The following is a 130,780-nucleotide window of genomic DNA, read 5'->3' on the forward strand; positions in this document are numbered from 1 at the left end:
TAAAGAGTAATCTAACCTTCTGAGAGTAAGTACTTACAGAGCATGGTTTCTGGTCTCTTTCTAAAGCCTCCATAACTGGCTGAATTCCAGGGTCGCCTAGCTGGGATCTCCTGATGTCAGTAGTAGTTAGCTGGAGTAATTCAAATGTGTTTAGAGTGGCCAAATAAGCATAGGCCTTAGGGATGGCAGCATCAGATAATCCCAGACAGTCAGCATACCTATTAGGGCTCTCTCTATAGGTGCTGGGCATAATGTGGACAGCCTTGCAAGTGGCCTTTACAGCCGGAGTTGGTATTTCCATCCACTCAGAATCATCACTCGTCTCCGGATGATACAGTCTGGATAAGGCATCCGCATCCCCATTAGTGCACCCTGGACGATACACTAGACTGAAATCACAGGCAGCCAAGGCAGCAATCCACCTTTGTCCTGTAGCATCCAATCGAGCTGTAGTTTTTACATAAGTTAAGGGGTTGTTATCAGTCGACACAAAATTTGACCCAGTAAAGATAATCATGAAATTTGTCTACAACAGCCCATTTTAAAGCAAGAAATTCCAACTTATGAGCTGGGTAACGTCTCTCTGTTTCAGTCACTCTATGACTGGCATAAGCCACAGGTCGTAGTTTCCCATCATGCTCCTGGTATATTACTGCCCCTAGTCCTTGCAGACTAGCATCTACGTGTAATTCATAGGGCTTTGTAGAGTCAGCAAAAGCCAGAACAGGTGCTGAAGTTAGGCGATCAATTATATTTTTAAAAGCTGAATCGCATTCCACAGTCCATCTGTTTCCAAGAGGTTCACTGGCTTTTAAATACTCTCTGGAAGAGGAGGGCTTTCTGCCTTTGGCGGTTTTAAAATTTGTAGACGATCCTTTCGTTAATTCAGTAAGGGGGCGAGTGATAGCTGCATAATCTTTCACAAATCTTCGATAATAACCAAAAAATCCAAGGAAGGACCTCAAGGCCTTGAGATCTTTTGGTACTGGCCAGTTGCAAAGGGCTTCAACTTTAGCCGGATCAGTAGCCACCCCATGGGCATATACAATATGACCAATATACTTTACTTGGCTCTAACAGAATTGACACTTATCTAATGATAATTTTAATCCATTAGCTTAAAGTCTGTCTAGGACTTTTATAAGTCTTTCTTCGTGCTCTTCAAGTGTTCGACCAAATATTATGAGGTCATCTAGATAGACTAGCACTTCTAATAAATTCATGTCCCCTACTGCCTTTTCCATTAGACGTTGAAAGGTAGCCGGGGCCCCAGATATTCCTTGAGGCATCCTTTCAAATTGATAGAACCCCAGGGGACAGATGAAGGCTGTCTTCTCTTTTTCAGATTCGCTCATGGGGATCTGATAGTACCCGCTTCTAAGGTCCAGGACAGAGAAACACCTACTACCAGTAAGGGAAGCCAGAGCATCCTCTACTCTGGGTACTGTATATTGATCAGGTATTGTCCTCTTATTCAGAGTTCGATAGTCCACACACATGCGGACTTGCCCGTTTTTCTTTCTCACCACCACTATGGGTGATGCATAAGGGCTTTTAGATTCTGAAATAATGCCTGCTTGCAACAGCATCTTCAAGTGCTCTCTAACATCTTCAATGTCAGCTGCAGCTATCCGTCTAGACCTTTCCCTAAAAGGGGTATCATCAGAAAGGCGAATATGATGCTCCACTCCTTTAGCACACCCTACATCCCATTCCTGGGTAGAAAACACATTTGGGCGTGCACACAATAAATTTCTCAGTCTCTTTTTCCAATATTCTGGTATTGGAGAATCACCAAAATTAAATGAATCTGAGTCCACCAGCACTGCCTGGGTTGATTCAGAATTACTGGGGGATACAGCATCCACTTCATACAAACGGGCAAGCACCGTCCCTTTAGTAACAGATACTGGATGTGCTGTAATATTTTTCACTTTCACAGTAAGTCCCTTTTTGTATGTTTCACCAGGTGTCATTACTTTGCTGATCACCAGCAATCCATTGGGGATGTGATCTTCCTCTGATGACTCCATCATCACAGTAGTATAGGGACTAAATTTACAGGCTACTACTTTCCCTTGGATCTCCCTGTTTTCCCCTGCCGGTACAATAATTGGGGTTTTTGAAGTCTTTACGACCAGTCCTAAGGCTTCATCCCCACCTCTCTCAGAATTGGAGCAAGAGGGCAGCAGGAGAGGGGGCTCCTCCCAGACAGGGCAATTTCTTTTTTTTTGTGACTTCTGCCCACAACTGTGGACAACAGAAAACATTCGGCTGTTAGTGCCAATTATCACTGGAGTGTCATTAGATATACATGGCTTTGGACAGATTAACGCTGGCACAGTCTGTACAACAGGTTCACTACCATTTTTATCTACCAGTGAGAGGGTGACTTTCACATAGCCATCATATGGGTAGCTAGAATTACCTAAACCCCAGAGGGTTAAGTCTTCCAATGGATAAAGTTCCAAATGTGACAAACAAGCCTGAAAAAATTCTCTAGTGATGATGGTCACTTGTGATCCACCGTCAATTAATGCCTTACATTGAATGTTCTCAATATTGACAATGGCAGTAATGCTGGGCCCAATCAAATCTGTTGGAAGGTTTGTTCTAGCTCTTAAATTAAGGCATGATTGAGCAGTGGTTAAAGAGGTGAGGCTAGTAATTGCAGTACCTGGTACCTTAGTACGCCTCCCTACTGAGGCCCTTTTGAGTTTAACGACTGCTATTTCTTTCTCTGGGCCACCTTGCTTTCATTCCTTGGGTTGTCACATATAGGGGCAGTATGGCCATCTTCTCCGCACCGGAAGCAAAATCTATTCCCTCTAGGCCTCTTGGTCTGATTAACCAGATGTTGGGGCCTGGGAATCTGTGGAGGTTTCCCTTTAGCCTGGGCAGCCAGCAATTCCTCCACTTTCTTGCTCAAATAGTCAATTTGCTCATAGAGCTTGGTGTCACGCTCACCAACAGTTTTGTGAGCAAGGGAAATATTTGCTTGATTAACACTGACTTTACTCTGCTCCCTTGCACTCCGCTTTGATTACTCCTCCCTAACCTCTCTGAGTAGCTGGGGAAAATCAGGGGGATTCTCTAATCTGTCCTTTACTTTTAGTTGTAAGATAAGGAGTTCCTCATAAACAGCCCCTCGGATCACTTGTTATAATCGGGTGCGGTTCTCACTTTTGCCCTCAAGGCCTTTATGGCGTTTACATTTCTGCAGCAATTTTTCAAGACGGTACAGATAATCTGACAATTTCTCCCCAGACTTCTGCTGGCATAATCAGAGTTGAAAATATAAATCCTCTCCAGTCTCCAGACTACCAAAAGCATTTTCTAGGGCAGTAAAGTAATCACTAGCAGTGGCAGCAGGATTACTCATTCGAAGGGAATATATCAGGTCACTAGCAGGCCCTTTCAAACTTTCAGTAATGCGTTTCCTCATTTCCATATCAGAGCATGACCAGTCTTGTGAGATTTGCTCTGCTTGGGCTTTCCAGGCGTCATAGTCCTCCTCACCTGCTGATACAGGTTTACTGCCAGAGAACTGTTTAAATCTTTTATAGGGACCAGCCTCCCAAGCCTGTTTAAGGGAATCTGCTAGGGCTTTACCAATAGTTAATGCAATATTCTCAGCCTCGGCAGGGGTAGCTACAGAGGGCTCAGTTAACTTTGTCTGCGAGTCACTCTGTGATGTACCCATGCTATGGGAGGGTCCACCTAGGGCATACCCATTAGAAATTACAGACAGTCCCACACTGTCTCCATCAGGGGTGACTGTAGTAGGGATACCTACAGGTGATACGTTTGTTTCGTGTTCCATCATTACAAAACTAAGATTTAACTTGCACTGTTGCAGTCACTGCAGGTGCGAGGAAGAATTCCAAACCCCGCACGAGTAATAATATTGTAATGTAATTATATATATATTTTTTTTTTCACCACAATAATAAATACATCCAGGCACAGGATACTGGATTTAATTTATAATGTACAAATTAGTAATTAGGCCCCACGTTGGGCGCCAGTTGATGTAGCACTATTATGACAGTATAAGGCCACACCAGGGGTTTTCACTCAGGGCTGGGCTCTCTCTCTCTTTGTAGTGAGAGGATTATCAGAAAGGTTGTGGTGTGAATTAAGATGAAGAGTAATGGCGCTAGGAATTCTTTAGAAAGTATATTTATTTATGCAGCAACTGAAAAGTAACATCTCAGTACACTGTTTAAATATTACAGTGGTGACAGTGAATGCAATAATATAAGCAATCAGGCAAAGTTATATAATAGCAATATCATTTTAACAAAGAATATGAGCAATGCTCTATGGTCTCACCCAGCCAGATCTGCTGACGGACACTGCCTGTAGAATGGGAATCCTCTCTATAAGTAACACCCTCCTTACCACTGAGGCCCCTATTCTGGGTTGCCAGGCATCAACCTGTGTACAACCAGGGAACTAACCCATTGACCTCCTGTTGGAGCTTTGGACTGCTCAGCTACCCTGACTTACACTAAGTGGGTGCTGACCCACTCCTATAACACAAGCTGGCTAATTCTTACTAAAACTAAGGGAGGATTCCTTGGGGGTCTTACCCTCTATGCAGGTAAACAATTCTCTCTCTCTCCCAACGGCTGTCTGTAACAGTCCCTGTAGCTACCAAGACAACCAGGAAGTCAAAATCTGGAAGAAACCATTCTTTCCCCAGAGACAGGGGATGTTGGTCTCTCAAACTATTTACAGATAGGATGAACTAAAGATACAGTGACACCTACTGGTAAGGTGTCAAATAGCTTATAGCAAATAGTTGCAACCCTGAGGGTTACATTTCTAAATGCTTTTTGGCATTGGCTGTTATTGTTAGGATCATAATGATCAGGTGGGTAATGTGCTGGCATACCAGAAATCTATGTACTGTATATAATGTGAGCTAAGACCTTTAAATGAGTACAGCAGTGGCTAAACCAGACAGCTGCTCGACTCTATTTTATTATTTTTTTATATTTTATTGTGTAAAGTAAAAAAAAGCTTTTATATGTAGGCAGGTAATGTTCCTGGCTTTGTGAGCAGAATCCTGACATTCCTCCTGATTATTGGTTGGTGAATTCCTTCCTTCCTGAATACTGAAACATTAACTAATTCCTCTGTAAACTGTACCAGAAATGCATGTAAACTGTACCAACCTACAGTACCCAGCAGTCTTACAGGTACAAAACATAAAGGGTGCAACTCTCTTCGTTAGAAACGTAACGCAATTTTAAAAATATACAAATTTAAGTTTGGTTTTACAAAATTAAACAGTATTATTTAAGTAAACCATGTCAACATATTATGTATACTATAACTACTATGAAATGAAGTGGGTGATAGTAGCTCACCCTTTGTGATGTGCTGTTCTTATTTAAGCAACTTGCAGCCCTATTTTGCTGCTGAATGAAATCCTGCCTGATTTCCATTTTCTGGTGCTACAGGAGTCCTGTGTCTCTGCTATATAGTAGAGCAGGTACACTATAATTTGACATGCCTCCACAGGGTCAGAACAGACTGAGCTATTATACCCCACCCTGGAAAACTTCTCTGTTACACAAACAGATAAGGTAAAGAGTTTTATTTGCAGGACAATGTACATGTTAAATAACGTGCATACATAAAGCCTGCCAGGCAGTTGGATCTTCACATAATATTGCAGATTATTTGTTTTTTGATCTACTGGGGGATATCTTTTCAACAATTTCTCTCTGGTTGGTGCTGATTTGTTGGTGCAGAATAAATCAGTAATTGCTTTCCACGCATGGTCATCCAGTTTTACTCACAGGTATGGCGTTTATAACACCCCAGAGGTAGCATTGTCTGCCTTGGTGCACAAACCCCAGCTCTGGACCCCTTTGCTGACTTAGGTGACTTAGGGAATACACTCTTACTTCATCCACCTGCAAGGACTGTCAGTAGGGCTGGCAGCAGTGTTTTACACATCCAGCAGCACCAGAGGGAGCAACTATTATACCTTTAGCAAGGGACACATCTGCATCTTGTGTTGCTTTCACTCCCACAGACGGAATTCAGTTTTCAAATTGAGTGTTTTACATATAGTGGACTCTACCTTTGCCTTTCATTTAGGCTGCTGCATCATTTGCAGCTAGGGTTGCCACCTTTCTGTGAGGGGGGGGGCACAAAAGGGGTGGGGTGATAATGTCAAATGGGTGGAGCAATGAAACAAAATTGGCAGAGTAATGGTGTGGCGACGGCTGGAGGAAGGAGCACACTGAGGAAGAAATAAGTTAAGTTCTTGGCAGATTGGGGCAGATTTGGGGTGGGCCAGGGGCCAATCTTAAGGGTATTACAAATTTACTAGCACCTACATTTTTGGTAAATTTGTAATACTGGCACTGGCATGGCAGGTGTTTTACCGACTAGGCAACTAAAATAGCAGCCAGGTGGCAACCTTATTTGTCTTTCACCTGATTTCTAACAAGCTAGTGTCCCGTTTCGCTTCGGCAAAACAGCAACAAATTTGCGCAAGGCCAAAAATGACATACGTCCAAAAAAAGATTTTGCTCACAAGTTTTTTTGTCTTGGTCTTTGAAGTAACAGTTTTTGTACAGCTACAGATTATTACCATGTATTGATATGGTAAAACGTCAATGAAGTTTTGTTGTAAAATAACAATAATAATAACAGCGACTACTGCAGCTCACATTCATTCAGTAAAAGAAACAGAGAAAACGCTTTATTTAATGTGCAGGAAAATAATTTTATTAAAATTTAAGTAATATAAATTATATTTAATATTCAATCATCATTGTTTAAGCATTAATATATCTCATCCTTAAGCATATATTTCTTTTTTTATGTTATAATACTTGCAGCTTGATAAATTAATACACCTTAGTGGCAGACAAAAATAAAAACATCTCCATAGTCCTTATCATTCAAAGCTGATATAAAAATATATTATTTGTTTTTAAAAAATAAACAAAAGTACATTGTGCAAAAGGAATTTTACATTTTAAACCTGAGGTATGTCAAAATAAATCTTTTTATGACACTGTAAAGCATATTTTCCATTAAAGCAACAAGTGATAAGAAAACAGAAAGGCACATGATATACAGTTATGCTTGTTCAGTAATAGCAAATATAAGGCAGTCGTTCATTCTGAAGCATTATAACTTATATGGCAACCCTGATACTTTCCCTTCATTGCACTGATCATTATGTAAACACTAGCAAAATAAGACAAATACAGCGATAACTTATAAAATAAAATTTGTTCTCAAGAATATCACAAACAAGTACACGGATGCTGCTGGGCATGATTGCTGCTCTTACAGCGCATAATAAATAGTTGTTACCTTTATTATAAAGTAAAAGTGCATTTATTACCTAGAAAGGAAGGCCACTGCCATATATATATATTTGACAATGAATTAAAGCACAGGACAGGGTCATAGGATATCTCAGTCTTAGTAAACCAGCTAAAACTTCATTGAAGTAAACAATTTTCCATAAAGCAGCTCTTTAGGTTTTTATATCCGGCCTTTGTATCTTCACCTGGAAAAGAAACAAAATTATATTTTTGTAAAACCCAGACTGAAATAAACAATAATATGCTGATATCTCAATCTTGAGATAAAGTCGGATTTTTTCTTACTTATATGTGATTTTGGGGTTTTTGTAAAATAACTCCCATAATTTGTGATTTATTGATGTTAAGTTAACTTTTTTTGTAAAAAAAACAAAACCATTTGACAGGTTTGACATACCTCCCAACATTTGAAAAATGAAAAGAGGGACAAAAAGATTTGGCGCGCGCAACACGGCAATTTTTTTTGACCACGCCTCCTTTTGTGGTCACGCCCCAATTACCACACCCCATTTTTAAAAAAATACCCCTTTTATATAGATCAAATGGCGGGAGCAGATGAAAATGTGCTATACCCTCATACTGAACGACCTAAGGAAAACAATACAGCAACTCCTACATTAAAATACAAATATAGAGAGAAGGCAGTCAGTTATAAGTGAGTTATAACTAAGTACCAGTTTTTCCCCCCATACACAGTAGCCCGCCATACACAGTAGCCCCCCATACACAGTAGCCCCCCCATACACAGTAGCCCGCCCCATACACAGTAGCCCCCCCATACACAGTAGCCCCCCCCATACACAGTAGCCCACCCCATACACAGTAACCCCCCATACACAGTAGCCCCCCATACACAGTAGCCCCCCATACACAGTAGCCCGCCCCATACACAGTAGCCCCCCCATACACAGTAGCCCGCCCCATACACAGTAGCCCGCCCCATACACAGTAGCCCCCCATACACAGTAGCCCGCCCCATTCACAGTAGCCCCCCATACACAGTAGCCCCCCATACACAGTAGCCCCCCCATACACAGTAGCCCCCCCCCATACACAGTAGCCCCCCCATACACAATAGCCCCCCCATACACAGTAGCCCCATACACAGTACCATCCAATACACAGTAGCCCCCAATACACAGTAGTCTCCCATACACAGTACCCCCCATACACAGTGCCCCCTATACACAGTAGCCCGCTATACACAGTGTCCCCCTATACACAGTAGCCCCCAATACACAGTGCCTCAATACACAGTGCCCCTATACACAGTAGCCCCCCAATACACAGTGCCCCCCAATACACAGTGTCCCCCTATCACAGTAGCCCCCTATACACAGTGTCCCCCTATCACAGTAGCCCCCTATCACAGTACCTCCCATAGGCGCAGCCTTCGTCTGCGGCTTCGTTATGCCTCTCCTTGTGCAGCGCGACAGGCCCTTTTATAAGTTTGCGCCCGTGCGTAATGACGTCACACCCACAGGCGCAACCTTATAAAAGGGCCTGTCGCGCTGCACAAGGAGAGGCATAACGAAGCCGCAGACGAAGCGTGAACATCCGGCACAGCATAAAAAGCGGGACTGTCCCGCGAAAAGCGGGACAGTTGGGGGGTATGGGTTTGATCTGTCGAGTACCAATGAGTCCTATGGAAGCTTAGAATAGTAGAGGAATAGAATAGTCAGTGACAGCCTGTCCGTGACACATTTTCAAGGACAAATTAATCCCCTCATTGTTTTCAGGTTCACCCAGCTTCAAAATGGGAACTCAATTACCCTCATTATTCTCAGTTTCACCCAGCTTCAAGGGGAACTTAATCCCATCATTGTTTTCTATTTCACACCTTTCAAGGGGAAGTTAATTCCATCATTGTTTTCAGTTTCACCCAGTTTCCATTGAAACTTAAACTCATTATTGTTTTCCAAAAATGAGTGCCAATGCTCCTAAAATGAGTTTTAACAATGCTTTCAACTTGAAAAATTTTAACGTAAACTCAAAATTTTTGTACGGACGACTTAAGCATTATCGTGACATTTTATAAATACAGCAATGACCAAGTTTAATTTGAATTTATACCATGTCAAGTTTATACAACTTTCAAGGCCAGAAAAACAAATTTTAGTAACTGTGCCCCTAAGTGTCAGAACTCAAGTTGTTGCAACTCTAAAGAATATGAGTTTTAAAGACAGATACCACACCATGCCACATGCAAACTGCTTTATACAACATAGTCATTTTTCAAAGGCCTTGTATGATAATCAGTCTGTATGTGTGTGGTCCTCCCTGAAGACCAGTTTAGCCAGTCCAACACCAGCCTTGGTCGGTCAAAATGGAAGCCATGCAAACTGGGAATCCCCTACTGTATTACGAGTTATCTAGTCAATGATTCAACAGAGCAGTGCATGGACTGATGATGGGCAGTTATTGTATATGTGCAGTTTTGGAATATATGAGGCCAATTACCTGGGTGGCGATAAACAAGCCAGCTTTTGTTATTACAATTTTAGTCTTTACTGAGTTGAGAAACTTGCCTCAAGCAGCAGGGGGCCACAAAGTTACCACTGGCTGCAAAAATATACTGTCTTTATATAGTATTTATATTGTGAACATAAGCACCCCCCTTCTATGTACTTTCTCCAATATTTTCATTTTCAATTTTTCTGATACCTTCATTCCTAAAGTTTCAATGGGATCAGCCAAACATGTATTATGGAACACCAAAGTAATTGAAATGTAAGTTTGGGCCACGGCATGCATCTAAATATACAAGCAAATCTGGGCACTCCTTTTGAATGAATTGGCTTCTTGCCCAGACCCAAAATAACACATTTGTATTACTTCAGCTACATGTTAACAGACATCAACCTGCCCCATCTCATAAGGGACATAATGATCCACTCCTGGGCTTTGTAGGACCCTATTCCATAGTATCCTATTAGGGTCGAGTTATCAAAATTCGAGTTTACATTTTATTCACTATTTGAGAAAACAATGCAGCAAAAAAATAAAATCTCAAATATACTCAAGAATATTCTTAAGAACTACAAATATTCAGTATTTATTAAAGAGAAAATCCTTGAAAAAAAACCTCAGCAAGTAAAAGCTGGCATCAGTGCCAGGCGAGGCCGGGCCCCTAGGCAACTGGGCAACTGGGCTGGAGCGGGACCATTGGGGAGTGAGTGGGATTATCAGCGGGACTGGAAGGCCTAGACTAGGGTAGGCAAGAGGTAGGCAAGATGTATGTGCCTAGCCAACATCTCCCCCCCTAGGCACATGCCCTTTTCTTTTTACCCCTAGTTGTGGCCCTGGCTGGCGCCCTTGCCCTGGCTAGCGAGGTTCAATGGAAATAGTCTTTAACAACTTAGAGTTTATTTTCCCAGTTATTAATACATTCAAGATCACACTGCAGAAAATCCTTTTGAATTCCTTGGTTCAATAAATAATAAATCTGTCCCTGAGGACTCTTACACATGGGCACTCATACCTGCATTCTCTTGCAGTGGATCTATCGTGCATTTCATCATTAGCTATTAAGTTGCATTTCACCTTAATCTGGCACTTGCCTGCACAACAGTGAGTACAAACTAAAATATTGGGCTGAATTTCTTCCTGTATTACACTGTTGTCGAACGCACAAAAGATCTACCCCAGGGAACTCAGGTAAGAAGCCTGTTTGTAAGAGCCCTATGTGTCAGTAATGTTACCAAGCAGATTATCATGTTGTACAAAGAGATCTTAAATGTCTGTGTGCTACATTCTAAGGCTACTTTATATTATACATACCTCAGTAAAGCTGTTCACTTTCTCCAGATGAGGTTTCCAGCTAACAAGGTGAGGTTCATTTCTAGTTTTAGTGGATATTGTTGGTATATTGGATTCTTTCAGGGTAGAAAAACCTATAAAACCGTAAATAAAGCAGAGTGCAAATGATTTTAAGACACACAGGAATTGAATGCAACGTCATCATAATGAGATGATAGTTTAGATGGTGAAAAAATTGGAGAACTTACTGGAAAATGGGGTTGTCTTCTTACTAAACGTAGTAGGGAACATTCTACAGCAATAACAGAAGGAATAAAAAAGTCACTTTTTCATTTAAAATACAACTAAATTGTTCACATTTAGACACTAAATAGAAAGGATCTGCTTTATTTAAATCTTTGGCAAGACCCGGTGATGACTACAAAAGGCACTTAGAGGTGAAGTGCACAAGTATGGTAAAGATAGTAACATTTTGCAAGGTAACCTGTTATCCAAAGCAATTTTCTAATATATATTAATGTAACGTTTTCAATGACTGCAATGAATACACTACGGGGCACATTCATTAAAGTACGACAGGTCTGATCACAAAAAACTGGTATTTTTTCTAAAGTTTACAACTTTTGTGTATTTTCTGCGTTGTTTTCGTTAATTTGCTGACTTTTTCATACTTTGGACAATATGCGCAACATTTTGCGCGACAAAATCGTATTTGTTACAACGAGTACGAAAGTTTCATTATTCATTCAAGCTTGTGACTTTCCTTGGGCCAGGTTGGAGCTGCAGAGTGCCATTGAGCCCTATGGGTGACTTTCCTTGGGCCGGGTTGGAGCTGCAGAGTGCCATTGAGCCCTATGGGAGACTTTCCTTGGGCCAGATTGGAGCTGCAGAGTGCCATTGAGCCCTATGGGAGGCTTTCCTTGGGCCAGGTTGGAGCTGCAGAGTGCCATTGAGCCCTATGGGAGGCTTTCCTTGGGCCAGGTTGGAGCTGCAGAGTGCTATTGAGTCCTATGGGAGACTTTCCTTGGGCCAGGTTGGAGCTGCAGAGTGCCATTGAGCCCTATGGGAGACTTTCCTTGGGCCCGGTTGGAGTTGCAGAGTGCATTGAGTCCTATGGGAGGCTTCCAAAATCATGCACAGAAGGTTCAAAGTCAGAAAGGTTTTCCCACCGTTTATGGTACAATACGTTCGGATTGTGACTCTCGGATCGCCATTCGCAAACGATCATTTCAGTACGAAAATTTCGGAACTTTCGGATTGTAAGTACAAAATCTTCGTATTCAAACAAATGGAATTTTCGTGATTTTTGCAGTCATCAGAAATTATTGGATTTCGTGATTCGGATTCGTACTTTAATGAATATGCCCCCCTATGTATCATTGAAACAACATGGCAGTAGACAGCTCTCTTTCAGCCAAGACATTGGTCCCAAACTTCCTTGCATATGTTTCTGATGCTCCTTCTTCACATGTCTGTTAATCACACAACTTGCTAGGCATTGTGGAAACTGTAGTTTTCACACAAATTTGTAAGTGACCCCTTATACATCATGCTTGTAGTAAACCAGGTTTGGGTGACAAGATGTTCATTAGATGTTTTGCTATAGTTACTCACCTTTCTGTGTCATCTTTCTTTTTATTCTTGCGGCAGTAGAAGATAGCTAATCCAATTCCCAACATTAGGAGGAAGAGGAATGCCAAAGCTCCAAACAATATACCAAAGAAAGCATTCAGGTTCATAGAAAGATGTTCACACTGATTCCCAGAGACGGTATATATGGTGAAGGAGGTACAGCTGTAGTAGGAAAGATGCAGGATGCAGTTAATGGCATAACGCAGATATGGTATATAGAGCATTTGGCCTGGGTGTTGTTATGCTAGTAGGTGGCAAAGAATACAGATAAGGGCCATGAAGGCTTATAACCCTGTTTATTTCTATTTAAATACAAACGTATTCTTTTGCATATTTAGGTAACATAAGCCATCATAACTTCCCTAAAAAGTATTTTGTGTGTCATCTTTGGATTTATCTGTTTATCTGTGTGGCTTTACATAGCAATGGTTTGCAGATACCTTCAGCATGCCAACAACACATATAAAACCTGTAAAACCTTGGCTACAGTATACTTATGTGTTGGGTAGTATAAGCTTTAGAAAAAGTATAACTGCAGCTGTAATAACACCCTTAGGTGACCTAAGCCAAAGATTTTAGGTTATATGTTAATCATTTTTAGATTGTAAGCTTTTGGACAGGGCCCTCTTAACTTCTTGTATCAATTACTGGTTGTACTGTTGACACTTTATATATACGTGTTATTAAAAATAACAATACAAAATATTCTTGTTCACTTACTTGCAGAAAGTTTTATTAAATAGCAGTGTGCACTGTCCATCATTCTGGCAATAACCAACACAGTTTGAAACACATGTCAGATTTGTATCCACTGTGTAGGCACCACTATATTCACCAGCATCGCAGAAAAGCATTTGACGCATTTGATCCAGAGTCACTAAGGAAACAAGGCATATAAGGAATTTCCTTTGACACTTCCAGTAACACAAGACCAAATGATGACATAGTAAATACATTTTGTAATCTGGGAGTTCAATGTGTACCATACACATAAAGAATTGTATGACAAGGACCCCACTTTAAGCACACCAGTGTTTTAAATTCTTTATGGAAAGCAGATTTAAATATCAAAACACCCCCCACCCTCACACTTTTAGCCCCCTGAATTTTTTACTACATTCCCACCCCCCCAGTGTTCTTTTTTTACAGCTCTTTTTTATTTTGTTCCCTTTAAACCCTATTGCCAATGTTTATTTTTACATTTATTTAGATATTGAAGAAAAGTTGTTTGAAGTCTGGACTACACTCCCCTCCCAGCAGGGGTTGGTGGTTGGGGGATGCTGCAGTGGGTGGACGGGCAAGGGGCAAGTAGGAGTCAGGAAGAGAAGAGTTACTTGCCTTTTGGCCAGACACTGGCTTGGGAGCTGGGGTTTTCTGAGTAAGGTTTTTTGTAATTTGGATCTCCCTACTTTATAGTATACAACAAAACATTTAAACATGAAACAAGAAACCTAAATAGGACTGAATTACTTGCTTAAAATGAACTCTATGGGAGATGGCTTTCCTGTAAATCAGAGCTTTCAAAGATCAGGCAAAAAAATTTAATTACCTTATGGTATCCTACCTATGACTGTCTATGACTAAATAAATTGTCTGCAGTTCATTCTTGTCATCGTGAAAAATTTATAATATTTTATTGTTTGAAAGCAGACGGTTATACAGAAACAAAATACTTACAGTAGTTACCACTTTCCACATCATTATAAATTGATTGTGTGGCTGCCCGGCTAGTTGAATTTGTAGTATGTAGAGTTTGCTGTATCTTTTTCACTAAGTTGTTATTCAGATAGTCAAATACTGTCCGGTCTGCAACATACATAAACTCAGCTGTGATTTGCGCCAAGCTATTTTTCCCATTGCTAGCGTTGCTAGAAAAAAAAGAGTCAAAAGCACATATTAGAGTGTAGGATATAAATTAACACACCCCACTTAATCTTTGTTCTTGTATATTTATTTGTATTTATTGCAATCGTTTCCTCGTTTCCACTATATTGTATCATTGTATTGTAAAAATACACAGCACTGTGTATACAGCAGCCCTATATAAACATATACATGTATTTTACAGTAAAACTGTTTATCTACTATGATGCAAAAGTTTAAAATAAGGAAAGAAAAACTACATACCTTGGTGCAGTGAAATTACTCAAGCCAATATACTGTGGAAAACTGGAATTGTTTATATACTGAGAAACCTACAGAGAATGAAAAGAATTAAAAAAAAATAAGTGGTCCTAAGCATTTTGTTGTTAATTTGTAATTTCTTAGTACTTAGTTGCAATTCTTTTATGATATACTCTATGCGGGTTATTTACAACCACAAGTGCAGTGAGCAAAGAGCAGCTGCCATGTTTTTTTCCCACAATGCAGATTTTTCCCCAAAATTTCCAGCCTGAGGTTGCAAGGCTGCGTTGTGCCTGACACAATTGCATCAGATTTGCCAAAGTTAACGCAACTGGGCACACATTTCATTATAAATTGTACGCAGAGACTGCCTGGCTTAATTTCTGGTGTTTGGTGTGGGAATTACATCTTTGCCAGATTCTTTGGGCACAAGTGTGCTGCACCTATTGATGCTGGGTGCAAAGGGAACCCTGGAACTACTGACTGGTTAGGAGGTGGCGGTAGCTCCAGGCTTCCCATCTGTCGAAGGTGCAGCAGTGCTCAATTCGGAACTGAAGGCAGGAGGACTGAGCAGCGCAACTATATGAAAGTGCATAGAGCACACTTTGACACAAATACCTTCAGAGAATGGGTTTTCACTGCTGGAGCACAAATGTACTTGTGATGGTAAATGGCCCCTTTTGTTTCTATATTCTAGATTTGCTGTCTTGCACCTAACAGTGCTGTGTCCTGCGCCTTGCACCAGATTTTTAATAACTAAAGGAGCAATATTGCATTCCGTAATACTTTTACAGAGCATTTGCAGCTGGGACACCTTGAACTATGGTTCAAAGAAAGGAGAAAGTACTAACAGTACAAGTGTTTAAAATATCTTTGCAATAGCTGGTGTTTCACATATTATTAGAACCTAAACTCCTGTGCTTCCTAGTCCACTATACAGTTTTGTCTACTTAGCATTTAGGCACCAAATATTTAGCCTTTTTGCCTTAAAGATTCACATATGAAATAGTCGTTGTATCGGCATTTTTGATTTGGTTATAGAAATGCAGGCTTTTGTGTGTTACCAATATTATGTCTGTTCCCTGTATGCTGTAGAGTAAAGATTTCAGCACAGGCTTAAATTACAAAAAGAGCAAAAGCATGGAAGTACATACATTCCCATTAGCCTCGTTCTCATTGATGGGTCCTCCAGGATTAAAGAATATACGAACAGTTCTTTTTGGGGTTACACCTAAAATGAAAACAGTCAGTATGTAGCATTAACAATTCATACAGATTAGAAATATATTAAAAAAAAAAAACAGTTAAACAGCACTAACTAAATTCCCATTATTTCCTGTAGTTTTTTTTTTTCTTATTTTATTTTTAATTTTAAAGTGCAAAGAGTAGGAGTGGCAAAAGAGAATTCCAACTGGCATGCTCCATGTGAGTGCATTTTTCCTCAGCACAGCTGACAGCCCTGGGCTTGGCTAAACAAAGGCAAGATAATGGAGGTTACCAGCAACTTGGGGATTAATTAAAGTGCCAATAAACAGTATGTCAGAAAGGTTCAGAAGTCTCCAAGCTCTCCTAATGCTTCAATCAACAATAATATATAATGTACAATATTTCAACTAAGAAATATTTCCAAAATACAATCATTTATCACCCAAGATACTGCTAAAATTCTTATTCACTCTCTTATAATATCTCGCCTGGACTGCTGTAACGTCCTATTAATTGGCCTTCCCCTCCAAAGACTGTCCCCTCTCCAGTCCATAATGAATACGGCTGCCAGGCTCATACACCTCTCCAACTGCTCCTCCTCTGCCATGCCACTCTGCCAATCCCTGCACTGGCTTCCCCTACCATCCAGGATAAAATTCAAACTAATGACTCTCACATTCAAAGCAGTCCATAACTCTGTCCCACCCTACATCTCTAAATTCATCTCTAGGTACCATCCAACCCGCTTGTTACGCTCCTCTACCAACCTGCTCCTCAACTCCTCTCTCATTCCCTCCTCACACACTCACATTCAAGACTTTGCAAGGGCTGCCCCCCTTCTCTGGAATTCGCTCCCACAAACTGTCAGACTTTCTCCCAATCTCTCTGCCTTCAAGAGATCTCTAAAAACACATTTATTTAGAGAAGCTTACTCTAATTTAGTTTAACATAACCTCAGTGTGCTGCTAAAAGCAATAACCTGTGCCACACCTCTCACAACTCTGTCATGCCCATTCCCACACCTTGTGTCTCAACCTTTTCTCCTTGTAGATTGTAAGCTCTTTTGGGCAGTGCTCTCTTCACCTCTTGTATCAGTTATTGATTGCTTTATATGTTACTCTGTATGTCCAATGTATGAAACCCACTTATTGTACAGCGCTGCGGAATATGTTGGCGCTTTATAAATAAATGTTAATAATAATAATAATATTTGCTTAGAAATCCAGCTATCCCATATGCAGCTTCATGTTTCATTTTCTGATATAATTAGCAATGTTTGCCTGCGGATTGCAGGAATGAAGGAGGGTTCCACCAATCAGAACTGAGAGTCTTAGTACACCACTCTTCAGAGAAGATTCAAAGAATTTTTAAAAAAATGGTACATAATGGATATATTCCATACCAGAACCAGTAGAATAGAATTCGTACTTATTCCCTTTCTGTTACTAGGCAACAATCTGTATTCAAAAATATATCTCATTACAAAAGTAGAAGGATAGAAGGATATTTTATAATTCATAAAATTGTCAGCAAAGGGAAATCAAAGAGCTCAAAATATAGTGCCGATAACTAAACATGTACTTACTAGTTATAAGCTGTGCAGGGAAATTATCTTTTGGTGTTTCACATCGGCCTCCATTAAATGCTGATTTGCAGCTGCATGTTTGGGCCCAGTTTGTTCCTTGTCTTCTGCAGGTTCCACCATTAAAGCAATAACTTGATTCACAAGCATCGTATGTACACACAGTACCATTTCCTGTCAATAGCAACCAATATATTTATTTCACCATTGAAAATCATTTTTGGTTACAGGCAATTCTATAACAAGCTCTCATCGCAAGCAAAATCATATGAGAAATCATAGTAAAAACTGTTATAGGGTCTGATAAGATTTGACAAAAACTGCTTTGTAAAGAATGTATTCTTAAAACATGCATATGTCAGTTTTGAGGGGACCTAAGGGTTAGTTAGTCTGATATTGTGAATTAAGGAAGAATGACCAAGTATAATGAGTAGTTCCCAATGTCATACATTTATGAAATGAATGGTGCCTGTACTGTTCTGTTTATTTATTGTTAAATGAAATACTAAGTACTGAAAATACCTCAGTATTTTGTTTATTGATTATTTCCTCTGATTTTTATTAATTGAAAATGGCAGTTAAATGACAATACTGCAAAAGTTTCCCGCCATTGCTGATCATATTGGTTCTTTGGTTTTAGGCACATTCCTTCTATTGCAATGTCAACATGTGACATATTTGAAACAGAATTAGAGTTGCATTATAAATGAATGTTTAGTTGAACTAGCTTGATCATTGTAATGGGGTAAAAATTAATACATTTTAATGACAAAAGCATGTATGGTCTGTTATAGCCAGATGCTGGTCTCAATGGATCATACAATCTGCTGTTTCTTTTCTCAGATGTATTAATGTATATGAATATTACCTATATATCCATTCTTGCAGACACATTTGTAACTTCCTTCAGTGTTTTCACAGGTTTGATTACTTGTGCAAATATTTGCATTGGCACATTCATTGATATCAACACAAGAGAATCCATTGCCTAATAAAACAAAAGGAGCCAGATAATGAAGGCTTCCCTTTTAATATACCCAGTGCTAGTAATTTAGCTACTGGCGCATGGGTCACTCAGGAGGAAATTCAAAAGAGACTTGAACATGTAAAGGTAAACAAAGGTCCAGGACCGGATGGGATTCATCCCAGGGTAAAACTGGCTGAAGGATAGAGTACAAAGAGTGGTGGTAAATGGAACATTTTCTAATTGGGCCAGTGTGGTTAGTGGAGTACCGCAGGGGTCAGTCCTTGGTCCTTTGCTTTTTAACTTGTTTATTAATGACCTGGAGGTGGGCATAGAGAGTACTGTTTCTATTTTTGCTGATGACACTAAATTGTGCAAAACTATAAGTTCCATGCAGGATGCTGCCGCTTTGCAGAGCGATTTGACAAAATTGGAAAACTGGGCAGCAAACTGGAAAATGAGGTTCAATGTTGACAAGTGCAAAGTTATGCACTTTGGTAGGAATAATATAAACGCAAACTATCTACTGAATGGTAGTTTGTTGGGGGTATCCTTAATGGAGAAGGATCTAGGGGTTTTTGTAGATCACAAGTTGTCTAATTCCAGGCAGTGTCATTCTGTGGCTACTACAGCAAATAAAGTGCTGTCTTGTATAAAAAAGGGCATTGACTCAAGGGATGAGGACATATTTTTGCCGCTTTATAGGTCCCTGGTAAGGCCTCACCTTGAGTATGCAGTGCAGTTTTGGGCTCCAGTCCTTAAGAAGGATATTAATGAGCTGGAGAGAGTGCAGAGACGTGCAACTAAACTGGTAAAGGGGATGGAAGATTTAAGCTATGAGGTTAGACTGTCGAGGTTGGGGTTGTTTTCTCTGGAAAAGAGGCGCTTGCGAGGGGACATGATTACTCTGTACAAGTACATTAGAGGGGATTATAGGCAGTTGGGGGATGTTCTTTTTTCCCATAAAAACAATCAGCGCACCAGAGGTCACCCCTATAGATTAGAGGAACAGAGCTTCCATTTGAAGCAGCGTAGGTGGTTTTTCACGGTGAGGGCAGTGAGGCTGTGGAATGCCCTTCCTAGTGATGTGGTAATGGCAGACTCTGTTAATGCCTTTAAGAGGGGCCTGGATGAGTTTTTGAACAAGCAGAATATCCAAGGCTATTGTGATACTAATATCTACAGTTAGTATTACTGGTTGTATATATATAGTTTATGTATGTGAGTGTATAGATTGGTTAGTATAGGTTGTGTGCTGGGTTTACTCGGATGGGTTGAACTTGATGGACAATGGTCTTTTTTCAACCCTATGTAACTATGTAACTATGTAACTATGTAACAGAGAAATAAATAGGCTACACAGACAAACAGAAGGCAAATAAAAATATCAAGAGATATAAAATTAGTTATAAGGAAAACTGCTACAAAACTGTTACTTATAGGCTAATGGCACAAGGTGCTGCCTAGGGAGCTGGCCCAGCACGCACCAAAAGGATGCTGTGATGGGTATTTATTATGGCATACCAAAATAACTACATTTTAGGGGGTATTTATCTCCCGTTGTTAGGGCCCCCTTATTTTTTGTTTTTTACTGTATGTGATATGCCTGGGAGTTGCACACTACAATAAGATAGCTCTAGTACTGAAGTTCTAGGCTTGCTTTAAAAAACTATTTATTATCAAACGTTTCCCCCTCCTGTTGACTTAATAGAAATCACCAAATGCTACTGGTACAGGCTGTTATCAGTCTAGAAATGTTCGAATGCGTATTTTGTAGCCATGTACTGTTTGTATTACTGCTGCCATGACGTTTGCATTCAACTCATTGGCAGACAGTATGGGAAATTGAGGTTTTTTTTTCCATTGGCTGAAAATATCTTGGTGGTAAACTCTCTCCTATTCATCATCCAGTCTCTCATTCAAATCACTGCCTATTTGCTAGGTTAAACTGGGTCCTAGAACCAGCTAGCTGCTGAAATTCCACCTCTTTTAAGGGGCAGTTCCCCTTTACAAATTGTTTTTTAATCATACACTACAAATTAAGATTTCAGTTGCTATCCATTTTTGTGTTTAACCTGCTTTACATTTTTTTCCCTCATTTCTCATGTCTCATGTCTAATTTTTCCAGCATCCCAAGTGCAGATCAAAAATGTTACTATACTGCACATGTGCAGGTCTAATTCAGCGGAGGCCTGTCTGGGAAAGGAGATGCTGGAGCACTCATTTTTAGTGACTGAATTTATTAGAAAGGGGGGGTTGAAATTTGACAGTGAACTGGCAACCAGAGAATTAAAATACCTTCATTCTCTGTAAACTTACAGAAGCTGAGCTAAGAACAAATGCACATGTAAATACTTACCAGTATAGCCTGTATTGCAGTTGCAGCTATAACTTTGGTTTGTATTTACACAGGTGGCATTAATTGAACAGTTGTTAGGTAGAGCGCATACATCTACAGCTAGAGAAGGAGACAAAAGCCAAGTAAGCATGCTTTCAACATAGACATGGCCACACAGATAGAGATCTACTAAAACAGTATCATATACACTCAATACACTCTTTAAAACTAGATCTAGAAGTCCATTTTGTTGTTTTATTTCAAAACAACCTTTGCATCTCACCCTATCATTATATTTTTAAAATATTCTCAGGAAATGTTGAAAGATTGTTACAATTTGTGGAATTTCAAAGCTTGTAAAACAGTTAGGGGCAGATTTATTAAGACACGAATTCGAATCCCGAATGGGAAAAACTCGGATTGGATACGATAATTTCTGAAGATCGCAAATATCACGAAAATGCTTACGAAAAAATCGTATTAGTCACGATAATATCGTATTGGCGATCCGAAAGTTACTAAATTTTTGAACCAAACGATTGTAAACAGCAGGAAAACCTTTCCGATTTTTTCGCGAAAAAGTCGTGGGGACGTCGGAAAATTCGGCGAAAATACGCTCGGAGCATTTCGAGAGCGTTCGTGGATTAGTAAATATGCCCCATAGTGTAACAGTAATTATGATCTGAGATTGTTTTTAATGGTTTCAATTAGGCCTTGGTTCTAGAAAAAAAAACTGAATACCTGATCACCCAACATCGGTGCCCAACCTAACTAATGCTATTGTGGTTGAAAGGAAGCATATTCCACCAACAATATCCTATCCTAAATTCCATAAAACAGTTAATTAGAATGTTTGTTTTACTATAGTTGAAACATCTAAGAGTTATTAGTTGAAAAATCCATAAGAGTTAATTGAGAGCAAACTTTCGAAGGTCTTTCCTGCTGTTAACTTCAACAGAGGAAACCCGGAAGTTAACTGATGTTGATAAAACAGAACTGCTGGAGGGAGTGCTAATAAAACAATAACACGGATCACTGTTTTTTCAGTGATCCATGTAATTGTGTTTAACTGTGAATAAAACTGCTGAAAAGAAAAAAGGAAAAAACATAGTAGAACTAGTGTCTTAGGATATTTTTGTTTCGTTAGATTACAATCCAAAGTTTGGACATTAGGCATTTAGCCATAATTCCTTACCATTGCAATGTAGCCCATCACCAGTAAGGCCTGCAGGGCATTTCCCACAGCCAGCAGAGGGGTCACATGATACGTTAGTGTAACATCCCTGAGTGCAGAGATTTGGGGCAGTCTGGCAGAATGTCCCGCTGTAATTGTCTGAGCAACTGCAACTTGCTATCTGTTTAACAAAATAATAGGAAATACAATTAACAGAATGGTTTAATTAATTTATCAAGAAAATGGACAGAAGCAGTTTCTGATTAAAAGCTACAAGCCACGAGGACTGGCCTACATTACATTACAATTCTACTGCTATTTGTATGGGTAAAGGAGTGTTGCCTTAATAATAAATATCCATTTATTATTGGTCGGTGTATTTTATAGACCCACTCAGTTTTCAGATCTTTAACATGTCAGTACACCTCTGAATTTAAGCGTGATGCACTCCAATTTGCCATACGTACAGACAAAGAAGTAGCGTTGACTGTAGTTGTTTGATTGTAGTTACACTCATTTGCCAAATGACAATTACAGACAACAAACATGAGCTTCAAGACAGAAGAAAGGTTCTGTGAATCTGTAGCTATAAGCTGCAAGGTGAATCCCTCAGTACTTGTTGGAGTCCAAGTCAGGGAACCATTTGCTGGAGAAAAAGCACATGATAAATAATTTGGTGGATATGAAAAGCACAATTCCTTATTGCAATTTTCATACATGAGAAAGCCCAAGCAATTGCCATAATAAGTAATATTTTATATATATATATTGCCTAAAGTTCTCCCTTTTGTAAAATATAGGGATATTATTATTATTATTAGTCACCTTGGAGTTCCATGACCATATAAAAGCACAAGGCCTACAGCCTTGTGCTTTTATACAGGTCATGGAATATCCTCATATTTTACAAAAGGGGGTACTTTATTTATTATAATATAGACGTTTTAATGAGCCATGTGACAGAAATTACATCACTAAGCTCCTATTATAACTGATGACATCACTTAGCACCGTTTACAAGGATATAATTTACAGTTTGGTCCCATCATTGTTATATAATCACTTACAGCTTATGTTCACATCTTGATATGGGAGATCTGCAGCAAAAGTGATGTTTGTACCATTGGAAGTGTATTGTACAGTGACTGTTTGTTTCATGAAAGCCTGGATGGTATTGTTACCAGAAATATAAGGTGGTATTGCATCTGAAATAAACAGAGACAGGATGTCACAAATAGTAGAGAGAGGTGAAATATTGATATTTTAAATATGATGGATAAAAAATAGCTAAAAATATTAGACTGTAAGGCCTCGATTATAGGGCTCAATTGCTAATGCAAGTGCAAGTATGAAGTACAAAAAGAGATGCAGGTCAGCATGCTATTTACCCATAGTACATTATCATTATTCAGAATTCCAACATAATTTTTGTGTTGACAAGTATAGCAGACTGTGCAGTGTGCCAATATGCTAATGAATTAATTGTTCTTTATTGTAACCTATATGGAAATTAATTCATGTTATATTATTTTACACCAGATTTTGCAGTTTGCACTGTGCCTTGCATTAATAAACAAGCCCTTGTGGTTAAATTTTCTGATAGAAATGCATCAATGCTTTCTTATGAACTAACATAAGGCATCAATTTTTAAGTGCAAGACAAGGTGCAAAATGCACAACACATGTGAATAATGCATTTTTTTTTTGCACTTTGAATACTGTCCTGTTATTTGTACCCAAAAGATGCAACTCTTTGGGGCTGATTTACTAATCCACGAATCCGAATGGGAAAAATTCGGATTGGAAACAAACATTTTGCGACTTTTTCGTACTTTTTTGCGATTTTTTCGTCGCCGTTATGACTTTTTCCGTAAATTGTTGCGACTTTTTCGTAGCCGTTACGACTTGCGCGAATTGTCACAACTTTTTCGTAGCCGTTACGATTTGCTCATATATTGTCGCGACTTTTTCGTATTGAGCGCTCGTAAACGGCAGGCAAACCTTTGCGACTTTGCATGATTTTGGAAGCCTCCCATAGGACTCAATGGCACTCTGCAGCTCCAACCTGGCCCAAGGAAAGTCACGATACTGAAGCTTGAATGAATCCAAAACTTTCGTACTCGGCGCGACAGCTACGAAAAAGTCGCGACAATTTGCGCAAGTTGCAATGCTACGGAAAAGTTGCGTCAATTTGCGAAAAAGTCGTAACGGCTACGAAAAAGTCGCGACAATTTAAGAAAAAATCGCAAAATACCGATCATTACGAAAAAAACGCATTCGGACGCTTTTCAGACGTTCGTGGATTAGTAAATGTGCCCCTTTGTGTTCACAGAATGTAGTGCAAGGAGCTGCTCCTCCTTATAAATACAGCCCTGTATAGGTTTGGCAGGCCTGTGTTCAGGGACAGGCAGGGGGTCCTGTGGCCATTCCCTTGGATGCAACCAAGCTTGTGTGTAACATTCAGATGAGCAGGTTAGAGGGGCATCATCAGTCACAGAGTGTAGGAGAGCAATGTACTTACTCACAGCAGACATTAAATACAGTGCTGCCTTGTACCCGCTGTGCTGTGCTTTAAATCTTGCCCTGAATTGTGTAGTCTACGCTGAACTAGCAAATAAGGATGTCAGAATGTTTATGGGTCTTGTTAAAAGTACACTTACTCAGAATAGCTTTCGTTGCTTGAAATTCTACAACAGCTTGGCGGGTTGCTAAAGCCAAATCAGTATTGTTAGTAACCAAAGCATCATAAATACATTCTAAATTGTTTTGGCAGGTGGCTGACAGCTGTCCATATCCGTTCGAATTTTTCAGTTCTTTCAGGAAGAGAGGTTTGAATGTGCCATTATTTGGTCGCTGTGTCTTTGGCTCAGTAAATAGGTTGCCTTCAGTGACTTTCCCTGTTTAGTGGAAGACAAGATTAAAAAGGCCGTGAATGTAGGAAAGTTTTACATTCTAACACTGTCATGTTAGACAGAAACATAAATGCTTCCTGATGCCTTACTGTGGATATACAATAATGTAAAAAAAAGTCTTAAATGAATGTGATGCATTTACAATTCAATATTTTACATGTGGCTTTGTTTTAAAATCACTCTATGATGTTTATAATTTGTGTCTATTTTTTTAAGCCAAATTATATTTTGAAAAAACTTTTTAACGATTGATAAAAAAATCTTCAATGGTAATATTTCATTAAGTACTATGAAAAAATGCTTTTTTGGAAGCTTGACTACACATCATTTTTATCATTCAGTTATCCGCAATAGCTGACTGACAATAAACTCAGAATATAGGGCTAAAAGACCTACACAACATCCCGTAGTTATAAATGTCTTCATCAGAGCTGTTTGTACTAATGCTGGTTCCATTTGGCATCTGAAAATCATTGCTCATGTTTGAATCCCACACTCCTAAAAGAACAAGGTGGCAACATTTAGACATTGGCTGGGGTCTATAATGCATTACAAAGGCAATTAAACTATTTCTAGCCATGCATAAGGAAACTATAATACATACCCAATAAGCCACGGGTTTGTCCAAAGAATTCTGATGGGAGATTTGTTATGGCATTCAATATTCCATAATAGGCTGACACTGACACTGTAATTGAACCTCCAAGGGTTGCACTGACTGAAGTATTCATCGATAAGAACACATCTGGATTGGAGTCATTTATCATTGTATCCATATCTGAAAGTTCATAATAGACAGATAAAGTAAATATGGTTGTCTTTATGCAATTTCTCATGGTGCATGGAAAACAGTTTCTCTTATATAAACATAAAACAGACATACCTTTGATTTAAAATATACTATAATTATTCTTAACTAGCAAAAAATATTTTGGTAACTAATGGCTTAGTGGGTTTAAAAAATAAATAAGCATATTTTATTTTGAATCAAACACTTAGGTTTGGTAAAGGTGATAAAAGTGCAAAGAAAATAACCCCTGTAATAGATACAACATAAAAATGCACACTTTTTGACTTGCATAGTATCACTGACAAATCAGCAAGTATTTTTGATTGGTCTGTCCTAAAAAGCAGCTAAAAAGTAGTTTTCTTCTGGCAAAACGTCATGCTACATTACAATTAAAATCATTTTTAATTGCTTTTGTTGTTAGCCTCACATCACAAAAAAAACGCATTTGGAAAATATGTACTTTATTTATTTATAAATGCAGATCACGTACCTTCTGAATAGCCAAACGTGACATTCTGACCATTAACATAGGTTGTTATTGAGTCATTTGTTCCAAGATACCACTCAACCTATATAACAACCAAAAGGTTGTATTAGTTATATATTATACAGATCAGTGAACATTCATGTGTCTGAAATTATTCTGTCTTAACAAAGTTATTTTAACTTACTTTAACACTTGAAGTGTCAGAGGTATACTGTAATGCAAATGCTTGAAAGTTAGTGGCCCGAGCAGTCCCAGTCTGCTCTGTCCGTCCCTGCAGAATTACAGAAGTTACAGAAGCTGTTGCATTTAAGAGGATAAAATCATCTAGGCCATTGAAGGTATAAGTGAGCCCATCCAAAGTTGACATATGCGGGTCTCCAACACTCGAACCTATTATAACAAATGAAAGTCAGTTTATTTCTAGTTCATTTACAGTAAGCCTGATGATTATTAGGATGTATAAATATACAGTGAAAGAGCACATGAAAGATGTATTTATTCCAGTCTAGTATGTGGTCAATTAGAATGCCAACACCAACTTCATCCCAACTGCTGGAATGCGAATTAGTAAATAAAAGAACTCACCAGAAGATAACGACCTATAACTTCTGCAATTAATTTCGGGTCTCTTTTGTATGTACAGTGAACAGAACTGTGGGTCATCCAGCTTATTGCAGCAAACGTCATATGCTGTGAGTTCTAGGTCTGTAAAAATATAAATATATTTGTTTAAATCAGTTCTAAGAAACATGCATCTTGGTTAACAATTTTGATCAATAAGGAATTACATTTAAATGATTTGTGGCTAAAAAAGATACATATTAATTAAGTTTCATTCACATTACTTAAATTAATCCTAACTTTAAAGAAACAGTAACACCATAAAATTATAGTGTATAACAGTAATTATAATATAATACATCAGTGCTGTCCAACTGGCGGTCCCCTCTGTGTGGCCCCCCACCTGTCTGGCTGCTTTGATGGCTTACCTTTGTGTAAGCTTTAAATGATATCAGTACTGAGATTAACTGGCCCCCTGCATTGTTCACACCTCAGATTCAGGCTGTAATTCGCCTGCATTGTTTAAACATGTAATCCCCTGTAATGTTCACATCTTTTAATCCCTTCATTGTTCACCCTCTGCATTGTTCACACCTCAGGCTCAGATTGTAATCACCCACATTGTTTACCTGTTCACACTTTAAGAACAGTGCCAGGATTGTGTCACTGTATGTACTGTGTTTGGCACACACAGGCAGCATAGGGCAGACAGAGCATTGCACACACAGGCAGCATAGGGCAGGCAAAGCATGGCACACACAGGCAGCTAAGGGCAGGCACAGTATGACATACGCAGGTGGGGTAGGGTAGGCAGAGTATGGCATATACAGGCAGCATAGGACAGGCAGAGTATGGCACATACAGGCAGCATAGGGGAGGCAGAGTATAGCACACACAGAGGGGTAGGGCAGGTAGATTATGGCACACAGGGGAAGCATAGGACAGGCAGAGTATGGCACACACAGGCAGCATAGGGCAGACAGAGCATGGCACACACACTTTATGCCTCCTCCTCCCCTGTGGATAGCACAACAACCCCCAGCACATAATTACACACCTTAGGGACCATATAATGACTATTTCCAAAGAATGAGTTTTAAAGGACATGTAAACCCCACACACAAAAATGTAATCAGTGAACAGCCTCTTTGACATTTTTCAATACCTGCCACACTGGTTGTCCAGAGGTTAATAGTAAGGCTGCAGCATCCCCTTAATCACTGAGATTTTCTTCTCTTCCTGTAACCTACTCGGCCCTCCTCCCCCTCGGGAATTTGCTTTGATTTCTGGTTTGCCAGACATGCTCAGTTGCTCTAAGCTTAGATTACTAAACACGCCCTCCAGTTTAGCAGCCAGTGAAGAGATGGCATTGCTGGTTCCGATAGAAACTCAGCTCTAGCTGTCTGCTTCAATTTTTTTCTCCTCTCCTGAGCTCAGCTCAAGCAAAGCAGAACTTTTATCACACAGTTGTGCCTGTGAGAGTCTGTATTCTTGATGAAATGCATGCTGAATAAGGGTCTGTGTATGTGTATGCTGTTTGCAGATTTAAATGTATCTGATTATGTATCAGAGGAAAAATGGGCACTGGGTGAAAGCTGCTATTTGCTTTAGGGAACTGTGATGGTGCTGGCAAAAGGAGGGGATATATGCAGTATAATGATGCCATTTGGGTGGGGGGGACTTGCCCAACTGATATACATTGTAGGCAAATGTAGGCTTTACATGTCCTTTAATATCAACAGCCTTGCATTTGCCCACTTGCTAAGAAGGCATCCAACCCTTTACTGAAACTGATATTAATACATTAGATAGTTTTAGTAAAGGGTTGGATGCTTTCTTAGAAAAACTGCTTCAAAGAGCATATTATTGCTGTAAAAATTGTTTTTACATCTGAAAATAAAACACCTCCTAAAATCAGTTAGTGCCCTTCAGATCTAATAATAAATAAGGAACCACAGAGCCTTTTGTATGGTCCCTATATTTACTTACCATGCTGAGAGGATGGAGATGTCCAAGACCTTTCTTGGAAGCCTTCTAAAAACTGTTTTTTATTGAGGTACAGGCACCTAACACCAGCCTTTAACCTACTGGGCATTGTGTTGCGGAGCATAGTGATGCTGCCAGATGTTCCTGTAAAAATATCCACAATATTATCAAACATTAAACAATCTCTAGATTTATAGATTTTATAGTTGTTTGTATGTGTGACATTATTGTTAAGATCTGTTGTAGAAACTGTAAAGTATTTTTTCCTACCTGCTTTGGTTTTTCTGAATCTGGAATCAGAGATTCCCTGCTGGTACAAGCATGGACAGGACACCAAACCTGAATTCCATGTTGAGGGAGCAGGCTGAGAATTAATCCAGGTCATGCATGTCATACGGTTGTTACTCACAGCCTGGCTGTTCAGGTTATATATCCAGAGGCCTCGCACATTGGCTAATAAGGATACAGAAAAAATATTTATTGTACCAATCACTGTATGCGAACATAAAATAATAAAAAATAATGTGCTTTAATTTAAAGAAGATGCGTAACAATGAGATGGCCTTAGTCATCTTTTTTTAGATTGTCTGATTGTGTTAAGTGAGTGAGAAGTAAATCTTTAACTATGCAATCTTGCAAATTACTTTACACTAGTTTAATGAGATTGACTTTATAATCCTTTAAAATAATTAATGCAGCAAGGAAACTATTTAAATATAAGTTATTAAAACTGACCCAACAACATTAAACAACAGTAAACATTTTTTGGCTAAACACAAATAGCACAGTTATAGAAAAAAGTACAGGTACACTACTTGCAATCTACTTGCCATCCCCGTGCTGCTCTATTGCTGTCCGGAAAACATACTCCATATACTCTTTTTCAGTTGTTTTTTTACTTTCTTGTTTTTACTGTTTTTCTAAACATAGTTTTATAAAAATGTAATCCCTATTATAGTTGCTGTGAATCTTACTTAAGATGGCTACACATAGGGGCACATTTACTAATCCACAAACGTCCGAAAAGCGCCCGAATGTGTTTTTTTTTTTAATGATCGGTATTTTGCGATTTTTTCGTAAATTGTCGCAACTTTTTCGTAGCCATCACGACTTTTTCACAAATTGTCATGACTTTTTCGTAGCAGTACGACTTGCGCGAATTGTTGCGACTTTTTCGTAGCCGTCGCGCCGAGTACGAAAGTTCCAGATTCATTCAAGCTTTGTGACTTTCCTTGGGCCAGGTTGGAGCTGCAGAGTGCCATTGAGTCCTATGGGAGGCTTCCAAAATCATGCAAAGTCTGAAAGATTTGCCTGCCGTTTACGATCGCTCAATACGAAAAAGTCGCGACAATATACAAGCAAATCGTAACGGCTACAAAAAAGTCGTGACAATTTACAAAAAAGTCGTAACGGCGACGGAAAAATCACAAAAAATACAAAAAAGTCGCAAAATGTTCGTTTCCAATCCAAATTTTTCCCATTCGGATTCGTGGATTAGTAAATCAGCCCCCTATTTCTATGTTTCTGAACAATCATGCAGACCACTTTGAGTGATTTATGTTTCTTGCAAGTGGATTACAATAGTTACATAGTCTGAATGTCAGTGACAGAACTAGCTATCCTCAGTCCTCAGTGGGGATGGGGAGAAGAACTTAAATCTCCCTTTTACAGGAGCACTCCTTCCTGAACCCACGCTTTAACATCCCTTTAATTAGGTGGGGAGTTGTGCAGCATGGTAGACATAGTATTGTAGGGAACCCAGAATTGTTTTTTTTGCAGGGAGGTCCAGGATATTACTTATGCCACTAATTAATATTCCCCACATAACCCCTGGTACATATATTTACTACCTTGCAGTAACAATTAACCTTTACCTGATGTCAGTCCTTGGTAGTTACAAGGTCGATATCGTTCAGATGGTGGGCGTTTCATCAGGTCATCATTTTTGTAAAAATTATCTCCATTGCCACTAAGTGGTGAAAAAGAATAAAAGTTTAAGGTTATTTTCTTTACTGTTTTAGGTATTTAAACAACTAGGAGTTGTTTCTGTGATTGTTTTACAATATTTCTTCCTTGTTAAATATATAAAGTCCCTGGCCTCCATTAAAGCTTAATGTTCACCTTTGAGTTACTTTCTAATATTTTACCGAATGGCCTGTTATTAACAACGTTTTAATTGGTCTTCATTTTTATGGTTTTTGAATTATTTGCTGCCTCTCAGACCCTGCCAGCCAAAAAAAATAAATGTTTGCCCTGTGAGGCTACAATGTTGTTATTCACATAATTACTTATCTTTCTTTTTCTTTTTTTTTGGAGCTGCTGAAAACCAATTAAAAAAAACCCACAAGGGATAAAACATGAAGACCAACTGCAAATTGTCTTCATTATACTTTAATGTATTGCAAATATGAACTACCCTTGTAACTACAATATGCACCATAAGCCACTATATTTCATTTAACATACCATAGTGATGGGATTGAATACTCATAGAATTGTTTTTCTAATATTTTGAGAAATTTTGATTTCTAGTAATCTGTAGAAGAGGTAAGGATAAAAAACATACTGCCATGTGATACTTTAAAACAACAACACACAGGAAAAAGAAAACAAATGTTACACAGTACCTCGAGTAACCCATTACGACATTGGCTACACGACTGCTCACATTCCAGTTCATTGCACCATCTTTGTACAGCATCAAGACATAGGATATATAGCCATCAGTGGTAAGCACAGCTTGGTATGTATTGGTCTAAATTAAATATGAGTGGTGTGTGAGTTCAGAAATTGTCCTATTATTTGTAAATATTTACAACAAAGGCTTAAAGATTCTGACTAACACACTCGAAATGATAAAACTCACCTGTGTACTAAAAGCTGCAGCTGGGTACGGAGGAGCATTTTCCCATGTAATCTTTAAAATCCACTGAGCAGTGTAGCTTGCATTAACATATCTTCTGACCATATCTTCAACAACTTGAAATGTAGAATTGCTTGCAGCGCTTACGCTATTCTTAGTGTATTCCTATTGTTTTTAAATGATAACAGAAAGCACTAATAAAGATACATGTAATAGCTGGCAAGAGGCCATCAAAGCAAAAACAAGTCAACCTAAATCCAGGATTACTTTTAAAAATACATGGTCATTTTTCTTTAATGCTATAGATAAAAGTAATAAGGATCAGATTTATAAAATGCTGCATATATAGATTTATTTCAATAATTCACGAACATATAAGCAAAATTATCCTTGATTTTGCTCTCTAGGAAACTTTTCTTTCCTTTTCTTTTTATAGTTTATCCACTGGGCAAACTTAGTTAATTTGTTTTTGTTTTGTTTTTCTCTATTTAAATTACTTATTTTGTTTCTCTGTAAGTATTGTATTTTCTTCATTTTTTATCTTTTTGAAGGACAAACTGTCGAATGTGACTATTGTTGTGCAACCTATGTTTAAATAATTTGTCATTATTCATCTTACATGTTTATTGCAAAACTTCAATAAAATGTTTTTAAAAGAAAAAAAAAAGATACATGTAAGACTATATCTAAGATTATCAGGTATCAAATTGTATGATCAACACTGCATCATTCTAATCCTTAGATTCTATCATAATTTATTACCAAAAATCAATGCTTTGCCTAATTTCTTTGAAAATCCACATGCACCATTATTCATAGAATCACCGTGTTAGTTTTGTTTTAGACCCACATTCTGGTGCCTTTCATTTAAAAAAAACAAAAACAAATTCTTAACAGGGTCTAAAAATGTTTATTTTACAATGTAGCTTTAGCCTTTCTATTATACTCTCTGGAAGCAAGGTCCTATTCAGTATATCTCTTGGTTAAGATAGACAGACAGACAGACAGACAGATAGATAGATAGATAGATAGATAGATAGATAGATAGATAGATAGATAGATAGATAGATAGATAGATAGATAGATAAAAAAAAAATCTAAAATAGTAACATACGTGTTAGAAATTGTCTCTAAGGGGGTGATTTATCAATGTACAAGTTTGGTCTTTTTCACGATTCACGTTTTTTTGCACAAAAATGAATTCAAATTCTGGTTCAAAAACTTGAATGTCTGGTATTCATTAAGTGCAAAAAACCTGTAAACTCGAATGTAAAGCTTTGCCATCTAAAAGCTTATGAGGTTATATGGAAGTCAATGGGAGTTGTCCTAAGCAAAGTCAAGCCATATTTTTAATTTGAGTTTTTAGAAATTTTCAAGTTTTTTTCGAGTGTGTAAACTTGAAAATTTAAGGTATTATAGTTTTTTTATTTGCACAAGTTTTCCTTATTAATAAATAAGCAAGCATTCGATATGCGAGTTTTAAAGTTTATTTGATTTAGAAAAACAAACTCAAATTCAGAAACACAAAAATTAATAAATAAGCCCGTAACTGTCTAGAATACCAGTTCTAGGGAAAGACAACAATTCAACGAGTCTTTTAGTTGTTACAGGCACACCAAGGCACACAGTCACAATTTAAACATGTTTTTCTTTTCTACAACTTAATATTTCTTTTATGTTATTTTTAGAATGATTTTTAGCTTTAGCAATGCCAAATAAACCAACCTGAAAATATGTGGTCCCAACATTTTTGGAAAAATCTGCATCATCCCAAAACACAGCAATCATGGCTACTGGATAGTTGGAAGTAAATCCACCAACTGGTGGGTTAGTGTAGCTGAAGATGTCATTTTGAGATGCTGGGAAGATGATCTGGCCATTGTCAGTGTACTACAAGAAAGACAGACAGCAGTTTGAATTTGTATAATATTCAGCATTGAGGTTAATAAACAAATCTGTATAGCTTAAATAATGACATACATAAATATTAGTATGCAGCTTGTTCCCAAAAGGAAAACCTAACTGTGGTTGGAAAAGTGGAGATGTAAAATCGACTGTTCTCTTGACAAATTCTGTATCACCTGCGTCTTTCCCATAACTGAGGAGGTTGACAGCTGAAATACAAATATAGAAGAAAATGTAAAGGTTTGCATTGGTTTTTTTTTTTTTTTACAATTTTACAGTGTTTCTGCAACAGTGATTGTTTGCAGATGCTGAAGGGCATTCAGAAACATTAAAAAAACAAAACAAAGAAACCATAACAGAAATATAAACAAAACTGGTGTCCATGAGATACACTGTGACATTGTATAACGTACTGTCAGGCATTGGAAAAATAAATTTAATTAAATGATTTAAAGATCAATTTGAAGGAAGCCCACGGATCCCGTATTTTTATGAAAGTGTCCTATCCTATAGGTCAGTGCTGTCCAACTTCTGCAGTGCCAAGGGCCGAAATTTCTCTCGCACACATGGTGGAGGGCCGCTAATGGAAGCCAGTTTTGACCACTCCCCCTTTAAACCACACCCACTTCAAACCACACCCATGTTATCACTATGGTGGTAGTGCAGCAAAAACCCAAATGCTTCATCCTCACTCACACCATCATTCATATATGAAATAATTATTTTATGTGATATTAAGACGTACCCTTGAATCCCTATGCCTCCTCCTCCCCTGTGGATAGCACAGCAACCCCCAGCATATAATTACACACCTTAGGGACCATTTCATTGCTATTTATAACTGCTAACAAACTCCCAAAACAAACCCCTGCCAGGTTCACCTCCCACAGGCAGCATAGGGTAGGCAGAGTATGGCACACACAGGCCATGCCTGTGTGTGCCATACTCTGCCTGCCCTATGATGCCTGGGTGTGCCATACTCTGCCCTATGCTGCCTGTGGATGCCATACTCTGCCTGCCCTTAGCTGCCTGTGTGTGCCATACTCTGCCCTATGCTGCTTGTGTGTGCCATACTCAGCCCTACCCTGCCTGTGTGTGCCATGCTCTGCCAGCCTTATGCTGCCTGTGTGTGCCATGCTCTGCCTGCCCTACCCTGCCTGTGTGTGCCATACCCTCCCTGCCCTATGGTGCCTGTGTGTGCCATACTCTGCCTACCCTATGCTGCCTGTATGTGCCATACTCTGCCTGCCCTATCCTGCCTGTGTGCCATACCCTCCCTGCCCTGCCCTATGCTGCCTATGTGCCATACTCTGCCTACCCTATGCTGCCTACACACAGGCAGCATAGACCAGGCAGTACATACAATGTCTGAGGTGTGAACAGGAGAACAATGTGGGTGATTACAGCCTGAGCCTGAGGTGTGAACACTGCAGGGGGTAAACAATGCAGAGATTAGAAGGTGTGAACAGTACAGGGGATTAAATTTTTAAACAATACAGAGGGATTACAGCCTGAATCTGAGGTGAGAACCATGCAGGGGGCCAGTTAATCTCAGTGCTGATACCATTTAAAGCTTACACAAAGGTAAGCCATCAAAGCAGCCAGACAGGTGGGGGGCCACACAGAGGGACAGCACTGCTATAGGTGATACTAGTGATTTGCTCTGTCACTAGATAATTGTCCATTCTGGTTTTAACATGTTAGATCTCTAATGAGGATGTTTTACAAGCTTTTGCAATATTCTGCTTTGCTGCTGAGAATATATGTTTAATAAGAGATCATAAATACTTATTTCCCCCAGCCTAAGCCGGGGTTTTCTTTAGTATCAGGCCAGTAACACTTGTGATGTCTATACATCTGAGGAGCCAGCTACTGAAGGCTTGCCTTTTAATATGCCCAGTTCTAGTAATTTAGCTACTGACACATGCAGCGCTGGATTTGTGACGCGGGCGCCCCGAGGCCGCCCCCTCCGGCCTCCCCCTGTGCGCATGCGTGAATTGCCAACCCCGCCCCCCCGTACAGCGAGCGCATGCGCGAACCCTCCCTCCGCGTCAGCTGCGCATGCACATACATTTCATCTCCCATACGGAGCAGTGGGGAGAGGTCCCCATTGCTCCGTATAGGAGCAAAATTTAAAAATTTAATTGCGGCGGGGCGGCATGCCGCCCCTAAACTTTTGCCGCCCTAGGCCCGGGCCTTTGTGGCCTCTCCACAAATCCGGGCCTGGACACATGGGTCACTCAGGAGGAAGTTCAAAAGAGACTTGAACATGTAAAGGTAAACAAAGGTCCAGGACTGGATGGGCTGTGATTGCCAAGCCTCTTCACATAATTTTTTAGGATTCATTGAGGTCTGGCATGGTGCCGAGAGAGTGGCAAATTGCTAATATGGTGCCGTTATTTAAAAAGGGATCTTGTTCTCAGCCTGAAAACTATAGGCCTGTTAGTCTGACATCAGTAGTAGGAAAGCTTTTGGAAGGGGTAATAAGGGATAGAGTACTTGAATACATTGCAGTTCATAATTCTATTAGTTTGTGCCTGCATGGTTTTATGCGTAACAGATCTTGCCAGACTAATTTAGTCGCCTTTTATGAGGAGGTGAGTAGGAACCTCGATGCTGGAATGGCAGTTGATGTCATCTACTTGGACTTTGCTAAAGCGTTTGATACAGTACCTCACAGAAGGTTAATGATTGAATTGAGGAATATTGACCTAGAACATAATATTTGTAATTGGATAGAGAACTGGCTGATGGATAGATTACAAAGAGTAGTGGGAAATGGAACATTTTCTAATTGGACCAGTGTGGTTAGTGGAGTACCGCAGGGGTCAGTCCTTGGTCCTTTGCTTTTTAACTTATTAATGACCTGGAGGTGGGCATAGAGAGTACTGTTTCTATTTTTGCTGATGACACCAAATTGTGCAAAACTATAAGTTCCATGCAGGATGCTCGCAGAGCGATTTGACAAAATTGGAAAACTGGGCAGCAAACTGGAAAATGAGGTTCAATGTTGACAAGTGCAAAGTTATGCACTTTGGTAGAAATAATATAAATGGTAGTTTGTTGGGGGTATCCTTAATGGAGAAGAATCTAGGGGTTTTTGTAGATAACAAGTTGTCTAATTCAAGGCAGTGTCATTCTGTGGCTACTAAAGCAAATAAAGTGCTGTCTTGTATAAAAAAGGGCATTGACTCAAGGGATGAGAACATAATTTTGCCCCTTTATAGGTCCCTGGTAAGGCCTCACCTTGAGTATGCAGTGCAGTTTTGGGCTCCAGTCCTTAAGAAGGATATTAATGAGCTGGAGAGAGTGCAGAGACTGCAACTAAACTGGTAAAGGGGATGGAAGATTTAAGCTATGAGGTTAGACTGTCGAAGTTGGGGTTGTTTTCTCTGGAAAAGAGGCGCTTGCGAGGGGACATGATTACTCTGTACAAGTACATTAGAGGGGATTATAGGCTAGACCAAAATCTGATCATTTTTGGGCATTGCCATCAAATATGTATCAATGAGTCAGCCTGTCCAATGCTTCTAAAGCATAAATGGGAAGACAAAGGATACAATTTTCAGGAATTAAATATCAACTAAAACGTTTACATTTTTATACTCCTTTAACTTGACCTTACCATAGCAATAAGGTTAATCCAGCATTTAACACTTTCTCATGTGTTTATTGAAAATGTTTTTAACTGGTCTCTGTTATTACCCATTTGACACATATTTTACATCACAATGCAAACATTGTACTGGATCTGTAAAAAGGGTAATTTTACCATAAATACTGGCAATATAAAAAATAATAACATATGCTTTATAACAAATTATAGCAATAAGTGCTTTTTCCCCAAATATTTTTAACTTTAGCTAATTCTCAGTTTTACCTGGAAATGTTGAGGATGAATTTGCAGTTGATATTGTTGTAGAAGATGGGATGATGGTTGTTGTTGTGGTGGTGATAGTACCTGTGGTTGTTGATTTAGCAGTGGTAGTTGTTGTTGCAGGTGTGGTTGTTATGGTTGTGGTGTTTGTTGTTTCTTCAGTAGTTGCAATACCAGTATTTGTTGTTGTTATAGCAGAGGTTGTTGTTGCACTAGTGGTTGCAGTTGTTGCAGTAGTTGTTGGGCTAATGGTATTTATGGTAACAGTGTTTGTTGTTGTTGTTGGACTAGTGGCTGTTGTTGCTATACCATTGTTTGTTATTGATGCTGTGCCTGTAGGTGTTGAGATAGCATTATTTGGTATTGATGTTGAACCAGTAGATGTTATTGCACCAGTGGTTGTTGTATAAGTGTTTGTTGTTGCACCAGTGTTGGTTGTTTTTGCACCAGTGGTGGTTGCTGTTGCACCTGTGCTTATGGTCACAGTGTTTGTTGTTGTTGGAACATTGGTTGTTGTTGTTGCCCCAGTGGTTGTTATTTCAGTGTTTGCTGTTGAATCAGTGGTTGTTGTTGTACTGGTGCTTGTAATTGCAGTAGCTTCTGTGTTTATGGTAACAGTGTTTGCTGTTGTTGGAACATTGGTTGTTGTTTTCTCAGCTGCAATTGTTATTGTTGGGCCAGTGGTTGTTGTTATTAATGTTATGCCACTAGTTGTTGTTGCTGCATCAGTGTTTGTTGTTGTTTCAGTGTTTGCTGTTGAACCAGTGGTCGTTGTTGTACCAGTGATTGTTATTGCAGCAGCAGTAGTTGCTGTGCCAATGTTTGTTGTTGCTTCTGTGCTTATGGTAACAGTGTTTGTTGTTGTTGGAACATTGGTTGTTGTTTTTTCAGCAGCAGCAGTTGTTGTTGTTGGACCAGTTGTTGAACTGTTTTCAGAACTTAAAGAACGGGGTCCAGATGAAGTGATAGCACTGTTGCTGGTATCAGGTTCAGTACTAGTTTCAGTGCTTATAGTTCCAGATGGGAGAGCTGTTGCAGTCTCTGATGTTGTAGTGACAAGAACAGTTGTTGAACTGGTTTCAGAACTTAAAGAATGGGGTCCAGATGAAGTGATAGCACTGTTGCTGGTAACAGGTTCGGTACTAGTTTCAGTGCTTATAGTTCTAGATGGGGGAGCTGTTGCAGTCTCTGATGTTGTTGTGACAAGAACAGTCGTTGAACTGATTTCAGAACTTAAAGAATGGGGTTCAGATGAAGTATCAGCACTGTTGCTGGTAACAGGTTCAGTACTAGTTTCAGTGCTTGTAGTACCTGATGGGAGAGCTGTTGCAGTCTCTGATGTTGTAGTTAAAAGTACAGTGGTTGAACTGGTTTCAGAACTTAAAGAATGTGGTTCAGATGAAGTAACAGCACTGTTGCTGGTAACAGATTCAGTTCTAGTTTCAGTGCTTGTAGTTCCAGATGGGAGGGCTGTTGCAGTCTCTGATGTTGTGGTGACAAGAACAGTGGTTGAACTGGTTTCAAAACTTAAAGAATGGGGTTCAGATGAAGTAACAGCACTGTTGCTGGTAACAGGTTCAGTACTAGTTTCAGTGCTTGTAGTTCCAGATGGGAGGGCTGTTGCAGTCTCTGATGTTGTAGTTACAAGTACAGTGGTTGAACTGGTTTCAGAACTTAAAGAATGTGGTTCAGATGAAGTGACAGCACTGTTGCTGTTTACAGGTTCAGTACTAGTTTCAGTGCTTGTAGTTCCAGATGGGAGGGCTGTTGAAGTCTCTGATGTTGTAGTGACAAGTACAGTGGTTGAACTGGTTTCAGAACTTAAAGACTGGGGTTCAGATGAAGTTACAGCACTGTTGCTGGTATCAGGTTCAGTACTAGTTTCAGTGCTTGTAGTTCCAGATGGGAGGGCTGTTGCAGTCTCTGATGTTGTGGTGACAAGAGCAATGGTTGAACTGCTTTCAGAACTTAAAAATTGGGGTTCAGATGAAGTTACAGCACTGTTGCTGGTATCAGGTTCAGTACTAGTGTCAGTGCTTGTAGTTCCAGATGGGAGGGCTGTTGCAGTCTCTGATGTTGTGGTGACAAGAGCAATGGTTGAACTGCTTTCAGAACTTAAAAATTGGGGTTCAGATGAAGTGACAGCACTGTTGCTGGTAACAGGTTCAGTACTAGTTTCAGTGCTTGTAGTTCCAGATGGGAGGGCTGTTGCAGTCTCTGATGTTGTGGTGACAAGAACAATGGTTGAACTGCTTTCAGAACTTAAAGAATGGGGTTCAGATGAAGTAACAGCACTGTTGCTGGTATCAGGTTCGGTACTAGATTCACTGCTTGTAGTTCCAGATGGGAGAGTTGTTGCAGTCTCTGATGTTGTAGTTACAAGTACAGTGGTTGAACTTGTTTCAGAACTTAAAGAATGGGGTTCAGATGAAGTATCAGCACTGTTGCTGGTAACAGATTCAGTTCTAGGTTCAGTGCTTGTAGTTCCAGATGGGAGGGCTGTTGCAGTCTCTGATGTTGTAGTGACAAGTACAGTGGTTGAACTGGTTTCAGAACTTAAAGACTGGGGTTCAGATGAAGTATCAGCACTGTTGCTGGTATCAGGTTCAGTACTAGTTTCAGTGCATGTAGTTCCAGATGGGAGGGCTGTTGAAGTCTCTGATGTTGTGGTTACAAGTACAGTGGTTGAACTGGTTTCAGAACTTAAAGAATGTGGTTCAGATGAAGTGACAGCACTGTTGCTGTTTACAGGTTCAGTACTACTTTCAGTGCTTATAGTTCCAGATGGGAGGGCTGTTGAAGTCTCTGATGTTGTAGTGACAAGTACAGTGGTTGAACTGGTTTCAGAACTTAAAGACTGGGGTTCAGATGAAGTTACAGCACTGTTGCTGGTATCAGGTTCAGTACTAGTTTCAGTGCTTGTAGTTCCAGATGGGAGGGCTGTTGCAGTCTCTGATGTTGTGGTGACAAGAGCAATGGTTGAACTGCTTTCAGAACTTAAAAATTGGGGTTCAGATGAAGTTACAGCACTGTTGCTGGTATCAGGTTCAGTACTAGTGTCAGTGCTTGTAGTTCCAGATGGGAGGGCTGTTGCAGTCTCTGATGTTGTAGTGACAAGTACAGTGGTTGAACTGGTTTCAGAACTTAATGAATGGGGTTCAGATGAAGTGACAGCACTGTTGCTGGTATCAGGTTCAGTACTAGTTTCAGTGCTTGTAGTTCCAGATGGGAGGGCTGTTGCAGTCTCTGATGTTGTGGTGACAAGAACAATGGTTGAACTGCTTTCAGAACTTAAAGAATGGGGTTCAGATGAAGTAACAGCACTGTTGCTGGTATCAGATTCGGTACTAGATTCACTGCTTGTAGTTCCAGATGGGAGAGCTGTTGCAGTCTCTGATGTTGTAGTTACAAGTACAGTGGTTGAACTTGTTTCAGAACTTAAAGAATGGGGTTCAGATGAAGTATCAGCACTGTTGCTGGTAACAGATTCAGTTCTAGTTTCAGTGCTTGTAGTTCCAGATGGGAGGGCTGTTGCAGTCTCTGATGTTGTGGTGACAAGAACAGTGGTTGAACTGGTTTCAAAACTTAAAGACTGGGGTTCAGATGAAGTAACAGCACTGTTGCTGGTAACAGGTTCAGTAGTAGTTTCAGTGCTTGTAGTTCCAGATGGGAGGGCTGTTGCAGTCTCTGATGTTGTGGTGACAAGAACAGTGGTTGAACTGGTTTCAAAACTTAAAGAATGGGGTTCAGATGAAGTAACAGCACTGTTGCTGGTAACAGGTTCAGTACTAGTTTCAGTACTTGTAGTTCCAGATGGGAGGGCTGTTGCAGTCTCTGATGTTGTAGTTACAAGTACAGTGGTTGAACTGGTTTCAGAACTTAAAGAATGGGGTTCAGATGAAGTATCAGCACTGTTGCTGGTAACAGATTCAGTTCTAGTTTCAGTGCTTGTAGTTCCAGATGGGAGGGCTGTTGCAGTCTCTGATGTTGTGGTGACAAGAACAGTGGTTGAACTGGTTTCAAAACTTAAAGACTGGGGTTCAGATGAAGTAACAGCACTGTTGCTGGTAACAGGTTCAGTAGTAGTTTCAGTGCTTGTAGTTCCAGATGGGAGGGCTGTTGCAGTCTCTGATGTTGTGGTGACTAGAACAGTGGTTGAACTGGTTTCAAAACTTAAAGAATGGGGTTCAGATGAAGTTACAGCACTGTTGCTGGTAACAGGTTCAGTACTAGTTTCAGTGCTTGTAGTTCCAGATGGGAGAGCTGTTGCAGTCTCTGATGTTGTAGTTACAAGTACAGTGGTTGAACTGGTTTCAGAACTTAAAGAATGTGGTTCAGATGAAGTGACAGCACTGTTGCTGGTTACAGGTTCAGTACTAGTTTCAGTGCTTGTAGTTCCAGATGGGAGGGCTGTTGCAGTCTCTGATGTTGTGGTGACTAGAACAGTGGTTGAACTGGTTTCAGAACTTAAAGAATTGGGTTCAGATGAAGTGACAGCACTGTTGCTGGTAACAGGTTCAGTACTGGTTTCAGTGCTTGTAGTTCCAGATGGGAGGGCTGTTGCAGTCTCTGATGTTGTAGTTACAAGTACAGTGGTTGAACTGGTTTCAGAACTTAAAGAATGGGGTTCAGATGAAGTATCAGCACTGTTGCTGGTAACAGATTCAGTTCTAGTTTCAGTGCTTGTAGTTCCAGATGGGAGGGCTGTTGCAGTCTCTGATGTTGTGGTGACAAGAACAGTGGTTGAACTGGTTTCAAAACTTAAAGAATGGGGTTCAGATGAAGTATCAGCACTGTTGCTGGTAACAGGTTCAGTACTAGTTTCAGTGCTTGTAGTTCCAGATGGGAGAGCTGTTGCAGTATTTGATGTTGTGATTATAAGAACAGTGGTTGAACTGGTTTCAGAACTTAAAGAATGGGGTTCAGATGAAGTAACAGCACTGTTGCTGGTAACAGGTTCAGTAGTAGTTTCAGTGCTTGTAGTTCCAGATGGGAAAGCTGTTGCAGTCTCTGATGTAGTGACAAGTACAGTGGTTGAACTGATTTCAGAACTTAAAGAATGTGGTTCAGATGAAGTGACAGCACTGTTGCTGGTAACAGGTTCAGTACTAGTTTCAGTGCTTGTAGTTCCAGATGGGAGAGCTGTTGCAGTCTCTGATGTTGTAGTTACAAGTACAGTGGTTGAACTGGTTTCAGAACTTAAAGAATGGGGTTCAGATGAAGTGACAGCACTGTTGCTGGTTACAGGTTCAGTACTAGTTTCAGTGCTTGTAGTTCCAGATGGGAGAGCTGTTGCAGTCTCTGATGTTGTAGTGACAAGTACAGTGGTTGAACTGGTTTCAAAACTTAAAGAATGGGGTTCAGATGAAGTAACAGCACTGTTGCTGGTAACAGGTTCAGTAGTAGTTTCAGTGCTTGTAGTTCCAGATGGGAGAGCTGTTGCAGTCTCTGATGTAGTGACAAGTACAGTGGTTGAACTGGTTTCAGAACTTAAAGAATGGGGTTCAGATGAAGTGACAGCACTGTTGCTGGTAACAGGTTCGGTACTAGTTTCAGTGCTTGTAGTTCCAGATGGGAGAGCTGTTGCAGTCTCTGATGTTGTGGTGACAAGTACAGTGGTTGAACTGATTTCAGAACTTAAAGAATGTGGTTCAGATGAAGTGACAGCACTGTTGCTGGTAACAGGTTCAGTACTAGTTTCAGTGCTTGTAGTTCCAGATGGGAGAGCTGTTGCAGTCTCTGATGTTGTAGTTACAAGTACAGTGGTTGAACTGGTTTCAAAACTTAAAGAATGGGGTTCAGATGAAGTAACAGCACTGTTGCTGGTAACAGGTTCAGTAGTAGTTTCAGTGCTTGTAGTTCCAGATGGGAGAGCTGTTGCAGTCTCTGATGTAGTGACAAGTACAGTGGTTGAACTGGTTTCAGAACTTAAAGAATGGGGTTCAGATGAAGTGACAGCACTGTTGCTGGTAACAGGTTCGGTACTAGTTTCAGTGCTTGTAGTTCCAGATGGGAGAGCTGTTGCAGTCTCTGATGTTGTGGTGACAAGAACAGTGGTTGAACTGGTTTCAGAACTTAAAGAATGTGGTTCAGATGAAGTGACAGCACTGTTGCTGGTTACAGGTTCAGTATTAGTTTCAGTGCTTGTAGTTCCAGATGGGAGGGCTGTTGCAGTCTCTGATGTTGTAGTGAGAAGAACAGTGGTTGAACTGGTTTCAGAACTTAAAGAATGGGGTTCAGATGAAGTGACAGCACTGTTGCTGGTACCAGGTTCAGTACTAGTTCCAGATGGCAGAGCTGTTGTGTACACCAATGTAGTTTGAGCTTCAGTATTCAGTTCAGATGATATTAGAATATTGTTGCTTGTCACAGACACAAAACCTGTCTCACTTATGGTTCCAGTTGTCACTGCTGTTGTGTTGTTCGTTGTTGTCTCAGTCAGAGTAGTCAAAGACACTGGTGTTGGAGAAGTAGTTGGTATTGATGTCGGAACATATTCTGGTAAGAAAACAAAATGAATATTTAGAAAAGTAATTTTTTTTATTCGCTGTACTTAAAAATCCCCTAAACTGATTGTGTTTAAAGAGAAACAAAGGCAGATATACAGGAAATATCTATCTGTGGTAAAGTTAACATTGGTCTTTTACTCATTAATCAAGTTAATGATAGTGTTTCGGCATTGGCGGATTATTTTTGTTAAACGGGCGGCAAAATTCGTCGCGCAACAAATAATTGTCGTCTGCGTAAAAAATGTGTCACCCGCGTAAAAAATGTCTCCCACATAAAAAAATTGTTGTGTGCGTAAAAAAAGTGACACGCATCAAATGAAAAGCTGCGCACAGCAATTTCACTGTATCGTGTTTCGCGAATCTTTACAAAGATTTGCAAATTTTTCAGTCATCACTACAAATTTCTTAAACTATTTACTGAAGAAGCAGACACAACTACTTAGCTACAAAAGTGTATGACATCTTAATCCACCCCCTAATGCTTTCCTTAATGTTTGGGGTAACTCCTACTTGCCATAATAATTCCTGCAGTATTTTACCCATTTTAATATAATGTCTCCCATGACTGGATCATTGTTTTCCAGTAACAGATATAGTAGCATTGGTGTAACTACCCTTACACTGCCCCCCCTCCCTCAAACCTGCGCATAGGACCAGAAACCCACCTCTAATACTTCACCTCCCATCCCACTAATGTCCCCTGCTCTCCACTAGTTTGTGCTGCCCACTCCCTTACAGGTAGGAGGGCAGCTGGGGACAAGGGATCTGAGTGGGGTGGGTTGCCAAGTACTATGGTTTCTACAACCAGACAGGAAAAAACTGCCCATGGGTAATTTTTCTCATGCCCTTGTGCTTGAATCCAAACCTTTGGGGCAAAGATACACGCAGTGATTAGTAGCCGCAACTTTGTAAAAAGTCGCAGCAACTAATTCATACAGCGTAAACGAAGCAATATTAGTCACACCGACTTTTATAATAACCTAAGACAGGAGAGTTTTCACAATTAGTCACCTCAAACAACTTTTTAAAAAGTTGCAGCAATTAATCGTGCCATTCAGTGTCTTCGCCCTTGTTCTTCTTGGATTATTGTTTGCATGTATTTACAGATGCATGTCTTTCCATTAGTTTATTCTAATTCTATTTACAAACAATCTGTAACTACTACAATACACATTTTATTATATTTGCAGCATTTCTTAATGAATCTTTTGCTTTTCTAAAATCTGAGTGTACAAATGCATGCGTTATTACCTGTGCAACTGAAACCATCACCCGTATAGTTGCTGTAGCAAAGACAGACATAGGAGCCAGCAATGTTACTGCAGAATGCATTACTCGAGCAGTTGTTTGTAGTATTCAGTGCACATTCATTAATATCTGCAAGAATATAAAACATGCATTTAGCTATAAATTTACATGCATGCATAGAGACATTTACTAGCTTTTAATGCAAATTCTTCTTCATGTCTGTTTTAATAATCCAGTCAGTTGTGATGTCACATTTATATGATAGCATGTGGGCAGTATAAGTGCCAAGTGTTCAAAAAAAAAGCTCTTGTAATGAAAAGATGGAGTGTGCTACATGTGGGAAGCCAACTGGGGTAGGTATGGATAACAGCAAACTATCTGAGCATCTCATAATTAGACCAGCTTCTGGTCTCTCCTTACCCTTCCCCCTTTTAGTTGACCGTTGTCTGCCACTTATTTATCCATACAAGGGGTGTTGAGGGACTATAGTAAGGGGTAAGTTGTCACCCTTGCCTTGGGTGCCAGAGCTCCACATGACAGCTCTGGCTGCACAGAATGTTTGCATTCCTAAACATTAAGCTGACTGATGCAAACAACTGGCATCTTGAAGGCAATTTAGCTTTTTTTCCTAAGGATCACAAGAATGATGGTATGATTTGAAGATAATGATACACAATTTTGAAAGCAAGTCTTACGATGTTTAGATTTTACTAAAGTTCCAAATCTCCACTCAAAACTATTGTATCAACTGGGTAGTTATTGACTGGTAACTTAATATAGACAGGATATTGAAAACTTCAAAGCATCTATAAATACATTATGCAAAGAAATAAAGATTTCCACATACCTATACATGTGTTATTGTCCATAATGTAGCCAGTTTTACAATTACATTCAAAGCTGCCCACTGTATTTTTGCATATTTGTCCTTCAGCTGTGCAGTAAGATGTAGAATTGCATTCATTAACGTCTGGGAAAAAAAACAGCCAGTTAGTGGATTTTAACTACAGCAATTATTTGCAGTTCAAATAACAGTTAAATCAAAGGGACATTCACATACAAAGAAGAAAAAGGCTACTATATACATAACTGGTCAATTTTTATATTGAACACTATATACAAAAAGGTGTAAGTGGTGTAAATATGGTGTAAGATAATTGGTTTATACGTATAATAAAACAGTACCCATAGTAAATACATATGAGAAAACAGCATCCATAGTAATTACATATAATAAAACAGTATCCATAGTAATTAATGTAACAGTTTATTTTTTTTAAATATTGAACGCAGTTATGACTCTATATTAGAACTGCTCTGCCTCCACTTGCATTCATCTAGTACAATATGTTCATCAGGCTCAATATACTCTAGTTATGGCATGACACTTTATAGCATGGGAAATGTCTATCAATGTTTAATAATATGAGTTAGTAGAATATAGGAGCCATATAGAAGTATGTTTCCAGTATGCTTCTCTTTTTTTCACGGTGATCAGTTACATACCATGCAAATAATGGCATCAACTGCTGAAAAGTCAATATGGTGGGTTTCTGTTTGTTGAAGTGATTATTTGGGTGAGTACAGAGATCATAGCTGCACATTTTGTGAGAGAAAAAGACTGACATTATACATACCTACGCATAATCCATTATTGTTTGTAAATCCGACATCACATTCACAAATATAGCTGCCATTTGTATTCTTACAGGTGCTATTTCCATCACAGACAGAATTATTACTCATGCACTCATTAATATCTGAAAGCAATTAGAATTAAATGTCATCTCTTGAGTGAATATAGATTCTTAAGACAATGTAACTAGTGAAAAATTATTAATATAAAACAATGAAACTCGACTTGCCTTCACATTGTACACCATTGCCTGTGAATCCAGTTACGCACGCACACCTATAGGACCCAACTGTGTTAGAACAATTTGAATTAGGGCCACAGTTATACGTTCCAATGGAACATTCATCGATATCTGTGCAATTTTGTCCCGAATAGCCGGTGTTGCAGTTACATGTGTAGGATCCAATTGTGTTATTACACATGGAATTCTGGGGGCATGTGTTGTTTGTCTCACATTCATTTATATCTGAAATACATAAAAAGGCAGTACTGGTAAAATACAAGTGTTGAGGACTTCACATTCTGTACAAAGATAATTTCTTGCACTTTTTATAGTTATAGTAGGCTTAATGAAAGAATCTCACAAACCATTTAATTCATGCTCAAATATTACATTCTAAATATTTTTTGAAAGGTGTGTGCACATACTTAAGATCATTATATATTTCATGAAGTCTTCACTTCTGGTTGCAACTTCTTGCTTAGTCATCTCTTATGTGTAAACACTGCCACCTTTCCGCATTTATACTTAAAGGAGAAGGAAAGTCATTTTGGTATTTTACTGCCAATAGATTTGCAACATTAGTGCCACCTAGAACACTATTCTGCAGAAACCATTACTATACCCGAGTAAACAGCTCTAGAAGCTTTCTCTGTTTGCTTAAGATAGCATCTGCCATTTTAAGTAGCTTCCTGCTGCAGCTCTAGCCTTTATAGCTCAGATCACACATTCCTAAGGGAAGGGGGAGGGAGTTCTTAGCATTCTCGTGGGAGGGGGGAGCAGGAGAGGGGAGAGAGCTGCCCAGACTCTGGCCCAGAGAATTAAGGATTTTTTCTGAGAGAGCAAGTCAGACACCCGAACATCATATTTACAAAAAAGGAGTTTTTCTTTTGAAAGAGGTCTCAGTGCAGCATTACTGTAAGTGCTTATGGCTGTATTTACATAGACCTCTCTGATAAAGCTTACTTAGTTTTTACCTTTCCTTCTCCTTTAAGTTCTTACTCATATATCAGCCTTTGGCAGTGACACACAGTGATTTGCCAGCTTAATATTTAGTAACTCTGGTGTACAGTATACAACAAAATACCCACAATCAACTCTCAATTAGTGCATTCTTGGTTCAGGTCCTATTTAATAATTGTAATGAATAATACCCGTGCAAATAATAATTGTCCAAATCCTTTCTCCTTCTCATCGAAGTGTATTAATGTTTCAAGATAGCACAGAATAGCTGAGCACATTCTACCAAAGGTATCAGCTTTGATAAATGGTGTCAAGTTGTTTAAATTGCCCTGCCAGTAAAATGTTCCTAACAGTCTTTGAGAGTCTTTGCTTGATCTTAAAATACATCAGACTCCTTTGAATAGTTATCTCTAACAATTACCTGTTTTTATCATATACTAAAATCAGTTACTGGTAATCTACCATAGCACAGTAAAAGTCATAACAAAATATATAGATGTTTTGTGTGGCTCCATCTTACCTGTGCAGTTAGTCCCATTATACCCTGGCAGACAGTCACATGTGTATGAGCCATTGGTGTTGATACAAATCGATGTATTTGGACACGGGAACAATGCACATTCATTGATATCTAAACGAAAATGAAAAGCTTGGTTACCAAACAATTCATCTTGGTATTGCAGGCAGCAATACAGTGTATCATATGCAATGTAGGATAATAGAAATGCAAGGTTACATGTTATAATAATATGAATATCTTTAATAATAGTAATATATTTATAAATAATATTTGTGTTTTTATCCTGAATGTCTGGCATAAAATATGAGTTTCTTTAACTTTGTGCTGTCCAATTAACTATCACACTATGGGGCCGATTCACTAAAGGTTGATAACGCTTAACCCATGGTTTTTTGTGTTAAAAAGCATGCAATAAGTAAGTACCGATTCATCAAAGTCATTTCGCATGCATTAATCCTTATATCGCATGCGCAAAAAAAACGCATCATCGCAAAAGCGTTATTTCTAACGCATTGTGTTAATTAGAAAATAGAAATAGTACTAACGCATGATTCACAAACACATATGAAGTGTTAAACACGCGAGGATCATCAAAGTCCAGTCACCCTAGCCACGGACTGTTCCAACTACTTCCGTCAGGCAGGAGATATACTGTAGTAGCATCCGGTCCCGAACCAGCAGGCTGAGGGACAGCTTTACCCATCAGGCCATCAGACTGCTGAACACTGGCCACTAACACTTGATAGACACTTGAGCACTATGACACTACGACACTATTCATGTGCACTCATTCTTATATTTTGTACATACATTATACATGCCTACTCATGTGCATATTTATTCTATATATTGTACTCCACTGCTACTTGTGAAGCTTGCACACAAGAATTTCACTCACATATACTGTACCAGTGTACCAGTAATATGATGTGACAATAAAAGTGATTTGATTTGAATATAAACCCCTACTTGGGGTAGGCGGTATGTAAAGAACATTGTTGTTTGTGAATGTTTGGCAACGTAACATGTTTAACATAACATGTTTAAGTTTACAGTCGGATTTTTTCAAGTATGTGATCGTCCTAGAGTGATGCATCCTCTAGTTTTCAGGGAAATGGTAATTTTCAGAACAGTAGTTTTCAGAAAGCAATGGTTCCGTGCGTAATATTGTATGCTAATATCGCACGCAGCAAAATATATTGCGGTGGGAAATAATGCATGCAGTGGAAAATAACGCAAGAAAATCGCTCATCGTGAGTTAAATAACGCAAAGAACATCGCTTCTTAATTATGACACGTGTCCTTTTAGTGAATTGAGCGTTAAGTCGCAAAAAATAAGAAGGGATAAAATTTTTAACGCATGCTAGAAATAGCTCTCGTTTTATCGACCTTTAGTGAATCGGCCCTATATGTTTGTGGGCCAGATCATATCACAGCAGTCTTTGAAGGCCATAGGCAACTAAGAGGCTGTAAAAATATCTTAGAGGACCTAAAATGGCCTACTGTCTTCAAGTTGGACAGAGCGGCAGTGATTGGCAGGGAGCTGGGCCAATAATATTGCCTGATGCACCAATACTCATTGGCCCTTCTTTGTAAAAGGCAATACCCATCTAGTAATAGATTTTAAGTAGTGATGGGCGAAAAGTTTCGTCAGGCATGGATTCGCGGCGAATTTCCGCGTTTCGCCATTGGCGGATTGTTTCGCGAAACGGATGAAAAATTTCGCCGCAGAAAAATTCGCCGCACGTCCAAAAATTGTCGCCGGCGTCAAAAAAGAATAGTCGCGGGCGACAAAATAATAGCCGCGGGCGACGAAACAATAGCGCGCGACAAAATAATAGCCGCGGGCGACGAAACAAGAGCCGCGCGACGAAACAAGAGCCGCGCGACGAAACAAGAGCCGCGCGCGACGAAACAATAGCCGTGCGACAAAATAATAGCTGCGGGCGACGAAACAAGAGCCGCGGGCAACGAAACAAGAGCAGCGCGACGAAATAATAGCCGCGGGCGACGAAACAAGAGCCGCGCGACAAAACAATAGCCGCGGTGACGAAACAAGAGCCGCGCGACGAAACAAGAGCCGCGCACGACGAAATAATAGCCGCGCGACAAAACAATAGCCGCGGGAGACGAAACAATAGCCGCGCGACAAAATAATAGCCGCGGGCGACAATTTTTTTTGTTGCACGACATTTTCGCCGTTTCGCGAATTTTTCGCCGTTTCGCGGATCTTTTCAAAGATTCGCGAATTTTTCGGCGAAGCGAAACGGAACAGATTTGCTCATCACTAATTTTAAGGATATTGTGAAAAATGTAACTTCCTCTGCTGTGTAAAGTGTAACCTATGCCCAGAAAAAGGGATGGGTTACTATTGGCCCAGAGTTGTTAAGGGTAATCCTTGGTATGAAAAGTGGTGCAGCCATATTCTTCCTCTTTGGAATCCATTCAAAGAAAATGGTGGATCTGCTGGTGGGCCTGGGGCTGGAAGAACCCGTAAGGAGAAGCCTGAACCCTAAGGCCTAAACTACACAGGAGGTTTTGATCAGATTTTGTGGGTAAGATTTAATCTGACCTACAAAATTTTGTGATGCAACACCATGCAACAACACAAGATTTTGTAGGATCCTTTACAATCGAATCCCCACAGCTGTAATGCAAGGTGGATCAGATAAAGTCAGATATAGTGTTTTGTTGCTTGCATCTACATCCAACAGTCAGTTGTTAGTAGTTTACGCATCCTGTGTAATTTATCATTAATGTAGCAGTTGGCGAAAGGACCCCAATAATGAGGGGTTGTAGTGAGTGTCAGGAACTTGCAGTTATTGTGAGAAAGACTGGGTGAACTATTAACAACAGTTACATGTTCCACTAAGGAGAATTAATGAGGGGTATTTCTCCAAGTGACACCCGCCAGAATGTATTAGTTAGGATTCAGGGTAATGTGTGAAATCCCTATAAGGCAACACTGAGTGATCCTGGTATGCTAGGGGATGCCTGGTTGTGTTTGCAATACCCAAGTGATAACTGTAAAACCGATGTGATTCCATGAATATTATTTGTACTAAATTAAGTACCTTTTTTACATTTTCAGGATTCTTCAGGATTTCTTCTGAAAGTGTAAGAAAGTCATAGTATAGCCTGGAGACCTATTACCTCAGGGCTCCACTGAGAAAGAGTTACACATAACATTGATCTGCTTGAAGTGCAGAAAGAGTGAATGCCCCCATGTCTGTAGTGCTACCTTGTAGTATTGTGACCTGTGTAACAGCACTTATTACCTATTATGTACCTATACCTATTATTACCAAAGGTGTAGTGCACTCATATAGACAGTAAAAACAATGGGGATCATTTATAAGGTTTGTGCAGCGCATATTTTTTTCCCAAATGGTTGTTTGTGCATGCTTTTCCCTTATGGCTTAAATTTTGCACTGCTGTGCCCATCTGTCCTTTTTTTGCGAATTGCAGTGTGTGCATAAATATTCGCCATTTGCAAATATGCCATATTTACAAAGCTTTAAGGACATTCACACTGCGAATAAAAAATTCACAATTTTGTTTGCATATTAAATGTGGCAGTCTTGTCCATCTTTATAAATATAAACACGGGCAGCGCAAATATGTTCACTGTGCAAATAATTCTGCGCTGCGCAAATTTTATAAACAAAAACAGTTATAAAGACATTTCAAATGTATTATTGTACTCACCAGCACAAAAAAGAGTGGGATTCCCAGAATACCCAGTTTGGCACTCGCATGAGTAGTTTCCAGGGAGATTAATACACTCTGTATTCTCACCACATGGGTAATAAGTTGCGTTTTGACATTCATTGATATCTGAGGGGAATTTAGACAAACAATTCTGTATTTCACTTGCTCTGCTTAATGTAAAAGTTAAAAGTAACAAGAAGTAACAAAAAGTAACAAGAAAAAATATAAAATGTTTTATATACATTCAAATATAATAAACTCCTTGCAAATACCCTGGCTGGGATTAAACTCAGGACCCCAGTGCTGCAAGGCTAAAGTACTACCCACTGACCAACCATAAATCATTGAATTCCCCCCAAGTTTTTAGTAGACAATTGGATCAGCACCTTGCCACTAAAATAGAAGCCACTTCTACTCCATTTCATATGTGAGAGGGTACTTTATGGTGAGCAGAAACCTTGGTGCAAGTGTGCAGTTTGTAACTCACCTAAATTTGAATACTCATTGATATTTCAAGGTAAGTCTAGAGCCTCATATTTGATTTTTTATGATTTTAGTTATTTTGGTCAGTTGGATATATGTTTAAAACACAAGTGTGGCTGAGGAATAATGGCTGGCAGATCACTAAATTTGCTGGCAATGCAAAGAAACTGTTCTTAAATTACCTTCACACTTGGAGCTGTTGGTTTGATTCACTTGGTAACCTTCCATACAGCTACAGCTGTACCCTCCTGGGAAATTGTTACATATCTGCTCACAGTTTGATATGTTAAGATAACATTCATCAATGTCTGAAATACATATAAAAAAGGAAAAATGAAAGGAATGTTAAAAAGAAGTATGCTGTCTATTCACTGCTATAGGCATACTAATGGACTCAAACAATATGGTATTAAGGTTTATGGTTGAGTTTTAAGTATTTAACTTAAAATTTACAGTAAGGGGAACATTTACTAATCCACAAATCCGAATGGGAAAAATTCGGATTGGAAAATGAACATTTTGCGACTTTTTCGTATTTTTTTTTATTTTTTCGTTGCCGTTATGACTTTTTCGTAAATTGTCGTGACTTTTTCGTAACCATTACGACTTGCGTGAATTGTCGCGACTTTTTCGTAGCCGTTACGATTGTCGCGACTTTTTCGTATTGAGCGCTTGTAAACGGTGGGCAAACCTTTCAGACTTTGCATGATTTTGGAAGCCTCCCATAGGACTCAATGGCACTCTGCAGCTCCAACCCGGCCCAAGGAAAGTCTCCCATAGGGCTCAATGGCACTCTGCAGCTCCAACCTGGCCCAAGGAAAGTCACGATACTGAAGCTTGAATGAATCCGAAACTTTCGTACTCGGCGCGACGGCTACGAAAAAGTCGCGACAATTTGCGCAAATCGTAATGGCTATGAAAAAGTCGAGACAATTTACGAAAAAGTCGTAACGGCTACGAAAAAGTCGCGTCAATTTAAGAAAAAATCGCAAAATACCAATCATTACGAAAAAAACGCATTTGGACGCCTTCGGAGCGTTTTTGGATTAGTAAATGTGCCCCTAAGTATTGAGTCCCAGGTGAGAAAGCATTTATGTATTTTAACACAATGAAATGAAAGGTACAGTATGACTTCTCACCAGCACATTGTAGTCCATTTCCTGTCATGCCAGCAGGACATGCACCACAGCTAAATCCTACACCAGGAGCTTTAACATCTTCACAAGTACTATTTACATAACATTGATTTTCCAAACAGCCATCAAAATCATCTTCACAGTAAATTCCAGTCCATGCTTCAGTACAGTTACAGCCAGCCACCTGAAAGAAAACCAGTCAATACAATTAAAGATAAATCCATGATAGAAATGATTCTATACCAAACTTACTACACTGGCCTAAATGTTCAGAATCATCCAGGCCTTGACAGCTGTGCACAATCACATGCTCAACAGTCAGTAGTAGGCGAAATTTTTCAGCAGACATGGATTTGCAGCAAATTTCTGTGTTTAGCCATAGGCGTTTTTTTTTTTGCGACAAAATTTGCCACGTAAAAATTAGCTGCATGAAAAACAAATTGTCGTCCGTGTCAAGAAAATTGTCACATGCATCAAAAAAATTATGCGCCGCAAAAAAAAAATGTTGCACGTGTCATTTTATTGATGTTTTCAGTGTTTTGTAAGGTGGTATATTATGAGAATATGAATGAATTAGTTATTGTGACTTTTATTTTCTATTCTTTTTCATTACATTCTATATATATACTTAATATTGTGAGTCGGTCTCTAAGCTCAGGTAACTGCAGCAACACAGAGTATGTGCTGGGAATAAGACAGGACACTACTAGAAGCATGACTACTAGAAGCACACGTCTTCATGGCTAAAGGGCATGTTGCATTTTAAACATACCTGTTGCATTTTAAACATACTGTACTTCATTGTTAAGATTGAGTTCTCCTTTAAAAGTCATCTTTATTGAATATATTACAAAGACTTTAATATATTATTTTCGATATTTAACAATGGTTTATTATGAATTGCCAACATAGCTAGCATTCTTTTAGGTTGTCAGTTGTGGAAAAATAACGTGAAATTTTCCTTACCTTGAAGTTAGGGTAATTAGGAATACTGGTATTTTGATTAAAGAGGCAGCTGCCATTGTTTGAGCAGTTACACAGCACCAGTGTAAGGATAAAAGTAGTGATTGCTTTAGAATCATTTGCCTGAATAGTAACATTAAATGGGTCTGAGCTTGTTGGAGTCCATACCAGTGTGCCATTAGCTATATAGGGAAACAAAGGGGATAATGCTTGCATTAGGAAAAGAAAGAAAGAATACGGTATTTGTCTATTGATGAATAGATGCTTAGTTTTGTTATTAAAATAAAATAGTACATTATAAAACTTAGAGGTTAGTTTTTTTGTTACCTGTGATAGTTATATCTTTGGAATCTGTCTCTAAGGACAATATCACTTGATCATTGTTCTGGTCAGTTACTGTGTAGTTCACTGTAACTGATGTGTTTAATGTTGTGGAAATCGTGGTTGGTCCCGTTATGTCAGGAGGGAAATTATCTAGAAAGGGGAAGAGGGAGAATTATGGCTTTCATTGTAATAGCAAATTTATGCTATGAAACCCAAAGAACACATAGGGGCACATTTACTAACCCACGAACGGGCCGAATGCGTCTGATTGCGTTTTTTTCGTAATGATCGGTATTTTGCGATTTTTTCGGAAAATTGTCGCGACTTTTTCGTTCGCAATACGATTTGCGCGAAAAAACGCGAGTTTTTCGTAGCCATTCCGAAAGTTGCGCAAAATCGCGATTTTTTCGTAGCGTTAAAACGTCGCGCCTTTTAAGTTAACGCTACGAAAAAAGGCGCGACTTTTCGCGCAAGTTTTAATGCTATGAAAAAGGCGCGACTTTTCGCGCAAGTTTTAACGCTACGAAAAAATTGCCAGATTTTGCGCAACTTTCAGAATGGCTACGAAAAACTCGCGTTTTTTCGCGCAAATCATATTGGTAACGAAAAAGTCGCGATAATTTCCAAACAGTCGTTAAGTCGCCGAAAAAATCGCAAAAAATATGAAAAAGTCGCAAAATGTTCGTTTTCCAATTGGAATTTTTCCAATTCGGATTGAATTCGTGTCTTAGTAAATCAGCCCCATAGAATATCAATCTGAACATTTTGTACCAGCAATATACTAGTTACTTATATTGTGCTTGATAATAAATTGACTGCAACAGGAAAAACAATGAAACATTCTATTTATCGCTAGAGGCTACTAATATTTCTGTGTAATATAAAATATGTTTTTGCCTGCTTTTTTATAAATTGGTAAAGTTTGCCACTAGCCTGTCATATTGTCTTGCCTCTAGTAGCAATAAAGTTCAGTGAGTATTAAATACTGTGAGTAAATAAATTAAGTGCCCGCTGATTGCAAAGTAGACAAATCATGCCTTCACCAGACAGAGAATGTCAGCAGTACTTGCTTTTGCTCTGTGTGTGGTGCTTTTCAGCAGCATACATCTAGTATATTTAATACCCTTGCTATTAAAGTGTACTGAGCAGTGTATTAGGCACTGGTAAGCTTTACAAATGTCCATGCAGCATTAACTTTATAGCTTATATTTCAGTAAAGTAACCAAATATTTTTCTACAAACATTTCCAATACTTGCTTCTCTATATTCAACCAGGAAATGCACTTAGAGTAAACAGATGTTGTACCGTAATCTCATTTCTGTGGGCAGTTATTGACTGAGTAAAGATGGAGGGTAGTACTGGAAAGTTGAGACTATTATGACTAAATTCTGGCAAGGCACTCCCACAAGTTGATTTGGTCAATATTGTCCAGTTTTGGATGGCCACATTGCCCTGATCTGCATTTCATTTTGATTAAACAAAAAGATTACAAGGAAAATGGTTTGCAGCCAATGACCTTCCAAATAAGATTCAGGTCAGGAAGTTTAAAGTTCACATGTAAAAAAATATAAAGTTGTTTTAGATATAAAAGCTGTGATTGCATCCCCTTAGATATTTCTTTCAGCTGCATTTCATGTAATATTTTTTTATATTAAAGGGTTTTGCTAAGGTAAACACAATAGAAGATCACACAATAGAGGCACGTTATGGGAACATTCATTAGAGTTCTGAAAAAATCATCTTACTCATGCTGTTTGCTTGTGCTGTAGCTGAGTTTGCTGCACCAAGTGTGGCTTGTCCGACTGCAAGATTTCCAGTGCTCAGGATGTCAAAAATGCATTCATTGTTTCCTTTACAAGTTGCATTTGCTGAGTCAATAAGTGTTTTGTTACTGGTCTGTAGAAGTTCATCATAAAACAGGGGCACAAAGCTGTTATTGTTGTAGGTGTACCAAGATTCATTATTTGTTGAGTTGTAACTAAAAATGCTGCTATTCGGGGTGGTCTTCCCTGTGTAGAAAGAATAATGCAATAGAAATATTCAGTTCTTAAGATCTGATTTACAAATAACAACACAACAAAAAGCAAAAGAGAAGGAGGAAGTCGTATCAGGTACTTTGGTGAATGAAAACTTGAAAATTAATAGAACCAACAGATATATACTTGAAAGTCTATTGTCATATAAAGTTTATATTTATCAACAATAAACCCTGTCATCAAACTCCAAATACATTTAATTTCTCCAATAGTAATAGTTCAGTTACCAGGTCAGGTAATCAAATAATAGATGATAAATGGCACCTACATGTCATTCCCATCTCAAAAATAGCAGAATCACTAGGGAGTGTAACACCATCATAGCTTAGAAACGTTCCATTAGAATACATAAAGTCATCTGTGACATTCTCGTCGTAAAGACCTAGAAGAAAGATATAGTCGATTAAAATGTTTAGCGTGGCACAGTGATTGGTTTAATTTTTTCCAGGGTTAAAAAATCATAATGTCTAGCCTTCTTATTAGGACATCTAACCCCCCCTCATTATGCCTTGCCTACACAGCAGCTACTTTATCAATAATATATTCTCACTAGACCCAATAATACCACTTGTAAAAGAAAATCAGACCTTTGCTGTAGGGTTGCCACCAACAATAAAACAGATACTTTTTTGATTAATATTATGCTTTATTAGGCATTAGTAAAAGTAATTATTAATTTCAGACTTCTGCAACTTTAAAAATGTTTTGCTGGCAAATAGGAAATATTCCAAGTACTGTATATACTTGAGTATAAGCCTAGTTTTTCAGCACCCAAAATGTGCTGAAAAAGTCACCCTCGGCTTATACTCGAGTCGGGTGCCATGGGTTCCTCTAGACTAGCACCCTCTGTCCTTTGTGTGCAAATTAGGCCACCCGCAAAGAGACCCTCCAGTGCCCTGGCCTAGGCTCCCACTAGCAATACTTATTTCCCCTTACATCTCCTCCGGGACCTGGTCTGCTGCCAGTTTGCCAATGTGCAATGAGCGTGGGGAAGTACTCATGTTGTTTTTGTTGACCCTCTTCTCCGCTTACAGAGCTAGTTTATGAAAAACATATACCCCACTGATGCCTCAATTAATGTAATTTTTATAGGTATTTATTTTGATTATTGAAACTTAGCAGTAGCTGCTGCATTTCCCACCCTAGGCTTATACTCGAGTCAATAAGTTTTCCCAGTTTTCTTAGGTAAAATTAGGTACCTCGGCTTATATTCGGATCGGCTTATACTCGAGTATATACGGTAAAAGCTTTGTACTTTGCTATGCAGTCAAAAAGTTACAGGGTAATACTGAAGTGAAAAATAACAAAACAGTGAAAAGGGGTACCTTTAATGGCTAACTGAGATTATAATCATAGAAAAATTTAAGTGTTGTAGCTCCTTTTCCAATTATTTTGCAAAAGTGTCAAATACTAGAATTTGTCACATGTACATTACACATTTTCTTCTTTGTGCCATTTTCTTGTAGGGGCAGGATGAAACATGGGTACAAAGAATGGAATGATCAGTGGATGAAGACAATACAATACAAAAATGATTGAGGTTATATTCTGGTGCCTAATATACAGTACAGAATACACCTCATCATTTTTTTTTTGGATTGTTCACTACAACCTAAATTGTTTTGTATGTTTTCTCATGGACCAATGAAAGCTGTTAAGCAATAACATGAGCTATTATTTCATTTCTTATTTGTAGAGCTTAAAATATCTTACCCAGAAGTCCTTCTGTTTTGTTCTGATATGAAGAATCTAATGTTGCTACAAAGCTCAGAGCCCCAAATGCTGCAGAAACTGCCACTGAGATGCCACCAACAAAAGATGCTTTGAGTCCTTGCTCAGTTGTGGTTTCCAGGGTGACTGTTCCCAATGATGTGATATTATCTTAAAAGGTAGAAAGAATAACAGACAGACAGTTATTAAACTACAAGTCATACATATTTCTAAAAAAAGAACAGGATGTTAAATTACATTTTTTGTTGGTGCCTTTAATAGCTTTAATAATTTAATTTAAAGAAAATAGTTTCTTGTGGAAAATACCATTACATATATTTAAACTGCCTAACTTTTAATAAACTGAAAACTCAAGTGGCTTTTTTATGAACACAAGTGCAAAGCAAATTGGGTACAAACTGCAAAACAGCAGGTGGCCTTAATGACACAAAAAAAACACAGCGCTGTATCATCTTCAGTAGTGATGAGCGAATCTGCCCTGTTTCGCTACACCAGAAAATTTGTGAATCTTTGAAAATATTTGCAAAGCGTAGAAAAATTTGGAAATGTGGAAAATGCAGCTCGTCAAAAAAAAATTGTAGCATGTGGCAAAAAAAATTGTTGCACACGTCAAAAAAATTGCACCCATTTCGCAAAAAAACTGCCAATGGCAAACGTGAAAATTCGCTGTGAACTTATTCCTGGCGAAAAATATTGCTTGTCACTAATCATTTATTTATACAGGCCCAGAAAATCATGCAGTACTTTACATTAAATTCTAACAAACAGGGATTCTACAATAATTTAAGAAACAAGGGTAAATAGGGTAATAATTAAAATAAAAATAATTAATCAATAATAAAAATAATTAAAGTAAAACTAAGGTAAATAATTTAACAAACAAGAGTAAAATAACATTTTAAGAATAAATAAATGCATAAAAAAAGAAGATAGGATCCCAGCAACTTGCATTTTGCACACTTTTCCTATGAGGAAATGCTATGTGCATTAAGCTATGATTAAAAAAAATTATTGAGCTTACCTGATAATGTGAATTCTGTACCATTAACCTTCACAAAAGTGGTGTTTTTATCAGAGAGGTACCATTCAACCTGGAAAATATAGAATATTCTTCTCCATGAATTATCCTTGCATGATATGTATGTTGTGTTTCGGAAAGCTTCACCATACTTAGTGCAACTTAGTGCAAGTGCAACTTAGTAGGTGTAAATTCGCAGCGACTATTCATCAAAATACGAATTTTTGCTGCAGCTAGAGAATACGGGTAAATTTTCTCTAACAACACTACCTTTCACCGAAAATATACTAGCATATGTGACCTAGGGGCTGATTTACTAAGACACGAATTCGAATCCGAATTGGAAAAATTCCGATTGGAAAACGAACATTTTGCGACTTTTTCGTATTTTTTGCAATTTTTTTCGTCGCCTTTTCGGAAATTGTCGCGACTTTTTCGTAACCATTACGACTTGCGCGAAAAAACGCAAGTTTTTCGTAGCCATTACGATTCGCTCGTATCTTGTCGCGACTTTTTCGTATTGAGCGCTCGTAAGCGGCGGGCGAAACTTTCAGACTTAGCATGATTTTGGAAGCCTCCCATAGGACTCAATGGCACCCTGCAGCTCCAACCTGGCCCAAGAAAAGTCACCATACTGAAGCTTGAATGAATCCGAATCTTTCGTACTCGGCGCGAAAGCTGTGAAAAAGTCGCGAATTTTCGCGCAAGTTTTAACGCTATGAAAAAATTGCAACATTTTGCGCAACTTTCGGAATGGCTACGAAAAAGTCGCGACAAATTTCCGAAAAATCGCAAAATACCGATCATTACGAAAAAAACGCAATCGGACACCGTTGGAACGGTTGTGAGTAAGTAAATGTGCCCCCTAGTGTTAATTGAAATCAGTGGCTATATACAGGAAATATATGTGTATTTATTAATGATGTTGGTGAAAGTGCCCAATTATTTTTTTAAATATCCATGGAACCAAAAGGAAAACTAACTCTCTTACCAGCTGCAGTAAGAACAAAATACTATTGTTACAGTTCAACAACAACATTAAAAACATTAACAAGCTCTTTCTAACAAATTGCAACACGGGTTGAAATTTCTGAGTGCATTAATACCTGGACAAACAGTATAGATATGTTAATGACTTTAATTAGCCACAAACAATAAACAGGTTAAGAGAATATTACTTCTTTGGAATCATTTGATGATCTTATTAAAAAAACAAATCTTTTTGGGAGGCTGCCAGTCAGCATGTGTGAAATGCACAGTCAGTAACAATACAGGAGTTTAAAAAAAATTGGTGGAAAATAGGTTTTACATTAACAACTTATATACACAATAATACTGTAAATAAGATAAAACGCATACGTTTTGACGCCAGATATGATGTTTTTGGGGCAAAGCAGGATTTACTTACATTAATACAGTTACTTTACTGATCTAAGTTAATCACTTCGCCAGCTAGAAGCTGGCAAAATCAAATTGAGCGAAATGGGGAAGATAGAGAAAAGTTTAACCTTTAGTAAATTACCGAATTTGTACTTCTTCGCTGTGAAAATTCACTCAGTGAAGAGGTGCAAAATTTCACTAGCGCTGAGCTTCTTCACCATGGAATTTACCGGGGTGAATTTTTGCCCCCATTTCACGAAACAATCCGCCAATGGAGAAACGCAAATCCATGCCTGACGAAAAATTTTGCTCATCACTAGTCCCAAGCCGGACTTGGATTTCCTACTATTGAGTGCTATTCTGATATCTACTGGGAGCTGCTATCTTGCTACCTTCCCATTGTTCTGCTGATTGGCTGCTGGGAGGGGTTGATATCATTCTAAAGGTCCCCATACACGGGCCGACTATAGCTGCCGATATCAGTCCCTTGGACCGATTCGGCAGCTAATCGGCCCGTGTATGGGCAGAACAGAGCGGCCTGGCCGACCAATATCTGGCCTGAAATTGGCCAGATCTCGATCGGCCAGGTTAGAAAATCGGCTCATTGATGCGGTCCCCGAACCGACTGCCCCATAACCACAAATGTAATCCGATCGTTTGGCCCCAGTGTATCCGTAGGTGGGGATATCGGGTGAAGATCCGCTCGCTTGGCGACATCGCCAAGTGAGCGGATCTTATATTGTATAGGCACCTTAACTTGCAGCGCAACAGCAAAGTGTGACTGAAGTTTATATTTAATTTTCAAATTAAATATAAAAAAAATCTGTGTTTGTGAAAAATGAATTTCAATGCAGGATTCAAAATGCGTTTTGAAAAAAACATGTTTTCCCATGACAGTATTCCTTTAAATGTGTTACATTTTTTGTAGCTGAAATGATCTTAGGGGCATTTTGTATGAATTAACTTCCTTTAGGGGTCCCTAAATGTCAGATACTTTGGTGAGGTCAGATTCCCTTCATGCAGACTTTACCTTCATTTCACTGTTTATTTCTGCTGCCAGTGCAACAAAATTGGTTGCTTGGGATGTTCCATTAATCCCTGCTCTGGCTGTGCGTCCTTGGAGCTGGAAAATTGTACCATTATTGCCCTGTACATTAACCACTATAAATTCACCCAAACCATTAAAGGTATACTGCACTCCATCCAGTGTGTTAATATGAGGATCCCCATAGAAATATCCTTAAACAGAAAGAAAAAAAAACAGCCATTAATTTTACATGTTCATGTTAGTAGGATTTACACAGGCATACTGTTAATCACATTCACAAACTGTTTTTTAAAGCGTACCTATACGTGGTTGTATGTAGCCGTAGCAGTAATCCCTAGGCCTCTTCTGTGAATACAGATAACAAAGATAGGGAGAACCCAACGTACAGCAGTTTTCAAATGGATTAATCTCATTAGCTGCAAAAAGAAAGACAAGAGTCAAGGCACTTAATCATCATAAAGCTTAAGTTAGAGTGAGTGGTTATAGGAATGTCTGTATTTACTTACTCAGTCATTTTTTTTAAATGTTATAATACAAAAAAGAATACAGTGACAGATAGCACTTCAAAACAGTAGCCCATAGCAACCATAATATGATTGATTGATTAATTAAACAGGTATTCGGTAAATGTTACCTGCTGATTGGTTGCTATAGGTGATAGCAGGGAAACATGGGGGGTGGGACATGTCTGCAATTGCGCACCATTTTGTTGCTTACAGGTGGGTGCAGTGCCATTATATCACTTACTGAGCCTTAAGTGCTGCAAATTATATTATAAGTATAAAGCACTTTGGTTCTTTTATCCACAGATTGTAGATTGGAGGGCTGGACCCACCTTCCCACAGTTTTCTGTTTTTTTTAATCTCAATATTATTTCATAATCTTTGCTACTAGCAGTAACAAATAGGCAAGTGTAGCCAATTTGTTTTATTAGGGCAGCTTTAGAACCACATATTGTTCCAAATAGGGCAGAAAAGTGATTATTCTTGGCAGTATACACAATAAACAAACCATTCATTCATCCAGTAAAAAGTAGGCAGAATCATGTCCCCATAATTGCAGCCATCACATATTTTATAAAAAGAATTTGCTTTGAGTAAGGCACACTTTGTCCCAAAACATTAGCCTGTGTTTGCTTAATAAAAGTGTTATATAATATCCGTGTTTTCAGTTCACTAACTAAAGTTTCTGAATCCTAACAATTTCAGTTCTCAGCTTTACAATACTGATCCATTCAATTCTAATAATATTTAGAATTGTGTGATCAAGAAAGCAGCTGATATCACTGTGTTAGACACCTATACAAATACAAACAATATAAGACAACACATTATTTATTGCTTAGATGCAAAGCCTCAACAGAGTTAAGAAAAGTCAATTCTTTGGACTTTTATGACATTACCTTGGTATTGACTAATTAGTAATGGTAATGCTGTATGCCTAAAATAGTTTTGGAGTTGAGGGGACCACCAGGAATTATCATATATCCAAGGCGTTGGCAAGAATCTTTCTTTTTCTCCATAGATAAGGGATCCAGACCAGTAATAGTTACATCTTGTGCCTCCTCCATAGAAAGTAGGAAATGCGCTCTGGAAGCTTAAAAAGATATCTGTAGGAACAAAAAAAAAAAAGCAACACTTACTTTGCTGAGAACAAAATCTAGTGATGAGTGAATTTTTAGCCATCAATGGATTTGCTGCGAAATTCAACAACCTTAACAATCATATTTGGGGTTTTCTTTGGCAGCAAAAAAAAACATATTATACATGCGAAATGTATAAAACTGAGGGAAAAAGAGGAAAAGTCATGTAAGTAATAAACTGAAATGTTAGTAAGCTTGATGTTTCACTAAGGATATTCTGGACATTGGGGTAGAATTAAAAAGAGTAACGATAATGTGCTTGTTAAAAAGTAACTCACCTGAGCTTTTCCTTGGGAAACTATATTGGTTCAGTCTGTTGGATGAAGTGAATGATGAATCATATATGGCTTGCCAGTAAGAACAAGGACAAGGAGAAGTATAGTCGGACCAGTATGGATATGGCTCATTGTAATACCAGCTGAGACACTGCTGCCAGGTGTTTTTGGTGTTTGCTGTATTCATTTCAAGTCTATAAGCCCAATAACCAATTCTGTCTGTGAAAGGAAAGAAATATAATAATAGGCAACAGTTATACTCAGACCTTAAGTTATACTATAGTTTACTTGTCATAGTGTTATTTAGATGCTAAAAGACTTTAATCTAGGCTCTAAGATTAAGGAAAGGTCCTCCAGTGCCTGTGCCACATTCAAGTGTAGGGAGAAAGCTGGAGCTTAGTGCATGGCTAAAGTCTTGGTCTAGGAAATAAAGGTTTGCATTTCTAGAGCACTGGGCTGACTTTCTTTGGGGTACAATCTATATAGCTGTGACAGATTGCACCTCAATGGAAGGGGGTCCGCTGAGCTAAGAGAAAGAATGGCTAAGAGGCTGGAGGAGTGTTTAAACTAGACAAGGGAGAGGGGGGGTTGAGCTAGAGTTTAATTGGAAAGCTGGTGTAGAGGGTGCAGTGGGATTAGCAAGGGGTCATGGGTGGGGGAGGAACTTCCTCTGTTTCAAAGAAAACTTCCTAATATTAACCTTAGATCTAACTCTCATTACCTAATGTAAATATCATAGGGAGAAGTAGTATTCTCCACTGCATGCTGGCTAATGCACGCAAAGCTTGTCAGGGTAATTAGGAAAACCGGAGTCTATTGCATGTACTGATTATGATTTAATTGGTATCACTGAGACCTAGTGGGATGAAACTTGCATCTGGGCTGTGAATTTAAACGGTTACACCCTTTTTAGGAGGGATTAAAAACAAACCCCCTGATTCATGGGTCACTGGTTAGGAAATTCAAGACTTGACCATGTACAGGTAAACAAAGGTCCAGGACCAGATGGTATTCATCCCAGGGTATTACATGAGCTTAGCTCTGTGATTGCCAAACATCTCTACGTAATTTTTCAGGATTCATTGAGGTCTGGCATGTTGCTGAGCGACTGGCAAATTGCTAATGTGGTGGGTTTATTCAAAAAGGGATCCCATTCTCTGCCTGAAAACTATAGGCCTGTTAGTCTGACATCAGTAGTAGAAAAGCTTTTGGAAGGGGTAAAAAGGGATAGGGTGCTTGAATACATTGCAAATCACAATACTATAAGTTTGTGCCAGCACGGTTTTATGCGTAACAGATCTTGCCAGACTAACTTAATTGTATTTTATGAGGAGGTGAGCAGGAACTATGTTTACCGGCAGAAGAAAGTGTTACCTTTAACAGACAAAAAAACATTATGCCATATTATCTATTATAGCTATCAAGAACTTTGCTGTTTCTCCACATATATGTATTAGTACATAGTCATTGTGTTTGAATTAGTACAAACAAAGGTATTTCAATGAAAGACTACAATTTTCTGTTTGTTAATTATGAAGAGCAGGTAATACTGGTGCTGTAGTATAGACAGAAATATGCAGAAAGTTTTTGCTCTTTTAATACGATAACCCTACCTCTGATATTGTACTGTATGCTAAAAACATATTAAAAAAAATCCCTATTTGTAGTAGTTATGCTCTATCATAGCTTTCGCCTTACACATTAGTTATTGTACTTACTGGTATTGTATCCTTTATATTGGTCTGGTGTGTAAATCATTTGGAGGTTACTACTGAATGTCTGAGGGTCATTGAATGCTGGGAAATTATTGTTATTATTTAGGTGAGGCTCCCCACTGAAAACAGAAACATTAACTATAAAAATGGAAATATTAACTATATACTGTATACACATTTCCAAAAACACATATAACTATAGAGTAACAGAAGTATTTAAATGCAGAGATCAACTGTCTTCACCAACAGGTCATAGGAATTCCCACATGAGTCTTAGGGGTATTTATAAATATTTTACTGGCCACAAGCTGAAAATGGATAGTCGCCAAAACCAATCCGTCTTACTTTACTTCTAAGGGAGGTTGTGCACGGGAAGATTATGGGGGGCATTGCTACACTGGAAAACACTGCAAATATTTTAATTCATTGCTCTTGCCTTAGTAAATGAGCCATTAGTTATGTGATCACAATGCATTGTCTTGGAGGGACAACAGTTGAGACTGTATATTTTGCACCAAATTTGAAACCATGTTTAAAAAAATATTTTACACCTTTATAAATATGCCCTTAGGTGTAATAAATTTGAGTAACTGGGTTCACAGAAAGTAGCCAGAGCACACAAATCAGTTTTGTATAACTTATACATGGTGCACATCTAGGCGAGATCTTAGGAGAGAGGCAAGTTGCAGTTATTAAAATTATATACAGAACAGAAATGTATAACTGCTGGTACCTTTAAACAATAAATTGTATTTGATGTATTAAATAAAATAAAATAAAAAGGCTAACTCCTTCACAAAAGATGGGTAGCAAAACATTAGCATAAATCTTGCAGGCAGCTATTCTGCAGGGAGAAGTAGTATATGTACAAATCAGTTATACCATCCACATGTTCATGTTCAAAACATATTTCTTATTGTGCATCTTATTTTTTATAAATGCATTTTTAATAAAACACTGTAAATCTAAACAAAAGTACCTGAAGTATCCCATTTTTGGGAGATAATATGTAGGCAGTGCTTGATATTTCCAGTTCATTCCTCCATCATCAAAGCGCATAAGGCAGAAAGAATAGATGCCATCAGTCACTAACACAGCTTGAAAGGTATTTGTCTGTAAATGACAATTCATATTTATTAAACTAACCTGTGTGTACCTAACCAAAACATGGTTCTTGTGTAGAACTTTTTAAAGTTCTAGACATTTTTAAAAATGGGCTCAGATATATGTGGGGTGAAGGGATTTAGCCTTTAAGTGTGGGACTGGACACCTTTTAGGTAATAACTACCAATAGTTTTAAATGCCTTTCCCCTAATAGAATTTTACTCCAGTGCTACAGCAGGGGCACACCTGAGAAAGAGTTGCTTATTTAACACTTGCTCTGCCAGCAGGGGCAAGATCATAACTGTAATACTGTTTCCAAATGCACATTGCATGTATAACTTTAGGTTAAATAGATGTTAATGGCCACAATAAAGGGCCAATATATAAATAACTGAAATATATTGCTAGAAGAAGTTCTAGGCGCTGTAACCACAGTAACTAAGGTGACTGTGCTGGAACAATGTGTTTTAAAACTGAAAAGAGTTTTTCTAATCCCACCATTAACTTGCTTTGAAATCATTTTTTGCAAAACTTATTAATATTGAGGACTTTCAAATTTGGAGGGGTGTTAGAGCTCAGTCAAACACATCCTGACAACCAGAAACACTCATCTGCTTTAATGAATTTCGTTAAATACTTTTCTGACTAAATTAAGTAAAGGGCCTCAGCAGCACTGGGTCACTGAGTAAGTAATGGGCCTCAACAGCAAGGCCATATATTTGCACCTATGCTCTGCAGAAATTGATTTATACAATTATTAGCTAAGCAAAAAATTTAATGTATGTCAACAGCTGGATGAACCCCACAAAGGGCTCTGCACTTACTGTTTCTTCTGTGCCACTTTGTACTTTAAAGGATTATGCTTTTGTGATAATTCACACATGTCCAGCCCCAGACTACAATGACCAAACAGTGTGGCACTTTTTGGTATCTTTCTATTAGTGTGTCTATTTGCATGAGTCTTTATGATGGGGGGGGGGGGGGGGGGTGACACCTAGCCCTGATTTACACAAATGCCCCAATTTACACATTGCTTTAAATCTAAGGTCCCTTGGGAAATTAATATACTGGTCACTTGATAAAAGCTTACATTGGCTGATGTGAAGTAATATGATGGGTATGGTAGAACTTTCGCCCATGTGATCTTGATAGCCCAGAGGGCTGTAAATGGCATATTAAAATAGGTTTTTATCTCAGTTTCAAGTTCTGTTTTGAATGCTGCCTGATAGTTTGGTGCTTGCTGGAAGTCATAAGTCTAGGAGAAAAAGAAGCATTTTTAAACACTTTAATAAATGTATTTTTTTAGTACAGTGATAATGTTACAGAGAGAAATTAGGCATGTGGTTTTACATTTCACCCAGTGGTAAAAAACATTATTAAGAAGAAATTAAAGAAGAATTAAAAATGCAATTATATAAACAAACTTACCTGGTAATACAGGTCCCCTGTTTGTGACATATCAGCATCTGCCCAAAAAACCGCAATCATGGGAGGCCTAGAATAATCATTGCTGTAGAAATGACTATAGGGATAGCTGAATATGTACATAGGTTCATAGAAATAACGCTGGAACATAATAACTCCATTATCTGTGATCTGAAAAAAAAGAGACAAAGGAGAACAAGAAATTATACAATAAACAAATATCAGATATAAACAATAATAATGCAGCCTCTTTAACCATAATTGTATATTCGTGAGCTCATCCAATTATTATCAATTTTACTATTACCATAATTAAGTACGTAACAATTTAGAGTTTTTAATAACTCTATATCCCAGTAAAACTTACAATTAATTTTCTCTACCATATATACCCACATATGCACTTGGATTAGATTAACATTTTTAAAATAAAGAAACTACAGATTATTGTTTTGCTACCTTGCTTTGCATGTTCCTTATGAAAATGATGTATAACTTTAACAGTGGGCTATTTATTTACTTTTTATTATTTTCCCATTGAGAAAAAGCAGACTGTATTTTGAAAAAGTTTTCTTTGGTTCTGTTTCCAAATATAAATACAGTATTTTTATTGTGATGAGTTCCAAGCCACAACTAGGTCACGATTACATCACCTCACAAAATATGATTGGGGGTATGTTAAAGACACAAACTACCTTGCTCTATAATGTGGTAGTGCCAAATCATTTATTCAGTGACAGGACTACTTACATATAAATTGCTGTAGAATGAGTTGCCAAAGGGAAAGCGCATGGGAACACTAATTAATGGAGAGGTAAAATCTTTTAAACGTTGGGTTATTTTGATATCTGAACTGTAGTCAAACAGGCGTTTTTCTGCAATTAAAAAATGAAAAATATAGTTTATATATATGCATTGGAAAAAAGAAGAGTTTACTTAAAGAGATCAAAGTTTTGTAAAGTCTATCATGCTGGCAGACAGGTACTTGACAGCCAGTGCTGCCTATGGCAGACAAGTGGTTACATTTTCATGACAGAAGATCTGGCTCATTTACAATGCCCCACACAGTGTGCAAAGTGCAGAAAAAGGTTGCAGGTTATAGAGTACCAGGAGGCACAGCTTCAATTGGGGCTTAAAAGCATGCGGTACTCTTCTGTCTTTAATCCAGCGCTTAGAGAAGAGAGAAGCGGAACAGGAGGTGCGAGCGCTTCCCAAATCCTATCTCATAGTTTACATGTACAGTTAAAACGTTCCCTCATCTCAAGTGATATCCAATGAAATCTAATCAAATGCCTAAATTTGTGTAAATAACTATAGGTCTAAGGAAGCTTTGACTGCAACATTGTAGGAGTAAAGCTAATATCAAGCTAATATGCTCCCCCCTAATAATATTATAGGAATAAACTTTGGTTTAGAATGCATCATCTGCAAAATACAACATAATTAGAGTTATTTATAAAGACTGGCCAAATTTCAGTGTGGTTAATGCACTTAAAGTTGTAAAATTTGAACAAGGTCTAGTAACTTATAGCAACCAATCAAATGTTTGCTTTTAAACAATAGACCAGAAAATGCTACCTGGTGATTGGTTGCAGAGAGTTAATAAAACAGATGCAAATTTAGAACTTGTTCTTACAGAACCTTCTGCAAGACTAAAGGAAAAATGCTGAAAATAATACTGAAGAAACAAACCAATAAATTAATCACAAATACTTACCTCTGCAGGTAAATCCATCTCCAGAATATCCATTGTTGCATGCACATGTATAGGATCCAAGAGTGTTTGTACAGTTTCCATTCACACTGCATCTGCTGAGCCCAGTAGTGCACTCATTTACATCTACAAAGCCAACAGGTTTATTTCACAAAAAATGAAAGGTATTCAATGTTACCCATAAAATCTAAAGGACAGAGGGTCTAGCCCTTTATGTGCAAGGGAAGGTTACTGCAATAGCATGAGGCTTAGGTACAGGTACTGACTGGGACATAGGCAGGGACATTTTGCCACTGACAGGGAAAATGGAAACTTAGGGGCAGATTTATCAAAATGTGAGTTTATACTTAAAAAGCTCACCCATGTTCTATTCATTTCTATGGGATTTTTAGAAGCTTATTTAACAAATTGTGAGTTCTAACTTTCACCCATTGATAAATACACTTTGCTCCTACAGGGCAGGGGTGGATTAAGAAGGTAATCAATGTAGCTAAGATAGATGGAAAAGGGATGCTGTGGGTTTAGTGGATAGACATAAACTGGGGTTTATTGTATAGACATAAACTGAAGAACACTCTTCTTAATTCAGCTATAAGCAGGATGCCCATTATCTTGCTGTACTGTATATGTTTGTGTATGTTATTGGCGAATTGTTTCACAAAACTTCAGTGAAACTTAGAATATACTGTATAGGAATAATAATGACCTGTTTGTTGAGTGGTTAAAGAGTAAGTATGCTTTTTTTGATGTCTACCTATAATAGGCATGAATCTTGCCTGCAGAGCTGCCAAGCCAGTGGGTAACGTCTACCTTTATCTTCTACTAGCCCTGCAGCAGAACTTTATGCTTGAAATGTTTCCTCTCCATCATGCTCTTAATGGCTGAAAGGGGCTGATTCAATCCGCTGCCTTAGTAGGCAGAATTAAAGAGTAAAAAGTAAATTTAACAAAGAGTTGTGATAGAATTCCATATATGATGGTGGCAACATGTTTCAGATGCTTACATCCTATAAAAAAGATAGTCTGGTAAAGGAATGGGGTGAGGATGCTATTTGTGTGGTCACTAGAACAGTACAGAAGAAGGTATTTGTTCTGTAGGGTTGGATGGCAGGGGATTGGGTTTGTACAGAAAGTGGAGAAATGGACAGTCAGAGTTGGGGCTTGGGAGTAAGGAGCAGGCACATATGATTGGAAAGGTAGCATTGAAAGGTATCAGAGCAAAAGACTGAGAGACATTATTTCAAGGGTTTCTAGGGATTAGAACCCTGAATCAGAATACACATGTAGAATCAGGGTGTCTCTAGTGTCTACCACTAAATGATATAGTGGTAGGGTATGAATTATGTGTAGGTGTAATGTTGTAATTGCGGTCGATTTGATTGCAGTGAGATTGTGTAAATAGCAAGATTTATCCATGGCCAACATAGGGGTCAGGAGCTTAAGGAACATAGCTTAGTCTTAGACAGCTTAGTCCGGTTTTCTACTGGCTACATGTTAAAAATAATAATTGCTCTGAGTGTCATCAAAACATAACCAAAATACATATCATAAAACAGTGCAGAATGCAAATAATAAAGAAAATTACCCTGATCACAGAATAGTCCCTGCCAATTCACTGTACATCGACAAGAGAAGCCATTGACTCTATCAATGCATACTCCACCATTTTTGCAGGGGTTGCTGTAGCATTCATTAATTTCTGTAGTATCAAGGGAAAAGATGTATTTAGCATTTTAATACATACATATATGATGTTCTGTATATAATATTTATATATGTATTTAATTTTTGATTGGCAAATTAATGCATCTGTCCTACTAAGAGCATGTTAAATTAGCTTCTGCATTGTACAGAACCCAAACCATTAATAAACACTGACAGTCATTTTTGGGTAAAAGACGAGCTCTTGTAGAACCACTGATTCATAACTATAAGTTAAAGATCAATCAAAGCAATTTTGCAAAATGCATTGTTGGAGCTGTTACAAAAACACCATTATTACTCACCGACTTCACAGAATCTTCCCGTGTAACCAGGAACACAAGTACAGGAGAAAGCATTGATCAAGCTGTTGCAGGTGGCTCCATTCCAGCAAGGGGTACTCAGGCACTCATTGATTTCTAGTGATAATTATTGCTTATTACTACATTTTATATTAATATACATTACATAGGAATATTAATGAGTAAAACAGCTGTTTTCTGCACAGGGTAACTTCAACGTCTTCTGACAGATGTAGTTCAATTACAAGGGTCAGCATTTTGAAAAATGATTGTAAATTCAGTACTTGCACTGATTTTGTAGGTTATTCTATTTTAAAATAGAAATCCATAATAACAACCTAGACAGTTACTGTATATTGCTTATCTAAACGTTAATCTTGAAAATTACAAGCATTTACACATTTATCCTATTTTTGTATGTTAGATGTCACAGTATTATCAGCTTACTTTGCTCACAGTTTACACCCTGGTATCCTGGTACACATGAACAAGTGTAACTTCCCAAGGTGTTTGTGCATTGCCCTCCATTTTGACATGGCGTCAAATTACATTCATTAACATCTGAAATACAAGGAAAAAGACTTAATTTATGTTCCGCTCTTAAATGCATGCAAGCTAAAAATAAAGCTTTGCTTCAATGATGAACATGGACAATGTTTTTGTATATTTGTTGTTACAGATGTTAGAATATAGAAAGCTAAGGGGTAGATTTATCCAAATATGGGTTAAGAGCCTAATATATAAAAACTCACATTCTCTTCATTTCTATGGGATTTTTAGAAGAGAACACGGGTGTGTTTATATGTATTAATCTCTAAACTCACATTTTGATAAATCTGCCCCTTAGCTTTTAGTATTCTAACATCTGTAACAACAAATATTCAAAAGCATTTTGATAAATCTGCCCCCAAGTTTCATTCACTAAATAAAACTAGACTAAAGTTTGTGTATTATTCCAGCACTGCTCCTTATGAGGGGGGATCCTGGAGCCTGGCTTTAGAAAAGGATTTCCACTGAAAAGTATAAGCAAGAAAATCAGTTTCCACTATAAGGCAGAGTATGCAAAGTTTGATTAACATTATCACCTGATCTAATGAGTACCAATGCATTAACTTGTTGAACTTGAATTTTAGGTTTAGTGAAGGAGTGGATATGTGTGATACGTAACAATAATGGCAAACTTTAAAAGCCTGTATAAAGTAAAAGTGAATAAATCTTATGAAAATGCTATTTTTTACTAGCTATAACATTAATAAAAAAATACATTTTATTTCACCTTTATTGCATGTAGGTCCTGTCCAGCCTGCCATGCATATACACACAAAGGATCCTAGTGTGTTATTACAGGTACCCTTAGCACATGGACTGGACTCACATTCATTCACGTCTGATTAAGGAAAGACAAAAGAAGGAATGTCTCATCAGTACAACATGTCTGTGTTAGCCAATAAAGCAATGAATTATGGACCAAACATTTTAGAAAACATTTGGAAATGATATACTTTGCTAGGAACTGGATAAGTGGATCTGCGGGTGTTGCTAAGCTTCAAACAAATTCTTGATTTAGCTCTCTCATACCTGTATCACAGTTGGTTCCGTGCCACCCTGCATTGCAACTGCATGTATAGCTTAAGAGTCCACTCTGGCATTGACCATTTTTGCAGGGGGAGCTTTTACAGTAGTCAATTTCTACCAAGGGAAAAAATACAAACAGAAAATACTAAATCATTGTTTTTTCATGCTTTTATTACAGTAATTTGCAGAATCACATTTATATATCATTATCAATAACAGGAATTACAAATTCTTAAATGTTCTTACTGTCACAATTCTGTGGGCTTTGTTGATTTTTCTCATATCCATCCTGGCATGAGCAAAAATATCCACCAATTGTGTTAAAGCACAGTTGCTGGCAGTTGTCCAGGTTCAGTACACATTCATTAATGTCTGCAGGAAGTCATTAAATTATTATTATTATTACAATAAATACTTTCTTCACTCTCACTTTTTCTCACTCGTTGCCTCTCAAACCTAGCATTCAGTGGTGGGAGAAAAAAACTTTGGCCGCATTAAGCAATGTGTTACTCATATTTGTAATTTTTGCCCTAAATAAAACTGAGCACATAACTAGAAGAATTAGGGGACAAACCTCATGTGTCACATGGCATTATGCATTATATATATATATGTTTAAAGGCTATATACTGAATGACTCATGTATCATATATTACACAAAGGCCATTAATAACTTGCAAAATATTATTATACCCCGCTTATTGTAAAAAATAAGATATCATAATAGAAATCAGATACAAGTTCTATGACTATATAAGGGAAATGGAACTCTAAGGTCACTTCTAACATCCTCATATTATAAAGGAGAGGATACATTTTACAGTTGTTCTTAGTGATATTATCTGTTAGAATTGGTGATAACCAAGGTTAGTGATAACAATGAGTTCATGTGTAAAAAGTACAAATCGCCATGTATGAAGTAGAGTTAAATACATTAATCTGCTAACAAATACATTCTACATTTTCAAATACACAGAAATAAAAAAGACAGTTGGTTTAAATATGGTGGGGGTATTACAACTTACCTATACAAAGTGTGTTAGACGGGTCAGGACTAAAACCAGCACTGCATGAACACACAGGAGTGGCAGTTTCAGGTTTAATGTTGCACCACCCGTTCATACATGGTAAGTTGCAAACCACAGGAAAAGCTTAAAAAAAACAAAATAAGTGAGTGCAGCATGCTCCAGATTTAAAAAAATCACTCAGAAATACTTTCTTCAGTGTCAAAATATTTTAATCTGAATCTCTTAACTATATGTCCTTAAGTATAGTGCAACCATTCAAGAACCTAGGGCAGTGTTTTTCAACCTTTTTTGGGCCAAGGCACACTTGTTTCATGAAAAAAATCACGAGGCACACCACCATTAGAAAATGTTAAAAAATTTAACTCTGTGCCCAGCAGCAGTGCCCCCCTAGTACATTGGTGCCAAGAGCAGTGCCCCCCTAGTACATTGGTGCCCAGCAGCAGTGCCCCCCTAGTACATTGGTGCCAAGAGCAGTGCCCCCCTAGTACATTGGTGCCCAGCAGCAGTGCCCCCCTAGTACATTGGTGCCAAGAGCAGTGCCCCCCTAGTACATTGGTGCCCTGCAACAGTGCCCCCCAGTACATTGGTGCCAAGAGCCAGCCCCCCTAGTACATTGGTGCCCAGCAGCAGTGCCCCCATAAGTCAGTGTGCCACGTGGCCCCCCCTAATACATTGGTGCCCAGCAGCATTCTACTTCTGCTCTTCGGCGGCTTCTCCGGTGGCTTCAGCAGCATCTTCGTATCCCTCAGGCGCGCCACCTCTTCACTTCTGCCTACACGCGACCGCACACAGGCCCTTTTATAACGTTGCGCCCCGTGCGTACTGACGTCACCCGTACACACGGGGCGCAACCAATGACAGGGCCCGGATTTTATTACTAAGAAAAACTGTAGCATCGCCGGGCCCCCTTTGAAAGTAAAAATTGCGGCCCTGCCTACGGCACACCAGTCAGCATCTCGCGGCACACTAGTGTGCCGCGGAACAGTGGTTGAAAAACGCTGACCTAGGGCAACAATAAACAGTTTTTTTTAAAGCTAGTGCTAGCTACGGAAAACCTTAAATAAGAGTTTTTGACGTGCGTTAGTTACACATTTTGTATAATACAATGGTAAAAGTAAGAAATAAATACAACTTGTTTATGAAGATTCTCATTCATCCAGTTCATGATATACAGTATCTAATGGAATTAAGTCTAAAACAACTGGACTTTTCTGTTTTTCTTGAAAACATTTTACCACTCATCCGATTGCCTTCTTCAGTTCAAACAAGACCCTCAGCAGCAGAACAAAGCTGACCCCAGAACAAGTTTGTTCCTTACTGGACCTGTGTCTCAATACCACTTACTTCAAGCACAAGGAAGTTTTCTATAGACAAAAACATGGTTGTGCCATGGGTTTGCCTGTGTCTCCAATTGTAGTGAACCTTTACATGAAAGAAGTGGAAAAGAAAGCCCTGGACACCTTCAAGGGAACAACACCAAGTCATTTGTTCAGATTTGTGGATGGCACCTGGGTCAAAATTAAAGCATGCAAGGTTCCAGCCTTCACCAAACACATAAACTCGGTGGACAAAAACATCATGTTCACAAGGGAAGATGTGAAAGACAGCAAACTGGCTTTTTTGGACTGTACAATAGTTATCAAACAGAGGTGGGACCAGGATATTGAAGTTTACAGGAAACCCACCCACACAGATCAGTACTTGCTGTTTGATTCCCACCACCCTTTGGAACATAAACTGGGTATCATTAGGACTCTACATCATCCGGCTGAAACTGTGGCATCCAATGCAGAGACTTAAGAGAAGGAATACAAACATCAAAAAGGAGCTCTGAAAACTTGTGGGTACCCAGACTGGGCCTTTATCAAAACTAAATCAAAGACAAGCAAAAAGACCAGACCAACAAACAGAAGTGAGAAACATGGCAGGCAAAGCAACATCCTCTGTTGTCCTCTGGACAAGACTCAGCAGTCTATCTACACCTCAAGGAAAAAGGTCACTCTTTTGAGGACAGTAACGTGCATATTTTGGACCGAGAGGACAGATGGTTTAAAAGAGGTATGAAAGAGGCCATTTATGCCAGCATGGAAAAACCATCCCTGAGGAGGCCTGCGACACCGCTTGTCATGAACATACAATGCCGCTTTGACATCCTTACCCTGGCCGGTTTCACAACAGTTCACACTTACAGTCATGTACTTTGAAGGATTAATACCTGCATCAATGAGAATCTTGGTACCATTGTGAATGGATCATACCTTCTTATACCTGTCAGTTTCAGCCAACACCTAACTGAATAAGTTCAATCGGACCATTGTGATTGGATTCCTGTGACTGTACTACCCTCAAGAGTTTAAATGCCAGGGAATTCCCTACCAGTAATTTAAACTGAAGAAGAATGTTTTCAAGAAAAACTCAGAAAAGTCCAGTTGGTTTAGACTTAATTCTACTTGTATTTATTTCTAAATAAATACAACTTAAAGGACATGTAAACCCCACACGCAAAAATTAAATCAGTGAACAGCCTCTTTGAATTCTTTCAATACCTGCCACACTGGTTGTCCTGAAGTTAATAGTAAGGCTGCAACATCTCCTTAATAGCTTAGATTTCCTTCTGTCCCTGTAACTCACTCAGCCCCCCCTCAGGAATTTGCTTTGTGGACATGCTCAGTTGTTCTAAACTCAGATTACTAAACACACCTCCAGTCTAGCAGCCAGTAAAGAGATGACATTGCTGGTTCCCATAGAAACTCAGCTCTAGCTGTCTGCTTCAATTTTTTTCTCCTAACCTCCTCTCCTGAGCTCAGCTCAAACAAAGCAGAACTTTTATCAGTCCTGCCTGTGTGAGCCTGTATTCTTGATGAAATGTATGCTGAATAAGGGTCTGTGTGTGGATGCTGTTTGCAGATTTAAATGTAACTGATTATGTATCAGAGGAAAAATGGCTACTGGGTGAAAGCTGCTATTTGCTTTAGGAAAATGTGATGGTGCTGGCTTACGGATGGGATATATGCAGTACAAATAATGCCATTTGGGTGGGGGAGATGCAGGCTCAGACTGGCCCACCGGGATACCGGGAAAAATCCCGGTGGGCCCCGACCTTGGTGGGCCCCTGGCCCCACTATCGCTCCAGATAAGGCCCCACTACCGCTGCAGATAAGGCACCCCACGCAATCACCAAACCTTTCAGGGCCCTGGCCCTACGCTCCCACTTCCGCGTCTGCTGCAAGCCTGTCTCCCAATGCACGATGACGTCACTTGCGTGCGTCCTTCGCGCTGGAGACAGGCGCTGGTGAGGGAGTGAGGGAGCGGCTGCTGGCTTGGAGTACTCTGAAGGAGTAGGACTTCTGCTTGCTGCAGGCAGGACAGGGAAGACTGGGCCTTGTGATTTCTTTGTGCAGTTCTGAAGTGGATTTCTTGCTGCTGCTGGTTTGATTTGGTGAGTTAACATGCTGGGGGGGGGGGGATATCTTGGATTTCTTGCTGCTGCTCCTTTGGTGAGTTAACATGCTGGGGGGGGGGGATATTGGATTTCCTGCTGCTGCTGGTTTGATTTGGTGAGTTAACATGCTGGGGGGGGGGGGATATTGGATTTCTTGCTGCTGCTGGTTTGATTTGGTGAGTTAAAATGCTGGGGGGGGGGATATTGGATTTCTTGCTGCTGCTGGTTTGATTTGGTGAGTTAACATGCTGGGGGGGGGGATATTGGATTTCTTGCTGCTGCTGGTTTGATTTGGTGAGTTAACATGCTGGGGGGGGATATTTTGGATTTCTTGCTGCTGCTGCTCCTTTGGTGAGTTAACATGCTGGGGGGGGGGGGATATCTTGGATCAGGGTTGGACTGGGGCGCCGGGACACTGGGAAAAATCCCAGTGGGCCCCGGCGGCCCAGACCTGACCCTTGCAGCGCTCCCCCTCCCGACTACTCCTCCCCTGACGCGTCAAATTTACTCGCTCAGAGGAGGACGTTGGGAGGGGGGCCCTGCGAGGGGGTTTGGGGGGCCCCTGCGGGGGGTTAGGGGACGTGCCTGGCTGGGGGCACCTGCAGGGCCCCTGGGACAGGAGTCCCGGTGGGCCCTTCACCCCCCAGTCCGACCCTGGGGAGATGTGCCCAACTGATATACTGTACATTGTAGGCAAATGTAGGCTTTACATGTCCTTTAAGTATCTTTCCATCATATGTAATAAAAGGCACTATGTTTGCCCAGGAGCAGTTACCCATAGCAACCAGTAAATTGTTTAATTTTAAACAGGTGACCAGTCAGTAAATGCAGATGTTTTCTTTCATTTTCTAACTTGTAGTGGACTAATCAAACATATTTGTAGAGTAATTGCTATATGTAACTTCTTCAGGTTTTATTTAAAGAGTGGCTGATAAAAGAAAGCTTAGAAAAGGTAAACCAAACAACTGCTTATAATGTTCTGAAAATATAACATTTTATGAAGAGTATGTCACATATAGAACAGGAAATTGCCAACAAAAATAATAAGGGCATAACAAAGAAGAGTATATTTAAAAGGGATATTTTAATACCTTATTAGACACACTCACAACTATGAATTCATAAAAATATAGTTTTTACTTACTTGTGGTGTTGATTGCAGTTGTAGAAATAACTTGATTTGCATGTGTACTCATGCTACTGTACCCTACAGATGTAGAAATTACAGATGCGGTAGATATATAAAGTGATGCATTTTTTGTTGTTGCAGTAGTGATTAGTGCTGGGACCGTGGTTGCGTACCCAGCAGTTTGCACAACAGTTGTTGAAGTAATTGGTGTTTGGTTGGAGGAACTGGTACCAGACGTTTCTCTTTGTGATGTTTCTGTCATGATCACTGTTTGTTTAACTCCTTGTGTTGAGGTTATAATAGCTGATGCACCTGAAACGGGGAAAGATATAGTTTGTTCCTCAGTGGTAATATATTTTGAGCCTGTATTAGAACTGCTCAAAGATATAGCTCCTGTTACAGTTGTGATATGCTCAGAATTTGCACTAGAGCTAATAAGCTCTACCATTGTATTGGTGGTGAGGTGTTTAGGTGTTAAACTTTCATTAGTTGAATTTAACTGGGATAGAGGACTTGTGTTGCTCGGAGCTGTAACTGGTTCTTCAGTGCTAATAGGATTTGGTGGTGCACTTGAGCTGCTCTTTGGAGTAGAGATTTTTCCAGCTAAATCTGATATTGGACTAGAAACTATGTCATTAGTAATCTCATTAGTTGCAGTAAATGTAGACACTGCAGATACGATGCTCTTTGTGCTAAAGGTTTCTTCAGTTGTGATTTTCCCAGCAGGATGACTAGTATTGCCCAGTATTGTAACTGGTTCCTCAGTGCTAATAGGATTTGGTGGTGCACTAGACCTGATCTCTGGCGTAGAGATTTCCTCAGTCACTTTACCTTCTGCACTGGAAACTCTTTCATTACTTGTAGTCAATATAGATGCTACAGATGAGCTGCTTTTTGTGTTTAAGGTTTCTTTAGTTGTGCTTTGCCAAGAAAGTGGGTTAGTGTTACTCAGAGATGTAATCGGTTCTACAGTGCTAATGGGATTTGCTGGCGCACTTGAGCTGCTCTCTGCTGTAGAGGTTTCTCCAGTCACACTTTCTTTTGATGTTGTCCTTGAAACTATTTCAGTAGAGATTCCATAAGTTGTAGTCATTATAGGCACTGTCGGTGAGCTGCTCCCTGTACTAAAAGTTTCTTCTATTGTGCTCTTCTCAGAAGGCGGACTTGTATTGTTCAAAGCTGTAACTGGTTCTTCAGTGCTAATAGGATTTGCTAGTGCACTTGAGCTGCTCTCTAGTGTCGACTTTTCTCCAGTCACTGTTTCTTCTGCAGTTGTACTTAATACAAGCAATGTAGATGGGCTGTTTTCTGTGTTTAAAATTTCTTTAGGTGTGCTTTGCCAAAAAGGAGTTATAGAGCTGCTAAACTGTGTACTTGGTTCTTCTGTGCTGTTAGGACTAGTATTGCTCAGAACTGTAACTGGTTCTTCAGTACTAATAGGATTTGTTGATACAGTTGAGCTGCTCTCTACTGTAGAGATTGCTCCAGTCTCAGTTTCTTTTGATGTTGAACTTGATACTATTTCAGTAGAGATTCCATAAGTTGTAGTCATTACAGGCACAGTTGGTGAGCTGCTCTCTATTTTGCTCTTTGTTGTGCTCTTCTCAGAAGGTGGGCTAGAGTTGCTCAAATTCGTAACTGATTCTTCAGTGCTAATAGGATTTGCTAATGCACTTGAGCTGCTCTCTGTTGTAGAGATTTCTCCAGTCACAATAACTTCTGATGTTGTACTTGAAATTATTTCAGTAGAGATTCCATAAGTTGTAGTCACTATAGGCACTGTTGGTGAGTTGCTTTCTGTACTAAATGTATCTTCTATTGTGCTTTTCTCAGAAGGTGGACTAGAGTTGCTCAGATTTGTAACTGGTTCTTCAGTGCTAGTAGGACTTTCTGGCGCACTTGAGCTGCTCTCTGCTGTAGAGATTTCTCCAGTCACAGTTACTTCTGATGTTGAACTTGAAAATATTTCAGTAGAGATTCCATAAGTTGTAGTCACTATAGGCACTGTTGGTGAGTTGCTATCTGTACTAAAGGTTTCTTCTATTGTGCTTTTCTCAGAAGGTGGACTAGAGTTGCTCAGATTTGTAACTGGTTCTTCAGTGCTAGTTGGATTTTCTGGCGCACTTGAGCTGCTCTCTGCTGTAGAGATTTCTCCAGTCACAGTTACTTCTGATGTTGAACTTGAAAATATTTCAGTAGAGATTCCATAAGTTGTAGTCACTATAGGCACTGTTGGTGAGTTGCTATCTGTACTAAAGGTTTCTTCTATTGTGCTTTTCTCAGAAGGTGGACAAGAGTTGCTCAGATTTGTAACTGGTTCTTCAGTGCTAGTAGGACTTTCTGGCGCACTTGAGCTGCTCTTTGCTGTAGAGATTTCTCCAGTCACAGTTACTTCTGATGTTGAACTTGAAACTATTTCAGTAGAGATTCCATAAGTTGTAGTCACTATAGGCACTGTTGGTGAGTTGCTATCTGTACTAAAGGTTTCTTCTATTGTGTTTTTCTCAGAAGGTGGACTAGAGTTGCTCAGATTTGTAACTGGTTCTTCAGTGCTAGTAGGACTTTCTGGCGCACTTGAGCTGCTCTCTGCTGTAGAGATTTCTCCAGTCACAGTTACTTCTGATGTTGAACTTGAAACTATTTCAGTAGAGATTCCATAAGTTGTAGTCACTATAGGCACTGTTGGTGAGTTGCTATCTGTACTAAAGGTTTCCTCTATTGTGCTTTTCTCAGAAGGTGGACTAGAGTTGCTCAGATTTGTAACTGGTTCTTCAGTGCTAGTAGGACTTTCTGGCGCACTTGAGCTGCTCTCTGCTGTAGAGATTTCTCCAGTCACAGTTACTTCTGATGTTGAACTTGAAACTATTTCAGTAGAGATTCCATAAGTTGTAGTCACTATAGGAACTGTTGGTGAGTTGCTATCTGTACTAAAGGTTTCTTCTATTGTGCTTTTCTCAGAAGGTGGACTAGAGTTGCTCAGATTTGTAACTGGTTCTTCAGTGCTAGTAGGACTTTCTGGCGCACTTGAGCTGCTCTCTGCTGTAGAGATTGCTCCAGTCACAGTTACTTCTGATGTTGAACTTAAAACTATTTCAGTAGAGATTCCATAAGTTGTAGTCACTATAGGCACTGTTGGTGAGTTGCTATCTGTACTAAAGGTTTCTTCTATTGTGCTTTTCTCAGAAGGTGGACTAGAGTTGCTCAGATTTGCAACTGGTTCTTCAGTGCTAGTAGGATTTTCTGGCGCACTTGAGCTGCTCTCTGCTGTAGAGATTTCTCCAGTCACAGTTACTTCTGATGTTGAACTTGAAAATATTTCACTAGAGATTCCATAAGTTGTAGTCACTATAGGCACTGTTGGTGAGTTGCTATCTGTACTAAAGGTTTCTTCTATTGTGCTTTTCTCAGAAGGTGGACTAGAGTTGCTCAGATTTGTAACTGGTTCTTCAGTGCTAGTAGGATTTTCTGGCGCACTTGAGCTGCTCTCTGCTGTAGAGATTTCTCCAGTCACAGTTACTTCTGATGTTGAACTTGAAAATATTTCAGTAGAGATTCCATAAGTTGTAGTCACTATAGGCACTGTTGGTGAGTTGCTATCTGTACTAAAGGTTTCTTCTATTGTGCTTTTCTCAGAAGGTGGACTAGAGTTGCTCAGATTTGTAACTGGTTCTTCAGTGCTAGTAGGACTTTCTGGCGCACTTGAGCTGCTCTCTGCTGTAGAGATTTCTCCAGTCACAGTTACTTCTGATGTTGAACTTGAAACTATTTCAGTAGAGATTCCATAAGTTGTAGTCACTATAGGCACTGTTGGTGAGCTGATATCTGTACTAAAGGTTTCTTCTATTGTGCTTTTCTCAGAAGGTGGACTAGAGTTGCTCAGATTTGTAACTGGTTCTTCAGTGCTAGTAGGACTTTCTGGCGCACTTGAGCTGCTCTCTGCTGTAGAGATTTCTCCAGTCACAGTTACTTCTGATGTTGAACTTGAAACTATTTCAGTAGAGATTCCATAAGTTGTAGTCACTATAGGCACTGTTGGTGAGTTGCTATCTGTACTAAAGGTTTCTTCAATTGTGCTTTTCTCAGAAGGTGGACTAGAGTTGCTCAGATTTGTAACTGGTTCTTCAGTGCTAGTAGGACTTTCTGGCGCACTTGAGCTGCTCTCTGCTGTAGAGATTGCTCCAGTCACAGTTACTTCTGATGTTGAACTTGAAACTATTTCAGTAGAGATTCCATAAGTTGTAGTCACTATAGGCACTGTTGGTGAGCTGCTATCTGTACTAAAGGTTTCTTCTATTGTGCTTTTCTCAGAAGGTGGACTAGAGTTGCTCAGATTTGTAACTGGTTCTTCAGTGCTAGTAGGATTTTCTGGCGCACTTGAGCTGCTCTCTGCTGTAGAGATTTCTCCAGTCACAGTTACTTCTGATGTTGAACTTGAAACTATTTCAGTAGAGATTCCATAAGTTGTAGTCACTATAGGCACTGTTGGTGAGTTGCTATCTGTACTAAAGGTTTCTTCTATTGTGCTTTTCTCAGAAGGTGGACTAGAGTTGCTCAGATTTGTAACTGGTTCTTCAGTGCTAGTAGGACTTTCTGGCGCACTTGAGCTGCTCTCTGCTGTAGAGATTTCTCCAGTCACAGTTACTTCTGATGTTGAACTTAAAAATATTTCAGTAGAGATTCCATAAGTTGTAGTCACTATAGGCACTGTTGGTGAGTTGCTATCTGTACTAAAGGTTTCTTCTATTGTGCTTTTCTCAGAAGGTGGACGAGAGTTGCTCAGATTTGTAACTGGTTCTTCAGTGCTAGTAGGACTTTCTGGCGCACTTGAGCTGCTCTCTGCTGTAGAGATTTCTCCAGTCACAGTTACTTCTGATGTTGAACTTGAAACTATTTCAGTAGAGATTCCATAACTTGTAGTCACTATAGGCACTGTTGGTGAGCTGATATCTGTACTAAAGGTTTCTTCTATTGTGCTTTTCTCAGAAGGTGGACTAGAGTTGCTCAGATTTGTAACTGGTTCTTCAGTGCTAGTAGGACTTTCTGGCGCACTTGAGCTGCTCTCTGCTGTAGAGATTTCTCCAGTCACAGTTACTTCTGATGTTGAACTTGAAACTATTTCAGTAGAGATTCCATAAGTTGTAGTCACTATAGGCACTGTTGGTGAGTTGCTATCTGTACTAAAGGTTTCTTCTATTGTGCTTTTCTCAGAAGGTGGACTAGAGTTGCTCAGATTTGTAACTGGTTCTTCAGTACTAGTAGGACTTTCTGGCGCACTTGAGCTGCTCTCTGCTGTAGAGATTACTCCAGTCACAGTTACTTCTGATGTTGAACTTGAAAATATTTCAGTAGAGATTCCATAAGTTGTAGTCACTATAGGCACTGTTGGTGAGTTGCTATCTGTACTAAAGGTTTCTTCTATTGTGCTTTTCTCAGAAGGTGGACTAGAGTTGCTCAGATTTGTAACTGATTCTTCAGTACTAGTAGGACTTTCTGGCGCACTTGAGCTGCTCTCTGCTGTAGATATTTCTCCAGTCACAGTTACTTCTGATGTTGAACTTGAAACTATTTCAGTAGAGATTCCATAAGTTGTAGTCACTATAGGCACTGTTGGTGAGTTGCTATCTGTACTAAATGTTTCTTCTATTGTGCTTTTCTCAGAAGGTGGACTAGAGTTGCTCAGATTTGTAACTGGTTCTTCAGTGCTAGTAGGACTTTCTGGTGCACTTGAGCTGCTCTCTGCTGTAGAGATTTCTCCAGTCACAGTTACTTCTGATGTTGAACTTGAAACTATTTCAGTAGAGATTCCATAAGTTGTAGTCACTATAGGCACTGTTGGTGAGTTGCTATCTGTACTAAATGTTTCTTCTATTGTGCTTTTCTCAGAAGGTGGACTAGAGTTGCTCAGATTTGTAACTGGTTCTTCAGTGCTAGTAGGACTTTCTGGCGCACTTGAGCTGCTCTCTGCTGTAGAGATTTCTCCAGTCACAGTTACTTCTGATGTTGAACTTGAAACTATTTCAGTAGAGATTCCATAAGTTGTAGTCACTATAGGCACTGTTGGTGAGTTGCTATCTGTACTAAAGGTTTCTTCTATTGTGCTTTTCTCAGAAGGTGGACTAGAGTTGCTCAGATTTGTAACTGGTTCTTCAGTACTAGTAGGACTTTCTGGCGCACTTGAGCTGCTCTCTGCTGTAGATATTTCTCCAGTCACAGTTACTTCTGATGTTGAACTTGAAACTATTTCAGTAGAGATTCCATAAGTTGTAGTCACTATAGGCACTGTTGGTGAGTTGCTATCTGTACTAAAGGTTTCTTCTATTGTGCTTTTCTCAGAAGGTGGACTAGAGTTGCTCAGATTTGTAACTGGTTCTTCAGTGCTAGTAGGACTTTCTGGCGCACTTGAGCTGCTCTCTGCTGTAGAGATTTCTCCAGTCACAGTTACTTCTGATGTTGAACTTGAAACTATTTCAGTAGAGATTCCATAAGTTGTAGTCACTATAGGCACTGTTGGTGAGTTGCTATCTGTATTTAATGTTTCTTCTATTGTGCTTTTCTCAGAAGGTGGACTAGAGTTGCTCAGATTTGTAACTGGTTCTTCAGTGCTAGTAGGACTTTCTGGCGCACTTGAGCTGCTCTCTGCTGTAGAGATTTCTCCAGTCACAGTTACTTCTGATGTTGAACTTGAAACTATTTCAGTAGAGATTCCATAAGTTGTAGTCACTATAGGCACTGTTGGTGAGTTGCTATCTGTACTAAAGGTTTCTTCTATTGTGCTTTTCTCAGAAGGTGGACTAGAGTTGCTCAGATTTGTAACTGGTTCTTCAGTACTAGTAGGACTTTCTGGCGCACTTGAGCTGCTCTCTGCTGTAGAGATTTCTCCAGTCACAGTTACTTCTGATGTTGAACTTGAAACTATTTCAGTAGAGATTCCATAAGATGTAGTCACTATAGGCACTGTTGGGGAGTTGCTATCTGTACTAAAGGTTTCTTCTATTGTGCTTTTCTCAGAAGGTGGACTAGAGTTGCTCAGATTTGTAACTGGTTCTTCAGTGCTAGTAGGACTTTCTGGCGCACTTGAGCTGCTCTCTGCTGTAGAGATTTCTCCAGTCACAGTTACTTCTGATGTTGAACTTGAAACTATTTCAGCAGAGATTCCATAAGTTGTAGTCACTATAGGCACTGTTGGTGAGTTGCTATCTGTACTAAAGGTTTCTTCTATTGTGCTTTTCTCAGAAGGTGGGCTAGAGTTGCTCAGATTTGTAACTGGTTCTTCAGTGCTAGTAGGACTTTCTGGCGCACTTGAGCTGCTCTCTGCTGTAGAGATTTCTCCAGTCACAGTTACTTCTGATGTTGAACTTGAAACTATTTCAGTAGAGATTCCATAAGTTGTAGTCACTATAGGCACTGTTGGTGAGTTGCTATCTGTATTTAAAGTTTCTTCTATTGTGCTTTTCTCAGAAGGTGGACTAGAGTTGCTCAGATTTGTAACTGGTTCTTCAGTGCTAGTAGGACTTTCTGGCGCACTTGAGCTGCTCTCTGCTGTAGAGATTTCTCCAGTCACAGTTACTTCTGATGTTGAACTTGAAACTATTTCAGTAGAGATTCCATAAGTTGTAGTCACTATAGGCACTGTTGGTGAGTTGCTATCTGTACTAAAGGTTTCTTCTATTGTGCTTTTCTCAGAAGGTGGACTAGAGTTGCTCAGATTTGTAACTGGTTCTTCAGTGCTAGTAGGACTTTCTGGCGCACTTGAGCTGCTCTCTGCTGTAGAGATTTCTCCAGTCACAGTTACTTCTGATGTTGAACTTGAAACTATTTCAGTAGAGATTCCATAAGTTGTAGTCACTATAGGCACTGTTGGTGAGTTGCTATCTGTACTAAATGTTTCTTCTATTGTGCTTTTCTCAGAAGGTGGACTAGAGTTGCTCAGATTTGTAACTGGTTCTTCAGTGCTAGTAGGACTTTCTGGCGCACTTGAGCTGCTCTCTGCTGTAGAGATTTCTCCAGTCACAGTTACTTCTGATGTTGAACTTGAAACTATTTCAGTAGAGATTCCATAAGTTGTAGTCACTATAGGCACTGTTGGTGAGTTGCTATCTGTACTAAATGTTTCTTCTATTGTGCTTTTCTCAGAAGGTGGACTAGAGTTGCTCAGATTTGTAACTGGTTCTTCAGTGCTAGTAGGACTTTCTGGTGCACTTGAGCTGCTCTCTGCTGTAGAGATTTCTCCAGTCACAGTTACTTCTGATGTTGAACTTGAAACTATTTCAGTAGAGATTCCATAAGTTGTAGTCACTATAGGCACTGTTGGTGAGTTGCTATCTGTACTAAAGGTTTCTTCTATTGTGCTTTTCTCAGAAGGTGGACTAGAGTTGCTCAGATTTGTAACTGGTTCTTCAGTACTAGTAGGACTTTCTGGCGCACTTGAGCTGCTCTCTGCTGTAGATATTTCTCCAGTCACAGTTACTTCTGATGTTGAACTTGAAACTATTTCAGTAGAGATTCCATAAGTTGTAGTCACTATAGGCACTGTTGGTGAGTTGCTATCTGTACTAAAGGTTTCTTCTATTGTGCTTTTCTCAGAAGGTGGACTAGAGTTGCTCAGATTTGTAACTGGTTCTTCAGTGCTAGTAGGACTTTCTGGCGCACTTGAGCTGCTCTCTGCTGTAGAGATTTCTCCAGTCACAGTTACTTCTGATGTTGAACTTGAAACTATTTCAGTAGAGATTCCATAAGTTGTAGTCACTATAGGCACTGTTGGTGAGTTGCTATCTGTATTTAATGTTTCTTCTATTGTGCTTTTCTCAGAAGGTGGACTAGAGTTGCTCAGATTTGTAACTGGTTCTTCAGTGCTAGTAGGACTTTCTGGCGCACTTGAGCTGCTCTCTGCTGTAGAGATTTCTCCAGTCACAGTTACTTCTGATGTTGAACTTGAAACTATTTCAGTAGAGATTCCATAAGTTGTAGTCACTATAGGCACTGTTGGTGAGTTGCTATCTGTACTAAAGGTTTCTTCTATTGTGCTTTTCTCAGAAGGTGGACTAGAGTTGCTCAGATTTGTAACTGGTTCTTCAGTACTAGTAGGACTTTCTGGCGCACTTGAGCTGCTCTCTGCTGTAGAGATTTCTCCAGTCACAGTTACTTCTGATGTTGAACTTGAAACTATTTCAGTAGAGATTCCATAAGTTGTAGTCACTATAGGCACTGTTGGGGAGTTGCTATCTGTACTAAAGGTTTCTTCTATTGTGCTTTTCTCAGAAGGTGGACTAGAGTTGCTCAGATTTGTAACTGGTTCTTCAGTGCTAGTAGGACTTTCTGGCGCACTTGAGCTGCTCTCTGCTGTAGAGATTTCTCCAGTCACAGTTACTTCTGATGTTGAACTTGAAACTATTTCAGTAGAGATTCCATAAGTTGTAGTCACTATAGGCACTGTTGGTGAGTTGCTATCTGTACTAAAGGTTTCTTCTATTGTGCTTTTCTCAGAAGGTGGGCTAGAGTTGCTCAGATTTGTAACTGGTTTTTCAGTGCTAGTAGGACTTTCTGGCGCACTTGAGCTGCTCTCTGCTGTAGAGATTTCTCCAGTCACAGTTACTTCTGATGTTGAACTTGAAACTATTTCAGTAGAGATTCCATAAGTTGTAGTCACTATAGGCACTGTTGGTGAGTTGCTATCTGTATTTAATGTTTCTTCTATTGTGCTTTTCTCAGAAGGTGGACTAGAGTTGCTCAGATTTGTAACTGGTTCTTCAGTGCTAGTAGGACTTTCTGGCGCACTTGAGCTGCTCTCTGCTGTAGAGATTTCTCCAGTCACAGTTACTTCTGATGTTGAACTTGAAACTATTTCAGTAGAGATTCCATAAGTTGTAGTCACTATAGGCACTGTTGGTGAGTTGCTATCTGTACTAAAGGTTTCTTCTATTGTGCTTTTCTCAGAAGGTGGACTAGAGTTGCTCAGATTTGTAACTGGTTCTTCAGTGCTAGTAGGACTTTCTGGCGCACTTGAGCTGCTCTCTGCTGTAGAGATTTCTCCAGTCACAGTTACTTCTGATGTTGAACTTGAAACTATTTCAGTAGAGATTCCATAAGTTGTAGTCACTATAGGCACTGTTGGTGAGTTGCTATCTGTACTAAAGGTTTCTTCTATTGTGCTTTTCTCAGAAGGTGGGCTAGAGTTGCTCAGATTTGTAACTGGTTCTTCAGTACTAGTAGGACTTTCTGGCGCACTTGAGCTGCTCTCTGCTGTAGAGATTTCTCCAGTCACAGTTACTTCTGATGTTGAAATTGAAACTATTTCAGTAGAGATTCCATAAGTTGTAGTCACTATAGGCACTGTTGGTGAGTTGCTATCTGTACTAAAGGTTTCTTCTATTGTGCTTTTCTCAGAAGGTGGACTAGAGTTGCTCAGATTTGTAACTGGTTCTTCAGTGCTAGTAGGACTTTCTGGCACACTTGAGCTGCTCTCTGCTGTAGAGATTTCTCCAGTCACAGTTACTTCTGATGTTGAACTTGAAACTATTTCAGTAGAGATTCCATAAGTTGTAGTCACTATAGGCACTGTTGGTGAGTTGCTATCTGTATTTAATGTTTCTTCTATTGTGCTTTTCTCAGAAGGTGGACTAGAGTTGCTCAGATTTGTAACTGGTTCTTCAGTGCTAGTAGGACTTTCTGGCGCACTTGAGCTGCTCTCTGCTGTAGAGATTTCTCCAGTCACAGTTACTTCTGATGTTGAACTTGAAACTATTTCAGTAGAGATTCCATAAGTTGTAGTCACTATAGGCACTGTTGGTGAGTTGCTATCTGTACTAAAGGTTTCTTCTATTGTGCTTTTCTCAGAAGGTGGACTAGAGTTGCTCAGATTTGTAACTGGTTCTTCAGTACTAGTAGGACTTTCTGGCGCACTTGAGCTGCTCTCTGCTGTAGAGATTTCTCCAGTCACAGTTACTTCTGATGTTGAACTTGAAACTATTTCAGTAGAGATTCCATAAGTTGTAGTCACTATAGGCACTGTTGGGGAGTTGCTATCTGTACTAAAGGTTTCTTCTATTGTGCTTTTCTCAGAAGGTGGACTAGAGTTGCTCAGATTTGTAACTGGTTCTTCAGTGCTAGTAGGACTTTCTGGCGCACTTGAGCTGCTCTCTGCTGTAGAGATTTCTCCAGTCACAGTTACTTCTGATGTTGAACTTGAAACTATTTCAGTAGAGATTCCATAAGTTGTAGTCACTATAGGCACTGTTGGTGAGTTGCTATCTGTACTAAAGGTTTCTTCTATTGTGCTTTTCTCAGAAGGTGGGCTAGAGTTGCTCAGATTTGTAACTGGTTTTTCAGTGCTAGTAGGACTTTCTGGCGCACTTGAGCTGCTCTCTGCTGTAGAGATTTCTCCAGTCACAGTTACTTCTGATGTTGAACTTGAAACTATTTCAGTAGAGATTCCATAAGTTGTAGTCACTATAGGCACTGTTGGTGAGTTGCTATCTGTATTTAATGTTTCTTCTATTGTGCTTTTCTCAGAAGGTGGACTAGAGTTGCTCAGATTTGTAACTGGTTCTTCAGTGCTAGTAGGACTTTCTGGCGCACTTGAGCTGCTCTCTGCTGTAGAGATTTCTCCAGTCACAGTTACTTCTGATGTTGAACTTGAAACTATTTCAGTAGAGATTCCATAAGTTGTAGTCACTATAGGCACTGTTGGTGAGTTGCTATCTGTACTAAAGGTTTCTTCTATTGTGCTTTTCTCAGAAGGTGGACTAGAGTTGCTCAGATTTGTAACTGGTTCTTCAGTGCTAGTAGGACTTTCTGGCGCACTTGAGCTGCTCTCTGCTGTAGAGATTTCTCCAGTCACAGTTACTTCTGATGTTGAACTTGAAACTATTTCAGTAGAGATTCCATAAGTTGTAGTCACTATAGGCACTGTTGGTGAGTTGCTATCTGTACTAAAGGTTTCTTCTATTGTGCTTTTCTCAGAAGGTGGGCTAGAGTTGCTCAGATTTGTAACTGGTTCTTCAGTACTAGTAGGACTTTCTGGCGCACTTGAGCTGCTCTCTGCTGTAGAGATTTCTCCAGTCACAGTTACTTCTGATGTTGAAATTGAAACTATTTCAGTAGAGATTCCATAAGTTGTAGTCACTATAGGCACTGTTGGTGAGTTGCTATCTGTACTAAAGGTTTCTTCTATTGTGCTTTTCTCAGAAGGTGGACTAGAGTTGCTCAGATTTGTAACTGGTTCTTCAGTGCTAGTAGGACTTTCTGGCACACTTGAGCTGCTCTCTGCTGTAGAGATTTCTCCAGTCACAGTTACTTCTGATGTTGAACTTGAAACTATTTCAGTAGAGATTCCATAAGTTGTAGTCACTATAGGCACTGTTGGTAACCTGCTCTCTGTAATAAAAGTTTCTTCTATTGTGCTCTTCTCAGAAGGCGGTGGCCTTGTATTGTTTAGAGCTGTAACTGATTCTTTAGTGCTTATTGGACTTTCTGGCGCACTCGAGCTGCTTTCTAATGTACATTTTTCTCCAGCCACAGTTTCTTTTGATGTTGCACTTGCAGCTATGTCATTAGTTGCAATATTATCTGTTGTGCTAGATATCCCATTGGATGTACTTGGCATAGTTACTCCAACCGATATGCTTGTAACCTCCCCTGTAGGACTCTCAGCTGTTGTGCTTATAATTATTGTGTCTGTAGTACAGCCACTGTCCGTTGTTTGTGCTGCAAAAGAAATATAAAGAGGATGTTATGAGTATATTAAGTTATTAGATTTCTGTTGTTTTGTTCTTAAAGGGGACCTTTCACCCAGACATAAAAAGCTGAATAATAAAAGTCCTTTTCAAGTTAAACATAAAACACAAATTCAATTTTTTGAATAACACATCCATACCCATTATAAAGGCATTTAAAAATCCCAGCGGTCAATCATGTATTGCCTTCCCTGCCTCTATGCCTTAGGCGTGGGGCAGACAATACCTTTAGCTTTCCATTCAGCACTTCCAAGATGTCATTGCACTTCTCACTTTTCCCCTCCCTCCCCATCACCTAATTATGTAGCCAGTGCATGGGTATGGGCATCTGGCCCTCCAACAAGATTTTGGGGTGATGCAAAGCTTGCCTTACTAACTGTGTCCACAAAATGGCAGCTGCCTGCTTGCTGGGATTTAATAATTCCAAGACTGAAGGAAACAAGATTTATTCAATCTATATAGTGTAAATGAAGTTTATTTTGCTCAACTAACATGATAGAAAATAATTTTGATTTATTTCTTAGGGTGACAGGTCCCCTTTAAATACATAACAATTACTTTCGTTCAAAATATATGGGTGGTGGTACTATTATTGTTAAACTCACAACCCTTTTTATATGTATTTAAGAAAGGAAGGTTAAGAGAAGGAAAGTTATCACTGGAGGGTGTCAAATTTAAGCACCCCCCGTGAGTGTAATTGCTTACCTTTTACCCTGTGCTGGTGCTCCTGTTAGGAGAAAGCTGTACCAGCCCAGGGTAGCTGCAAGCCAGTGATCCTCTTCCTTCTTCTGGAGTGAAAAAGTTTGGCTTTTCACTCTACTGTGCATGCACAAGTGGTGCGAAGACAGAAGAAGGAATAAGATTGCTAATTATTTTTAAATTATACTTATTAGCTTTTTCTGATTTTGACACTCCTGCACAAATTTTGTTAAAAGTCAGTTAAATACAGATGAAAGTTACATTATATACACCATGTAACATATCACAATTCTACTGTCTTTCTCAAGGGGGTTGCTAGAAACCCCCACCACAAAGTAATTCCATGTATTCCCACCACAGACATTTAAAATTCTCAATATACATAAAATTATATAAAAAGAAACAAAAGGAGGATGCCACCAAATATATTAGTATCCCCTATATAAACAGACCAATTTTTGGCTCTGGCTCTTAAACATGTAAAACTACTGCATATATGCCCATAAATATGCACTCCAATACAGTTTCAGAAGTATAAAGTTGAGTAAACATTCATCAATAAGTTATGTTGTCTCACAATACAACAAAGCCATTTTCTATGCATTAATAGACATATCACATATGGAAAAATCTCATTTTTTTGCGATAATTATCACACAGAAATAGTCCTAACGCATAATTCACTGACATATTTTAGGCGTTAAAAGCATGAAATATGTTTATAATTATTGTGAATATTAACACCCCCTTGGAGTGGGCGTTACTAAACAACATTGCGGTTCGTGAGCATTTGTGAAGACAAGATTGCAGTTGTATTTTTTCTTTAATGTGAACAAGAGAATAAAGTATGCGATCGTCCTAGAGTGATGCATCCTCAAGTTTTCATGGAAAGTTCAACTCTAGAGGGATAGTGAGGAAATAGTGAGGCGCTATAGGTTAAGTAGAGCAGCAAACTATAGCCTGTATGAGGTACTGGAGCCTTATCTGCAGCCTCTAACAGAAGCCATGCTGTTCCTGGCATAGTGAAACTTCTGTGCTCCCTTAATTTTATCGGAAATGGAAGTTTTCAGAAAGTTGGATGTATGGTGGAGTGTCACAGCCCACATTTTCACATTGCCTTGGGCAGGTCCTGGATTCAATACGTTCAGTGTCTGGGAATTATATAAAGTTTCCCATCAATAGAAATGACTGGAACACTCTAAAAAGAGAGTTCTATTGTGTCAGTGGCATCCCAAATGTCTTTGGTGCCATAGATTGCACCCATGTGGCATTTAATCCACCACTAGACAAAGTGCATATTTTCCGGAATTGCAAAAAATACCATTCTCTGAATATCCAAGTCGTGTGTGACAGTAAAATGAATATCGTGAGTATTGTCTCAGGATTTCCAAGCTTCTCACATGATTCTTACATCTTGAACAGTCCGGATTGTATGCTGATTTTGAAATCACCCATAAACGTATTGCATGCTTTAATATATGACATTGCATGAAAAATAACGACAATAAATTTGCTTCTTACATCGGACAAGTGGCCTTTTTGTGATTCGATCGTTAATTCTAAAAATATAAGACGTGATACTATTTTTAAAGCATGCTAAAAATAACACTCGTTTTTTTGCCCTTTTGTGAATCAACCCCGAAGTGTGTTGCATTCATACAGAAGGTGCTCCATCTTTGAACTACTTTATAGCATAGTAGCAAAGTATGGGTGCAGGTGTATTTACATAGGCGTGAATCTAGTTTTGGGTAATATTAATTGATCCTTCCTGGGTGACCTACTGTGCTTTACATTGGGGTCAATGGGCTAATGGTGGGGCAATGATTGCTACTAGTTGTGTAATGAAAACTCAAAGTGTGATATCAGTCTTAAACCTGTTGAATAAGTAGTCATGGGATTTGTTCTTTACTAAGTGTGATACCAGCCTTAGAAAAGGAGAAATCCCATGATTACTAGCGATGAGCGAATCTGTCCCGTTTTGCTTCGCCGAAAAATTCGCAAATCTTTTAAAAGATTCCCGAAATGGCAAAATTGTTGCGCTTCAAATAAAAATTGTCGGCCGGGAATATTCTTTTGGCGCCCGAGACTATTCTTTTGGCGCCTGCGACTATTCTTTTTTGACGTGCAACTATTCATTTGACGCAGGCGAGAATTTTTGGACGCGCGGCAAATTTTTTCAGCCATTTCATGACACAATCCGCCAATGGCTAAACGTGGAAATTCACCGCAAATCCATGCCTGCTGAAACATTTTGCCTATCACTAATGATTACTCCTTTAACAGGTTAAAGACTAAAAGCTCAAGAATAAGCGTATATAACTATTGAGGTGTTCCCCTGAGATCAACAGCTTTCCAGTGAAATCCGAGGCAGTAGGCCATATTAATACTAAAGGCTAATACTTACAATGTTACATGTTCAACAGGGGCTTGAACTCCAAAGGGTCTGAGAGTAATTTTCTTAAGTGCTAAATAATGGTAATAAATATTTCACCCTTATCTGGGTTAAATGTATTCCTTGTGCATGGAATGATAAGAATAACTTGTCTTGCTCCATTGTAGCCTTTCTAAGGTACAACTCTTATATTTGCTTGTATATTATGTTCAATATCTCTCCATAATAACAAAAGGTCAAAAAACATTAAAATATTCCCCTTAGATAATAACTTCCCCATAGAAATGTTTTTTTAATTCTTGCAAAATGCTTGACATTTGAAATAAGAAAAAAAGCTGCTATCAAGTTCCTCTGAGGTTATACATCCTTTTTCAAAGGTTGATACAATTATTGGGACATGATGGAAATAAAAGAAAAAGAGCTGCATTGTTTCTATGTAAATATCATTCTGTCTGTCTCTTAAAGGGGACCTGTCACCCTAAGAAAAATTTTAAATTGTTTTCTATTGGGGTTGTCAAGCAAAATAAACTTCACCTACACTGTAGGAATTATTTTAATCTTATTTTCTTCAGCCTTGGAATTTACAGTTGCAGCAAGCAGGCAGGCACCATTTTGTGGACACTGTTATTAAGGCAAGCTTTAAATCCTACCAAAATCTTGTTTCTGTGCCAGTATGGGGGGACCTGATACCCATGTCCATGCGCTGGTTACAAAATTAGATGGTGATGAGGGAGGGGGAATGTGAGGGGCACAACTACATCTAATAAGTTCTGAGTTGAAAGTGAAAGTAACTGCAGCCCCACCTCTATGCCTAAGGCAAAGAGGCGGGGTAAGCAATATATGATTGACAGCTGGGATTTTTAAATGCTTTTATAATGGGTTTGGATGTGTTAATAAAAAATGGCTTTTTGTTTCATATTTAATTTGAAAGGGGCTTTTATTATACAGCTTTTTATGCCTGGGGGACAGGTCCACTTTAAAAGGGACACTTCTAATAGTCCTCTCATTTCAATTTTAAAAATCAATGGGGAACATTGATAAAACAGAGCTGAAGTGTGCCACTGTTAAAATCTGCCTTTGGAGACAGAAATATGACTTGTGACAGCAATTCCCGCCATAAAATTAGGTGTGGCATAAATATATTATGTTGGATGATATTTGAATTGTTTTGCCTTATTTTGTTCTGCTACTAATTATATCAGAAATAATATCAGCCACAAACATATGCATAAATATATGTATAGCTGTTCATACATACAAGATATGACCTGTGTTTGATGTAATAACCATTTCTGCCACTCCATTTTCTTATCCATCCCACCCTGTGGCAATGCATAAATGTAAAGTTCTTTTATTAACTAAACTGAATACAAATAAGAGCACATTTGTCTCTCTTGTTCTGGTATATTTTACATGTTATGAATAAATGTAAACTGCTTGTTAGCACTATTTTGTAGCCAGCTAGCAAACTGGGCTTTTATACCAGCCATTTTCTGGACATTAAATCGGGGAACACAGTACTTGCTTGAACCAGATGAATCTTAACTACAGAGCTTTGCCGCCCTATGTCTCATGACTGCTACACATACCTCTGCTTCTGGCAACTCCCCTATCCCCCACCCCAAATAGTCTGACTTACTCCTAACCACATCCTGTAGGTGGCCCCTCATAATGCCATTGTGGCAGCAACAAACATGAAGGATTTTATGGTCATTTGTTCAAACAACAAAAAAGTTACATACTTGCAAAAGATTTGTAAATAAGCCCCAGAGACAATGAGTCTGTATTAAGCAAAGATCTTTTTTAAAAGCAAAATTTGCACACATTTTATTCATGTTTGACAAATACTAGTTTTAATAAATAACTGTATATTTATTTATATTGGTGGGTAAAGTCACAATGTTCTTTGTAAAAGTAACTGGTTAAATCTTATTCAGAAACTGCACATTAAAAATGATAAAATGCTCACTTTGATTTACCAACAATGTATACATCAATATTGTCTAATCTACTTGAGTTATTCTTTCGGGAGGTTGTTTATGTTACTTTTATAAAATGTAAGTGGAATGTTTCCTTTATTTTCTTTGACACAAAAAAGAGAAATCTGTTGTGCTTCAGGCAAAGGTTACAGAAAGGAAAGAAAAGTTGTCCCGTTAGATAGGCAAGGCAATGAGCTACATGCATGGAAAGAGTTGATTATTATATTCTTGCAAAAAGAAAGAATGAAAGAGACAAAGAAAGAAAGAATGAAAGAGACAAAGAGAGAAATCTGAAAGCTTTTAAGCACTGTAAACCATTCCAAGATTCTACTGAAAGCAATCCAGCATGCAACCCTGTGATACCTTAGCACCAACTGATAAGTGGGAAGCTAAAAGCACTGTATAATAGAAAATGCTTTTAGAAATGGCACTGAAATGAACTTATAATGGACAGATAAAATTTACTATATGCATAAAACAATAAAAGGGATTGCATTATTATTATTAGATTTAGAGAGTTTCCAGTATTTTCAAACAATTCAATTCAAGACAATTCAGTCCAATTCTGTATACACTAGGAGAGAGTGTTTCAGTTTTAACCTTTCATCTGGGTGATTTATAAAAAAAACAAAAAACCATTACCACTAGTAACCAAATTCAAATTTTAAAATCTGCCAGGTAAATAAGTTTGTGCCATATATTATTTTTAACACACTTGTGATGGCAGTTAAGCACTGTGACACTGGTTTATATGGCATACAGGTATGGGATCCATTATCCAGAAATCTCCAAATTATGGGAATGTCATCTCTCATAGATTCCATGTTATTAATTCAAAAGTATTTCTATTCTCTGTAATAACAAAACAGTACCTTGTATATAAGGCCAGATATAATCTTATTTAATTATAAATACATATATATATACAATACATTCCTATTGGGTTTAGTTAATGTTTAAATTCTTTTTTAGTAGACTTAGGGCTCTGGCACACGGGGAGATTAGTCGCCCGCGGCAAAACTCCCTTTTCGCGGGCGACTAGTCTCCCCGAGTTGCCTACCCCTGCCATCCCACTGGCGAACATGTAAGTTGCCGGCGGGATGGCAGACGCGGCGGGGCGATTTCAGGAAATCACCGAAAAAGACTTGCGAGTCTTTTTCGGCGATTTGCGCAAAATCGCGCTGCCGCGTCTGCCATCCCACCGGCGACTTACATGTTCGCCAGTGGGATGGCAGAGGTAGGCAACTCGGGGAGATTAGTCGCCCGCGAACAGGGAGTTTTGCCGCGGGCGACTAATCTCCCCGTGTGCCAGAGCCCTTAAGGTATGGAGATCTAAATTACAGAAAGACCCCTTATCTGGAAAACCCCAGGTCTCAAGGATTCTGGATAACAGGTCCCATACCTGTATAATGATCCTTATAAAATAAAAAAAATAATAATGTACACCATAAAAATAGTATCTTCTTACCTGTAGCTGTAGAATAAACAGCCAAGAGGCTGGCAAGAACAAAAATCCAGGTACTATATTTTCCCATTTTTTCCCCATGTATCAGAACATAGTGCAAGAAGGTGATGTGCTTGCTGATAGAGTAACAGGTGTTTAGTGCTGTGTCTCTGCAGGTAACTATAGGGAGGAGGATCACAAGTCAGTTAATTTCCTCCCCACCCCACTCCCACAGCACAGTGAAATACAGGTATGGCATGCTGGACATTTACACCATTCAAATCATTTGCACCTGTAACCTTTTACTGTACATAAATGCAGTGGAATGCTGGGGATAATTTATAATGCTAATATATATATTTGTAAAACATACAAATAATGCAAAGGTGCCAGATGTTATTTTTTTGTTAGTTTTTCGTTTGGATCTTTATCTAAACTTTTATTAGCTGAAATAAATTTTTATCTGTTTTATAAAACTCTAAGGACCCAAAAAAACAGACTGTGTCCGCAGAACTAATTTTAATAAACAAATGCAGAAACTGTGTTTTGTATGTCATGGAATGCTGGATTAACATTTGTTTGAGAATGATCAAGAAATGGACCATAAAGATCATTGAGTGACTATTTAATGGATATAAAACAAATACGAGAAGGTATTCCAGGAATACAGGTAGCGTAACAAGTAATGTCAGTCCTGTGTGCATTGTCCCAGGGGCACAAAGAAGATTTGTGTGTGTTTTGTGGGACACGGTTACAGAAAGCGCTGCTTGTCAGAGCACTGGCGGGGATACAGAACTGTTTGTTGTGGGGTGTGTTTACATTATTTACATAAAAAAAGGTTCGTGAGTGAATTTACAATCCGTACAAAAGACTCAAACGAGTTTGTCTTAAAAAGCTGTACATCAGTGGAAGCCTATCTGTATTCAATCTATTGCTAATGCAAGAAAAACTCCTATTCATTTCTATTCAGTATTTAATGTCTTGCTTAACCCATAAATTCCACAAGCACTTTTGTCGGATGGTGTTGGATCGACAACGCATCCAACAAGTCGGATGTAGTCAGATGTAGTCACGTAAGTCAAAATATAATGGGACTGAAAGAAAAATCTAATATGTAAACTGTACATGTAACTTCTGCCACTCAACACAACACTCTTGTCAGAAGGTAACGCTGCATGCTGCGTCAGCATCCAATAAGAAAAAAACTGATGGTGTTGGAAAGACTTTCATCTGATCTGATATTTTTTATTATTATTATTATTATTATTATTATTATTATTATTATTATTATTATATAAAATAGGTATTTAATAAAAATCTGCATTTACATAATGTTTTTTTCCTAAAGCTCTGTCACTTTCTGGTGCTGTATGACATGCAATGTCAAGTATGAACTCATCACGTGTGTTTTTTAGCCTGGATGGCAGCTGCACAAGGCCGTGGGCACTGTTTATGTAAAAATTCCCAACATGAGTAAAAATAGAACTAATACTCTGAGCCTCGTGAACTAGGCTAGATGCCTTGAATAACTGAAATAAAATGCATCATTTGTCAAAGGGTTAAAATAAAGTTCCAGCTATTTTCATCCCTTAACAAATGTGCCCCTTATACTTAGGGGCTGATTTACTAAGACACGAATTCCAACCGAATTGGAAAAATTCCGATTGGAAAACGAACATTTTGCGACTTTTTCGGTTTTTTTGCGATTTTTTCGGCGACTTTACGACTTTTCGGAAATTATCACGACTTTTTCGTTACCAATAAGATTTGCGCGAAAAAACGTGAGTTTTTCGTAGCCATTCCGAAAGTTTCGCAAAATCTGGCGATTTTTTTTTGTAGCGGTAAAACTTGCGCGAAAAGTCGAGCCTTTTCCGTAGCGTTAAAACTTAAAAGGCGCAGTGTTTCGCGCAAGTTTTAACGCTACAAAAAAATCGCGACTTTTCGCGCAAGTTTTAATGTTACGAAAAAATCGCCAGATTTTGCACAACTTTCGGAAAGGCTACGAAAAACTCGCGTTTTTTCCGTGCAAATCGTATTGGTAACGAAAAAGTCGCGATAATTTTCCGAAAAAAATGCAAAATACCGATCATTACGAAAAAAACGCAATCGGACGCATTCGGCCCGTTCGTGGGTTAGTAAATGTGCCCCTTAATCTCCAAATAAATGTGGTGAGATCTACAGTATTCACCGTTTGATAAATATACCCCATGGTATGGAAATGGGCAATGTAAAAAATGTTTACACTGAACGTTTCTTTTCCTTTGCATTTATTTAGAAGATTTAGAAGATGTTTTGCAAACTGGTAGCCGCCAGCAGAAAATGACTGTTACCATGTCAGCGCACAATGAATGCAATCAAACTTCTAGTTGTTATTTTTGCACACAATTATACTGCATATTCCATAGTTTTGAGGCAAGTTGTAGTTCAGAAATAGCTGGAGGGTTTAGCAGGAAATTGTTGAGGGGAAATTTGCCACAAAGAATTACAGTACATACATTGCTTGATTGCTTCTTTGTATAAAACAAAGAGCATTTTTCCCCACAGCCAGAAGGTTCTTTAAAACTTACACAGATTTGCAAAAATGACATTTGATATCTGCTGAAGAAACATTGTTCACTCCAAGGGAAATTTTTCTGATTGATCATATTTTTCCTATTATTGAATTTTAAAATTTTCCCTTATCAGTTAAGTGCCTACCATATTCTTGCCTCTGAATTTCGCTCCACAGTGTTTGGTGTCAAAGGCAGAGAAATTAGGCGTGTACATACAATGTTTTCCACACCTGAAAAAAACTTGTGGCGAGCGCCAACAGGTCTTTGCACTCCAGGCATGTGCTTTTTGCATAAATATGGAGTTGCCTATGTAGGCAGGGGAAGGCATTAACACTTCTAACTAGCACATTATTCAGATGTACAAGTTAGGGAGCACCATAAAGGAGCACTGTTAGGGCAGATGGGTGCACTAGGACCCTAAGAACATACCTCTGCTACCTTCTCTAATTTTGGCTGGCAAGCTACCTTCAGGGGTTGGGTTTTTATGTTTTTGTCTATAGTTACTGCAGCAATAAGGTGATAATCACTTTCATTGCAATACTTCTATATTTATATAGTTTATTATAGTTTATTATATAGTTTATTCAATCGCTATATTTATCCAGTGCAGACATATTTCATGTTAGATCTATTATTTATCATTCCCATCTGTCCTTATTCCAGTGGAGATTACAATCTGGCCCTTATAACATCCACACACTATGGTAAATTTTATCAGGAAAATGTTCTTTAAGTGTAGGAGGGAAATCAGAGTCTCAGAGAGAATGGATTATTAGGTGATTTTTGCAAAATGCAGTTGTGGAAAACAGTTTTCTTGTCCCCTTTACCAATACCCCAGTGTGATCTTGCTCTTATCCCTAGTTATGCCCTTCCTTTATTTTTCTACATGTATCCCATAAATATAAACAAAAAATGGTTTTAAAAGTAGGACCTCAGAACTGCAGAGTAGCAGTGTTAATCACTTTGCCCCTTGCAACCTAAGTTAAGTTAAGGAAAAGTGAAACATATGGTAAGTATATGAAAACTTGACTATAATTATCTCTTGACACATGAAAACATATATGAATGCATAGGAGTTACTGCCAATTCTTCCTTTTTAGTGCTGTCTTCTTGTTATTGTATCTCAGCCAAACATAGCCAGAGTGGGCCACATGAACTCTGGTAAAAATGTTTGGTGAAAATCTGTACTTGTATCTGTACTTATACCTTGTGCAAAAAATGAGTAATCAAGTTAAAATGTACTATAATGTTCTTAAGAACATTACTGAACACCTAGTCATATTCACTTAAATAAATCTTTAAATAATCTTTTTGGTTGTTTTAAACCCTCTAATTACAACATAACTCTTTGTGCAGTTTGATTTTTACTCCCTGTACCATAACATATTCTTATTACATATATTACTTCTGCACAAGTGCTGCTTGCCTCTAGGTGACTGCAATGTTTAAATAGCCCCCACAGAATGACAGAGCAACTCAAAGAAAGATGTCTCTTTAAATGCGTTCTTGTTTAGATTGTAACCTAAGTGACTCATTTTACTTATCCGATGAATGTTACTATGTTGCTTAAATCCTTTAAAGAAGAAATAAAGTCTAACTAAAGACGTAGGCTAGAATGTTGTACATTATGTTTTGGGCTTTTGTACCAGCCAAGGCAACCGCAGCCCTTTAGCAGGGAAGATCTGTACACTTAAAGGAGAAGGAAAAGCTAAGTCACTTGGGGGTGCCAAAATATAAAGCACCCCCAAGTGACTTGAATCACTTACATTTTACCCTGGGCTGGTGCCCCTGTACGGAGAGAACAGCACCAGCTCGGGGTAGCTGCAGTGCTTCCTCCTTCCTTCTTCGCCGCGCGCGCATGCGCAGTAGAGTGAAAAGCTGAAGTCGGCTTTTTCACTCTACTGCGCATGCGCCTGACTCACAGTCAAGGCTTAACGAAGGCGGAAGGAGGAAACGCATTGCCCCAGGTGCCCCAGGCTGGTGCGGTTTTCAAGGTAAGTGATTCAAGTCACTTGGGGGTGCTTAACATTTTAGCACCCCGAAGGGACTTAGCCTTTCCTTCCTCTTTAAAGATGCCCCAGTAGCCCCCATCTTCTTTTCTGCTGATTCACTGCACATTATCTGTGCTGCTGTCACTTACTGAGCTTAGGGACCCACTCACAATATACTGTATGTATAGGATATAAGTGTCACAATATAAGGCTGATTAGTAATTAACACAGGTGATTACTGCATGGCAGTACTATTAGCATCAGACTTTAATCATCAGCCCGTTAGGATCAGCTTATATGACAGCTGCTCAGAGCGACAGAAGTGTCCAGTATGTCCAGTATGGTCACCCCCTGTGACAATTTTAAAGGATTGGATTATAACTACTACAGAGATGTTAAACCTTTAGGCTGGTTCAATATGTTAATTATTTAAAATATGGCATGTGTGGCCATACATTTTTAGGGTTTAGTTCTCCTTTAAAAATGGCTGAAGTGACACTTAGCTAGTTTTTTAAAGAAGTAGCCTGTGAATCCCCTACTAAATGTAAATTCTATTAATGCTTCTGAGATAATGGTTTAGCTGTTTTTTTGACGAGACCGCGCCTTTTTCGACGCGACCAATTTGACGTGCAACAAAAAAAAAAATTCAACGTGACAAATTTTTCTGCGGAAATTCGTTGCGAATCCATGCCTTGTGAAAAATTTTGCTCATCACTACTAAACAGTAGAATTAATATTACCCATCATACTACACCTTGTCATCCCTTATCATCAGTACAGGAGCCCCACCCTATCTAATAAGGAAAAGAGCTGGTCCGTGCAAGCCAGTTATAAAGAACAATAGTGACCAGAATTACAGGTATAAGCATGCAGTACAGTCTAGGAAATGTCCATTTATTTTTGTGATTTATTATTTAAAATGCTTCTCCCTGCAGCAAAGCTTGTCAATGCTTCAAAATGTTTCACTAAGCTAAAAATAACCTGCATAGTCATTATTCAGCCTATTCAGGGTGCTTATGGTATGATTAGAGAACGAGGAAGTATTTTGAATTAACAGAAGTACAGTGTTAACTGTGCGTGACATTAAAAAAACATTGACGTAGATGCATAGGATTTTTTTGAATAACCTTGATGATACCGTGTACTGATATTAAAGATACACACACACTGACAGCATTCAGATCTGCTGCCACATTACTAAACAGGCACATGTGGGCACAGATTGAGTAAATAGCACACTTTGCACAGGAGCTTGCATCCATCTATTGTATTCCTATGCAACTCTCTTTCCACTGATGAAGTTGGTAATACATAAACTTTTGTTAAGCAAAATATTCTACCACATTCTACAAGTACCAAATGTTCAGTTCATAAATAGGCATCATATTGAATTTAGGTACAATAGTTCAGACTGGCTTCATTTTTGATATTTCAGTGCATAATAATAATAATAATAATACAGGTATCGGACCCCTTATCCGGAAACCCATTATACAGAAAGCTCCCAATTACGGAAAGCCTGTCTCCCATAGGCGCCATTATAATCAAATAATTAGGATTTTTAAAATTGATTTCCTTTTTCTCTGTAATAATAAAACTGTACCTTGTATTTGATCCTAACTAAGATATAATTAATCCTTATTGGATGAAAAACAATCCTATTGGATTTAATTAATGTTTTATTGATTTTTTAGTAGACTTAAGGTATGTAGATCCAAATTACGGAAAGACCCCTTATCCGGAATACCCTTGGTCCCGAGCATTCTGGATAAGGTGTCCTATACCTGTAATAATAATAATAATATTGCTCACACTCCTGCTATGGCAATGGTGAACTGCCTAGACTTTAAGTAGCTTAACAAATCCATTTTTCCTGAGGGTCTCTAAATAAAGATGGCAGGGAGATTACATACGATGTTACACTGTGGGCAAGGTGCTGACCCCTCCAAACCAAGAACACGGCCACTTGGGGAGACAAGAATTTTTGGAGTCCTGTTTGTAAATGTTGCCATCATGCCATAATGGACAACAGGCAGGAAGTACATGGACATATCACAAGCACTCCAATTGCCCACAGTGTACATAATAAACTGTAAACTGCACACATAGTAAAAGAGCACGAAGGGAGCCTTGGAATTATCACCTGGTCAATGGATGGTGTAAAGTACAGGGTTTCTATGATTGTCCAATGGATGTATTGATGCTAAACTCAAGAAAGAAGAATAGTTGCAAGAATTTTGTAAATGGCATGTACTGCAAGTGTTGCACCTGAAAATAGTACAAAGCCATGTAACTTTATTTTTTATGCCATAACACCCAGTTGAGTGTGGTTTATTGCACCGTTTTGTGACCAGATGTAAAGTTCTGCTAAGCATCATTGAATCTGTACTATGCATAAACAAAATCATGTAATTATATCTATGAACGCTTATTTCACACTTTCCAATATGCATACTATTTATTATTACAGAGAAAAAGGATTTTTTTTTTAAAAATAAGGATTATTTGTTAAAAGCAACCTTCCCATAGTATGCCAGGTAAGGCATATGGTTGGGTAATCATATGTGTATGTGGTATCAAAGAATTGAGAAGACGTGGCATTAAAATTTAGGATAATTTTTTCTGTATCCAAGAAACCATGGAATGTCAGATCGCCAATTTTTTTGCTTTTGTGGAAAAATGAGTAATTGTACTAAAAATGTGAGAGGTGGTATTTTTGTATAAACATATACCCATTTACCAGCATGCCCCTTAATGCTTATTTAGAAAGTAGTTGCTCTGGGGTCTGGCTTTGCTTTCCAACTAGCACCATATACTGTAGGTGCAGATGCTGGTGTTGCAGGTGCCAGAAAGCCCTGTTTTTATCACCTACCCTAAGGGCAGGGAGTAAGTACAGGGCTCCATCTTAGAATGTGCCTGTGTGTGCTCCACAACTTGTGGGCCTCATTCATGCATTACTGGCAATACTTCTTTACTTACCATTGAGCTCAAATAAACTATCACAAGACCATCTCTTCTTTTTTTGACTGTCAGAAAATTACATATAATAACTCCTACAGTACTAATCTTCCTTTCTACAGCAAAACACTTTTTAAACACTTGACTAAATTAGCATTCTTCATACACAAGAATGTTATTTGACGTTTTAAACTAACTTTACGAGTCAGAATACAATGAACATCAGTGCCAGAGGCTAAGGAGGGAAAAACAGAACTGAGACATTTTTATGTGTACATAAGGCAGTATGCTGACGCTTTAAATGTGATCTGTGAAAAAGGACTCCAGCATTCATAAAGTAAAAGTCAATTAACAATGAAATTCAGTAATATTAACAATTGAATGAGAATTACATGCTGCATTTGCTACAAATAGAGAGAATCAGATACCACAAAGCACACAATTGCACACATAATGGCATCCATCCAAATGCTAATCACCAGTCTCCTTGGATTATTATACATGTCTCTATATTAACACTAGATTGCAACTTCTATCCACTTTGCTTTATAATGTGCAAAGTACAAGGTATATGGATACAAACGAGTTGTAGAATTAACATCTGCCTTGAAGTGTTACTTCCAGGGCTGCTTTTATGCCTGTTGCACCTCTAAACGCAACTGATCAAGTGAATCCCACAGCAAGTTTGTTTTGAGAACTTCAAAATAGGGTGTTATGTAGTACAATGGGAAAAGGTTTGCCAAATTCAGATAACCCATAGCAACCATAACAACCAATTAGATCCTGCTCACAAGTTAAACTAACTGTACCAGTCACTGGTGTTTTATTCTCTACATAACAAATACCTTGGATACAAATAAATCATTACACAACCTACTTGTCTTTGACTGTTAGAAAATTACATTTAACTAAATTTGATTATTTATCATTCTTAGGGGCTAAAGTATTAAAACAGTTGTTTATATCAGCACACTAGTCACAAGAATGTTACTTGTCTTCCACAACTCTTAATTCTCATAAGGCTTCATGGTTTTTCTTTATAAATTACAATATTCTTAGCTCATTAGGAGTTGATATACATTACTAAACTTGTAAGATAGACTACATCTTTATATCTACTGTAATTCAAAGGGTTTTCTAAGCCCATATTGATACCTATACCACTACCTATAGTGTTGTTTATTTATAGGTACCCCAGGCCGGTGCAGTTTTATCCTAACAGGAGCACCACTGGGTGGTGCCTAACATTTTGGCACCCCCCAGTGATTGTACCTTTCATTCTCCTTTAACCACTCCAATTCATTTCTATGAAATAATCCTAACGGAGTCCTATTTCAGCAAATACTCTGTTGGCTCAGTCCTTAGTTCAGTTTTGTGCTCTTATTTTTAAGGTAGGTTCACTACAATTGACATATATTATGTGCTTCCTTGTATAAGATACAGCTTATTTATTCTCATGATTGTGACATTTAATTACTGAGTTTCTGTCAAATAATTAAGAAACTTTAGGTTAGGGAAGAAGTTGCTCGGATGTGGGGTGAAAAGTTTTAAGATTACTCACCAATAGCTTTAGATTTATCACTACTAGATGCTGTATATCATCACCTGTATGAATAAAATGCTGAAAGTCAATGGGTTCCCACTGATAGAGAAGGAAAATGATTGTGGACAATGCGATACCTCTATTTATCAAGCACATTTAAGCATTCCACAAGTTTTCATATATTTTGCAAAGCAACACTTTCTCTGTCCATACTCTAGAAATCTTTCACAATGACCTTCCATTTGTCCAGTTTAATACCTCTTTGCAAACAAAACATTCTCTACCACCTTTATGTTTATGTATAAATATGCAATTTAAAGAACAACATGCACCTTTCATATGAATCAAGTCATTTCTCAGCTTCAAGCCGGTCCTGCCATAATCAAGATTCCAAGGCCGCATTGGGCAGCCAATTACCAGGGGTACAGCCACCTCTGGTAACTTTGAGAACTAAATTTCTGTTTTTTTAAAATGGATATTTGGCTCTTCTAGTGCAGAGAGCACAACATTTTGTGTCAGCAGAGAGTTTTAGATTTATTTTGCAATAAAAGAAACATTACAGCTATTGCTGGTCATAGAAATTTACTATTTGAAACAGCAACTATGTTTTGCTAACTGGTAAGGCGTTTTAAATCCCAACTTTACTTTCACTACTGTAAAGGACTGTATTTTGCTGTTTTAAGAGTCAATTAGTTGATTAGATGTTGATTTGCATAAAAATGGGCAAAATCGCAGAAACCGAGCACAAAAATTTTTTCCCAGGGAAACAAAACAGATAGAGCAATACTAATAATGCCAAGGGTGTTTTGTTTTTTTTTTTTGCTTTTTTCAGGCACTTTTTTTCCAGACAAAACAAAATACATGGTAAATTCTAGCCCATGTCCACGGAAATATTCACAGATATACCAGATGAAAAAATTTGCTTAGCCGTAACGGAAATCAATACATAGTAAAATGGTGAGTTAGATTGCAAAATAATATATTAAAGTTGAGTTCAACCTGCCCAAATCACTCTACAAATTGATCTAGTAGTAGAAAATATTTGCTCAGACATAAAGTCTGGGGGTTTACTCATTTCTTGCAAGTTGTTTGATCTCTTGAAAGTTGTTTGATTAAGCTATAATTTGGAGGTACTTTTAGTTTCTACATTTATCCAGAACATGGACATATGCTTTTGGTAGTGTCGGGCATTAAGGAAGCACGGAAAGTGGAACAGGTTTGGTCAGTTCTATTTTTATGTGTCATTGACAGGACACTTATCATAATGAATGATACAAGAAACAGGCTGACTGTAATTTCTCATAATCTAATGTGTATGAAAATGTTACATTTTGTTTCATTTTATAATTTTATAATTATAGACTAATGTTCCTCTGCAGTGAGAGAGATGATAATCAGTTTTTGTTATGGACTCCAAAAATTGCAGCCACAAAATTATAAAAGTGTTGGTTGTACCTGAGGGGAAGGGGCAGTAACTACAGTCTTATGATCACACATTTCTGAGTGTCAGGGGATGGAAGGGGTCACGGAAATAAAACATCTCTAAACCACAGGTATGCACAAATATTGCTCATACCAAATTGATTTATATGTTTTTTTATATCGTAGTCATGACTTGAAGAAATTCCTTCTAACATTTTGTTAGACCTTATATCTGAAATTACCTTTTAGATTGTAAACTCTATTTAGGAGGGCCCTCTTTACCTCTTGTTACATGATGGATATTTGTATGTAATCTCTATGTATATACACACTTCTATTGTGTGACACTGCAGAATACATTGGTGCTTTATAAATATGTGTTATTAATAATATTCTTCCCTACTTCCTCATTCTTTAGCATTATTTTCTCATGCTGTCTGATCATGCTGATTTATCATGTAAGCAACATTTCCTATCCTCTCAGAATTCAGTGGTATGATTTCTTGAAACTGAACTCAGAATGAAATCAAATGAATAAATCTAGAGGGATGCGTGGGTTCACATCCCTTTGAAGTTAAAAGTTTTAACTATAAATGTAGCACTTTCAGTATCCAAAAAACACAATCTTTATGTACAAGGCATAGCAAGAGATGGAATTGGTTTAAAAAGTTGGAGGAAACTTTGTGCTGCCTGGAAAAAAGGTATCTGCATAAGTAACGGATCAAGGTTTTTTGGCTGCCAAATAAAAGATAATATTGACTACTATAAGCAGAAGGTCCATAAATTCCAAATGGTGCCAAAAGGGAAGATGTACAAAAGAGATTTAAAATACTTAATATTAGCTGTAACGTATTAGGTCTCATTTATGACTGAAGCTGAAGTGGGTAATTTGAATGCAATTGAAGTTGCAGGAGGCCAGGGAGTGTAGGGGGCCCAGTAAAGCCCTGATTATGAGCAATTTTAATAAATCTTGGAAGAATGGGCCTGAGTTAAATTTGCTGTGGTGCCCAATAACATCCAGTTAAGTCACTAAGCACATATGTGCTGTAAAAACTCCTTTCCAAATATTTAGATAGAACCTCCTTTCTTCTATTCGGAATGAGTGCCCTTGTGTCAGTTGGAAGGACCTACTATATATATGTATATCTTTATTTATAAAGCGCTACTTATGTATGCAGCACTTTACAGTAGAATAGATTAATACAAACAGGGGGTTAAAGATAATAATAGATAAATACAAAGTATAACAATCAATACAAATAAATACAAGAGACAGTTGCAATAAGTTAAGAGTCAAAGACACAAGAGGATGGAGGTCCCTGCCCCGTAGAGCTTACAATCCAGATTTACCCACTGGTAAATAAAGCACTAGAGAGGTTATTATATGATGCCCTTATATATTTATACATAGTTATCATATCACCCCTTAACCGCCTCTTCTCCAGTGTAAGCAACACCAACAGTCTTTCTTCATAACTGAGACTTTCCATACCCTTTATCAGATTAGTTGCCCTTCTCTGGACCCTCTCTAACTCAATTATATCCCGTTTGAGCACTGGAGACCAAAACTGAACAGCATATTCTAGATGCCATGCATCCCACAGTGCAACACACAGCTATTTTGGAAGTTTTAGAGAACCAGGGAGATGAGTTTACCTATAACTATAGCAATTTCCTGCTTTTACATACCCAGGCCAAATGGGGGCGGCCCCAGTAGAAATCCCAATAGAAATGCCCCAGTAGAAATCCATCGCTGTACATACCTCCCAACTGTCCCGATTTTTGCAGGACAGTCCCTCTTTTAACAGCTTACTACTACAGGTTTTACAGGTTCCCAGACAGGTGCACATCAATAAATTGTTATAAAGTTACAGTATCTCTGCCTGATGTGTCCAAGTCTGCTGCTTGCCTGCTGCTGTGATTACCCCTATGCTGGCTGAGTGTGTGAACCAGATGGACATGTGGGTCATTGTGACAGAAAGGCGGGTTACACAGAGATTGATGTGAATAATGGACAATCTCTGTCTATGGCAGATGGCCTTCACATAATTCAAAGCTTTGTGAATAGCAGGTTTCCAGAACTATACTTAAAGTTATGCTTAACAATGTTAAGCTTTGCACGTGAAAGTACAAGGCAAGGCATGTGACAAGTTTCCCAAACATGTATACAACAGTATATATTATTTATTATTATTAACATTTATTTATAAAGCACCAACATATTCCGCAGTGCTGTACAAAAAGTGGGTTTTATAAATTGGACATACAGAGTAACATATAAAGAGGTAAAGAGAGTCCTGCCCAAAAGAGCTTACAATCTACAAGGAGAAAGGCTTGAGACACAAGGTGTAAGAATGGACAAGATCAGAGTTAAGTGAGGTGAGAGATGTGGCACAGGGTATTGCTTTTAGCAGCACGCTGAGGTTATGCTAAACTAAATGAGGGTAAGCTTCTCTGAAGAAATGTGTCTTTAGAGATCTTTTGAAGGCAGAGAGATTGGGAGAAAGTCTGCCAGATTGTGGGAGCGAATTTCAGAGAAATGGTGCAGCCCTTGCAAAGTCTTGAATGTGAGTGTGTGAGGAGGTAATGCATATGTATATATAATGTATATTTCTTTCTTCCTGTTTGGTATACAAAATTACAAGCTAAATAAAAAATATTAAACATACAAAATCTAGGCTAAATTAATTCACACCAGGATAATTATTGAGGAGGCAAATGTCCTTCAGAAAGGCAGATAAGATTCAGCGAATATAAATGTAAAAAAGATTTTTTGTAACTTTTTTTTGTGAATTTGAAAGGGATTGGTGAGTGGTTGCTAGAAATGAAACAGGGAAAAAGGTTATTATTTAGCAGTAAAGGCAGACATATGATTAGCTTGCTTGAAAGGAGGTATGGATACATATGAAGAAACAGAATTTAGAGGCCTATGGGTCCAGTGCAAAAAGGTGCATGGACTTTGGTTCCCCAGGCATGATGTACAGTTTGTTCTCAATGACCACCATTTTCTAAATTATGTATTTTAAATTAATGCCCCGCAGCTCCAGCAAATGAGATGATGCCCCTTCACTAATTTTTCTTTAGTGGTAAATATCATTTTTTTGCAGTCATTGACCAGACCCAAAGAATTGATGAAAAGTTTCTTATAAAATCTTTTGTTCAATTGTGTTGTTACACAAAAAGAAATAAGGAGCCGTTTTTATTTTTATAAATTCAGGGTCAGATGTAGAACATTAAAGAAGGCATTTTATACTGTACATTACTTATATCAACAAGAAATTCACTTTAAACACAGAAAACTGCAGTTAGCCATATGGCCATTAAAATAATGGAATATGCTGTCAGTGTGGATAATGTATTTAAAAAATGAAGTGAGAAAAAAAGGGCCTGAAAGTACAGCAAATCCAGTCCAGTCCAGTCTCTTTTCACTTTTGTCTAACAACAAATATGTACATATTTCAGTGACAGTTTTATACAATTTACACCTGCTGTGCCAAGCAACATCTGCTACACCTAAAGTTAGAATTATTTTTCTAACAATTAAACCGTATATCATTGAAGAATTATAACACTACAGGAAATAATATTACATATGTATTTAAATAATTGTACAAAATGTAGGTTGTAAGCTCTACGGGGCTGGGACCTTTATCCTCTTGTCTCTTTGATTCTTAACTTATCACAGCCGAACCTTGTATCTATTTTTATTTACTATCATACTTTGTATTAATGTAACTATTACTGTAATGACCCCCTGTTTTGTCATTAATAATTTATTGTTCTTCTGTACAGTGCTACGTACATAAGTGGCGCTTTATAAATAAAGGTAACATGATGATCAAACTGGAGTCTGTGGGAGATGGCCTTCCTGTAATTAAGAAATGTCTGGAATGGGGACAATAGATCCCATACCTCTACAGTATCTGAAGATAAACAGCAAAACCTCTTTTTTACTAAAGGAAAAGTCATGATCGTAATTCCCTTTCCTTATGCCAATACGGTTGGGTGATAGGCTGGAAAACATAATGACTGTGTATTTAAAAATCACACACCCTTCCATTTGCATATAAGAATGGAATCCATTGTCTTGAAAGTCAGTGTCTGGAAAGCACTGAAATATACTGTATCAATATCATATCACATAGTGCCCTAATTGGAATAGATTTTTACTGTGTTAGTAAAACAGCACATCATACCTGATGCTGACTAAGCAGAAATCCATGTTGATTTCAAAACAATAATGTGGCGCGATTTCCTTCTTTAAATAATTTTAGCACCATTAAGGCATGGTGACCAACAATATAAAAAGGTTCTGAGCCTTCTGGCTAATAGATGCCCTTTCTACATTTATTTATTTGTTTTTTTTCTGAATTCTTTGGTGGTGGGTGCAGGTAGCAAGCAGACAAATTATGTAAAATAGCTTGCTCAGCAGGCCAGGATTTAAGAGAAGGCCAAAAAGACCCAGGACTAGGGTGGCATGATGCCACCCTGGCGCATGTCTGTTTCCTCATTCCTACAGACACCTAAACCACTAGGGACTAGACACACATGAGTTTCTGAATGTTATATGAATTTCCAGCACCCTGTCCGGGTGAGCGTAGGCATGAGTGAGCATGCTATGTATGTGCTATGGGCAGGGGTGCTTCTGCCATTAGGCGAGTTGAGAAACTCGCCTCAGGTGGCAGAAGCGCCCCAGTTACCAGGGGCGGCAAAAAGCCGCTCCTGGTAACTTTAAGAGCCGAATTTGCGCTCTCTGCACTAGCGATCTCACCGCCCCCGGACCTGCTCCTGCGCTCAGAAGGTAAGCGCTGGGGAGCATGGGGGGGGGGGCGGCATCCAGGAGCCGCCTCAGGCGGCGATATGTCCAGAATTGCCCCTGGCTATGGGCAGAGCTAGAGCATGATGTGTGCTTGTTTTGTGGGGGGAGGGGACAGTAGGTACAGTCTTGTCTGCACACACAATGGGCTTTAGTGCTGTAATCGGTTCTCAGTAAAAGGTTTTACTAGTTTAATGTGTATTTATAATTTTAACCTTGACAGCTCCTTATATGTTGCCTATTAAGCTTAGTCTGAATTTAGGAGAAACAAGAAGGCTGACAAGGGAAGCAAGGCAATTCTTTTTACAATTTCATGGTTTTAGTGGTTTTTAAAAACACAATGAAACTTACTTTCTCTAAAACCACAAATGCCAAGTGATTTATTAAAACTGCCTTTTAAAAAAATTTTTATTTTTTTTTTGCACTTTTCAACGAATGGAGAGTCCAAAAAAAAACTCTAATACCATAAAGCAAAAGAAGATCTTCCAACTGAAAACAGTACAGCTGCCCATTGACTTCTTAATGTCCTCAACTGATTTTAGATGGCATGGTTTAACGTTTGGATTTTTTACTGCTTTGACCTATTATCAATGGTGAAAAATTGCATTTTTATCCTACAAAGAATATGTATATTTTTTTACAGCACTTATATTTGCCTATTTGTGTCTGTTAGTTACCCTCCCATATAGATTATAAGCTCTACGGGGCAGGGACCTCCTTCCTCTTGTGTCCTCGACTCTTAACTTATTGCTGCTGTATTTATCTGTATTTATTATTATACTTTGTATTTATCTATTTTCTCATTAACACCCTGTTTGTATTAATGTATTCTACTGTACAGCGCTGCGTACATAAGTAGCGCTTTATAAATAAAGATATACATACATACATACCAATTGTGAAACAAAACATGAGCTTTAGTAAATGGACCCTCTAGACATGTGATCCATAGAGCTTATATACAATGTCTTGGGCAGGGTGCAAAATGTCAAAAACTTACTTCATACCCAGACCACCATCATCGCACACAGGTGCAGGACCATGCGCTCCATTCTGATGAACATATCGCTTTCTGCATATGATAGCATTGCATTTATGTGGGGTAGGCATTTAAGCAGTGTCCCATCCTGACCCATAACTTGATGTCATACGCTTCTCTCTATGGCCATTGACCATTGATACATCTGGTTTTACACTGACAATTCAGTGTAAAATGTATTTCCTCCTTTTTATTATTTTCAGAAAAATTGCAAGAACACTGGTGTGTATTGTTTTAAGCTGTGGGTGGAATTAATTGTCAATACCTTATAAATAAATCTCATAGCATATCCAAAGAATGTTTTCAGCCGGAAATTCCTGTTTTGTTTTCTTGCATTGTTGTGGGAGCTGACTACTGATACTAATCTGTTCTGGTGTCTAACGTCACAGGCATCTCAAGGGAGTGGTAAGTATGCACAAGTATCGGGAGGAAACGTGAAAGGCTCAAAACTGTATGAAAGGTAGTAAGATATAGGCAGATAGAGATGGTGAAAAGTATCTGGTATTCTATGTGCATATGCGTTTAATTCCAAATTTGAATTAAAATGAGCTAGAGATTCATTCATATAGATAGTGATGAGCACATTTTTTCAACAGACATGGATTCACAGCGAAATCCCACATTTCAGCATCAGCCAAACCTACAGCATAAATTCGCCACAAAAACAAATAAAAAACGCCCATTGGCTTTAATGAATTTGGGGTAAAAAAAACAACCATTGACTTTAATGTATTTGGAGTAAGAAAAAAAGTTGCGAATAAAAATTAACGCACATAAAAATTGCCACTTGGAAACATTTGTTGCACGTTAAATAAGTTGCCTATTCGTTTCAATCAGTTTCACAGATTTTTCACAGTTTCGCTTTTTTTTTTTAACAGTTTGGAGAATTTTTCGGCAAATTCACGCATCACTACATATAGGACCAGATTTATTAAAGTGTGAAAAAAGAGTTCATATCAGTAAAATTCCACTACTCTCATTCATTTCTATTTTTAGAGGTGTATCAATCAAATTGTGAATTCTAACTGTCACCCATTGATAAATATGGCTATAAAAATTCTGAAGAAAGTAATAGAGTGCGGTTCAATTTTCCTGAGGTGATCTCTTATTTTGCACATCGATAAATCTGCCCCAACACATTAAAATGAAAGTGGTTCATAAAATATATTCTGTGTTTTATGAATCATCATATGGTGTCTGATTTAAGTTTTTCTTTTGCATAGGGCAAGTATTCTCATGAACTATAATGCATATATTATGTATATTAAAAGATCATTTCAAAGGTTCTAGCCATGATTAATTTAAAAAGAATGTGCATTATCACAACCAGCAAAAACTATTAGGAATCTGTGCTAGAAATTTACCATGCGTTCTATTTCAACTGGAAATGTTTTTTTTTTTTGTGCTGTAAAAACCAGAAAAAACGCCCATTGATTTTAATGCACTTAGCATGAGAAAATACACATTCCTCATTAAGGAAGGGAGGGGATTTGTGGGGTCCTGCAGCGTTCTGTATTGGGTCCACTTTTATTTAATTTATTTATTACTGCAACTAATGTATCATTGTTTGTAGATAACGCAAAATTATTCAGCACAATTAATTCCATCCAGGATGTGACATGCATGCAGCAGGACATTCAATGTTGATAAAGGTCATGCCACTTAATGGGACTGCACTAGGCAAATCCATAATGGAGAAGGACCTTGGAGTCCTTGTAGATAATAAACTTGGCTGTAGCAAGCAATGCCAGGCAGTAAAGCAAGGGCAAACAAGGTTTTGAGCTGTATTAAAAGGGGTATAGATTCATGGGAGGAGGGCGGTATTCTTCCCCTTTACAGAGCGCTGGTAAAGCCCCATCTAGAATATGCTGTTCAGTTTTGGTCTCCAGTGCTTAAAGGAGAACTAAAGCTTAACTAAAGAAATAGGCTAGACATTTTGTACATTATGATTTCCTGCACATGCTCTGTGCTGCTGTCACTTAGGGACCCACTCACACTGTACTGTATATATAGAATATAAAAGTAACAGTATAAGGCTGATCATTTATTTGGATTCACATAACATGGCAGCTATGAAACAAGTGCAGTCAGACCTGTGGCATCAGTTTATATGACAGAGCAGAGTAGAGATCCATCTGAAAACGCTTGCTTACATGTTTTACAGACAGGCCTACAATCCGTTCCACTGCGTGTTACCTGCACTAAGGCAGATACTGAAGCTTTCAGTGTAGGCACATACTGTAGGCAGCATAGGGCAGCAGATACACTTTTTCTCACTTTTCCTGAAGGAAAAACCCAGGGCTGGGAGAAGCAGATCTATGCTCAGTGTGACCTTACCCTCACAAAAAAGCCAGCCTTTTCACTAAACTGTGCATGCATCAGCCCCGGGGTGCTCTCTGAGAAGGTACTTGCATGGGTGCTCCATGGTGCTCGCTGAGAAGAACCCACCCAGGGCACCAGCCAGGGTATTAGGTAACAAAATACAATCGGGGGGGTGCATAACTTTTACCACCCACAAGTGATTTCACCTTTCCTTCTCCTTTAATGGGTGTGTTTCTTTTTGTCAACATCACATGCAATGTGAAAAGCAAATACTTCAGAACAGGTGGAATTTGTGAATTTGTTGTCTGGTCAGGACACCCAGACCTGTCAGTCCAGTGATTACTAATTAACTCTAGAGTTTAATTGCAGCCTGTTTTTCCACTGAATATTTCTATGTATAATCACCTAGGGATCTAGGAAACATTTAAAGTTACAAAAGAAAGTGTGAGCGTTACATTTTATTTTTTACACCTGAATGCAGCCAAGATTGTTCCATCATTATGAATTATTGCAGTAAATTAGAAGACAATCAGCTGAAGTCTATATTCTATGTATATCATGAAAGCAATAACATCAGTTGGATTTGTAAGCTTTGCAAATGGTAAATCCACAGGTACAAAAATCATATTTGTATGGTAAAGCTCCTTGGTTCTGAACAAAAAAGTTCTAAAATATGATGGATATGTTACAATTATCATGTAAACATGCATAAAAACACATCAAACATCTAGCTAGGGCTGTACTGGGTGAATTGTATTTAAATGTATTATATGTGCAATTTATGTACATACATATATAACTTTATTTAAATAGAGCTTGTAGGATACACAGCACTGTTTCATTTTACAGTATAGAAAAGGACACACAGGAAAGGCCTCTATTATAAGTATCATTATATAGTTAAAAAACACAGAAGGAAGAAGGGCCATGCCCTAAAGAGCTTGCAATTAGTACAACCCAGGAGCTTTTATGTATTAGAAATGTCCCAGATTTTTCAAATAGGCCCCCAACTTTTGCAATCAGACCTGCCTATAAAACATTATGTACTTTTTTTTAAAGGGGCATCTTATTTTTTTTTTACAGTTCAAATTAATTAACTTTATACCCCAATGTGGATTTGTGAACCACAATTATCATTTTGTGGACATTTTTATTTACATTTTCAATTTTACTAAGCATTAAGGGTTTTTACAATATTTTCTGTGTTACTCCTCCACTAAGTTCAATACAAGTGAATAGGTTTGCTAACACACTACACTGAAGCATGGAACATCACTGCCATGTAGCACATAATAAACTGACCATTCATTGCTATCAGAGTGTTGCTGCTTTCTTTGCAATATCCATCATCATCAAGGCATTTCTAATAAAGTGTAATATTATATTTTAAAATAGGGGATACCATATTTCCTGGCCAAGTTTTATGTAAAGCAGCATAAGTACAATTACCAAGAATGAATGTTAATTCATGACATGAGGAAACACCATTGATATAGACATATTTTTCAGATTACTCATGGATTATAGCAATAAGAAAAGTTGTGCTTAACACTTAACAGTGCTAAATGATAGTAATGAAGGGGAAGTGTAGTGTGACCACATAATCCTATCAAGGCTCCTTTACTAAACTCAAACTATTCCTAAGTTTCTTTTGCAATCAGACTTTAAACGTGATTTGTTGTTATTTTTTATAGGTAGTGTATGCTACCCTAATAACAACCACTTGTAGTGAAACTGATGAAGTGCTCTTCCTCATCTACTTGTTACTGCCTGGCTATGACATTATTGGCCCAAAAGGTAAAAAAGCAGATTCTAAGCTGATTAAAAAGAGTTATGTCCATGTAAGTGAATTTTCAAATCTGTACAATAAAAGCTTTCTAATCAGAGGTCAAAAAAACATTTCCTTGAAGCACAACAACACCAACTTACATACAAAAACATACATACAAACAGACAAAAAACATAGTTTGCAGATAAATCATGTAGTATAAAGAAACCTCCACCTTGCTGTCATGACTAGCAATTTTCCTGCAAGAACCTGCAGGTGAATAACAATAGAAGTCCATAGATTCAGGCAGAAGAGTCATGTACCTGGGGGCAATGGCTGTGTGTTGTGTGCTAGGTCCTTAGCCACATGCCTCCCCCTGGTACAAGCCCTGACTGCTGGGCCAGGTGACTTGACCCCAGCGGAAGTAACAATTCATCAGAGGAATAATCACAGTTTCAGGAGACTAAGTCACAAAATTATATTTTAGTCTCTTGTGTTTTTTGTTCTATTACCTCCTGCAAATCCTGCCAATGCGCTGCTTGGCAAACAGGGGAATAATTGGGTAAATGGGTTGTGTGGTGGAGGCAGGAGTGAAGCTTTGGTGTGAGTGAGCAGGAGGGTTAAAACTCTCATATAGATACTTGTAACATGTAAAAAGCTTAGCAAGGTAAACAGGATGGTCCAGGTGCTCCAGCCCCAGATGCTCAGCTCTAGGGAGGGGAGGCATCAAAACAAGAAAAAATAGTAGAAGGGCACTCTGGTAGTCCAAAAACAAACAAAGTTATCAGGGTTTAGTAGTGGGGAGTGAGAGGGTGGTTGTTGATGGGTAGCAGGGGTGGACAACCAGCATCTCTGCCTTGGCGACTATAATTTATGGTCTGCATAGGTTTATATAGTGTATTAAAAACAAAAGCTACAGTGTGGGGAAAGTACAAGTACTTGAACAAGAATTTTCTAGGTATGCATAAATGAAATATTGTATTTAGGATTATCTTTTTATTAACTTTATGTGCCAAATACAATTGACAAAGCTGGCCACTAAGAACAAAACACGCACAACAATACATAATAATACAGAAGAATGAGAGATGAAGTGCCATGCTGATTGCCAATTAAAGTATCCCTGGGAAACAAGTGTTACTAAAAACATTTCAAACACCCTGGAGGCACAATATACCCTGTACAACATGAACCTACACTGACTTAAAGACAAAGCCTTTGGCATTTGCATTGAATACATAATTAGCATCTTAGTGAGAACTAAGAAGAAAAGCAGTTGGGCGGTTCACTTTTGAGACAGGCCAAACAACTCAAATGCAGGTGAACTTCCTTCTGCCCTTTTATTTCAGGCCTGGAAGAGGTATGGTATTTCTGCAGGGAACCTTTAATTAAACTGCAAATATACTGGGTAGTAATACCAGCTTCAGATTTCAGTTTGAGGTTCCCAGAGGCCGCCCCATACTCCGCCCCCCCTTTGCCGGATCACACGCATGCGCATCATTCTCGGTCAGTTATGGAGGACTGGGTACAGAACGCGCTGAAGTGTTTTTGCGCATTCCATCCCCAGTGTCCGTATCTGAGCACATTTTCCTTGCGGCTGGGTGGCATGCTGCCCCTAAATTTATAATCCGGGCCTGAGTAATACTATACTAGATTAAACACTTTTTACAGCATTTTTTCGTGCTGTCTTCAGGCAGAAAACGGCATAATTTCTGAACAGAGGTCTGCCTGTCACTCGTAATGTTGCCCATTGATTACCATGGAATGGGTGACAAGCATATCGGGGCATTTTGACTAGGATATTTTAAATGCCATGTCATTAATATGAAGATGAAGGTAGTTAAAATATCCGTTTGGCATTAACCATACAGTTCTTCCTATTGATAAATACACAATTTGTAAATTGTATTTCATATTCAGAGAATGTGTGCCTTATATTCAATTTTTTTTTTTTAAAAATGTAATGATTTTGAACCTTAAAGTGCACCTATCACCCTCTCCCCAAGTTGTGAGCTAAGAGTGCACTGCGGTTGTGGGAAACAATAGTTTTTCCTGAAAAAAATAGCCCCCACCAGTGCTAGGCTACCTGCACCAGAAGGGAGCTCCGGGTGTGGGCACACGTATGCACATAATGAGCAAATTTCCCCTGTTAACTTATTATGCACGTGCACCTGACGTAGGAGCTGTGGATGCAACTCGTCCTCTTAGGCTGATGCCACACGTGGCGTTTTTCGCTGCGTATTTTCTAATTCTCTCGGCAGCTGAAAAACGCCTGATATCATCATCTATAGAAATAGCTTGAAAAGACTCGAAGCAAAAACACTTGGCGAAAATTCAGCCCTACGCCTGCTACTTGTGCCTGCACCCGAATGAATGGAATACGCTCGGGTGCAGGCACATGTAGCCGATCTATGAAAATGCGAGAGAATGCAAAGTCTTGCGTTTTCATGCGTATATCGGCTACATGTGCCTGCACCCGAGCGTATTCCATTCATTCGGGTGCAGGCACAAGTAGCAGGCGTAGGGCTGAATTTTCACCAAGCGTTTTTCCGCTTGCCGAAAATATCAGCCCTACCCCTCGTGTGGCATCAGCCTTATGTTACACACATGCGCATAATGAATGAGTTCATGAGGCACACACTGATTACATGCATGCCTGTGTCATAACATGGCTTCCCGTACCAGAACCTCCTGCCCGATGCGGGTAGCCTAGTGCTGTCAGAGGCTATCTTTTCAAGAAAAACAATTGCTCTATTAGTCCGCACCTCAGGTGGGGAAAACAATATGGGGGTAATAGGTGCCCTTTAAATACACTGAATTACAGTATCCCCACTGCTTTCCCCACACCCCGCACAGGGTCCCCACCGGACCCCCTAAGTCAAATTTACTTACAACGTGTCAGGGGAGGGACACTGGCAGCTGGGGGAGATCCGACAGGCATAAGGTCTGAGCCAGCGGGGCCCAGAAGGGCCGGGGCCCACCAGGTTTTTTTCCGGTGTTTTCATCAGTGTGTATAGTAAGCAGCAATTTTACATGTGTTTCAACTGCCTTTATAACATTAGTTTTCAAATATTCCCATAATAAACCCTAAAAAAATTATTTAAACTTACACAGGGTACCTCTCTAAGAACTTTTAAATTTACAATCATTTGCATTATTTTCCAAATACCAGGCTGTTGGCTCAGCTAAAGGTCAGTAAAAGCTGCCAAATTCGTAGAAACCACTACATTTTTTTAAGCAAAAAGATAATCCTCCTCTTTAGCGCTAAAAATCAGAAACAGGAAAACAAAAAATCTGAGGGTTCGTAAATGGCCCTCTTAGAGTTAGCAAAACTAAGTACGAGTTCGAATCCTGAAATGGGTAAAATTCGGATTAGCTACAATAGTTTCTGATGATCGGAAATATCACGAAAATGCTTACAAAAAAATCATATTAGTCACAATTATATCGTATTGGCGATCTGAAAGTCACGTAATTTTCATATCCGAACAATCGTAAACGGCAGGAAAACCTTTCTGACTTTGATCCTTCTGTGCATGTTTTTGGAAGCCTCCCATGGGAATCAATGGCACTCTGCAGCTCCACATGTCCAAGGAAAGATGAATCCGAAACTTTCGGTGCAGTAAATGCGATTTTGTCGCACTAATTATTGCGCTTTTTGTCGCAAAGTACAAAAAAGTTGCGCAAATTAACAAAAAAATCTCAAAAAATACACACAGTACAAAAACTTGAAAAAAATATGATTTTTTTTGTATTCAGAAGCAATCGTACTTTGATAAATGAGCCCCATAGGGGCAGATTTACTAAAACTCCATAATTTCTCAATTTTTTTGTTCATTTTCAAATTTAAATAAACTCGTATAATATTTAATTAAAAAAAATGCACGAAATGTCTCTGTGAGAAAAGTCGCAAGAAGCTTGAGTTTTTATAATTGTAGCTGTGAAAATCCTGATTTTATCGTATTGTCGCTACAACCTTTCCAAAAAGTCAGGATTTTCAGATTTTCATAGTAAATCCCTGAAAGGTTGCACTGTTTTTTCTCTGCAACTTTTACGAAACAAATTTGAATCGACTTTAAATGTAGCGAGAAAGCAGCTCCCAGTAGATATCAGAATCCAGTTACATGGGAGTAAGAGAAACAATAGGTTACCTGAAAGCAGTTCTAATGTGTAGCGCTGGCTCCTTCTGAAAGCTCAGACTCAATGCACAATGCACTGAGATGGCTGCCTACACACCTATATTACATTTAAAAAATATACATTTGTTGGTTTAAGAATAAAATTTTAAATGGTAGAGTGAATTATTTGCCATGTAAACAGTATAATTTAGAATACAAAGTATACCATAAAAATCATAACAGTATCCCTTTAAATATGATGATTATTCAGATGCTTTTTAAATGATAGAGCTCTGTCGATTTATGGGTTGATGTAACCTAGCATGTAAATGCTATTCCCTTGGTTGGATAGGAGTCATATGTTCTGTTTCGCAGAGGGAACAAATTGCAGTCTTTTGCACCTATAAAGGATAACACTGAAGAAATGCTAACATCATTATTATGCTTTCCCTGCCTATCTAAGGAGATGTCTAGACAGCCAACATGGGAGCCTTTTAATGGTTTTACATATTGAATACCTCAGTGTCACCTCTTGACATAGACGACCATACTAGGGCCATATGGTGGTCCTTCTGCTTGTCTTCGCCCAACATGACACAGTTTAAAAAATGTACACACAAATATACACTTTTTACAAGGTTCTTTTGCCCTAAAAGATTTTGCCCTGGTCAGTTTGCATCTGCCAATGTGAACAGAAAGAGAGCTAATTACTCTGCAAATTATTTGTATGTTTTTCATTGTCTGGTTATTTTATTGGACTTTTGGTTATTTATTTATTTAAACACCAAATATGATTGCCCTTAATTTATATGCACTTAAACACATTAAATAGGAGAGATAATAACAAATATGTTTTTAATGTATTAGGAACTTTAAAGACCCAAAACTTAGCCATGTATGAACTATAAATGACTATACAACTTCTTTGAGCCACTCATAATATACAAAAAAACCTTTAAAGATAATTATATAACCCTCACGTGAGACCAAAAAATATCTGAAACTACATCAGTTTCACATGCAATGTTTTTATCCTAGTCTTGATACTGTTGCTACAACCATTTTATAAAAATAATAAAAACTTTACTGACGGAAATATGTGTAATAGATAGTCAGTTGCTATGTTCTGTAAGGTGATATTTCTTTACAACATCCAGACTAATAATAAGAAGTGAAATAAAATGCAGGAAATGTCAGTTTAATAACTTTTGGCCATTATTAACAATAGGGTGAAACCCAGAAGGAAATGCTTTTAAAATTAAATCTTCTTTTACATGTGCTGTTTATTTGCTTTGCAGAGTCATTTATAAAATAAAAATGTTAATCTTGACAAGGCAGCACTGCAATGGCTTAAAATGTTGTCATAACTGGTCCTAAGCAGGTTCCTGTCTTATTAATTCAGTACTTTGATGGATTACAACATTCAGAAGATTTCATTTTTGACATACAGCTATTTATACAGCTTTTGTCAGGAACCAAGTTATGTAATGAAGGCTCCAAGTGCAGAGTTGCCCCCAACTGACCTAAAAAATTCGCTCATCACTTCTCATAACCTCTTATGCCAGGGAATTCCCTACCAGTCCTTTGAAGTGAAAAAGCCACTTGGATGAGTGGTGAAAAGATTTTTAGATAAACTCAGAAAAGTCCAGTTGTTTTAGACTTAATTCTACTAGATACTGTATATCATGACCTGGATGAATGAGAATCTTCATAGACTCATAACTTCTTACAAGGTACACACAGACTACACAGCCAATATATTCTTAGGTAGTAGTGTAAGGCATACTTTCAGTATGCCACTGGTTTCATCTGACTTGCAGCCAAACAGATTTTCAGTTCTTCTAAATCATCATGAATGTAAACATCCAGCGTACATTTTTAAAAGAGTGTTTCCGCATTCCGAATTTCCGCATTTCGCTAATAGTTGGCAAATAGTTTAGCGAAACTTCCCGCATGAAAAAGGGCATGGTTGTGTTAAAAAAAGGGCGCGGTTGCATAAAAAAGGGCAGCGGCAAAAAAAATATGCGGGCGACAAAAAAATTGCGCGACAAATGCGTTTCGCAAATTTTCTTGCCGTTTCGCAAATTTTATGGCGAAGCGAACAGGACAGATTCGCTTATCACTAATTGGAAATAGATTCTATTTTTTACTGCAATGGCTGTCATAGATAGATTTACAAGAATATGCCCAATGATATAATCCTAGGGTATTCCAATTACAAAGCTGAACCAACTTGAAAATGTCACATAAATCACATATATTTTCACTCTACATTTATAAGGTGATATAAATATTTTGTAAAGCCCAGGGCTGCACTGATACAATTATTTTTTTTTATACATATGCTGGGTCCATCCACATTCACTTGGGACCAGGAGTAAAGAAGGTAAAGTGATCTGGAATGGATCTGTGGGCAAAGTCTCTTTACATCCTGATGTCAGTTTGAGACTTACTGTACCTTGGGCCTTATTCCCTGGCCTATGGGGCTCTAAGCTTTCCTCTTTCCCTTGTTTTGTTTCCTCTTGCTATGTGTGTTCCTGATTCATCGTTTGCCAGCCTTATTACCTACAAATACCCCATCCCATTTCAGGGACTGTGGAGCATGAAGCTGGCAGGTCGTCCTTTTAAACACACTCTATTTTAACCAAGTTATGGCAACAACAAGCACAAGTAGGTTGGGATATTATAGGCCATAGTTGTGCTACCTACCAAGTCGACCAACTTTTGTTAGAGTGATAGATAGGCAAGCAAAAGCAGGCAACCCTTGTCCAAGGAGATCATCACCAGCCTTGGCACACTGTTCTTAAAGTGATACTGACACAAAAAACTACTTTTCAAAATATGAATGTACATGAAAAGTTCCCTATGGGTCATTGTGATCATTTTTTGCTGAAAGGGCTTTTTTAAGTTATTTTTACTTGAAGTTCCTAAACCTGACTATTTTGCTAATCTGCCTGTCCCTTCTCAGCCTGTCAGTTATAGCTTCTAATGCTACTCAACTCCTGCTGCACAAATATGGCAGCCCCCTCATAGAGGGACAATGGGGATCAGATAGGGAATGTTAAACATATACATTCATGGGAAAATTCAAAATGCAAAGACAGTGTAATGATATATTTAAAAAAACGTTTAATTTCAGTTTGTCAGTATCTCTTTAAAACTGTGGAATGCTGGCTAGTATTCCTCTGTAGCTGTGACAAAATAAAACTGATACCTTTGTTGGACTGCACTAGTGATTTTGACAACAAAAGTGCTGTTCCTCTTCTGCTCACTACCTGAAAAGGTTGGTATTTCCTTTTCCGCTCTTCATGTATCAAAATATCTACTCCTTCTGATGTTTCACAGGTCCCTTCCCTTTCCTTAAAGTTCTTTCTTTTGTCTTGAAACTTTAGAGATTTCACTGGGTTTTGTCTGAAAACTCGACTTGTTGCAGCGAAAATTCGATAAAGTCTGGATTTCATGGTGACAATTTGAAAAACCTTTCTCAAAGCGACTTTTCTAGTAAATATTAGGCATTCAGAAAAATTAGTATTGTTGAATTTGAAAATTAAAAAAAAAAAAGAAATTAAGCATGCATAGACCCCAGCATTATGATTAACAATATCCTTAGCTCCTACATGTCAAACAGAATAGGGTTAAAAATTGCACCTGAGCAGTAACTCATGCCATTAGCTTTTTCTCGCGTATTTATGCGGATATCGGCTACATGTGCCTGGACCCGAGCGTATTCAACTCATTCAGGGGCAGTCACGGGTAGGGGGGTTTTTAAGCATATGGAGCGTATTCTCGACAAGGGTTGCCATACACTACATGTGGCACTAGTCTAAATGCTTGCTTTATTGGCTTAACAAAGCTAACGGCTGATAGGTTGCTATGACCTCATAGGTTTTCTGACCTGTTGCAAATGTGCCCAGTGTTAATAAATAGGCCCAACTATTTTTACTTTTTTACTTTTTAACTCACAAATATCCTTAGTAATATGTAATATGATAGTGTGAGTTACTCTAAAATACACCAAATATCTAAGAGATTGTGTGATTACATTGTATTACTTATATTCTAGTTTTTAATTTTGGGGGTTTTCAATGAAAATCCCAAATTTTTGGGGTTTTCAATCTCAATATTAGATATAAATTACAATAATTCAATCATGGTGCTGCCTTGATCACAAAGGGTTTATGCTTATTAGATCACAGCAAGGTATTGCATGCATGAAGATATCCCAAGAATCTGTTTAAAATGTAAACCTACATTCTTTTAACATTAAGGGTAGTTTGTGTTGGTCTTTCCCTGCTGAGGCAGACAGACCTGCTCACCCTCCCATTTAATGTAATTTGTGCCTCGGGAGACTTTGGCAAGGCACTCCCCTCTAAGGAGTCTTATAATGGAATGTTAACACACAGCTAACAAAAGGCCCACACGGCTGGAGAACACTTTGTGCAGATCATACTTGAGTTGGCCAGGAATGACACAAGGTGACAAGGAAGCAATACACACACTGCTCTCTCGCTGTTATTGTGTAATGAGGGGTTGACGTACATTGTTTGTTTGCCTATCTACAGGATGTGTGTTGCAACTAGCCCAAAGGTTATGATGGTAAATCTGCTTTCATTTCCCAGAAGTTTCCCCAACAATAGGGGTATCTGCCATTTTGCACCACAGTTCACTTAATGCTTTCATTGTAACTGCTGTATTGTCGTAATGAACATAGTTCCAAAACCATATTATTCAGTAAGTTACAAATCTGTAATGTAGTATGTACTCAGTCTGCTTTAAGTGGCAATAATGTATATACAATATAAATCTAGAGATGCACAGGAACAAAACATCCTGCCTTTAATTAAGATGGGCCATTTCTGCAGTAGACAGCAGAGGCTCCTGGGACAGAGGAAAGGTACATATCCAGAGAATATGTAAATTGCTGTTTATTTCCCTAATTTAATTACATATTTATGATAGTAACATAGTAAGTTGGGTTGAAAAAAGACATACGTCCATCAAGTTCAACCATAATGCCTATATATAACCTGCCTAACTACTAGTTGATCCAGAGGAAGGCAAAAAACCCCATCTGAAGCCTCTCTAATTTGCCACAGAGGGGAAAAAATTCCTTCCTGACTCCAAGATGGCAATCGGACCAGTCCCTGGATCAACTAGTACTAAGAGCTATCTCCCATAACCCTGTATTCCCTCACTTGTACTGAGAGCTATCTCCCATACCCCTGTATTCCCTCACTTGTACTGAGAGCTATCTCCCATAACCCTGTATTCCCTCACTTGCTAAGAATCCATCCAGCCCCTTCTTAAAGTTATATAATGTATCAGCCAGCACGACTGATTCGGGGAGGGAATTCCAGAACCTCACAGCTCTCACTGTAAAAAATCCTTTCCGAATGTTTAAATGGAACCTCCCTTCTTCTAAACGGAGTGGGTGCCCTCGTGTCCGTTGGAAGGACCTACTGGTAAATAAAACATTAGAAAGGTTATTATATGATCCCTTTATATATTTATACATAGTTATCATGTCACCTCTTAAGCGCCTCTTCTCCAGTGTAAACAGACCCAACTTGGCCAGTCTTTCTTCATAACTGAAACTTTCCATACCCTTTACCAGCTTAGTTGCCCTTCTCTGGACCCTCTCTAACTCAGTAATGTCCCGTTTGAGCACTGGAGACCAAAACTGAACAGCATATTCTAGATGGGGCCTTACCAGCGCTCTGTAAAGGGGAAGAATAACCCCCTCCTCCCGTGAATCTATACCCCTTTTAATACAGCTCAAAACCTTGTTTGCCCTTGCAGCTGCTGCCTGGCATTGCTTGCTACAGCCAAGTTTATTATCTACAAGGACTCCAAGGTCCTTCTCCATTATGGATTTGCCTAGTGCAGTCCCATTAAGGGTATACGGGGCTTGCATGTTTTTACATCCCAGGTGCATGACCTTACATTTATCCACATTAAATCTCATCTGCCACTTAGCTGCCCAGATTGCCAGTTGGTCAAGATCCTGCTGCAGGGATGTCACATCCTGGATAGAATTGACTGGTCTGCAGAGTTTTGTGTCATCTGCAAACACTGATACATTACTCATAATACCCTTCCCTAAGTCATTTATGAACAAATTAAACAAAAGTGGACCCAGTACAGAACCCTGAGGGACCCCACTGAGGACCTTATTCCAAGTAGAGAATGTACCATTAACAACCACCCTCTGTACCCAATCCTGTAGCCAGTTTTCTATCCATGTGCAAACGACTTCACTAAGACCAATAGACCTTAGCTTAGAAAGCAGTCGTTTGTGGGGAACGGTATCAAATGCTTTCGCAAAATCCAAATAGATGATATCTACTGCATCCCCACTGTCCAGCTTCTTACTTACCTCATCATAAAAAGCAATTAAATTGGTCTGACATGACCTGTCCTTCATAAAGCCATGCTGATTACTGCTCATAATGCCATTCTCCACTACATAATTTTGAATGTGATCCCTTAACAAGCCTTCAAATAACTTGCCCACCACGGATGTCAAACTTACAGGCCTATAATTGCCAGGCTGAGATCTTACTCCCTTTTTAAATATGGGAATGACATTCGCCTTCTTCCAATCCCTTGGTACCATACCTGATGAAAGAGAGTCTGAGAATATCAGAAACAAGGGCCACTGCAATTCTGCCCCTAGCTCTCTCAGTACCCGAGGGTGTATTCCATCTGGCCCAGGTGCCTTGTTTACATTTATCGTGTGTAACCCTTTAAGCACCATATCCTGTGCCAACCACTGTGTAGTTGGAGCTGAGGCAACAGTGCAGCTATTGGGTGGGACTTGTCCCACTGGCTCCTCTACTGTATACACAGAAGAAAAGAACTGGTTAAGCACATCTGCCTTTTCTGTATCCGCTGTAACCATATTGTTATTATAACTCAATGGGGCCACACCCTCAACCTGCATCCACCTTCAATTATATCTATGGTCTTAAAGGGGATCTAAACCAAAAAATAAAGGTTTCTGAGATACTTGCATTTTGAGACTAATAGAAGGCTATTGGCTCGAATCCCGAATCCCGAATGTGAAAAAAATGGATTGAAAACGAAAATTTTGTGATTTTTTTCGTCGCCGTCACGATTGTTTCGTATTTGTTGTGACATTTTCGTCGCCGTCGCGACTTTATCGTATTTTGCCCGATTATTTCGTCGCCGTCACGATTTTTTCATATTGCGCTATAGTAAACGGCAGAAAAACCAATCCGAATTTTTCACGACGGCGCCGAAAAAGTCGCGCACAATATGAAACAAACGGCGATGAAAAAATACCGATCATTACGAAAAAAAAACGCAAAAACGCATTCGGACACTTTCGGACGTTCGTGGATTAGTAAATGTGCCCCTTAGTGTCGCTGACACTCTGGGCCTTGAAAAAGCTGTTGAGTTAAAAATCCTGCCCAGCAGTATAAAGCTAGGGCTATCTTAGAAACAGAAAATGAATGTAAACTGCAAAAGAGGACCACTCTCG

At 38.7% G+C, this 130,780-nt stretch overlaps 1 protein-coding gene across 1 annotated transcript; it reads right to left on the reverse strand.

The window, feature by feature from the left end:
• Positions 1-6,726: 6,726 nt before the first annotated feature.
• muc4 (mucin 4, cell surface associated) lies at positions 6,727-81,389 on the reverse strand. The gene is made up of 60 exons (XM_031901916.1): positions 79,518-81,389; positions 74,929-75,054; positions 74,150-74,275; positions 73,907-74,017; positions 73,605-73,715; positions 72,776-72,889; positions 72,332-72,445; positions 71,911-72,024; positions 70,330-70,452; positions 69,363-69,487; positions 68,616-68,783; positions 68,278-68,442; positions 67,063-67,196; positions 66,087-66,202; positions 64,372-64,587; positions 63,854-64,060; positions 62,751-62,867; positions 62,434-62,642; positions 60,027-60,096; positions 58,988-59,155; positions 57,543-57,656; positions 56,984-57,247; positions 55,241-55,387; positions 54,917-55,095; positions 53,954-54,134; positions 52,997-53,122; positions 52,329-52,457; positions 48,621-48,731; positions 47,147-47,383; positions 46,919-47,041; positions 46,129-46,251; positions 45,285-45,410; positions 37,528-44,022; positions 33,723-33,856; positions 33,468-33,632; positions 31,746-31,907; positions 31,507-31,634; positions 30,754-30,848; positions 29,150-29,332; positions 28,883-29,023; positions 26,918-27,037; positions 26,517-26,722; positions 26,336-26,414; positions 25,660-25,833; positions 25,452-25,553; positions 24,804-25,040; positions 23,211-23,348; positions 22,611-22,789; positions 22,165-22,324; positions 20,991-21,089; positions 18,536-18,655; positions 17,671-17,841; positions 16,034-16,110; positions 14,883-14,950; positions 14,433-14,623; positions 13,476-13,632; positions 12,738-12,917; positions 11,372-11,415; positions 11,145-11,257; positions 6,727-7,549 (listed from the first exon to the last, which is right to left on the reverse strand). Exons 1-60 carry the CDS (start codon positions 81,052-81,054, stop codon positions 7,517-7,519), a joined length of 16,182 nt encoding a protein of 5,393 aa, XP_031757776.1. The 5' UTR covers positions 81,055-81,389; the 3' UTR covers positions 6,727-7,516.
• Between the last annotated feature and the right edge of the window lie 49,391 nt (positions 81,390-130,780).

The sequence above is a fragment of the Xenopus tropicalis genome, chromosome 5 (genome assembly GCF_000004195.4).
Source record: "Xenopus tropicalis strain Nigerian chromosome 5, UCB_Xtro_10.0, whole genome shotgun sequence".
In the NCBI taxonomy this organism is placed as follows: Eukaryota; Metazoa; Chordata; class Amphibia; order Anura; family Pipidae; genus Xenopus; species Xenopus tropicalis.

Excerpts from the sequence above, each read along its gene's own strand:
- muc4 (XM_031901916.1), bottom strand. The coding sequence starts at position 81,054 with ATGACTACAACTTATGGAATCTCTACTGAAATAGTATCAAGTTCAACA. Across the intron at positions 72,446-72,775 it reads GGGTGTAAACTGTGAGCAAA|AAATCAATGAGTGCCTGAGT; the intron begins GTAAGCTGATAA and ends AATTATCACTAG. Across the intron at positions 22,325-22,610 it reads TCAACGCTACTTCTTTGTCT|ATAGCAAGTTGCAGTTGCTC; the intron begins GTACGTATGGCA and ends TTTGTTAAACAG.